The sequence below is a fragment of the Chiloscyllium plagiosum genome, unplaced genomic scaffold, assembly GCF_037043375.1.
Source record: "Chiloscyllium plagiosum isolate Xiang-an unplaced genomic scaffold, Cpla_swu_hap1 HiC_scaffold_31, whole genome shotgun sequence".
Classification (NCBI taxonomy): Eukaryota; Metazoa; Chordata; class Chondrichthyes; order Orectolobiformes; family Hemiscylliidae; genus Chiloscyllium; species Chiloscyllium plagiosum.
The window spans coordinates 8,039,129-8,183,307 of record NW_028270169.1 but is presented as its reverse complement, the minus strand read 5'-3'; the positions used below and the strand labels follow the sequence as shown (position 1 = coordinate 8,183,307).

Below are 144,179 nucleotides of genomic sequence, written 5' to 3'. Positions count from 1 at the left end.
TGATGGCACTGGTTAATTAAACCTTCAATCGCTTTATTGGTAATTCAAAGTAAACTGACAGGGCAGTAATTGGCTAGGTTAGATTTGTCCTGCTCTTTGTGTACAGGATATTCCTGGACAATTTTCAATGTCATCAAATAGATGACAGTATTGTAGCTATTCTGAAACAGCTTGGCTGGTTTCATACTATTGCCAGAATATTGTCAGGGCCCATAATCTTTGCAGTATCCATTTCTTTATATCACATACAGTCAAATGAATTGGCTGAAGACTGGCATCAGTGATGCTGGGAGAACTCCAGCTGAAATGGATCATCTAATCAGCAGTTCTGGCTGAAGCTTGCTACATTACTTCAGTTTTATCTTTTGCATGCGGGCTCCCCTATCATTAACTGTTGGGGATGTTTGTGGACGCCCCCCGCCTTTCTCCAATGAGTTGTTTAATTATCCGCCACCATTCATGATTGGATGTGACTAGACTGCAAAGTTTAGATTAGATGTGTTAGTTTAGAATCACTCAGCTCATTTGCTGCTTATGCTGTTTGGGACACATGGAGTGCTGTTTTGTAGCTTCACTAAGATAACACCTCATTTTGCCTGGTGCTGCTCCTGGCATGTCCTCCTGTACCCTCCATTGAACCAGGGGTGATCCCTTGGCTTGATGGTAATAGTAGAGTGGGGGAATATGCTAGGCAATGATGTTATTCATTGTGATTGAATACAATTCTGCTGGTGGGACCCAGGGAGATAGAGAGGAAACAGATCAATCTGAGACTGGTACAGTTGAGAACAGAAGCAAGTCAAACAGTCAGGGCAGGCAGGGACAAGGTAGGACTAATAAATTAAACTGCATTTATTTCAATGCAAGGGGCCTAACAGGGAAGGCAGATGAACTCAGGGCATAGTTAGGAACATGGGACTGGGATATCATAGCAATTACAGAAACATGGCTCAGGGATGGACAGGACTGGCAGCCTAATGTTCCAGGATATAAGTGCGACAGGAAGGATAGAAAGGGAGGCAAGAGAGGAGGGGCAGTGGCATTTTTGATAAGGGATAGCGTTACAGCTGTGCTGAGGGAGGATATTCCCGGAAATACATCCAGGGAAGTTATTTGGGTGGAACTGAGAAATAAGAAAGGGATGATCACCTTATTGGGATTGTATTATAGACCCCCTAATAGTCAGAGGGAAATTGAGAAACAAACTTGCAAGGAGATCTCAGTTTTCTGTAAGAATAATAGGGTGGTTATGGGAAGGGATTTTAACTTTCCAAACATCGACTGGGACTGCCATAGTGTTAAAAGTTTAGATGGAGAGGAGTTTCTTAAGTGCATACAAGACAATGTTCTGATTCAGTATGTGGATGTACCCACTAGAGAAGGTGCAAAACTTGACCTACTCTTGGGAAATAAGGCAGGGCAGGTGACTGAGGTGTCAGTGGGGGAGCGCTTTGGGGCCAGCGACCATAATTCTATTAGATTTAAAATAGTGATGGTAAAGGATAGACCAGATCTAAACGTTGAAGTTCTAAATTGGAGAAAGGCCAATTTTGACGGTATTAGGCAAGAACGTTCAAAAGCTGATTGGAGGCAGATGTTTGCAGGTAAAGGGATGGCTGGAAAATCAGAAATGAGATAACAAGAATCCAGAGAAAGTATATTCCTGTCAGGGTGAAAGGAAAGGCTGGTAGGTATAGGGAATGCTGGAGGACTAAAGAAATTGAGGGTTTGGTTAAGAAAAAGAAGGAAGCATATGTCAGGTATAGACAGGATAGACCAAGTGAATCCTTAGAAGAGTATAAAGGCAGTAGGAGTATACTTAAGAGGGAAATAAGGAGGGCAAAAAGGGGACATGAGATAGCTTTGGCAAATAGAATTAAGGAGAATCCAAAGGGTCTTTACAAATATATTAAAGACAAAAGGTTATCTAGGGAGAGAGTAGGCCCCTCAAAGATCAGCAAGGGGGTCTTTAGGTGGATCCACAGAAAATGGGGTAAATACCAAATGAATATTTTGCATCGGTATTTACTGTGGAAAAGGGTATGGAAGATATAGACTGTAGGGAAATAGATGGTGACATCTTGCAAAATGTCCAGATTACAGAGGAGGAAGTGCTGGATGTCTTGAAACGGGTAAAGGTGGATAAACCTCCTGGACCTGATCAGATGTACCCGAGCACTCTGTGCGAAGCCAGAGAAGTGATTGCTAGGCCTCTTGATGAGATATTTGTATCAATAGTCACAGGTGAGGTGCCGGAAGACTGGAGGTTGGCAAACGTGGTGCCACTGTTTAAGAAGGGCGGTAAAGACAAGCCAGGGAACTATAGACCAGTGTGCCTGACCTCTGTGGTGGGCAAGTTGTTGGAGGGAATCCTGAGGGATAGGATGTACATGTATTTGGAAAGGCAAGGACTGATTAGGGATAGTCAACATGGCTTTGTGCGTGGGAAATCATGTCTCACAAACTTGATTGAGTTTTTTGAAGAAATAACAATGAAGATTGATGAGGGCAGAGCAGTCGATGTGATCTATATGGACTTCAGTAAGGAGTTCGACAAGGTTCTCCATGGGAGAGTGATTAGCAAGGTTAGATCTCATGGAATACAGGGAGAACTAACCATTTGGATACAGAACTGGCTCAAAGGTAGAAGACAGAGGGTGGTGGTGGAGAGTTGTTTTTCAGACTGGAGGCCTGTGATCAGTGGAGTTCCACAAGGATCGGTGCTGGGTCCTCTACTTTTTGTCGTTTACATAAATGATTTGGATGCGAGCATAAGAGGTAAGTTTGCAGATGACACCAAAATTGGAGGTGTAGTGGACAGCAAAGAGGGTTACCTCAGATTACAACAGGATCTGGACCAGATGGGCCAATGAACTGAGAAGTGGCAGATGGAGTTTAATTCAGATAAATGCGAAGTGCTGCATTTTGGGAAAGCAAATCTTAGCAGGACTTATACATGAAATGGTAAGGTCCTAGGGAGTGTTGCTGAACAAAGAGACCTTGGAGTGTAGATTCATAGCTCCTTGAAAGTGGAGTCGCAGGCCAATAGGATAGTGAAAAAGGCGTTTGGTATGCTTTCCTTTATTGGTCAGAGTATTGAGTACAGGAGCTGGGAGGTCATGTTGCAGCTGTACAGGACATTGGTTAGGCCACTGTTGGAATATTGCGTGCAGTTCTGGTCTCCTTCCTATTGGAAAGATGTTGTGAAACTTGAAAGAGTTCAGAAAAGATTTTCAAGGATGTTGCCAGGTTTGGAGGATTTGAGCTATAGGGAGAGGCTGAACAGGCTGGGGCTGTTTTCCCTGGAGCGTCGGAAGCTGAGGGGTGACCTTATAGAGGTTTACAAAATTATGAAGGGCATAGATAGGATAAATCGGCAAAGTCGTTTCCCTGGGGACCAGAACTAGAGGGCATAGGTTTAGGGTGAGAGGGGAAAGATATAAAAGAGACCTAAGGGGCAACTTTTTCACGCAGAGGGTGGTACGTGTATGAAATGAGCTGCCAGAGGAAGTGGTGGAGGCTGGTCCAATTGCAACATCTAAGATGCATTTGAATGGGTATATGAATAGGAAGTGGCACAGTGGTTAGCACTGCTGCCTCACAGCACCAGAGACTCGGGTTCAATTCCCGCCTCAGGTGACTTTGTGGAGTTTGTACATTCTCCCTGTGTCTGCGTGGGTTTCCTCCGGGTGCTCTGGTTTCCTCCCACAGTCCAAAAGAAATGTGCAGGTCAGGTGAATTGGCCATGCTAAATTGCCCATAGTGTTAGGTGCTGGGGTAAATATAGGGGAATGGGTCTGGGTGGGTGCGCTTCAGCAGCTTGGTGTGGACATGTTAGGCCAAAGGGCCTGTTTCGACACTGTACGTAATCTAAGAAAAAATCTAATCTAAGAGTTTGGAGGGATATGGGCCGGGTGCTGGCAAGTAGGACTAGATTGGGTGGGATATCTGGTCGGCATGGACGGGTTGGACCGAAGGGTCTGTTTCCATGCTATACATCTCTATGACTGTATGCTACTGATGTTTCACAATATTTCATGAATACCAGTTTTTAAGGTGACACACCTGTTCCAAATATATCCCATTTAGTATGGTGGTAGTGCCACACAACATAAAGATGGGTATTTTCAATGTAAAGATTGGCTTTTGCCTGCATAAGGATTGTGTAATGATCACTCCTACTGATCTATGATAAATAGATGCATCTGTGGCCGGTAGTTTGGTGAGGATGCAGTTAATGATGTTATTCTGTCCTGTTAGTTTCTCACCACCTGCTGCAGACTCAGCCTAGCTATGTCTTTTAGGATGTGACCAGTTCTGTCAGTAGTGGAGCTAGTGAGGATTGCAGATGCTGAAAATCAGAATTGAGAGTGTGGTGCTGGAAAAGCACAGCGGATCAGGCAGCATCCAAAGAGCAGGAGAATCAATGTTTCGGGCAAGAGCCCTTCATCAGGAATGAGGCTTGTGAGCCGAGGGGATAGAGAGATAAATGGGAAGGGGTGGGACTGGGGGGAGGGTATCCGAGAGTGCGATAGGTAGGTGGAGGTGGGGGTAATAGCGATAGGTCGGAAAGGAGGGTGGAGTGGATAGTTGGGAAACAAGATGGACAGGTAGGACAGGTCATGAGGGCGGTGCAGGGTTGGAAGCTTGGCACTGGGATAAGGTGGGGGAGGGGAAATGAGGAAACTAGTGAAGTCCACATTGATGCCATGTGGTTGGAGGGTCCCAAGGTGCAAGATGAGGCATTCTTCCTCCAGACGTCGGGTGGTTAGTATGTGGTGATGGTGGAGGCTGCTGAGCCACTCTGTTAATGAACAATGTACCTACCTTGAGTACATTCTGTACCCTTGCCACCTTCAGTGCTTGCTCCAACTGAGTTCAACATGGAGGAGTACTGATTGATCAACCAAGAAGAGATGGTATGTGGTAATCAGCAGGAGATTTCCTTGCCCACGGTTGACCTGATGAGACATCATGGGATCAAGAGTCAATGCTGAAGACTCTAAAGGTACTTCCCTCCTGACTGTATACAACTATGCTGCTACACTAGCTGGGTCTGTCTTTCTGCAGGATCTGACTGTGTCAGTCTGTTGCTTGATTATTCTGTGCATCAGCTCTCCAAATTTTGGCTCTATGCCCCCAGATGTGGAAAAAGAGGACTTTGCAGAGTTGACAGAGCTGAATTTGTCATTGCCTTTTCTGGTGCCTAAGTCAACATCAGGTATCTGTCTGTTTTGTTCCATTTTCAAGACATTTTAGATTTATACAGCTTAGTGGAATGCTAGACAAAAATCGTTGCTGTTGACTTGGAGCCGTCACATAGGCCAGATTAGGCAAAGATGGCATATTTCCTTACCTAAAGGGCATTAGTAAACCAGATGGATGATTTTTATGACAATTATTAGACTTTTAGTTCCAGAATTTATGAGTTCAAATTTCATCACCTGCCTTGGTGAAAGTCAAACGTGAGCCCCAGAGTATTAATAGGTCTCTGGTTTACTAGTCCAGTGACAATATGCTATACTATCACCACAATGAAAGATATTTACCTTTTAGCAAGCATAAATGAGACACATTGCGAGTCCAACAGATCATCTTAAATTGGTTGTTAGAGTCATTTGTAACACATGCATGATTGTTCATCAAATACTGTCTGACCACAGAATCATATCCATTGTTAGACATTATATTCTGAAGCAAATATAGAAATTGCTAGAGAAATTTAGCAGCTCTGGCAGCATCTGTTGAGAGAAAACACAGTTAATGTTTCAAGTCCAGTGACCCTTCATCAGAGCATTCTGAGTTTTGCAAGGTTTATAATACAAGGAGTTGTTCTTTAGGCACAAAGAACATATCTAGAACTTGTACCTTTTTTGAATTAAGCAAATGCATGGAGGGGTACAGCTCTCTGATACATTCTACATGGCAATGTATCCAACCAATCTGAGTTAATATCTTTACCAGTCAGCTGCCTTTCTCATACAATATAACTTGTTGGTCCCTTTGAAATTTGGCATTCTTGTGCCTGTCCCAATTTCCGAAATGAAAAACATTGACAACATCTCTCTTTTTACCAGCATTCTCAAGTTCTGTCCTATCAGCACTTTTTTGCAACTTTTCAGCCCATCTTTTTCACAGTTCCCCACATGACATATCCATTCTTAACAATAACTCTGATTGTGATTGAATGCTTTGTTTGAAAATCCAAGAAAAGATTTGCTCAGAGATTTCAAAAATAAGTGAATACAAATACATAAATGATTAAAAGTAACAGCATAAGTTGATAAGGTCATGAAAAGAGCTAAGTGTTGCCAACACTTTCTAAAATAGAACAATAAAGCAAGGAGGTAATGCTAAAATTGAGGAATTCACTTGACTGAATGATTGAATGCTTGCCTCGAAGTCAGAGGATTGTTGGTTAAATCCCATTCCTGAGTTGCCTGCATGTTATTTAGGCTGGCATGCCAAGTGTAATACTGAAATATTGCTGTGTGTTTGGAGCTGATGTCTCTTGCAAGAGACAGTAACATGTTGTGTGGGAGTTAAAGATCCTTTGCCACTATATGAAGAAAAGCAAGGGAATTCTGTTGGTGTCTTGGCTAACATTTATCATGCAAAGAACAATTATTGGAATACAGAGAAATTCAGAAATGAAAATCAAACGAGCAACTTAGGCAGATTTCCAGTATGTTAGAAGCATCCCACACATGGACTCCCTACAGTGCAGGAAGAGGCCATTCAGCACATCAAGTCTGCACTGACTCTCCAAAGACCATCTGACCCAGACCCAGCTCCCAGCCTTCTCCATAACCTCATATTTTTCTGAGTTAATCCATCTAACCTGCACATCTTTGGACTGTGGGAGGAAACCGGAGCATGTGGAGAAAATACATCAGACATGGGAGACCATGCAAACTCCAAACAGACAGTCACCTTAGGCTGGAATCAAACCTGGGTTCCTAGTGCTATGAGGAAATAACAAAGGAATAATGAGAGAGGAACACACCACCCACCCGTCTGAATACAGCAGATCTTTCATAAGGTTGGCATTTGTTGTCCATTCCTAATTGCTCTTGAACTGAATGGTTTTCTAGGTCATTTCAGAGAACAGTTTAGGGTCAACCGCATTGCTATAGATGTGGAGTTACATATAGGCTCGGCCAAATAAGGATGGCAGTTTTCCTTCCCTAAAGATATCATGAACCAGAATTTTTTTTTAAAATGACAATTAGTGGCATGATCATAATTTACTAAGACAAGCTTTAAATACCAGATTTTTCAAAAGAAAACGTTGAATTTAAATTCCAGCAGCTGCTATTCTGGGGTTTGAGCCCATATTCCCATAATATTAGCCCTGACCTCTGGATTACAGCTGAGTGACATTGCAACACACCAGCACCTCTTAACATTTAAATGACTGGAAATAACTCTGCAAAGTAATGCACCTCAACATCCTGTAGTAATCCTGGGATCATGGACAAGCCAAGGAACATTTACTATAAGATGCACATTGTCACCTGTTATCACAATATTTGATCTGCATAACATACAGCACTATTGCAATATACTATAATCATTACAAAAACTCCCAATCAATTTCCAATCAATATGCCACACCTTTTATCAAAAATTATCCTGATAACTGTGGATATTCCTCAATATGTCTAAGTGTCTGTAATTCAAACAATTGAAAATCCTGAAGCAAAAAAACAGAAATTACAGGAATATCTCAGGTTTGGCAGCATCTGTGGAGAGAAAGGAGAGTTAACATTTCAGGTTCCAGTGACCAGAACTGATGTTAGCGAGGAAAAGATTGTATATATGTTGAAGATGGGAGGGGGGGAGGAGTAAATGATAAGTGGAGGTGGAGCCCAGAGAGAGATAAAAACAGCCCCTGTAGACAAAGGAGTGTGTAAAGGTCAGTCTGCAAGAATCAATAATGGGGAACATTGGTGGCTGACAATGGGTTATCAGGCTTGCTGCACTGCTCCAGCGAAAGTCAGCACAAGCTGGAAGAACAACACCTCAACACTCTGCAGCCTTCAGGGCTCAATATCAAGTTTAGTCATTTTAGAGCCTGGCTGTTACCATACACAAGCCATTGTCAGCCACTAATGGTCCTCATTAACAGCTATGGATTCTCCCAGGCTGACCTTTCACCCTTCTTTTGTCTGTCCAACTGTTTTTCTCTCTCTCTGGACTCCATCATTGCCTATTGTTCACTCCTTCCCCCTCCCCTGACTTCATCTCCAGTATATACACCAACCTTTTCCTAGCTACATTTAAGTTTGAAGAAGAGTCACTCAACCTGAAAAGTTAATTCTGTTTTCTCTCCACACTTGCTGGCACACATGCTGAGGTTTTCCAGCACTTTCTGTTGTTGTGTTTGTTTTTCAGTATCTTCAGTTCATTGGGTTCTTTTGTTTATTGAAAATCCAGGCCCACCTTTGCCCATTATGTCCTATCTATCTAAACCTAGAGAGGTTAGGTGCAGGTTAGCATGGCCCTTTTAATGGACAAGGAATATTCTGGAATTTAAGAATAATACAAAACAGAATGAGGCTTTTTAGCCCACCAATTCTATGGCAACTATTCAAAGAGCAACCTGGTTATTTCAACTTTCTTTTCTCCCCAAATCTATGCAATATTATTTCCTACAAACATTTACTCCATTCCCTTTTAAAATGTACTATTGAACCTGCATCCATTATTCTCTTCTATACCCTCTCCAAAATCTTCACATGGAGTTTAATCATTTACATCCATGTAATTTTTCAGAGCTGAGTATTGGTAGGGACTTCCTAGTCAATCATAGCTTTGACTTCCAAGGTGATCCAGAACAAAAATAAAAATTATCTTGGTTATGGGCACAGTTTACCTGTCCATATTCCATTTGTGAAGAACTTGAATAGTCAACTATTAGGAGTGGCCAGGTGGTTTGTGGAACTGGCCTGGTTAGAAAACCAGATGATCCATGTCTGGCAAAGTATTGACTTGGTCCTGAGCTCCCACTGGTATATGTGTCATACCACCATCTGGATTTGAAGTAATGTTTCTTACTAATATCCCAAGATACATGGCCATTGCTTCTTGTTAAGTGCCTGGAAAGTATCGCTTTGCTCCCTCAGTCAGTGGGCAGCAAGTAGAAGAAATCTTTGAGGAGCAGCGTGATGAGTAACACTACTTATTACAAAATGTGTGGGTGTGGTATGTGGTTGTATATACTGTACTGTAGCGGGAGGAAGTGCCTATGTTGTAGGCATTGCAATTCTGAAGAATAAGGCAGAAATGTTTGGATACAGGGCTCAGTAATTACCAATATGCTTTGTGCCTCTTCTTCCAGGCAGCCACTAGGGCTCGTAGAATCCAACACAAATCAACACCTGACTCAATATTTGATCTTCCAAACTATGAACAATTCCCTTTTCAACAGTTATTCTTGTTAAAGACAAGTATTAGATGTCACTTGGTAGTTATGATGTGAAAAGGAAGGTAGTATTAACGTTTCGAGTTTTTATTACCCAGAGTGAGACAGCCGAATTGAAGGGGTAGTACTCCACATGAGCTTCATAATTCTCTTTGACAAAAATGTGTAAAATGCAATTAATATTTTTATCTGGCAAAGTTTCTATGTAGCCTTCCATCAGGGGTCATTTTCCCATTTTCAGCTAAAGTGTTTTGTCAAGTGAGATTCATGGCTGGTCCTCTAATATTTGGAGTGACTTTTCTCACACAATCTTCTGTTCTTCACCTTATTAATTATGTAACTGGGCTCTTTGGTGACCTTCTTGGGAATCACATTGCAGGAAAGATGGAAATGCTCATCATTCAGGACCTTGTGGTTGCTGGCACCATAAGTAAAGCCAAGCTGTGCACCTCTTCAGTCAGGAAGGATCTTTCACATTTGATCATTATAACTGAACACATGGCCTAGAAAGGAAAGCTCACAATCTTATTTGTGGACAGGACCTACAGATACTGGTGAATGACATAGTGCAAGAAGAAGGTAATGAATTCCTACACACTTTGTGGGTAAGCGCCACCATCTTCTCTCTGCTACCTCCCACTTAAAAGGGCATTATTCACTGTACCTCTGCTGCTGCTGACCCATCTTAACTTGGTTCATGGACGACTAATCTCACTATTGTAAGTACCAGGTCCATTTAATGGCCCTCATCTACATCATCCTCCCAAACTATTAACTCTTCCTGCCCTCTGTGCTTCATTCACTCTCTGGGAGCACCTCACCACCTCTCCTGCTCTTTCATCCACTACCATGAAACTCGATTCCTTCCTTTCTCTCATGTGAGGGATCATTTATTTTTTCATTTTGGATTATAAATTGGAAATTGGAAGTTGTACACTGCTCTTTAGCTTAAGATATGCTGTCAGTTGTTCATTTACACAGTTACGTGATGTACATTTTACTAAAAAAAGGTTATATTTCGTTTTGGAGCCCTGCAGTGGATTTACATTTGAAACACAGTAACACTAGGATTATTTTGTGATAAGGAAAAACTGCCAAGCAACAACCTTCAGACTGGTCTAGTTGTAGTTTATTTGATTAGAGACCTGTTTGTGCAGTGCAGCCAGAGACATCCGGAAACCAGAAAATAGTGAACATCCCTGTTTCCCTTTTCTATATGTGAAAAGACAAAGCGTGGGACTTCCCAGGCCCAGAAAGAATTGGGCTATGATGAGAAATTTGAGGGAAACTCGAGAATTCATGTGAGGTCTTTCTCAATGTTGGGAGCAACAAATCACACTTGCCAAATAAGTTCCCTTCATTGAGCTGAGATTCTTGCTAGTAAGCTGCGACAGGCCTATAAGCATGATTATTGCTCATTATCATCCTCGTTAATTCCGTAATCTCACCTCAATAATACAATAATTCCCATTCCTCCTGTTGGCTCAAAACCAATCACCAAGAATATCTGACATGTAAGCTAGAGCAGATACCTAGCAACTTCAGCTCTATGCATTCTTCTTCAGACCTCCACCTTGGACACGCAACACCAAGTTCTCTGGACTAATTTCTTGGGCAACGACGACATACACCCCACTGTCACGGATGCTGGAATCCAACACGTGCAACCTTTTCCGCAACATTGTGGCACATTTCCACTCCACTCACAGTATGCTTCTGCATTTTAATGAGGCACTTCTAAGCGCACTGGCACCTCATTGCACTGCAATGGGGAGGAGGTGGTGTAGTGGGATGGTTACTGCCTAATAACTGAGACCCTCAGTCCAATGTTCTGGAGACATGGGTTCAAATCCCTTCAAGACAAGTAGTGAGATTTGATTTCAATTAAAAAAGCTGAAATAAAAAGATAGACTAATTATAACTGCCATTGATTGTTGTAATAGGTGAGGTTCTGAGGAGGGGAACTTGGCAATCAGGCTGAACCTGGTTTTAAAGTGTTCATTCTGATCTGGGGTTGCATTCTTTGATCTGCCAATTGCTAAAAGTGACCAATGAAAGGAAATTGACTGTAGCCATTCCTGGAGTGATTGCCAAAAACACAGGCTTCATTTTTGCCCAATGGGACGCCCTTCAAGGCGAATCATGCACCTGCAGAATGCAAATTGAAATTATTTACGATCCTATCATCATGTAAATGAAATGCATGCAGTTTGCAAGTGTGTTGGATACCAATACTGGTCAAAAACAATGTCAACCATGTCACTGATCCTTGCACATTGCAAACAGACATTTCTTTGAAGCAGAAATAATCACAGACAATCTTGATAGAGGCACCTTTGGCCACAATGTACACATATGTGCACAGAGCACAACTGAAGTGTAAATATAATGCAAGTCTCTTTTGTAAAATAAGCCCTTTCATGGATGATGCAGGGCTAGAAGGAGATAGGATCAGTGCTCATGCAGCCCACACACTTTGCTGCTATAAATTTGCCACATGACTGGTGATATGTTTTTTAGAATAAAATCCAATGTCAAGGTTCCAAGATGAGTCAATATACAGCCCACTTTGTTGGAATGTTCCATGTCCTATTGTAAGTTAAGCCTTGATTTATAAGGGAGGTGAATGCTGGTGTGAATATAGGAAGGACTAAGTACGCACCAATCAACCCCACCACCCTGTAGCCCAACATTTCAACTCCCCCTCCCACTCCTGCCTCTATTCCTGATGAAGGGCTTTTGTCCAAAATGTCGATTTTCCTGCTCCTTGGATGCTGCTTGACCTGCTTTTCCAGCACCACTATGATCTAAACTCTGGTTTCCAGCATCTGTAATCCTCACTTTTGCCTAAGTACGCTAAATATTGAGTCACTTGAGTTAATCAGAATTCAACAAAATTAAAGCAGCTTGAACATGAACAAGAACTGAGGTAGAGAAGAAAAGGAAATTGCAAATGAAAAGGATGGAGAAGAAAGGATTTGAACTTGAAGAAAAGGAATGAGAAAGGGAATTTAACAGGCTGAACTTAGAATTAAGCAGAGAGAGAAGGATAAAGGAAAGAAAAAAGACAAAAGCTAGTGAATAGTGTCTTTAAAAAAAAAGAGAATTAAGATGCCAAAGAAGGCTCTGATGAGGAAAATCCTACTCCTACTCTGAAATCCAGTGAAGAAATATTTAAGTTTGAAAGACCCTACCAAAATTTGAGGAAAAGAATGTGTAGGCATTCTTTATGTCATTTGAGAAAATAGGAAGACAAATGAAACTGCCCAGTTGAAAGTGGATGTTGCACAAGTTGAACACTTTGACAAGAACGTGAAATGAAATTTAAAGTCAAAGTTAAAAATCACACAATGCCAGGTTATAGTCCAACAGGTTTATTTGAAAGCACTAGCTTTCGGAGTGTTGCTCCTTCCTCAGGTAGCTGATCAGTGCTCCAAAAGCAAGTGCTTCCAAATAAGCCTGTTGGATTATAACCTGGTGCTGTGTGATTTTTAACTTTGTCCACCCAGTCCCACACTGGCTCCTCCACATCATGAAATTTATGCATCACGATCAAAAGAGTTTGCTTTTAAATGTCCAGCAAAATCCTTCACATAATCCCTAGAGTCTGAAAACAGGCTATTTGGGCCATTAAATCCACACTGACCTTCCAACAGCATCCCACGCAGACCCACCCCATCCCTGTAACCCTGCATTTCTCATGGATAATCCACTTAGTTTGCACATCCCTGGACATAATGGACAATCCACCTAAACTGCACATCTTTGGACTGTGCAAGGAAACTAGAGCAAACCCACACAGACATGGGGAGAATTGCAAGCTCCACACAGCCAGTTGCCTGAGGGTGGAATCAAACTGGGACCCTAGCACTGTGAGGCAGCACTGCTAACCACTGAGCCACCACACTGCCATGCTTCCTTGGTCCTTTGATTTACAGTAGTCCTTTCACCAATTCAGTCCATAACAAAAATAAAGTTAAATTTTAAAATGTGGTCTTTACAACAGGGAAAAGTTGAGGAAGCAGCTTAGGTAAACTTATATTGAATTTGAAAGGGGAAAGCAAAGGTGGATCTGGTGCATTTTGTGTAAATTCCATGTCTGGAACTTATAAATTCATTACCTTTTGTAATGAAAACCCATTAGGCCAAAACGTTGCAATTGCTAGACAGGCCACTGTAATGGCTGATGATTATGCACTGATCTATGAAACTAAATCTGACACTCCCATGAACTTGAAAAAGAAGAAGGTGGGAAAATAAATGTAAGGCAAGTAGCCAGGGCAAAAATCAGAAAACAAGGAAAACCCAGATATCTTCTCAGGTCAGAAAGAAGATGCTGATAGTGGAAATTAAGTTAAGGGACTAAGTGTTTCTATTGTCACAAATTGGGATCCTTGTGTTTAGATTGCTGGAAGTTATGAGAAAAGCTCATTAGACTTCTTGGGAATTATAATAGTGAATTCTGAAAAGGGAGTCACAAGGAAAAAAACTGTGGATTAAATATAGCTTTAATTAGAACAGGAAACCAGAGATAAACGCTGCTATGACTGAAGGAGAAATGAACATGCTAGATGATAATTAAGAAGGAGAAAGTGAGGACTGCAGATGCTCGAAATCAGAGTCGAGAGTGTAGTGCTGGAAAAGGACAGCAGGTCAGGCAGCATCCGATAACCAGGAGAATCGACCTTTCAGGCATAAGACCTTCATCAGGAATGATGCTTGTGGGTCAGGGCTGTGAAATAAATGGGAGGAGGCTGGGACTGGGGGGAAGGTAGATGAGAAAGCAATAGGTGGATGAAGGTAAGGGAGAAGGTTATAGGTCAGAGGAGGTACTGATAGGCAGTTCTGGAGGGCAGTGCCGAGTTGGAGGCTTGGGATGGGAATAATATGGGTGGGGGGGGGAATGAGGAAGCTGTTGAAATCCACATTTATCCCGTGTGGTTGCAGGGTCCCAAGGCAGTATATGAGGTGTTCCTCCTCTAGGCGTCGGGTGGTAATGGTTTAGGCCAGGACCTGCATGTCCTTGACGGATTGGGAGGGGGAGTTGAAATGTTCAGCCATGGGGTGGTGTGGTTGGTGGGTGCAGGTGTCCCGGATATGTTCTCTGAAACAATCCGCAAGGAGGCCTGTCTCCCCGATATAGAGGAGACCAGACCGGATGCAACTGATGCAGTAGATGACAATGGTAGAGGTACAGACCTAACGCATCTCTTCCAGTTCACGCACAACCCGCCCTTGAACCCCACCCCTCCTAACGCAAAAGAACAGAACCCCCTTGGTCCTCACCTTCCACCCCACCAACCTCCGCAAACAACGCATCATCCTCTCCCACGATCGCCAACTCCAAATGGACCCCACCACCAAAGATATATTTCCCTCCCAACCCCTATCAGCATTCCGAAAAGACCATTCCCTCCATGACTTCCTTGTCAAGTCCACACCCCCCACCAGCCCACACCCTACTCCTGGCACCTTTCCCTGCCATCGTAGGAAGTTTAAAACCTGCAGACACACCACTCCCCTCACCTCCATCCAAGGCCCCAAGGGATCCTTCCACATCTGCCAGAAATTTACCTTACCTCTACCATTGTCATCTACTGCATCGGTTGCATCCGGCCTGGTCTCCTCTACATCGGGGAGTCAGGATGCCTTCTTGTGGATCGTTTCAGAGAACATCCCTGGGCCACCCACACCCACCAACCACACCGCCCTGTGGCTGAACACTTCAACTCCCCCTCCCACATGCAGGTCCTGGGCCTCCTCCATCACCAAACCATTACCACCCGATGCCTGGAGGAGGAATGCCTCATATTCTGCAATGGGATCCTGAAACCACATAGGATAAATGTGGATTTCAACAACTTCCTCATTTCCCCTCCCCTCACATTATCCTAGCACCAAGCCTCCAACTCAGCACCACCCTCTGGACCTGTCCATCACTCTCCCCCGACCTATCATCATCTCCCCCACCTTTATCCACCTATAACTTTCTAGCTACCTTCCCCCCAAAGCCAACCCTCCTCCCATTTAGCCCTGACCCACAAGCCTCATTCCTGATGAAGGGCTTATGCCCGAATCGTTGATTCTCCTGCTCCTTGGATGCTGCCTGACCTGCTGTGCTTTTCCAGCACTACACTCTAGACAGATGAATGATTAAGGCTTTATATCAAAATGAAATGTATCTCCTTTTTTTCTCCAAGTCATGCAGCCCAATTCATAACTAACAGACCTGGGAGTTGCTCAAACTCTTTCTGGAGAAGGATATAGTTTTTCCTCAAGAGTGCATTCAAAGTCCATGTGTTGCTCAACAGAATAAGTGGAGAGTACAACCCAATTATATTGTACAGAGTGCAACTGGAGTTTGACTTGTTGTCTGGAGCAGTGGTAGTAGGAGTTGTTAAGAAATTACCTGTGCATGGAGTTGATTTACTCCCAGGTAAATGATTTGGCTCGAATGAAAATTACCTCTTCACCTATAATAACAGAAAGTCAGAGTGAAGTTTCATCTTGTGTAGTGAACAGGGAAATGGCTAAACAAAGCCATCACCAAAGGTTAAACTAATGCTACAATGGTACAGTGTGGCTAAAACTTTCTTTAAGGATGGGGATAATTCCCAAGAAGTGTTTGGCATGTCTTTATTATTTGAGGCTCAGAAAGCAAATCCAGAATTAAGAAAGCTGATACAGCCAGCTTACACTAAGCTGAGTTCAGGAAAGTTCATTTTATTAAATAAAAACTGAGATCTGAAGACGTCCTCACAATTTGCAGATGAAGAATTGACAGTAGTGCATCAAATAACAATTCTGCCCAGACGTTGCAAGGCGATATTGCAGGTAGCACATGAAATTCCGCAGGTAGGACATGTAAGAATATAGAAAACTCAAGCATCAATAAGCAGACTGTTTACCAGCCAAGACTTCACAACGATGTAATGCAGTTCTGTAAAACAGGCACCTTACCAGTTTTTGAAGAACCATTCAGTAGAAAATGTTGGACCATTAGCCAAAATGGAAATGGAACACTCGAATATTGTTACAGTTATGGATGTGACAACTTAATTTCCAGAAGCTATTTCTTTAGTGGCAATTACAGCTACACCCTCCTCCTGCAGTAGTCAGAATGATCATGACCTGTAAACACCCAATACACCAGAGCTCCCAGTCTCTTCTTATTCAGACACAATGTATCTGCATGATCCATGCCCATCGTCCACACAAATCTCTGCAGAGTTGCCCCCAATAACTGGAATGATTCTCTCAGCAACTCAGTGTAATGAATGCTATCCCCAGACTCGAGGTCCCTACTTTCCCCAGGAAGTCATCAACTGCCTTACTGATAAGCCCAATTATTGCCCAAACCCCCAGAACTGACCACAGCATCTCAACTGTAATTTCTGGACTGGTTGCTTTTGATCTTCAGAACTGACTGTTGCTCAATCCCCAGACTGCAATTATACAGACCTCCAGCTTAGGTCAGATCATGCACCTGACTGACTGTGGCTAACCACTGGACTGGAATCTGCTGAGGCCGTAGATTGTTCAGTGCTCCCCAACATGATAATGTACCTGCCTCTCCACTAAACAGCAATGCAAGACACGAGGCTGGCACCCTGTAACTGAGCACTGAAGAGCCTGTGCACTAAGGAAGAAATGTGAAGTAGATAGAGGCTGGCAGTCTCTAAGTAATAGTATGGAAGTAAGCAGAAAGAAAGAAAGCTAAGAGCTATAAGATGCATCCTGTCTCAATATTTCCAACTCAGGATGGGGAGTGGCTTGGGGTGGAGGATGGAATTTACAACTAAAGCATTGCAACAATTTGCATGTTTCAGTTCTTTTTTTAAAAAAAAATTAGAAATACTTTTTAAACATTTGCTTAAGAATTCATAATTTTAAAATCATTTTAAACATTTATAAATATATGTATGAACCTTGCATTATTCAATGGATATATACACTTTCTAATCCTGCTAGCTGAAATCAGATACATCAGAAATGAAAACCTCAGAACTCATTAAAAAAGCAATGTTTCTGCTTGCGTTTAGCAAGTGGATGAGGCACTTGCTTAAATGGACCTCATGAACAAATTAAATTAGCCTTCTAAAGGACTCTGAATTATAACTGAGAACTATACAGGCAACTGATTATGGAGTTCCCACAAAGATAAAGCAAACCAATTGCTGGTCTTCAGACAGAAGACAACCTCTAATGTAAGCAAAACTTTCATTTATGGGACAAAGAGGAATATAAATGAACCTCCCAAGTCCAACATGGAAATTTGCATCTTCCTTCATGCTGGACTCCACTCTTTTCCACTTCCTATTCCTTCCTAATTGTTCCATGTTAGAAGCCTTTCTGTGCCCTCTTCCACCCACTGCAGATGGGAAGTAGACCAACAGCACTTAAAAGACAGCTAGGAGTTAAGATATTTTGAATCTAAAACACAGGCCAGCTAATGCATTTCTTATTTGTCTTGACCAGTGTCTTATTAAAATGGCAGAGTTGAAGTTGATTACAGTGTATCTGCCTCATGTTCATCACCGTTATTTTGTCTTTGGCTTGATTTTATAAATTGCTAATTACTATTTCTTCTTAATCCTGTAGGTCTGGTTGGTTCCTACAGCTGTTTGGCATTGCCCATTGCTTAGAATTCCTGATACCACACTGGCAAAATGAGAAAGGAAGCAGTAAAATCTGACACAGAAAATTGGCTTTTACTGTTGTTTCTTCACCTAGTCAATTTCCATATATGAAGCAGATCTTTTATCTGCAACAGACATCTGATGGCTATGTTTACAGCCTATGTTTTAACTTATGTGGTAAACTTACAAGCCTATAAAAACATAAGTAACAAACTCACAGTTTCTGTAATTTTCAGATGACGATAAAGCCGTTGACTTAATTTGGATATTAGAATTCAATCCTTTAGCTGTTCTTTTTCAGATGCATTTTACTGTGTGATGACAAATTTGAATACTTCAGAATCAGTGCTATTAGTGAAAATGTCCTGGCACTTTTGTCACTGGAGTGTGTTTTGAATTGACTGTGACACCTGATTCTCTCAAAATGAATGCAGTACCCTAGGCTGTCAGCAAACAGAAATGAATGTCAAACTAAGCCAGGTTATGAAAAATCTCTGGAGAACATACGGTAATTGTCCTTTGAGAATATCCATACTGTATATCCTTTAATCTGGTTCAATTCAAGTTCTAGTCATTTCAATTAACCCTTTCAGTATCAAAGATTTATTGCACACTTCTGTGTTAACTGGCAGTTGCTTCTTGTTGTACCATCTCTATAAATGTTATGGGATATTACACTGTGAAAATAGCAACTTGCTTGAAATATTTGTATGAAATGTCTTCACCCTCTCCTCAGATGGCCATGGACTGAGAACAGGTTCAATGTCCCCAACAAAACAGTATCTCAGAAATTGGATACATAATTCTTGTTTTTTCTGATAACACACCTGGTGCATACTGCAGTGACTGTCTGTTTAAAACAATGAACTAATGAAGAAAAGGGCATCAATAGGATTTATGTGGAATACTGCTATCTAGTCCTGCATTCATCACCCATATTAAAGTGTCTGTACCAAATATGCAAATTTAAAGTCAAAAGCTAACACCCCATTTTAAAGTACTCAACTATTTATTCTTTTAAAATCTCATTGCTCATATTCTTTTTCATGTGAAATAGAAGGGTAGCACATTCAGCTAGTGGGCCTACACACATTTCTGTAGTCAGTATAAGGACAGGTGTAACAGATTATCAGATCATGGAGTTGGGTCAGGCACTTGCAGTTTGCAGTGTCCAAATTATGCAGCACAGCAATTGACCAAGGCTTCTCCAACACTTCCTTCCAAACAAGACACTCATCATCCAAAAAACAAAGGTGTTATGAGTTAGGAACACCACCAACAACAACAACAACACCTCCAAATTACACACCATCTGACTTGGAAACATAATGGTTCTTCATCACTAAGTCAAAATCCTAAAAGTACTTATCTATGGGAGTACCTTCACTGTGTAGACAGCAATAGTTCAAGAAGAGCTTAAAAAAGGCAATAAGTGCTGCTTTTACCAGTGGAACCATGTTCCATACTTAAAACTCCTATAATCAGATAAGTGATTGTTAGTAATTAGAGGGAGATTTGAAATACAAGCATATGAACAAGGTGGAGAAAGTGAGGACTGCAGATGCTGGAGATCAGAGCTGAAAATGTGTTGCTGGAAAGGCGCAGCAGGTCAGGCAGCAATCCTGTTCCCTGGATGCTGTCTGACCTGCTGCGCTTTTCCAGTAACACATTTTCAGATATGAACAAGGTGCAGAAGTAGGACATTCAGCCACACAGCCCACTCCACCGTTCAGTAAAAACATGGTTGATCTGAATGCATCCTCAAATCTGCACTTTCTCCCACTCCTGATAACCTTTTGTTCCATTTGTAAGGCCATCTACCATTGCCTTACAAATATTCAAAGTCACTTCTTCCACCACCGTTTCAAGAATAGAGTTTAAAAGACTCATGACCCTCTCAAAGGTGAAATTTCACCTCAACTCTGATATAATCGGGCAACCCCTGACTTTTAAACAGTGACCCTTCATTCATGATTCTCCTGTCAAAGAGAAAAAAGACCAGCTTAAAATGTATCACCGAGTAAATCTAAAGTTTACTGTGTGAAAATAACAGTGGTTGGTTTTCGATTCTGTTCAGCTATACATGTTGGATATGCCCAATATACTGAAAATTGGGAGAAAACATATATATGTAAAAGTGATTATGATTTCACAAAAACAAAATCATTTTTACAAGAAACCAAAAATAATCAGGCATTAACAACATAGTTGGTCTGCTGGGTATTTTGTTTACATTAGCTGCCAAAAATTTAAATTGGAGGAATAATTCTGAAAAAGTCACAAGGTCAGTTGAAATGGAAAACTTTTTCTGGCCTATTTGATCCCATTGTTTCTCAAAGTCAGCTTTCCCATCCCCAATTAAACTTTTAAAGAAGTATCCACCTGTATGTTAGCCTTAATTTATCATTTCATCTGAAGCACAGCCTTCATTGTGAACTGGACGTGGAATAGACAGATCTTTATTAAGAGACTTGGCTAGAACTGTTTGGGTGAGTCAATGCATAAACTGGGATGGGGATAGGTGTATTCATGGTGCATGAGGTGCTTGAAGTGTAAAATGAACTTTGTTCTGATCTCATCGTGAATGAATGTATCATGTCCAAATCATTTGCATTTCCAAAGAGACTTCATATCCTGCGCATCTTGGTTGCTACAAGAAAAGTTGTGGGAGAGCAGTGATAAAGAAAAGTTTTGGTATTGCAAAAAGGTAAACATGTATAATAATAGAGAAGAAATGCATTGAAGGAAAGGCAAAATGAAATAAAAGCTAATAGTTGAAAATAAATAAATATTTCAAACCAACGCACAAAACTCTGTGACAACTTTTAAGTATCTAATATCAGAGGCCAGATGAGCCAACCTGTTGTGCAGCTGTTTTGTTTGCCCAAGTTGCACTAAGGGAAGGGTAGAACAGAAAGGCATAAAATGTAGCTTGGTTCCATTCAATAACATTTAAAGCTTTAATAAGGCTTTTATCGGTCAGAAACTTGGCCACCACAAGGTAAGTAGCATGTATTAATGACTTATCCTCGCTCAAAGTATAGCTCCCCACTGGGATGATATGATCACTTCATTCTTTCATATATACTACATGATCTCCACACACCCCATTACTCAATTTCCAAGGTTTTCATGTGGAGGATGACTTGTTTATATAAGAAAAGCTATATAAATTAGAACAAGCACTTTCAACTTTGGGATTAGATACTTTAAATGACACTTAGTTTATGATGACAAGTTTTCATTGAGTACAATATCCTTCTACTGTCATTGAAATCCAAATAGATCAGACCAGAGAGGGTTAAAAAGTTTGAATTAGCCCTGCTATTGTTCAGCTGAGTCATTCAGACTAGGAATGTCCCAATCTCATCCCTAATCTGTGTCATATCAGCTATTCTCAATTGGAACAGAGGTAATGGACCCAGAATAGGCCTTTCCATTTCTGGGATAAGGGAAAATCAACGTTACCCTATTTCTAACCACAAAAATGACCCTACTAGAGGTGCAAGGGGATTCTATTCTGCAAAAATTGTACATAGCAACAGGTCAGCCATTTCAAAGAAGGTGAGAATATTGGAGAAAAATCTAGAGAAAAAAACTTTAAATGTTGTACATTAGTTTGCACGGTATTTTGTTGTTGCAATTCATACCTTAATAATGAGGCAGAGAAGAAAAAGAAGCAAATCTTACACTCCAGATTCTATTACTTAATGGGACAACCAGCCATTCAGGCGGAAAGATAATTGGCTTGAGAATTAGCTTGGCCAGTCATGTGAAGACATCAGAAATTCACGACATTGAGTAGACATCAACCTCGAATCAAGGGACAGCTGACAATGACAAGTTACCACATTGCAGTTAGGTTTAAGCATACAGTCTGGGGGAGATGTTAAATGATGCAAGAGGAGAAAGCTGTTCCTGACATGCAACATTTTCAAGCATTTCTTAGTGGCTAATTTACAAATTGGCATAGTCTAAGAATAAGTTTATTGCATGCAGTCATTGGGTAGAATTACACTGTAAACTGCTACTCTTGTAGTGTAATCTGGAGTTTCAGTGCATTTTGTTCCTAAGTTGATTTACTTCCTGATTCTGGACTATATTTATAGGATAAATAACATCAATGTGAAGCAAACCACAACAACATCACCACTAACATTTAGTTAGGGAGTCTTGTAAATTACAGGGAAACAGGAGAAAAAGGGATCTAAATAGGAAAAAAGAAACAACAAAAAAAAACTACAAATCACAATCTATTGACCAGTCCACTTTCTTACATATGACTTGTTGAAACACACGTAATTGAAAATTTACTTCAAAGCTTTATGCAAACATCTTGACTAGTGGTTAGTTTCTATTCTTGACAAAATAAAAGTCACAGGTTACAGAGGAAAACATTTTTAAAATGTTTATTAATCCCAAATATCATAAACGCTAAAAAACGTGACCAGCCATTTGTGTATCTTTTGAACCAAACTACATACCTGATTTGTCTCGGCAAGTGGCAGCTCTAGTAGGGTCATTAATCTTTCGAGGTCACCAGAACACAAACTTTTACAAAATCGAGGATTCCAACATCCAGCCAATCATACAGATCAAATTTTGGATAATTAAGGCGACCTATGCTGCAGTGTGATCTTGAGAGCCTCTAATGAAAACCATGGAATTATTATTTGGTCCAGTTCCATTGGGTTAGTTTGTTATTGCTACTAGTCTGGCCAATAGCTAGCTTCAGGGAGAGAGCACTAGAACTAGAATCTAATTAAAGAGTTTTGAATGATAAAGCGTGTCATCCCTCACTGAGTAAGTGATAGCAATACTTAATCAGATTCAGAGAAGTACAAACCAATGCTATCAAATCTGCCTTGCTGGAACAGCTGGAAGAAACCAGTGGCACCTATAAAAATCAAGCCACAGCCACTACAATCCAATACTTCTCAGGTGAATGAGCTGGCAGTGAATGTCGAGCTGCATTAAGGCTGAACTCACTAAGGCTGGTCAGGCTCAAATTGTTTTATCCTTCTGACCAAAGCAGGAAGTATAGCTAGCTTCAGTAGCGCTAGGAGGGGAAACATTTACATAAATACCTAAAAAAATGCAGTTTTATCAGCTTTGAAATGATTGTAAATATTTTTTCCATCTCTGACTGAGATCATAAAGAGGTTAAATTGTGCAGAGTGCAAATATTGGAAACAGTCAAATGTTCTGAGTATTGGTCGTTCACTGAGTTATTCAAAAAATACAATGTTCTTACATTTAGGATATATAAAATATGGTTAAAATAGTGGCCCTGGTCTCTGATAAGATATAGCACCCACTGAACAAGACTCTTGTTGAATCAAACTGTTCATAATTTGAATATTGGAAGTCTTATTTAAATTGTAATCACAACACTTCATATTGAGTTTGTCACATTTAATGTTTTTTCTCAATTGAAAATTAATACTTAATTTCTGGTCCCACACAGCCCTTCACCAATGTGTGAAACTGGAAACAATTTAACTTCTGTGCTCAGCTTGGGTTCTGATCCCAACACATTTCTGCCATTGGCTTAGAACAATTTGTGACTGTACAATAATATTTTATTGGCTACATTTTGCAGCTGAAATGGTTTCTGCACAGTCCTTAAAGTTGAACCATGGAAGTCATCACTCAATTAATCCACCAGATAAGTCTGTCATAATTTTTTAAAAGTTTTTTTAATGCAACGATCTGACTCTGGTATAAATAGGCAGGTTGGGCATTTGCTGAATATGATATTCACACAGCTCATGGATCTGATAACATATTTCTGAATGTGTTAATGTACTATTCCACCAAGTTTCTTGTAAAATACATCATATACAATATGCCCCCAGCACATATCCTATATATGCATATTTAAAGCTGAATATAATGTGTTGAGAAAAAATGTTTATTACTGCATAGCATATTCTTCTATTTGGTCAATATTGTTGACAGACTCCTTAAAAATTTTAAGGTAAACAGACTATTTACAGGTAAAACCCATGGCAGAGAATATACAACATATTGAATTATTATTTTCAGAATGCGTTGTTTCTTAAATTTAATTTGAAGCAGATGTTTACTGTAATGTTACATTATTTGGTGGAGAAATGTAGTTTCTTAAGCAGATATAATAAATGTAATGGGATAGGTTGTCTCATTGCTGTGTACGTTCTGCTTCATTTAGGAAATGCGCAATGTTTGAGCAACAAATTCTTCATTTGTTTGACTGTATTGCTCATGAAAACTGAATGTTGATTCTGCTAACACTACACTGCCTTGTCCAGCACTCAAATGTCAATATGTAATAGTTATCGCTGTACAAAGTATTGCTAATTACCCAATCAGTCATCCCTATAGGTCCATGCCAGTTAATGTTCCACACATTTCTCCTTCCACTTCTTCATCTAACCCTATTCTACTATTCCTTTATTCCTGCAATAGTTACTGAGCTTCCTATGAATGCATTCTGACTGCTGTTTGGTTAATGAAGTTTGATTGACCAATGCAAGTTGTGTTGCCTGGTTTTGATTTAATCAGTTAATTAGGACAGCTACCAATCCTTGCAGTAACTTCATCCTAACCATAGTCCAACCAACAGCAATCTCTTCCCAAGCTGTATAATTTGATGTTTAATTTCCACGTTGTTTTCTTGTATTTCAGTTCTGATGAATGCAAAATGAAAAGCTTTAACTTCATGTCATTTTAGCAATGTTTAAGTCTGTAGTACCAAGGATTCAATTGACTAACATGGGAGGATTCAGATTTGCCCAAGTGGAATCTATGTGTTCAAAGGGAAATGTTAAAAAATGCTATTTTTGAAGCCCTCGTCTGTACTTTTTTTAAGTGTGAACTTAAGAAATGGTCATTCTAAACCTGTTTTCATTAATATGTATGACATTTTGGCAGGCTTTTAAATTAACAATCCCAACAATCCTCCTGAGCTATTCAGCCACACCAATTTGACTTTTTTAAATTACCATGTGTATATAACTGCACAAAATAATTTAGAGGAGTTCACACATTTGAACAAATCACTTGAATACTGTAAAACAAAAAAATTTGGTCTTTAACCCCCAGCAGAAAATGTTTAGTTTTTCTCTCATAAATATCAATATAGAGTAACACAGCATCATATTAGGATTTTATTATGACACTTATTTGCATATGCTTCAGTTATTTATTATAAAATTTCTACCCTTGTTTTCAAATTACTCCATGGTTTCACCTCACCACCATCCCAAGTTTGTAATCTCTCCAGCACTAAATCCTCAGTGATTTCTGTAGTTCCCTCTCATATCTCTAATTTTTATTTCTCCAGCATTGATAGCTGTACATTTATTTCAATTTTCTAAGCTCTAAAGTTCTACCTCTAATCATCTCTGCCTTTCTACCCCTCTTTCCTTTTCTAAGACACTCCTTAAAATTTCACTCTTTGACCAAGCTTTTGGTCACCTGTAATAATATCTCTTGGCCCAGTATCAAATTTTGTTTGACACTGCTCCTATAAATATAAATGTTTGAGAATAATATATTTTAATGAAACAATAAGTAATTTTCAGGTTGAAAATGATGGTGAGATAATGATGGTATGTAAGTCATTGTAGGAATACTATAATACCTAGGGCATGTTACCTATTGGAACTGCCAATGGTTCGTTTTATAACTTACGGAAAGGTAAGAAATTCATTGATCCTCACTAATACACTGAATTGCTTCCTATCAACAGCTCATGGTTAAAGATTATCAATTTTAATTTTATTTTCTTTAATATGTTTTCTTCTACTAACACGTAATTGTGCCCTTTCAGCTACACATACAAGCAGTTATTAACAATCAATTGCTGAAAACATCCTTGTGATTTTAATTTTCAAAATATTGTTCACAACATTCTCTTGCAGCTGTATTTTAAACCTATATGAAACACTGTACTGCGCAGCATTCCACTTGCAAATTAAGACTGATATTTTTGGCATTTTAATTAATATCATGCGACAAAATACAATTGCAGATTTCAGCACCAGTATCCCTATTGATGCCTTTTTTTGGGCTTACTCATGGTACAAACCGTCAGTTTGGCCACAAAACAAGAATGATTGTGCTTCAAAAAAATGAATCAATTTCAAACTATGGTTGTACATCACAGTGAATGAAAAGGCACTATAAAAATGCAAGTTCATTCTTTTACCATGCTGTGCAGTACCGAATGCATGAAGAGCTCAATGAAACTATTTTATGGAAGCATCCTATCAGTGCAGTGCAAGGAGCACGATTGAAGAATTGGCAGCAAACTATTGGCTTGACCTTGCATGGCATTGCGCAGCAATTGTACTTTTCATGTCAGTTTAATGTTTGCGGAGCGAATTAAGCTGTTATTTTAGTGATTGAATATGGATCAATTGCTATGGTGTCCCCTTTCAGTAGTCTCATAATGTTGTACAATTGTAAGAGAAACTATGAAGCGATACTGGCCAGTTCTGTACAAGAGAAAAGGGAAGAACTGAGTTTGAATCCAACACATCCATCTTGTGGTACCTTCTTTCAGAGATCATTGCACGAGCAGAAGGTTATTTATCCACCTTTTTCGTTTAGATAATGTATTGAGTCACAAAGAAAGGACGTTTTACAATGATTTTTGTGCAGGGTTTAGAGGAACAAATTTATAAACAATCTATTTACAGTTTCACCACTGCTAGCATACAGGAAAATATTCCTTCTCCCAAAAGTGCCTGTACATTTCACATTTTCCTTACTTAGAAGACTGCATAGTATCAGAAAATAGTTGAAGAAAGATTGTGAAGAACGTGCACTGAAAAGCAACTTTTGAAAACATGATTGAGAGGTTTAATGGATGTCAGCAGTTGGAAAGTTAACTGACATCTGACTGTACAGAATTGTTACGGGGTTAAGCACTAAACTATAACGTCAGTTGAAACACAAAGGTGTTAGGCACTGGTGTGGCTTAATAAAATGTTGCAAAGATTCAGCTATTATCTGAATTTAGGATGGTGTTTCTGAAAAGTTAATCTAAAAGTGCTTCACATTTGTAAACCACTATTTACCAAATTGGTTCACTGATTATGCAAGTTTGATAAATACTCCTTTTTCTCAATGTTCTCTGCATCAATATTGGAATCTCACCTCATTGTTTACACAGGTTTTACACTGCAAACAACTGATTACCCAAGTTTGCAAGCAAGTGAGTTTTCTTAGAAACTGCATGTAAAAGGCTGTATAGTTATGTCAAATTATGCACATGAAAATGGCTAGTTTACATGGGTAATTAAGCAAACAAATATATATTTGGTATTATTCAGTAACTGGACACTTTTTCAAAGGTTAAATAACAAAAAAAAAATAATTACAAGTTGGTGCTTCTCACAGTGCAGTGGATTCAGTCACAGTCACACTGCATTACAGAACACAAGGACTTTGGTTCTTCCCCGCGATCCTGGTGGCCCCACAAACAACAACCAGGGCCAAGCAACAGAAAGTTCTGGGTTTATGTGATCTCAGACCCAAATGAGGAAGAGTTAATTGATAAGCAAGTTGCTTTCTTAAGAAGGATTTTGCTTTCCCTGGGGCCAGTTCAGTGCAGCACTGGCAGACAGCTGGCAGCAATTTTTGCAGAATGAAGCACAACATGAGCAGGCAATAGGAGATGGGATGGGTGGAGATAACCCCAGCAGAATAGGGGCTAGGTCGGAGAAAGAAAAATTTTAAAATGATTACAGCTCCAGCCACTGAATTCACAGTCATCAAAAATTATTCATAGATAGATGATTTTAAAATATGATACTGCTCTTTATATATTCCACTATTGGATATAAGCACAAAATACTTGTCCAAAATAGCGCTGTCCATACAAGGATGTGCAGAATGTTTAGACTTCCCAGTCTAGTCACATAGAACTTCACAATAGGAGAGTACTGAAGCATTGCCCATTATGTATTTTTAAGTTTACTCAACGCATCTTTGCAAAAAATGTTTTTACATCTCCTCAACATTGAGCAAGAATTGCATAATCTAAACAAAGTAGTGAAAAGCAGGAGTATTCTTGGAGTACTATCCTGAAAGTCAATAATAAAATATCTCTAGTTTAGCAGAGTCAAATTGAGAGATTGTATCGAGGCAACTTCAAAGCTTTTGCAGTGTGAAATCTATCTGCCTAACATTAGAAATCCAAAACAGTTTCTGCATCCTTCTTATTAATACCGCTTGGTTATATCAGTCTGAGTCAACTGTCTGTCCAGTTTGTCACAGGCCCCAAACCAGAATGGTATTGGGTAGGTAGCTCCCTTGGTAAAGATAGGCTTTGTGAGAAAAGGAATTCCCGAGTGTTCTGAGTGTGAGGAGAAGGTGGCACTCTCTCGTGTGGTGAGAGAGGAATTCTGTCCCGTGGAGAACATGAAGAAATGGGTACCCGTTGTCGAACCTGGTGTTGAGGTGGCGAATGATAGCCACTGAACTGTGAATCACAGGGAGGCTGTGTGCTCTGTCCTGGGATGGTAGAGAGGTGGGGCATCATGGCTGTGGTGGTGAAGTGAGCTGAGAAATGCTGATAAGGAACAGTTTCCATGGTCTGAACACTGCAGTTACCATATGGTGGTACTGAAGCCCACATGTTGCAGTTTAATGTTTGAGGAGGATGCTCCTCGGCAGCAGCTCCTCCAGGCACATCACTTCCAGCAGTGGAAAACATGCAGGCGTCCCTTAGATCGGCCTCATTTCGATAGGATGGGCTCATCACCTGTTGGTCATATGGCGGCGGACGAAAATAATGTTCTTCAGCAATGGAAGTAGGGGCTTCTAGAAAAGGCCGCTTACACGACAGCTCTGGATGACCATGGGCTTCTGAAAGGAGGCAAAAATATGTTTATCATTGTCATTAATCCCATGGCAGGACAAGAAATCACTACAGACACACCTTTCTGCAGCCACATGGCAGTGATAGTCATATATTAAGGCAACACACCACTGAAAATACTATTTATCTTTGAATCTACTAATGACAAATATGTTGTTAAAAATAAGATCTATTTTTAAAATGTTTCCTTTTATAATTTCTGCCCATCTGTATCTTTCCCTGTTATCGATTTTTAAATTTCTTTGAGAGAGTTTCATGATGATCACGGTGACAAATCGTACCATTGGGAATTAGAATATATTGCCATTTCAAAATGTTTGATACTGCTACTCTAACCTATTAATTCCTCATTTCATAAACTCCAATTATGACTGACAGATAAAGAGTTATGTGGTTGTAACTGTGACTCACTATTTAAGGATTGTATATAAGATCGATATCCATCCTTTAAAACTGATTAGCTGGACTGACAAATTATAAACCTTTTATTTTATTTCCTTATACCTTAACTGTGTCTATCAATCCAAGTGTGAGTAGGGTTATGATTAAAGAAGATTCGGTTTAAATCTTAAATATTAATTAGATTACTTTGTTATTTATCTTTGTCCTGCTAGGGTTGCAATATTAGTAATAAGTTGTTAATTTCAGTTTAAGTTATAAACAAGGTGTCCAAAATCTGCTACTCATAAGATCTGTAACAATTGAGCGATTTTGAGGATCATTGAATATTTTCATTTCAATGCGTTGCGATCCAGTGATAATGATGATTCCATTTGCTATCCCTAAGTCATAACAAGGGAGAGAAACAAGAGTTACCATGTCAAGTCCAAAGAAGGTTCAGAAAAAATTTACAACAATATTGTCAGTGTTGAAGGATTTGAGCTGTAGGGAGAGGCTGAATAGGCTGGGGCTGTTTTCCTGGGGTGTCGGAGGCTGAGGGGTAACCTTACAGAAGTTTATAAAATCATGAGGGGCATGGATAGGGTAAATAGACAAAGTCTTTTCCCTGGGGTGGGGAAGTCCAGAACTGGAAGGCATAGGTTTAGGGTGAGAGGGGAAAAATTTACAAGCGACCTAAGGGGCAATGTTTTCACACAGAGGGTGGTGCATGTATGGAATGAGCTGCCAGAGGAAGTGGTGGAGGCTGGTACAATTACAGCATTCATAAGGCATCTGGATTGGTATATGAATAGGAAGGGATTACAGGGATATGGACCAAGTGCTGACAAATGGGACTAGATTAATTTAGAATATCTGATTGGCACAGACGAGTTGGACTGAAGAGTTTATTTTCGTGCTGCACAGCTCTATGACTCTCTTCGGAACTGAAGGGCTGGATAATAATTTCTTTTATGCTCTTGACAAAGCAGGAGGAGGAGCAAGTAAAACAGACGGTGAAGGTACCTGAGCAAAATACAAAGGGAGTGTTAATAGTGGTAAAGGAGAGATTGAGATTCAAAAGTAGTTGTTAATAGTTGGATTGAAAAAGAGAAAATAAGTCAAATCCATTGAACGCAAAGCCAACAATGGCACAGGTTGAGGGAGGCAGTGTCCATGCTTTGAAGATGTTGAGCTCAACATTGACCCTGAAGTGTTTAAGTGGAAAATGAAGAGCTGATCCTCCAGCGTGTGTTTTTAGCTTTAGATTCCCTACAGTGTGGAAATTGGCCCTTCGGCCCAACAAGTCCACACCAACCCTCTGAAGAGTAACCCACCCAGATCCATTTCCCTCTAACTAATCCACCTAACACGATGGGTAATTTAGCTTGGCCAGTTCACCCTAACTTGCACACCTTTGGACTGTGGGAGGAAACCAGAGCACCCAGAGGAAACCCACACAGACACAGGGAGAATGTGCAAATTCCACACAGTCGCTAAGGCTCGAATTGAACCTGGGTCCCTGGCACTGTGAGGCAGCAGTGCTAACCACTGAGCCACTGTGCCACCCATTTACTGGAGCAGTACAACAGGCCCAGGACAAATGTTGGTGTAACAGTAGGTGATTTATTGAATTTGCAAGCAAGAAGGTTGGGGTTAGTCGCATGGACAAAGCAGTCTACATTTGATCTCACCGATGTAAAGGAGACTGCACATGAGCAGAGAATACAGGAGATTAGACTGAAAGAAGCACAAGGAAAATGCTGGAAGATGTGTTTGGGGCCTTGGGAGTGTGACAAAAATTAGCAGAAGATAGGAGCAGGAGTAAGTCATTAGATCCCTCAAGCCTATTATGTCAAACAATATGATCATGGCTGATCATCAAGCTCAAAACCCTAATCTTGCCTGCCTCCATAGCCCTTAGTCCCTTTAGTCACAATCCTCAAAACTGCCTCCTTCTGGAAAACATCGTGAATTAACCTCAACTGCTTTCTGTGGTATTAACCTACTGGTATTATCACTGGACTGTTAATCCAGAGACCCAGATCATGTTCTACGGACCAGAGTTTGAATCCCACCATTGCAGATGGTGGAATTTGAATTCAATTTTTTTAAAATCTGGAATCAAGAGTCTACTGATGGCCATTAAACCATCGTCGATTGTCAGGAAAAACCTGTCTGGTTCATTAAAGAAACTACCATCCTTACCTGGTCTGGCCTACATATTACTCCAGACTAAAGTGATGATGATCCTCATTTAACAAGGTCATGTTGTCCGTGATTTTTTTTTCAGGAGATCGTAAAGACACATGTTCCAAAATATCTGGGGTTGATCTACTTGAAGAAACTTTTAAGTTTTAACAGAACCGTTTGTGCAATGAAAGGGGAGTGGCCAGTTCTCCCAGCTCAGCTTTTCTCTGGTTTGGGTTTGGTTTGATTTTAGCAAGCAGTCAGTTGTGAAGATGCTGAACCCAAAGAAGAGGTCCATGCTGATCCTCCCTCTCTCTGACATCTCTGTTGTAAGACCCTGGGTTGGATCTTTCCTTTTTTTCGCAAAAGGGTATTTATAGGGATTGTTGCAAGTATTTGAAACAGCATCATTAAGTTAGGATATTCTGTTGGGTTTTCAGATAGATTATGTTATTCAATATTGTGTTTTTTTTTGTTTGTGTTTCACTTGGTAACCTTGCAAATAAATTCTGTTTTGTTTAAAACTAAGTGGTTGGGCCAGCTGCATCCCTCCTGGAATACCTACATCACACCTGCTTAAAACAACTAGCAAAGTTAGGGGTCCAGGTTACTTTCTTGAAATGTTTTGAGGGGGTATGGCTTGGTCCACAACAGATTGGAAGCTCGTTGCAGGATTTGGTCTACATCTCCAAATTGGGATTTGGGTTGTTGGACTCAAAGGGTGCAAGTGGCAGGTGTTGGTGTCTTTTGTTCCGAGTGTTGAATTTGGTTAGCTTAAATAGTGCTTGAGATAGCAATGGCTCTTTCAGTCACTAAGTGTTTTCTGGGGGTGGAAGCAGTGACTTTGGGAGTTTTACAAAAAGTAATTAAGGCCAAACTGCTGGAATTAGCAGACAAGCTAGGGTTGGAGCTGTCTCCTTCCGTGAGAAAAGGAGATCAATTTACAGCAATAACTCAGCATTTACATTTGCTGGAAACACCATCAGAAACTTTAGAGATGGCTAAAATTCAATCGAAAATGAAGCAGCTTGAGTTACAGGCAAAAGACAAGGAAAGGGCAATGCAAATTAAATGGTTTGAATTATGATTAAAAGCAGAGCAAAGAGAAGAACAAATTGCTTTGACAGAACAAAAAGAAGAAGAGAGAAAGAGAGAAAGAAATAGAGAATGAAGAGAGAAAAGGATGGAGAGGAAAGGAAGATAGAGAGGGAGTTTGAGCTTCAGAAATTAGCATGTAGACAGGAAAGTCAGCTTAAAAGGATGAAGATGAAGGCTGAAGGTCAGCTTAATGAGGAAGCGAGTGTGAATGAGCAAACCCATGGTAGCCAAAGACCTGGTGAGAAACTGTTAAAATATATTCAAACATTGCCTAAATTTGATGAGAAGGATATGGAAGTGTTTTTCATCTCATTTGAAAAGTGGTGAACAGTGACCATGTGGGTTTTGTTGATCCAAACAAAAATTGTAGGTAGAGCTAGTGAGGTATTTGCATCACTATAAAGGAGGTATCTGGGGTGTATGAGGAGGTGAAAAAAAAATCTTAAGTGCATATGAGCTTGTGCCAGAAGCCTACAGACAATGTTCTAGGAATCTAAGGAGGGACCCTGGTCAATCCTACATTGAGTTTGAAAGGATCAAACAAAGTAATTTTGATAGGTGGATAAGGGCATTAAAACAGAGCAAACCTCTGATGTTCTGAGAGAGACAATTATTTTGGAGGAGTTCAAAAATTCACTTCCTGAAGTATTGAGAACTCATGCGGAAGAGCAGAGAGTTAAAATGGCAAGATTAACAGCTGAAATAGCTAAGGATTATGAGTTGATCCATAAATCAAAATTTGGTTTCCAAAATCAATTTTAATCTGTGAGGAACTTCCAGTGATATATGAACCTTTAAAAGCAAGGTTTAGTGGACCTTATCAAGTGAGGTGAACTATTTGATAAGGACTCCAGACAGAAAGAAATCTCACATAGTGTGTCATGTGAATACGCTCAAAAGGTATTTTGACAGGAAGGAAAGCCAAAGGAGACTATGTCATTAGGTACAACACAGAGTGAAGAACCAAGTTCAGAGGATTCTGAACTGGACATTCCTCAAATTAAATTGGACAATGAGGAAGTTGTCAAAAATTGGGTTAAATTATTGAGTGACCCTCTGGAGGAAAATCGAAATGACCTGAAAGAGTTATCGACAAAAAGGGAAGTACTACCATTCCTGGGATTGAGTGGATTTTATCAAACATTTGTACCAAATTTTTGTAGTGTGGCTGCTTCATTCACTGAATTGCTAAAGAAAGGCCAAAAGTTTCACTGAACAGCTGTCTGTCAGGAGGCCTTTGACAGCCTGGAATCTGTGTTAAGCACTGTCCAGTGTTAGCCATACCTAATTATGGGCCGACTGCCTGCCCCTCTTCCGCGGTTACGTTAGAGCCTGGGTGTCCTTGGAGAAGGAGCACGCGGTGTCGACCAATACCCTGGAGTTGTTCAGGGAGAGGTGGGCGCCGCAGGGCGTGGAGTGCATCATTTCTCCCTCCAACTCTATTTTGATTTAGTCCCTACCCTCCCCTTCACTGTTTTGATCACACAGCACTGCCCTTTGATGTGAAGGGCAGTGTTTGTCACTGGCCACCCGGGTGTTTTCCTATCTTCCTGGTGGTGGAATTTGAATAAAGATTCGTGCACTTTGTGCCTTTCACTGTGTCTCACACCTGCACACACACACACACACCATGGGTGCTGGGGATAAAATAAGCACTACCGCACTTAGGTGGTAGTGGGGGGTTTTTTAAAAAAAAATCAATGCAAGTGATGTGGGTGTCAGCGCTGTGTTCTTACAAGACAACAACAAGATAATAAAAGACCGATTGGGTATTTCTCCAGGATACTGAACATTCATCAGCAGAAATATTTGACAGTTGAGAAGGAGACTTGGAGCTTGGCGTTGGCATTACAACATTTCAATGTTGATGTTACCAGTAATGTATCTGAGACAATCATATACACTGATCATAACCCATTGAAATTTGTGGAGAAATGTAAGGACAAAAATCCCAGATTGTTTAGACAGAGCTTGTTATTACAGCCATTCAATTTGAAAACTGCATGTGACAGGATGAGAAAACATAATTGCTGACTCATTGTCAAGACTTGAATGAGAAATTGAGGCATTTGGTGGCAGGAGTAAAACAGACTGAAACAGAATATAGTAGTGCATGTTTGCATGATTATTGTCAATGTAATGTATATGGATGTTGTAGTGTATGGGTTTTGAAATGAAGCCATCTTTGAATATTCATGGTTCTTTTTTTTAAAGGAGGGAGGTGTTGACAATGCTGCTCCTTTAACAAAGTTATGTTGGGTTTTTCTTTCAGGAGATTGTAAAGACACAGCTTCAGAAATGTCTGGGGTTATAGAACATTACAGTGCAGTACAGGCCCTTCAGCCCTTGATGCTGCGCCAACCTGTGGAACCAATCTGAAACTCATCTAACCTACACTATTCCATTCTCATCCATATATTTATCCAATTAATCTACTTGAAGAAGCTTTTTAGTTAAAAAAAACATGTGCAATGAAAGGGGAATGACCAGTTCTCCCAACTCAGCTTTTCTCTGGTTTGGTTTGGTTTTAGCAAGTAGTCAGTTGTGAGGCTGCTGGACCCAAAGAAACAGGTCCATGCTGATCCTCCCTCTCTCTGACATCTCTCCTGCAGGAACCTGTGTTGGATTTTTTCCTTTCTTTGCAAAGAGGCAGTTATGGGAATTATTGCAAGTATTTGGAACAGCATCACTAAGTTGGGATAATCAATTGGGTTTTTGGATAGGTTACGTTATTCTGCATTCTGTTCTCTTTTGTTTGTGCTTCATGCGGTAATCTTGCAAATACATTCTGTTTTGTTTAAAACTAAGTGGTTTGGCCAGCGACATCATTCCTGGAATATCCACTTCACACCTGCTTAAAACAACCAGCAAAGTTAGGGTCCAGGCTACTTTCTTGAAATGTTCTGAGGGGGTCTGGCCTAGTCCATAACACTAACAGCGAAGTGGTTGACTTTTAACTTCCCTCTGGGTAATTAGGGATGGATAATAAATGCTGCCCCAGCCAGCGACGCTCTCGTCTAGTGAATGAATAAAGAAAAAAATCCACAGGCTCACTACACTCTTGGTGAAGAAATTTCTCCTCAACTCAGTCCTAAAAGGTTTACTCTGTTTCTTTGAGTGATGATCCCGAGTTCTAGACTTCCCCACCATCAGGAATATTCTTCCTGCATCTAATCTGTCTAGTTCTATGAGCATTTCATTGGTTTCATTCTTCTAAATGTCAGTGAATACAATTCTAATGGACTCAATCTCTCCTCCTAGGTCAGGAATCAGTTTGGTAAACCAAAAAGATAAAGGGGCATGTGTTCCACTTTCTGTAATTGCTTGGTAAGGTGCCATGGAAGGATAAGAGAGAGTCAGGAGTAATGCGTTCCTTTTCCTCCAACTCTCCCTTTGTCAACAGCATAAACACCACCACTGTCCAGCCCCTTCAGTTCCTAACAAGAGTCTTTGGACTGAAAACATTAAATCTGCTCCTCTCAGCACAGAAGCTGTTGACCTGTTGAGTTTCTCCAGCACTTTCCATATTTTATTACGTGCTAGCTGGTTGGTAAGGCACAGAGCTCCTTGTGAGAGAGCAGTTTGACTGTCTGCCCTGCCCTCTCTGCTGGAAACTGTAGCAGATAGGAATGTGACAAGCGGAACATTATGACAGCACTGTGTCTGAAAAATAAAGTTACTTTTTAAGAAAGTGATGATAGTCGTCTGTAAAAAAAAATCTGCTTTCCAAGCTGGTGTTTATATTGGCTGATGTTCATCCACTTTTTAGGACAACTGGAAGTTTCAGTAATTTATTGCCATTCGTTATCTTGTATAAGTAGAAACAGCTCGTCCAAGTCCAACCAAGCTCTCCGTTATTAAACACCATTGCTGTAAGACCAACTGGCTCAGCATCAATCAACACAAGGAATGCTTATCAGTCCGAGTTGTTAATTACTGACAGTCGGCTTGCAGAACTTGTTCTTGTATTTACCCAGACAGCCTCAGTACATAGATTAATGTGTCACATCCTGACAAGATCGGGCTGCCTTCTCATTTACCTTATCACTCCCTTTCCTCCCATCCACACCATAGTCAAACTACATTTCCTATTAATGTCGGCAGGATAATCACTTCATGCAGACAGACACACCAGTGAGCATGAACTTCTTAAATGCAAATACATACAGCGTAGTATGTGTTCACTTAAAAATCACGCAACACCAGAGGTTATAGTCCAACAGGTTTATTTGGAAGCACTAACTTTCGGAGCGCTGATCCTTCATCAGTTAGCTAGTTATCTGACAAAGGAGCAGTGCTCCAAAACCTTGTACTTCCAAATAAACCGGTTGGGCTACAGCCTGGTGTTGTGTGATTTTTAACTGGATTTGATATAAACAAGACATTGTAACATCAGCCGGATGAAGTCCTATACCTCCACACTGTGCTTCACAGTTCTATTGGCAAAATCGATGTTTCGGGCAAAAGCCCTTCATCACGAATAAAGGCAGAGACCCTGAAGCGTGGAGAGATTAGCTAGAGGAGGGTGGGGGTGGGGAGAAAGTAGCATGGAGTACAATAGGTGAGTGGGGGAGGGGATGAAGGTGATAGGTCAGGGAGGAGGGTAGAGTGGATAGATGGAAAAGAAGATAGGCAGGTAGGACAAGTCATGGGGACAGTGCTGAGCTGGAAGTTTGGAACTAGGGTGAGGTGGGGGAAGGGGAAATGAGGAAACTGTTGAAGTCCACATTGATGCCCGGGGTTGAAGTGTTCCGAGGCGGAAGATGAGGCGTTCTTCCTCCAGGCGTCTGGTGGAGAGGGAGCGGCGGTGAAGGAGGCCCAGGACCACCATGTCCTCGGCAGAGTGGGAGGGGGAGTTGAAATGTTGAGCCACAGGGTGGTGTGGTTGATTGGTGCGGGTGTCCTGGAGATGTTCCCTAAAGCGCTCTGCTAGGAGGCGTCCAGTCTCCCCAATGTAGAGGAGACCGCATCGGGAGCAACGGATGCAGTAAATGATATTAGTGGATGTGCAGGTAAAACTTTGATGGATGTGGAAGGCTCCTTTAGGGCCTTGAATGGAGGAGAGGGAGGAGGTGTGGGCGCAGGTTTTGCAGTTCCTGCGGTGGCAGGGGAAGGTGCCAGGATGGGAGGGTGGGTTATAGGGGGGCGTGGACCTGACCAGGTAGTCACGGAGGGAACAGTCTTTGCGGAAGGTGGAAACGGGTGGGGAGGGAAATATATCCATAGTGGTGGGGTCTTTTTGGAGGTGGCCGAAATGTCGGCGGATGATTTGGTTTATGCGAAGGTTGGTAGGGTGGAAGATGAGCACCAGGGGCATTCTGTCCTTGTTACGGTTGGAGGGGTGGGGTCTGAGGGCGGAGGTGCGGCATGTGGATGAGATGTGTTGGAGGGCATCTTTAACCACGTGGGAAGGGAAATTGCGGTCTCTAAAGAAGGAGGCCATCTGGTGTGTTCTATGGTGGAACCGGTCCTCCTGGGAGCAGATACGGCGGAGGCGGAGGAATTGGGAATACGGGATGGCATTTATGCAAGAGGTAGGGTGGGAAGAGGTGTAATCCAGGTAGCTGTGGGAATCAGTGGGTTTGTAAAAAATGTCAGTGTCAAGTCGGTCGTCATTAATGGAGATGGAGAGGTCCAGGAAGGGGAGGCAGGTGTCAGAGATGGTCCAGGTAAATTTAAGGTCAGGGTGGAATGTGTTGGTGAAGTTGATGAATTGCTCAACCTCCTCGCGGGAGCATGAGGTAGTGCCAATGCAGTCATCAATGTAGCGGAGGAAGAGGTGGGGAGTGGTGCCAGTGTAATTACAGAAGATCGACTGTTCTATGTAGCCAACAAAGAGACAGGCATAGCTGGGGCCCATACGGGTGCCCATGGCTACCCCTTTGGTCCGGAGGAAGTGGGAGGATTCGAAGGAGAAATTGTTAAGGGTGAGGACCAGTTCGGAAACGAATGAGAGTGTCGGTGGAAGGGTACTGTTCGGGACGTCGGGAGAGGAAAAAATGGAGGGGTTGGAGTCATCACCTCAGGAGAACTCCCACCCACAGCTTCCAACCTCATAGTCAGGAAACCCCGCACTGCCCGGTTCTACCTCCTCCCCTAGATCCACAAGCCTGACCACGCTGGCCGACCCATTGTCTCAGCACGCTCCTGCCCCACTGAACTCATTTCTACCTACCTCTACACCGTCCTATCCCCCCAGTCCATGAACTCCCCACATATGTTCGAGACACCACCCACACCCTCCACCTCCTCCAAGATTTCTGTTTCCCCGGACCCATCGCCTCATCTTCACCATGGATATCCAATCCCTCTACACCTCCATCCGCCATGACCAGGGCCTCCAAGCCCTCCATTTTTTTCCTCTCCCGACGTCCCCAACAGTACCTTTCCTACCAACACTCTCATTCGTTTGGCCGAACTGGTCCTCACCCTTAAGAATTTCTCCTTCGAATCCTCTCACAAAGGGGTAGCCATGGACACACGTATGAGCCCCAGCTATGCCTGTCTCTTTGTTGGCTACATAGAACAGTCGATCTTCCGTAATTACACCGGCACCATTCCCCACTTCTTCCTCCACTACATTGATGACTGCATTGGCGCCACCTTGAGCTCCCGCGAGGAGGTTGAGCAATTCATCAACTTCACCAACACATTCCACCCTGACCTTAAATTTACCTGGACCATCTCTGACACCTCCCTCCCCTTCCTGGACCTCTCCATCTCCATTAATGACGACCGACTTGACACTGACATTTTTTACAAACCCACTGACTCCCACAGCTACCTGGATTACACCTCTTCCCACCCTACCTCTTGCAAAAATGCCATCCCGTATTCCCAATTCCTCCGCCTCCGCCGTATCTGCTCCCAGGAGGACCAGTTCCACCACAGAACACACCAGATGGCCTCCTTCTTTAGAGACCGCAATTTCCCTTCCCACGTGGTTAAAGATGCCCTCCAACGCATCTCATCCACATCCCACGCCTCCGCCCTCAGACCCCACCCCTCCAACCGTAACAAGGACAGAACGCCCCTGGTGCTCACCTTCCACCCTACCAACCTTCGCATAAACCAAGTCATCAGCCGACATTTCGGCCACTTCCAAAAAGACCCCACTACCAGGGATATATTTCCCTCCCCACCTCTTTCCGCCTTCCGCAAAGACCTCTGTGACTACCTGGTCAGCTCCACGCCCCCCTACAACCCACCCTCCCATCCTGGCACCTACCCCTGCCACTGCAGGAACTGCAAAACCTGCGCCCACACCTCCTCCCTCACCTCCATCCAAGGCCCTAAAGGAGCCTTCCACATCCATCAAAGTTTTACCTGCACACCCACTAATATCATTTATTGCAACTGTTGCTCCCGATGCGGTCTCCTCTACATTGGGGAGACTGGACGCCTCCTAGCAGAGCACTTTTGGTAACATCTCTGAGACACCCGCACCAATCAACCACACCACCCTGTGGCCCAACATTTCAACTCCCCCTCCCACTCTGCTGAGGACATGGAGGTCCTGGGCTTCCTTCACTGCCGCTCCCTCACCACCAGACGCTGGAGGAAGAACACCTCATCTTCCGCCTCGGAACACTTCAACCCCAGGGCATCAATGTGGATTTCAACAGTTTCCTCATTTCCCCTTCCCCCACCTCACCCTAGTTCCAAACTTCCAGCTCAGCACTGTCCCCATGACTTGTCCTACCTGCCTATCTTCTTTTCCTCCTATCCCCTCCACCCTCCTCCCTGACCTATCACCTTCATCCCCTCCCCCACTCACCTATTGTACTCCATGCTACTTTCTCCCCACCCCCACCCTCCTCTAGTTTATCTCTCCACGCTTCAGGGTCTCTGCCTTTATTCCAGATTAAGGCTTTTGCCCGAAATGTCGATTTTGCTGCTCCTCGGATGCTGCCTGTACTGCTGTGCTCTTCCAGCACCACTAATCCAAAATCTGGTTTCCAGCATCTGCAGTCATTGTTTTTACCTTCACAGTTCTATTACTAGGTCCCGTACAGACCCCACATAATGGAACAGAAAGTCAAAACAAAAATGAGAAGAAACACGCTATCATGATCAATGAACCGACAGAGAAAGCTGAAAAGATAACAGGATCTTGATATTTTGCGGGACTTTTGCCAGATTTTGACACGCTCGTTCGTTTTTGACTGGAAAACCGTTCAGTTTAATTTATTTGGCAATTACTGACGGTAAATGTGAATGTTACAGATCTGTCTGTCCACAACAGGGAAAGTTCATCTTATCAGTGATACAAGGGAAAGACGGGATTGGGGTGCGTGTGTGGGTCGGAGGGGGACTTTAAACCGCCCCGAACAGAGGGGGGAAGGCACAGAGCTCCTTGTGAGAGATCAGTTTGGCTGTCTGCCCTACCCTCTCTGCTGGCAACCTTCGCAGATAGGAATGTGACAAGCGGAACATTATGACAGCACTGTGTCTGCAAAATAAAGTCACTTTTTAACAAAGTGATGATAGTCAAACTGAGGGGGTTTGTTGCCATTTTGAGTCGGAATAATTCAAGGTATTAGATTGCGTCAATACAATATTTTACCTTTGCTCATTGAATATGCATTTAAACTCAGTTCCCAGTTACCTCTTGGTTTAAAACAGTGGTAAATGAGCCCCGAGTCTCTCTGCGCCGCGAAGGGACTGAGTGCCAGGTCCTGGGCGCCGGATGAGCTGAGCGGAATGGGCCCGGAACTGTCGTACGGGTAATGCTGATGAGCCTGCGCTATACTGCCTTCCATTTTCGGTGTCAACTGGCCATGATTCGAAATCAGTCTTTGCCGGACGATGCTTTTGGAAATGACCGGATATTCCCTGCGAAGAAAAAAGACACCGGAAGAAATTTGTGTTTATACCAGGTGCAACATTACAGTGGAGTCAGGGCCAAGAGACGGGGGAGGTAATTAGATTAGAGGGTTCAGAGATAAAAGTTTTAAATAAACTGTTTCACTGCAGCGCGATGCATGACTGAGGAACTAAACCCGTGTGTCTGTGGGAGGATGGAATCTGTTTAACCAATTTTATACAACTGTAAACATGGGAACTTTCAGTTAAAGCGTGGACACATTAGTGGTAAGGTTCTTAAATGAGAAGGCGGATTGGAGGAAGGAGACCAGCGGAGTTCCTCGGGAACTGTTCTATATCCATGGCTTCTCTCGGAATTATATTAATAACTCCGTCTCGGGTACAATAAGTGGCACAATTTCAAATATTGCAGGTGACGAAACTTGGAAATCCTGTTAACTGTGAGGAGTGTAATGGCTACATAGGGAGATGGATGGAAAGAGCCTTCCCATGAAATCTCGTGCAGAACAGTATCAAGTGACGCATTTAATCGGAAGAATGAGGAAAAGGCGATGGAAGGTAAAGGCTGCCGTTCTCTAGGCAGAAATGGGTACAGCAAATGCTGGAGATTAGAGTCAAGATTAGAGTGGTGCTGGAAAATCACAACAGGTCAGGCAGCATCCAAGGAGCAGGAAAATCGACGTTTTGGACAAAAGCCCTTCATCAGCAATTCTCCAGGGACTGCAGTAATAGGCACGGTTCATGCACAGGCCTGTGGCTGGGCAAGTTAAAACGTTGACAAGGTATCTAGAATTCCAAACATTGATTACAAAGCAAGGAAGTTACAACAAATCCTCATTTGTTCTCGCTTCACCTATAATATTGGTTCTAATTTTTCATCCTCTGAGGAACTGTCAGATCAAGCCTTGTGTGTTGACAATTTAGATTAGATTCCCTACTGTGTGGAAACGAGCCCTTTGGCCCAACTAGTCTTGCGCAATCCTCCACAGAATGTCCACAGTGTGGAAGCAGGACATTCGGCCCAACAAGTCCACCCAACCCTCTCAATCAGACTCACCCTCTACCCTATCCCTGTTATCCTGCATTTGCCATGGCTAACCCACCCAGTCTAGGCAAAAGTGAGGACTGCAGATGCTGGAAACCAGAGTTTAGATCAGAGTGGTGCTGGAAATGCACAGCAGGTCAGGCAGCATCCAAGGAGCAGGAAAATCGATGTTTCAGTCAAAAGCCCTTCATCAGGAATAACCCACCCAGTCTGCACATCCTTGGACACTACTGTCAATTTCCCATGGCCAATCCACCCTAACCTGCCCATCTTTGGACTGCGGGAGGAAACCAGAGCACCCGGAGGAAACCCACACAGACACTGGGAGAATGTGCAAACTCCACACAGTCAGCCAAGGCTGGAATTAAACCCTGGTCCCTCACGCTATGAGACAGCATTGCTAGCCACTGTATGGCCTCTAAAGTGAACATTCTAGAAGTTCCTTAACTGCATTTAACTTTGTAACCCTAACCTCACATTCTAGACTTGCAGCAACTGGAAAACCGCTTTCCGTTTGCCCAGTCATGTCCTTTCCGACTTTTTAATGCATCTCTTAGATTTCCCCACAATATGCAATCTTCTGAGACAAATGCTCCAAGTATTTTTTTGCTTTGTTTTGGAATGTTTTCAAAAACAGACCAATCCAATAAATCTGCCTGAAACCGTCTCTGAAGTCTCAAGATCCTCCCCAGAGCACACATCTCAATAATGCACATGGTATTCCAATTGGGATATTATTAAATTTCAACCTTAGTTTGTCATTTCCGATGGGCTGTTATGTTCTATATTTGAGATAAATTCTAAGATTCTCTGTAACAGTCTAATCAGCCTACACCTGGGGGAGATTAGATTTTATATTTGGGTGATGAAAAAGTAATTGAATAAAGGGGGTGGAAGAAACATGTTTTCCACAACCTGAGTTGGGGAATGATCAAATCCACCCGATCTTCAACAACATTGAGAGTTTACTTCAATGGACAGCTTCATCTGCCTCCATCACCAACATCTTTTCAAGGGCAACTAGGGATGGGCAATAAATACTGGCCGGTCAGCGACAATCAGGGTCTGGATGGAATGCTCTTCAGAGGATAGGTGTGGACTCAATGGGCCGAATGGCCAGCTTCCACACTGTAGGGATTCTATGATTCTAACCACCTCGCATGAAGAATAAATACAAGAATAAAAATAATGGTGAACACGCATTACCCCACACTGCCTGACCAAATTTCACCTGCCCCTTTTAAGAGTTTTAATCAACAAGGCAAGGGTCATGGGGAAAGGTAGGAAAGTGGAGTTGAGGATGATCAGATCAGCTAGGATAGCATTGAATGGCAGAACAGTCTCTGTCTGCCGTGACCTCTGATAGTCCTTGAGCCCACGCCCATGTTCGCAACCACCCATGGCTTCCATTCCATTTTCTGATTGAAAACACTCAATGGACATCTTGGAAAAAACAGCATTCCTCCCTGAAAAAAAAATCCCTCTATCTTTTCAGCTGTGCAGGAGTGACAGACGCCAAGAGACAGACCATCACCCCATGGCTGGAAATGAGCAGAACTGATGGAAGGTGCTTGAACCAGTTGGACTGAAAACAACAAATGCTGGAGGTCACATGCATGAATGTTGGCTGAGCCACTGTAACCTCCAGCACATTTTGTTTTCAGTGATGAAGAGAAGATTCATGAAATCAAAACACAGTGACCTCAATCATCGAAATGAAATGTAGTACCTGCATGTTTGTTGCATAACGTACCTCTGTAAACGAGATACGCGCAGATCACTGTCATCTCCCCCTCGGAATCCTTTAGCAAACGGGTTGTTTTCAATTTTGAGCTGGGTAATCTGAGGAGAATACACAATATCTTTATTAACTTGCTGTCTATCAGATTATTTCAGTTTCTGTATGTACATCCAACAAACGGTTCTTGCTCTCTGCTTCCTTTTTCTAAAATATCTCCCATTCAGAGTAACTTATTACTGCCGTGAGGTGTGTGTCAACATTTGTTTCAGTGACAGGCCCGGCTACTCAGCCCTTACTGCATTGTTTAAATTCGAGCTGCAGTCTGAGACAATAACAGCAACTGGAGAAACGTCTTAAGTAAGAGCAAATTACTGCAGATGCTGGAATCTGTACTGAAAACATCAAATGCAGAAGATCACAACGGGTCAGACAGCATCCATGGAGAGACAGCAAGCTAACATTTTGAGGTAAAAACAATGACTGCAGATGCTGGAAACCAGATTCTGGATTAGTGGTGCTGGAAGAGCACAGCAGTTCAGTTCCTTGGATGCTGCCTGAACTGCTGTGCTCATCCAGCACCACTAATCCAGAAGCTAACATTTTGAGTCTAGGTTAAAAATCACACAACGCAAGGTTATAGTCAAGAGTGGGGTGCTGGAAAAGCACAGCAAGTCAGGCAGCTTCCTAGAACCAACAGAATCAGTTTCTGGCATAAGTTCTTAATCAGGAATGAGGCTTGTTGGGGGGAGGAGAAATGAGGAAATTGGTGAAATTCACAGGGAGGGGGGGTGGGATCAATGTGAATTTCACCAATTTCCCCTCCCCCCACCTTATCACAGTCCCAAGCCTCCAACTCAGCACTACCCCCTTGACTGGTCCTACCTATCCACCTTCCTTCCCACACAGCCGCTCCACCCTCCCCTCTGACCAATTACCTCCGCCCGCACTTTCATCTACCTATCACATTCCCAGCTACCTTGCCCCCACCCTACCCCTTCCATTTATCTCTCAGCTCCCCAGCCCACAACCTCATTCCTGATGAAGGGCTTGTGCCCAAAACATCGATTCTGCTGCTCCTCAGATGCTGCCTGACCTGCTGTGTTTTTCCAGCACTCCATTCTTGACTCTGATCTCCAGCATCTGCAGTCATCACTGACACCAGGTTATAGTCCAACAGGTTTGTGTGGAAGTACTGGCTGTTAACAGCAACCCACGTTTGTCCAATATATCATTTTAATTGCATGACACTGTGATCTTTTGCTATAAATTCTATCTTATGATCCTAGTTAATTGATGAAGGAGCAGTGCTCTGAAAGCTAGTGCTTACAAATAAACCTGTTGGATTATAACCTTGTGTTGTGTGATTTTTAACTTTGTCCATCACAGTTCAACACTGGATCCTCCACATCGTTTCGAGTCTAGATGACTCTTTGAAGAGTGGGTGCTGCCTCACCTGCATTTGTAATTACCTGTACTTAAGTACTGCTTCTGAAGCATTGTGAATCAGATACTTTTCAACAATTTCTCTTGAGTCTTTCAAGGGCAGAGGCGTTGCCTTTTCCAGCAGTGGTAAGGCTGGAGGGTGAATCGGATCCTACCCTCCCTATTCCTGAAGTGACTATTTCATACCCTTACTAAACAGAGAGCTTCATCCGGAGGCTCACTGAGATGTTACCTAGTATGGTGACAAAACATCTTAAAACCAACCTTCCAGCTCAGCAAGCAAACCTACATCCAGAACCTCAACCAAATCTTCTCAAAACTCACTAAGAGAACTTCCCTTTTGGAAAAATGAAGATGTCTTCAGAACAGATTTAAAACATGATAACGGGATCATCAGCAAAATGTCAGCGCTCTGCTACAATCATACCCCAGTCAGTAAATGGGCACAGGAACTCAGAACCTGAGGTGAAGGAATGGTGCCCATGTGGCGCTGAGCTAATGTCCAACAATTCCTGTCTCCACAGTAAAGTACTCGCTCAGTTTATAGCAACATATCTGAACTTCCAATTCAGTTTGTTTTTGTTTTAATTAAAGTGAAATAGGAGCTGTACAATGTGCAAACTGCACATAGACAGTTGCCTGAGGCTGGAATCGAACAGGGGTCCTTGCTGTGAGGCAGCAGAGCTAACCACTGAGCCACACCCCTGTGGAGTCTCCCCCCTCTCCTTTTGTCCATTAAACAGCAGATCCAAAGAAAATCTCGCACCTGGGAGAAGATTTGCTTCGTGCCAGAGAACCGATGTGCACTGCCTCAAACTGTTCCTCTCAGCATCTGAGCATCAACATTTATCATCACATCCTCCAACACTGCGCTCCCTTTTGGCCTGTTAAACTGACGTCATCACAACCACCTGACGAAGGAGCAGTGCTACAAAAGCTAGTGCTTCCAAATAAACCTGTTGGACTATAACCTGGTGTTGTGCAATTTTTAACTTTGTTACCGCAGTCCAACACCGGCTCCTCCAAATCATCACAACAGGGAGGGTGATCTTTTTAAATAAAAAAGCCACCGAATAAATGCTAGTGTGACTTTCACTTTCTCCATTAGAATTTGAATGTTACCTGAGAACTCTCTTTCTCCCCTAGAAACCATAAACAGAACCTGTTACCTCCAAGTTCCAGGGACTAGATCTCCCATCCACAGCTTCTAACCTCATAGTCAGAGAACCCCGCACTGCCTGGTTCTACCTCCTTCCCAAGATCCACAAGCCTGACCACTCTGGCCGACCCATTGTAACCAGGAACTCCCCACATACGTTCGAGACACCACCCACGCCCTCCACCTCCTCCAAGACTTCCGTTTCCCTGGCCGCCAATGCCTCATCTTCATCATGGATATCCAATCCCTCTACACCTCCATCCGACATGGCCAGGGCCTCCAAGCCCTCCGTTTTTTCCTCTCCCGACGTCCCCAACAGTACCCTTCCACCGACACTCTCATTCGTTTGGCTGAACTGGTCCTCACCCTTAACAATTTCTCCTTCGAATCCTCCAACTTCCTCCAGACCAAAGGGGTAGCCATGGGCACCCGTATGGGCCCCAGCTATGCCTGTCTCTTTGTTGGCTACGTAGAACAGTCGATCTTCCGTAATTATACCGGCACCACTCCGCACCTCTTCCTCCGCTACATTGATAACTGCATTGGCGCCATCTTGTGCTCCCGCGAGGAGGTTGAGCAATTCATCAACTTCACCAACACATTCCATCCTGACCTTAAATTTACCTGGACCATCTCTGACACCTGCCTCCCCTTCCTGGACCTCTCCATCTCCATTAATGATGACCGACTTGACACTGACATTTTTTACAAACCCACCGACTCCCACAGCTAGATTACACCTCTTCCCACCCTACCTCTGGCAAAAATGCCATCCCATATTCCCAATTCCTCCGCTTCCGCCATATCTGCTCCCAGGAGGACCAGTTCCACCACAGAACACACCAGATGGACTCCTTCTTTAGAGACCGTAATTTCCCTTCCCACGTGGTTAAAGATGCCCTCCCACGCATCTCGTGCACATCCCACACCTCCGCCCTCAGACCCCACCCCTCCAATCATAACAAGGACAGAACGCCCCTGGTGCTCACCTTCCACCCTACCAATCTTCGCATAAATCAAATCATCCACCGACATTTCCGCCACCTCCAAAAAGACCCCACCACCAGGGATATATTTCCCTCCCCAACCCTTTCCACCTTCCGCAAAGACCATTCCCTCCGTGACTACCTGGTCAGGTCCACGCCCCCCTACAACCCACCCTCTCATCCTGGCACCTTCCCCTGCCACTGCAGGAACTGCAAAACCTGTGCCCACACCTCCTGCCTCACCTCCATCCAAGGCCCTAAAGAAGCCTTCCACATCCATCAAAGTTTTACCTGCACATCCACTAATATCATTTATTGTATCCGTTGTTCCCGATGCGGTCTCCTCTACATTGGGGAGACTGGATGCATCCTAGCAGAGCGTTTTTGGGAACATCTCCGGGACACCCACACCAATCAACCACACCACCCTGTGGCCCAACATTTCAACTCCCCCTCCCACTCTGCCAAGGACATGGAGGTCCTGGGCCTCCTTTATTGCCGCTCCCTCACCACCAGACGCCTGGAGGAAGAACGCCTCATCTTCTGCCTCGGAACACTTCAACCCCAGGGCATCAATGTGGACTTCAACAGTTTCCTCATTTCCCCTCCCCCACCTCACCCTAGTTCCAAACTTCCAGCTCAGCACTGTCCCCATGACTTGTCCTATCTGCCTATCTTCTTTTCCACCTATCCACTCCACCCTCCCCCCGCCCCCGACCTATCACCTTCATCCCCTCCCCCACTCACCTATTGTACTCTATGCTACTTTCTCCCCACCCGCACCCTTCTCTCACTTATCTCTCCATGCTTCAGGCTCTCTGCCTTTATTCCTGATGAAGGGCTTTTGCCCGAAATGTCGATTTTGCTGCTCCTCGGATGCTGCCTGAACTGCTGTGCGTTTCCAGCACCACTAATCCAGAATCTGGTTTCCAGCATCTGCAGTCGTTTTTACCTAGTTGATTTTAACCCTACTGCGAATCCTCTTGCAAGGATGCCTGCCTTCAAGAAGCTTCCCTCCTCTCTCTACAGGAATCTCAGGGGGTCCCTCTCCCACTGCAACTCCCAGGTCATTTCCTCTGCCCTGAAGCTCTTCAACCATGTCCTGAAACAAACTCGCCACCACAGCCACATTTGCTTCCTCAGTGCCTGCCTCCGTAACCAACTCATCCCACACAGACCATCTTTAAACCAGCAGAATTCGGACCCGAACAGGACAAACAGTACAGACTACAGGTTCAAAAACACTCGCAACGGTTCTCCTTCAAGATCCTCCGCTCCACACTTGCAGCAATGCGCTGGCACCTAACCTCTCTACAGTCAGCCCTGCCTCAGCTGAGGGCCACACTCTCCCAGAATTGCAAAGGACCCACTCTGAACTACATACTCATGAGAATTCATACTCTCAACAAACAGTATTTCAACTCCATCTCAAACATCAAAAACTGTAAGTACAACAAACTTTTATCTACCCACCTCCATAACCAGCGCTCCTAAAACATTCCAGAAGATTCCCCCGGCCTCTGGAACTGCTCGGACGCCATTAGCCATGCGGCTGGTGCAGCTGCCACCTCCACGCTGATTGATGATGTCACTTCCGCCCCCATCATGGCCACTCCCACACCCACGTCTGCCCCTCACAATACCTCATACATCACACGTAACATCACTTCCGCCCCTCACATCATTGCTGATGTCACACGCTCAGTGACTTCCGCCACCCCTACTGCTGTGTCTGCAACCACGCCCGCACCCACCAACGCCACTCACTTGCATTCTGCTGACACACCCCCTACAGATCCCAATGTCACCATTCCCGGCCCCCAGAACCCTGAGGGGAACACCACCTCTGCTCATGACTCCACTCCCATTCCCCCCACAATCACACCCTCTCCAGTTACTGGCTCTGCCCCCACTCCCAGCTCCACACCCACACCAGATCCCAGCCCTGCCGAGTTTTCACCATCCCTCCAGATCTTCCACTCACTAAGGACAAACGATCAGTCCTCAGCAAAGGACTCACCTTCATCCCCCTCCGTCCATGCATCAATGAATTTAATACATGCCGTCACGTCGAACACTTCTTCCGTCGCCTCCGCCTCCGAGCTTACTTTCACAATCAGGACTCCCGCCCACCTTCCGAGGACCCCTTCACCCACCTCCATCACACTGCATCCACCTGGACACCCCGCGCTGGCCTATTACCTGCCCTCGACCTCTTCATTTTCAACTGCCGCCGGGACATTAACCACCTCAACCTGTCTACCCCCCTCCCCCACTCCAACCTCTCACCCTCACAACGCGCAGCCCTCCAATCCCTCTGCTCCAATCCCAACCTCACCATGAAGCCAGCAGATAAAGGGGGCGCAGTGGTAGTCTGGCGCACTGATCTCTACACCGCTGAAGCCAAAAGCCAACTTGAGGACACCTCTTCCTACTGCCTCCTCGACCATGACCAAATCCCCCATTACCAAACCATCATCTCCCAGACCATTCAGAACCTCATCACCTCAGGAGATCTCCCACCCACAGCTTCCAATCTCATAGTCCGGGAACCCCGCACTGCCCGGTTCTACCTCCTTCCCAAGATCCACAAGCCTGACCACCCTGGCCGACCCATTGTCTCAGCATGCTCCTGCCTCACTGAACTCATCTCTACCTACCTCAACACTGTCCTATCCCCCCTAGTCCAGAAACTCCCCACATACGTTCGAGACACCACCCACGCCCTCCACCTCCTCCAAGATTTCCATTTCCCAGGCCCCCAACGCCTCATCTTCACCAGGGATATCCAATCCCTCTACACCTCCATCTGTCATGACCAGGGCCTCTCCTGATGTCCCCAACAGTACCCTTCCACCGACACTCTCATTCGTTTGGCCGAACTGGTCCTCACCCTTAACAATTTCTCCTTCGAATCCTCCCACTTCCTCCAGACCAAAGGGGTAGCCATGGACACACGTATGGGCCCCAGCTATGCCTGTCTCTTTGTTGGCTACGTAGAACAGTCGATCTTCCGTAATTACACCGGCACCACTCCTCACCTCTTCCTCCGCTACATTGATGACTGCATTGGCGCCATCTCGTGCTCCCGCGAGGAGGTTGAGCAATTCATCAACTTCACCAACACATTCCACCCTGACCTTAAATTTACCTGGACCATCTCTGACACCTGCCTCCCCTTCCTGGACCTCTCCATCTTCATTAACGATGACCGACTTGACACTGACATTTTTTACAAACCCACCGACTGTCACAGCTACCTGGATTACACCTCTTCCCACCCTACCTCTTGCAAAAATGCCATCCCGTATTCCCAATTCCTCCGCTTTCGCCGTATCTGCTCCCAGGAGGACCAGTTCCACCACAGAACACACCAGATGGCCTCCTTCTTTAGAGACCGTAATTTCCCTTCCCACGTGGTTAAAGATGCCCTCCCACACATCTCGTCCACATCCCGCACCTCCGCCCTCAGACCCCACCCCTCCAACCATAACAAGGACAGAACGCCCCTGGTGCTCACCTTCCACCCTACCAACCTTCGCATAAACCAAATCATCCGCCGACATTTCGGCCACCTCCAAAAAGACCCCACCACCAGGGATATATATTATCCTCCCCACCCCTTTCCGCCTTCCACAAAGACCATTCCCTCCGTGACTACCTGGTCAGGTCCACGCCCCCCTATAACCCACCCTCTCATCCTGGCACCTTCCTCTTCCACCGCAGGAACTGTAAAACCTGCGTCCACACCTCCTCCCTCACCTCTATCCAAGGCCCTAAAAGAGCCTTCCACATTCATCAAAGTTTTACCTGCACATCCACTAATATAATTTATTGTATCCGTTGTTCCCGATGCGGTCTCCTCTACATTGGGGAGACTGGACGCCTCCTAGCAGAGCGCTTTTGGGAACATCTCCGGGACACCCACACCAATCAACCACACCACCCTGTGGCCCAACATTTCAACTCCCCCTCCCACTCTGCCGAGGACATGGAAGTCCTAGGCGTCCTTCACCGCAACTCCTTCACCACCAGACGCCTGGAGGAAGAACGCCTCATCTTCCGCCTCGGAACACTTCAACCCCAGGGCATCAATGTGGACTTCAACAGTTTCCTCATTTCCCCTTTCCCTACCTCACCCTAGTTCCAAACTTCCAGCTCAGCACTGTCCCCATGACTTGTCCTATCTGCCTATCTTCTTTTCCACCTATCCACTCCACCCTCCCCCCGCCCCCGACCTATCACCTTCATCCCCTCCCCCACTCACCTATTGTACTCTATGCTACTTTCTCCCCACCCCCACCCTCCTCTCACTTATCTCTCCATGCTTCAGGCTCTCTGCCTTTATTCCTGATGAAGAGCTTTTGCCCGAAATGTCGATTTTACTGCTCCTCGGATGCTGTCTGAACTGCTGTGCGTTTCCAGCACCACTAATCCAGAATCTGGTTTCCAGCATCTGCAGTCATTGTTTTTACCCGGTTTTTACATCCAGTCCTTGTAGATGCTGATCCGGACTGACTGACCAACAGCCCCCAGTTTCACCTTGTCCCCTCCCCACATACAGTCAGGACACTTGGCTCTCCATATAATCACACCAAGGTTTTCCAATGGCGATCACAATAATCTAAATCCCGCAGTGACCTTTAATACCATTAAAACTGAACAATGATGAGAGTTGAGAATACTCCCTTTTGCAGTCCATTGTAATTTCAGGCGAAGTTTGCACTCAATGCCTGACCCCAAAAACTCTTTTCAGAGCCACCCACAACTTCCCTGAAATAGCTGAACCATTATGTTTCTGGGTATGTACAATAAATGTCTCTGCGACATTTGTGTTTATAAATGTTCTGTTCCGCTACCCACAAGCCAGCCGCCAGGGGTGCTGCCTGGGCCCTTGCTAACAAATAGGGGTTTCCTGTCTAGTTAATCGCACTTTGGGTTCAATTCCCTCTCGGGGGAATATTAAACACAAAAGGAGGGTTGGAGTTGCCTTCTTTGAGATGGAACATTAGCCCATCGGATATGCTTGAATGCATAAAAAATATCATCTGATGTTCTTTGATGACCCTTAATTAACATGGATACAGACAATCTGATCATTTTCACAGTGTGGAACTATTTCTTGTGTTCACCCTTGGGACATGGATGTCTCTTGTTAACCAACATTTGATTACCCACCCTAGTTGCACTTCAGAAGATTGTGGTGAGCTGCCTTCTTGAACTGCTGCAGTCCACCTGCTGTGGGTTGGCCCACAGTGTCATTAGGGAGGGAATTCCAGGATTTGTGACAAGTCACCACAAGTCAATAAGATTTCCAGTGTAGAAGACAGCTGTATGCAATAAGAGCTGGATTGTGTGTCAGTGATAAGTAACAGCTCTAGAAAAATCCAGCAGCAATGTCTCCATCTGATCCATGAGGAGGTCTGTCAAACAAATGCTTGTATCCTTTGTGAAGCCTGCGCAAAACTGTTCACACCAAACTGCTGCAAAATCTGTTTGATGGACTGGATTCTGTGTCCAGGTCTCTGAAAATTTATTCACATAAGAACCTGTTCTTTCTACTCTGCAAAGATCATTGTCCCAGGAAGGATAAGGAAAAGGTCTTAAAGATATTTTACAGCCTCTTTGAAGCAGTAACCTTAATGATTAGGAGGAGATTGTTACCCAATCATTCAAAATGGTGACAATGTGTCTAACCAGGTTACATCAATGCTTTGATTCCAAATGCCATAATGACTAGGAAGTGTGACTGTAGTGAAGAAAAAAAGAAGTAAATGCTGAATTTCAGGTCCCACTACCTCTTGGGACATCCTGCTCCTTCTGAGAATCAACCTGTTCAGTTACATGAAGCCCCACGGCAGAAACTTGCAACCCTGCGTAGAGATCATCCTTGGAGCCCAGAAGGGACAGTTGTGACTGTGGGAGCTTGCTGAGTGCAAAGTGGTTCCTGTATTTCCAACTTTACAATGGTGACTACCCTGCAGAGTATTTCATTAGCTACAAAGTACTTTCAGTTGTCTGCCTGACGGTTGTGAAACGCGCTTTGCAGAACAAGCTGATGCTTGATATACCTACACAGGCATAAACACCAGGAATTCTACAGAAGACTGGCTTCTGATTGAAGAATGCTAAATATTGTCAAAATTCTAGTATAGGACTTGCAATACATTAAAGTCTAGGAGATGGAAAGAGACAAGAACCAATTTCTACTATCAAGAGTATTTTTCCAGTAGTGTAAGTTCAACTCCCAGTGCCAAGGAATCTCTGGAGACAGACCAATAATTTCATGTAAAATATTAATGAGGAACATATGAAACTGTTATTCTGATATTAATCAATGCTGACTAGTTGCATTTTGCATATGATATCAACACTGTCACAGTACCACAATAACCATCGTGTTCAGTAAACCATCAATTTATTTTTTCTCTACCCATCTTTTTGATATCAATTTCTCCTTTTAGTAAAAGTCTTCCACATAACTATAATATGCACTATTGTGGTGCTAATTTAATTGATAGATTATGATATAATTCCCAAATAGTTGGGGTGCTATTATACAATGACGGTAAACTCTCTGAATGGAACCAAGAGGTGCTGGGTCTGCCAGAGGGCATTATTTCATTTGAATTGTATTTTTGGCAGAATAGAAGTGAGTCATAAAGACTGTTGGAGTTTTATTTCTGTAGTTATTTGTCATAATGTCTAATCCAACATTTTAATTAAAAATATCATTTGGAAAGATACGCTGTGGTTTTATTATTTTTTCCTTGCTCCACACTACCTCCTAACAGCAGTAGTGTTTATTCATTCCCTAGCACCCATGTCGTGTGTGTGCAGGTGTAGGACACAGTGAAGAACAATGAGTGCAGAAATCTTTATTCATATTCCACCAACAGGAAGGAAGGAAACACCTGAATGGCCAGTGACAAGCAGTGCCCTCCTCAACAAAGGGCAAGGCAGACTGAGCAAAACAGTGAAAGGGGAAGGCAGGGATTAAATCAAAATAGAGTCAGAGGGGGAAATAAAACACTCCACACCCTGCGGTGCCCACCTCTCCCTGAAAACCTCGAGGCTGTTAGTAGACACCACGTCCTCCTTCTCCAGGGACACCCCGGCCCGGACGTAACAGCGGAAGAGGGGCAGACAATTAGCCATAATGACCCCCTCCATGGCCTGCTGCCTGGATCTTTTAATGGCCAGTTTGGCCAGGCCCAGGAGCAGATCTACGAGGAGATCCTCTGACCTGCCCTTCCCCCTTCACACTGAGTGCCCAAAGATCCCGCCGTGGGGCTGAAGTGTAACCAAAAACATGAAAGAAGGTCTTTAAGGAAAGCAAAAAGGGAGTGCAAACACCCACACACCATATATACATTGTTCACGGAACTTTGGTGTTGCCAATTAATGGCCTTAGTTTTAAAACTGATGGGGCAAGACCCTGTCCTGTCAACCATTAATCTAAACCCAGCTCAGAAAGGGTTATATATTCAGCCGGTTGTGAATATTTCAGTAAAATTCTGTAACAGTCTCTGAAAGTGTTGGAGAGTCACTTTGCCTTCTTATGACAGACACATTCATTGCTGTAATCCTCTGCCTTGCTCTCAACTATCTTACAGAAGAGTCAGGAGTTCAAGTGGAAAATGTTTTCCACCTGTATAAGGCAGAACAGTACAATTCCTGGCACCAGTCTGAGCTGTCCTGTGTCAGGGGGCAATGGTCTGTACACTATCACCTGCTAATACTTCGGTGAACTATTGTCCTCTGACCCCAATTAACAAACAATTAGGAAACCATTTTGTGCCACACAATGACCCTTTAGCTAATCACTGTCAGCACTTTGGTACTGGTGCATGATTAAAAGGACGAGACATGTTTGATCATGGAGCCAGCCCTTCATTTTATGGAAACGGATTGAATATCAAAATGGTTTGAGAAAGGGATAGTACTGTGCTGACTGAATGATGCAGGTATACACATCTGCATTATTTGACTGGAGCCCAGTGAGTCATGGAGTCATACAGCACGGAAACAGACCCTTCATTCCAAACAATCCATGCTGACTGTAATTCCAAACTAAACTAGTTCCACCTTCCTGAGATTGGCCCATAACCCTCCAAATATTTCATATTACTGTAATTATCTCAATGTATTTTAAATGTTGTAACTGTATCCACATTCACCACTTCTTTGGACCCAAGGAGATAGTGAGGTAAGAGATCAATCTGAGACTGGTACAGTTGAGAAAAGAAGTGAGTCAAACAGTCAGGGCAGATAGGGACAAGGTATGACTAATAAATTAAACTGCATTTATTTCAATGCAAGGGCCTAACAGAGAAGGCAGATGAACTCAGGGCACGGTTAAGAATATGGGACTGGGATATCATAGCAATTACAGAAACATGGCTCAGGATGGACAGGACTGGCAGCTTAATGTTCCAGGATACAAATGCTACAGGAAGGATAGAAAGGGAGGCAAGGAGGGGGATTGGCATTTTTGATAAGGGATAGCATTACAGTTGTACTGAGGGAGGATATTCCTGGAAATACAGCCAGGGAAGTTATTCGGGTTAAACTGAGAAATACAAAAGGGATGATCACCTTATAAGGATTGTATTATAGACCCCCTAATAACCAGCGGGAAGTTGAGAAACAAATTTGTAAGGAGATCTCAGCTATCTGTAAGGCGGCACGGTGGCACCATGGTTAGCACTGCTGCCTCATAGCACCAGGGACCCAGGTTCAATTCTCACCTCGGGCTACTGTCTGTGTGGAGTTTGCACATCCTCCCCATGTCTCCGTGGGTTTGCTCTGGTTTCCTCCCACAGTCCAAAGATGTGCAGGTCAGGTGAATTGGCCATGCTAAATTGTCCGTAGTGTTTCCACACTGTAAGTAATCTAATAATAGGGTGGTTATGATAGGGGATTTTAACTTTCCAAATGTAGACTGGGACTGCCATAGTTTTAAGGGTTTAGACGGAGAGGAATTTGTTAAGTGTGTACAAGAAAACTTTCTGATTCAGTATGTGGATGTACCTACTAGAGAAGGTGCAAAACTTAACCAACACATGGGAAATAAGGCAGGGCAGTGACTGAGGTGTCAGTGGGGGAGCAATTTGGGGCCAGCGACCATAATTCTATTAGATTTAAAATTGCAATGGAAAAGGATAGACCAGATCTAAAAGTTGAAGTTCTAAATTGGAGAAAGGCCAATTTTGATGGTATTAGGCAAGAACTTTCAAAAGCTGATTGGGGGCAGATGTTCGCAGGCAAAGGGACGGCTGGAAAATGGGAAGCCTTCAGAAATGAGATAACAAGAACCCAGAGAAAGTATATTCCTGTCAGAATGAAAGGAAAGGCTGGGTAAGTATAGGGAATGTTGGATGACTAGAGGGTTTGGTTAAGAAAAAGAAGGAAGCATATGTCAGGTATAGACAGGATAGATCAAGTGAATCCTTAGAAGAGTATAAAGGCAGTAGGAATATAATTTAGAGGGAAATCAGGAGGGCAAAAAGGGGACATGAGATAATTTTGGCAAATAGAATTAAGGAGAATCCAAATGGCTTTTACAAATACATTAAGGACAAAAGGGTAACTAGGGTGAGAATAGGGTCTCTCAAAATCAGTAAGGTGGCCTTTGTGTGGAGCTGCAGGAAAGGGGGGAGATACTAAACGAGTATTTTGCATCAGTATTTGCAGTGGAAAAGGACATGGAAGATATAGAAGGTAGGGAAATAGACGGTGACATCTTGAAAAATGTCCATATTATAGAGGAGGAAGTGCTGGATGTCTTGAAATGCATAAAGATGGATAAATCCCCAGGATCTGATCAGATGTATCCTAGAACTCTTTGGGAAGCTGGGTAAGTGATTGCTGGGCCTCTTGCTGAGATATTTGTATCATCGATAGTCACAGGTGAAGTGCCGGAAGACTGGATATTGGCTAACGTGGTAAGGACAAGCCAGGGAACAAAAGAGCAGTGAGCCTGATGTCGGTGGTGGGCAAGTTGTTGGAGGGAATCCTGAGGAATAGGATCTAAATGTATTTGGAAAGGCAAGGACTGATTAGGCTTTGTGCGTGGAAAATCATGTCTCACAAACTTGACTGAGTTTTTTGAAGAAGTAACAAAGAGGATTGATGAGGGCAGAGCGATAGATGTGATCTATATGGACTTCAGTAAGGCGTTCAACAAGGTTCCCCATGGAAGAACTGGTTAGCAAGGTTATATCTCATGGAATAAAGGGAGAGCTAGCCATTTAGATACAGAACTGGCTCAAAGGTAGAAGACAGAGGGTGGTGGTGGAAGGTTGTTTTTCAGACTGGAGGCCTGTGACCAGTGGAGTGCCACAAGGATTGGTGCTGGGTCCACTACGTTTCGTCATTTATATAAATGATTTGGATAAGAGCATAAGAGGTATAGTTAGTAAGTTTGCAGATGACACCAAAATTGGAGGTGTAATGGACAGCGAAGAAGGTTACTCAAATCATTCAAAACCTCCACTGCTTGGTTTCTATGCTGTTACTTATCCATATTCAATGAGCATGATACTACTGCCCACTAGAGTCATAGAGTCATAGAGATGTACAGCATGGAAACAGACCCTTCAGTCCAACCCGTCCATGCCGACCAGATATCCCAACCCAATCTAGGCCCACCTGCCAGCACCCGGCCTATATCCCTTTCTATTCATATACCCATCCAAATGCCTCTTAAATGTTGCAATTGTACCAGCTTCCACCACATCCTCTGGCAGCTCATTCCATAAACGTACCACCCTCTGCGTGAAAAAGTTGTCCCTTAAGTCTCTTTTATATCTTTCCTCTCTCACCCTAAACCTATGCCCTCTAGTTCTGGACTCCCCGACCCCAGGGAAAAGACCTTGTCTATTTATCCTATCCATGCCCCTCATAATTTTGTAAACCTCTATAAGATCACTGCTTTGTCTTCATCTGGTTTTACACAGGACAGCTATATTACTGGCTCCGCTCTGGTCTTTCCCATTGTTGGGGATGGGGAGGTAACTGCTTTCAATTTCACTGGACCCAAGCAAGATCCCACATGTTCACCAACAGCCAAAAAATCAATGGTCAGATTCACTAAGATGGCAAGATTTGTTTTGATTTAGACTTGATTCTGAGCTATCGATCATAATGAATCCATTGATCTTCCTTTGATGTTGTCATTGGTTCCATGAAACCTGTCCACCTGGAGCTGATGGCACTGACATAGCACTTAACCCAAATGTAAGAGATGGTATTGTTTAAAACTCACCCATCAATCTGTCCAATCTTTTGTAACTTTACCCTTTTTTTTATTTCTACCTCTATCAGGAATTTGGCTAACAATTTCCACAAGATCTCTCCATTTATGTGTCAAAGGCCTTTACCAAGTCAATGCAGACACAATGGAATCGCACCTGTTGTTCATGGTATTTCTCTTGTATTTGTCTGAGGGTAAACATCATGTCACAACAGGTTCCTAGTTCCTTGAAAGTGGAGTCGCAGGTAGACAGGATATTGAAGAAGGCATTTGGTATGCTTGCCTTTATTGGTCAGTGCATTGAGTATAGGAGTTGGAAGGTCATGTTGTGGCTGTACAGGATATTGGTTAGGCCACTTTTGGAATACTGCATTCGATTCTGGTTCCCTGCTACAGGAAAGATACTGTGAAACTTGGAAGGGTTCAGAAAAGACTTATAAGGATGTTGCCAGGGTTGGAGGGTTTGAGGTTAAGGGAGATGCTGATAGGTGACTTTATAGAGGTTTGTAAAATCATGAGGGGCATGGATAGGGCAAATAGACTAAATCTTTTCACTCGAATAGGGGAATCTGAAATGAAAGGGCATAGGTTTAAGGTGCATTGGAAAAGATTTAAAAGGGACCTAAGGAGCAACTTTTTCATGCAGAGGGTGGTGCATGTATGGAATGAATTGCCAGAGGAAATGGTGGAGGCTGGTACAATTACAATATTTAAAAGGCACCTGGTGGGTACATGAATTGGAAGGGTTTAGCAGGATATGGGCCAAGTGCTGGCAAATGGGACTAGATTAATTTAGGATATCTGGTTGGCAGGGGACAAGTTGAACTGAAGGGCTTGTTTCTGTGCTGTACAGCTTTATGACTCAATGACTCTCCCTTTCCTGAACCACCTTGACGTTCTGACAGTATATCCTTTACCTTGTTGTTTACCAGTCTGTTAAGTAGGACATTTGCTAAGATCTTACCAGCTGTCTCAAGTGGTAAGATTCCTTAGTGACTGTCACACACAGATTCTGTCCTTTTCCTTTGTACTGGTGAACAATTGAAGTATCCTTGAATCCTGCTGTATGATTCACTGATCTCACAATCTGTGTAATGGTGGGAGTTTGATGGAGACCCCAGATTTGTAAACTTCTTCTGGAATCCTGTTTGAGCCTACAGCTTTCCTTGAGGCTTGGGATCTGATTGCTTTGACTCCATCACAGAGAGTTTGCCAGCCTGGAAGCTTGCTTGGTGTTGCTCATCCTTTAAATGTTCAGCCGTGCATCATTGTTAACTGACCTTGTTAGGAGACATTTTCCATCAGCATTGAAAACAGATGAGTAGCCACAAGAGGAAGGACCATACGTTGCCTTTCATGTTGAAAATTCCTCTTTTTGTGCTGATGGGTTAAACTTGAAGCTCCCTGGCTTATTTAGCCACAATATGTCTTACATCATAGGAAACTTATGTTGCAGGTCCTTTTTGCTCTCTGGAATGATCTCTGAGCAGTGGCTCTATCTTTTTTTCCCATTCGTGCTACATTTGCTGGAGTTTTCTCTTGTAGCAGTTCCTTATTTTGCTAATTGTTTCGGTCAAATCAATCTCAGTGATTTATCTTTCATATTCCCAGACCATCAGCAGCCGCTTTCAGATGAGTTAAGTTGAAGCTTGACCGTGCTGCCTCAACATCATCACTTGGACTTTCTTCAAATGATTGCTCCTCCGCACGTCTGATTCTGAATTGTTCTCGTAGCATCCTGTGTTCGCTTCCACTCATAACCTGGCAATCACAACATCTTTGATGGTGCTCTGTGGGGTTATGATAAAGCCATTCTGACACCAGTGTTTAGATACCTGGAGCAGCGATATGCTTTTGTATCTTGCCTTCTGTAAAAGATGGTGTTGGTGACTTGAGGTATTTCAGCACGTGCAAAGACTCAGGAGAAACACACCATTGCTATTGCATTTTCCCACACCATGATTCTGTAAGACCTCACCCCAAGCCTGATGGACAGCTCGAATGCCCTCACTGACGTCTCCCATCACAATGAGCAGTATTTGCAATAGTGCAGTCCAAGTCTTCATAGCATTTCTGATTGATATCCTCAGGATTAGTCATCGTTGGAACATATGCGCTGAAGACCATTGTATACATGTTCAAAACAGGTAGTTGTAGAGACATGAGAGGATCATTTCTACCCACAGGCAAATTGTCCAAATGTTTTGTGACATTAGATTCTCACCTAACATTCTTGGCTCTCCTACCCAGAAGGATGAGTAACTGACAACTGTGTTTACTGATCTTCCTCAGCCAGGTGGATTTTGCTTAATGTAGTAAAGTTTTTCTTTATTCATTCCTGGGGTGTGGGTCTTTCTGGTTGGGTCAGCATTTATAGTTGTCCCTTGAGAAGGTGGGGGTGAGCTGCCTTCTTGAACAGCTGCAGTCCATGTGGACCCACAACGCCATTAGGGAGGGAATTCCAGCATTTTTACAGTGAAGGAATGACGATACATCAGTAAGTTAAGATGGTGAGTGGTGTTGCCATGTGTCTGCTATCCTTGTGCTTCTAAATGGAAGTGGTCATGGGTTTGTAAGGTGCTAAAGAGCCTTGGTGAATTTCTGCAGTGCATCTTGTAGATAGTAGACACTGCTGCTACTGAGCTTCGTAGAATCCCTACAGTGTGAAAACAGGCCATTTAGCCCATCAAGTCCATGGTGACCCCCTGAACAGCATCCCACCCAGATCCATTCCCCCCTACCCTATCCCTGTAACCCTGCATTTCCCATGGCCAATCTACTCTAACCTGCACATCTTTGGACTTAGGGAGGAAACCCAACACAGGCAGTCACCCGAGGTTGGATTTGAACCTGGGTCCCTGGCATCGGAAGCAGCAATGCTGACCACTGAGCCACCATGCTGCCCACAGTGGAGGAAGTGGATGCTTGTGGATGTGGTGCCAATCTAATGAGCTGTTTTGTCCTGGATGGTATCAAGATGCTTGAGTGTTGTTAGAGCTGCATCCATCCAGGCAGGTGGAGGGTATTCCATTAGCATCACACATCAGCCCTCCAACCAACTGAGCTAACCAACAAACTGGCAGATCACTGTTGACAGAATCAGATGAGGTCCTACAAAATAGCATAGATCTAGTGGTTCAGGATAAGGATATAGTATGAACATCAAGAGGACAATATAGTTAGGATAAATACATTCAAGGAAAGTGCAGTGAAGATTGAAGTGGATGGTGTTACATTGAGAAAAGTAGTAAAGCTTAGAGGTCATAGCCAGAGATAGCTAAATGGAGGGAGATGGTTAGGTTACTGGACCAATAACCCAGACAAAGCCCACCATGGCTGCTGGAGGGAATTAAATTAAATTAATTAAATCTAGAATTGTAAACTAGTCTCAGTGATACCTTATCATCAAATGTAATAAAATCCCATTGTATTTTCATTCTTTAGAGGAGGCGATTTAAATAATGCACCGATATTTTCCTTCTATGTGCGTGAATACTTTGGGATTTTTAAACATTGTTCTTGGATATTGGCATCAATGAGTAGGCCTGCATATATTCATCAAAAATCCTGGAAGGGTGCAGCTCCAACAAATTCAAGAAGCTCAAACACCATCCAGGAGAAAGCAGCCCACCTGATTTCTACTCTATCCAACCCCTTCAACATTTACTCACTCCTTCACCAATGGACAATGGCAGCAGGGCTTACCATCTACAAAACGCACTGCAACAACTAACCAAGCCTCCTTAGACAGCATTTTCCAAATCCACAAACACTTCCAATTCACAGGACAATGGTAGCATATATAAGGAACACAACCCCTTCCAAGTTCCACTCCCCACCCACTCAACATCCTGACCATTCCTCCAATGTTGCTGATTCAAAATCTTGGAAAGCTGTTGCTTCTAGGGGAATTTGTGGTAGAAGTTGCAAATTTGGAAGGTGCTAATCAGCCTTGATGAGTTGTTACAGTGTATCTTGCAAATGGTACACACTGCTGCCACTCAGCATTGGTGATGGAGCGAGTAAGTATTGAGTGTGTTGGATAGAATGCTAATCAGGTGGGCTGCTTTATCCTGGATGGTGTTTGAGCTTCTTAATGTTGTTGGAGCTGCACACATCCAGAATTCTCAATGTGTTGACATGATAAATGAAGCAAAAGGCTGTTTGGTGGATTGTTGGCACTGAAGTACGAGAGGTCATGGGGGACAGGCAGAGAGGATTAAATTGCATAAATTGACATAGGTGGGAAATGGAGAGTGTGAGAGAGGAGGGTTGTGGAGGGTGAGGGTCACAGGAATGCTTTATGTTTCCCACCTCTTATCTGGGTAAGGTACACCTTTATATCTGGTTCTTAAATACCTTTTGTGAAAGTAAGGTGACCTTCAGGAAAGGTGAGATGACCTTTGGGATTATAAAAAGGCAAGTGTGTTTGCAAAAAAGTGCAAATTTGGGACTTTATAAAGTTGTCTTGAAACTGTCCAAAAGAAATGTGCAAATATGCACCACTGGTTGGGTATTTGAGAGTCTGGCTATATAAAACCATTATAACATTTGTGCTGCCTGGCAGATTTCCCTATCTATCATTTTCACAATGTTTGGTTTGCATCAATGAGAATGGGCTTTCTTTTTCAATAGTAACAAAACCAATTGTCTGGAAATTTCTCTATGCCAACCTATACCCTGTCATCCAATGGCCATTTACATAAGCCAATGGCTCTATGAGCCCCCAATTCAAACCTGTGTCCTTGTACGGAATCACGTAGTTCCTCATACCTGCTGTACCAGCTCATGCCCAATTCCCCTTGGTCATGTGCCCATGCTAGATAATGGCATGACAGGGAAAGCCATAGGATGGTCGGTGTTAAATAAGTTGTCATTAAGTTGTCAAAAGGCTATAAAGGGTCAGGGGTTAATTGGGAGCAAATGAAATATTAGGGACTATAGGGAATGAATAGATGGGCATAGGCTGGTATAGCAATTATGAGGGGCTATGGGATTCTGTACAGTGACATAGGTTTGCACTGGAGGCTCATAGGGCCATGGGTATATGTACATGAACATTGGATGAAGGGGCATATGTTGGCAGGGAGATTTGAAGGACCATGGGGCATGGGGCATGGGTAGTTGATCATCTGATAGCGCAGGGATAAGAAGGCCTGGCTGCAAGGGCATAGTTTGTCATGGGATGGGGTATAGAGAGAGGGTAAGAGTCCAAGGGATATTTTCTATGTGTTTTTAATCAATGCATACAGTGCTGGAGTCCACAGACAGACGTTCCACCTGGCCTGCCTCAGGAACCTAGGCAGCCTCCTTGGCTCTTCCTGGGTCATCTGTCCCAATTCCAAATTCAGTCCACACCACCATATGGAAAATCCAAATTGCAGGCACTGTTTTTAAAGTCTTGAATTGTAGAGCCTAAATTTCTCCTGTGTTGTGACCCCAAGCCAGGGATACAATTCAGGGCCTAAGAGTTTATGATCTAACCAATGTTTGGTACAGATTTAGCATAATGTCCTGACTTTTTAATTCTATCTGTCTGAAGTTTTTTTGAAGAGGTGACAAAGAAGATTGATGATTGTGGATATGGAATTCAGCAAAGTGTTCGACAAGGTTCTGCATGATAGACTGGTTAGCAAGGTTAGATCACATTGAATCCAGGAAAGCTAGCCAATTGGATACAGAATTGGCTTGAAGGTAAGAGACAGAGTGTGGCAGTAGAGAGCTGACTTTTGGACTGGAGACCTGTGACCAGTAGTTTCTCGAAGGATCAGTGCTGGGTGCACTGCTTTTCACCGGTTACTTAATAATTTGGGTGTGAATTTAGAACATATGGTTAATAATGTTGCAGATGACACCAAAATTGGAGGTGTGGACAGTGAAGAAGGTTATCTCAGAATACAACGGGACTTTGATCAGATGGGCCAATGGGTCAATAATTGTCAGATGGAGTTTAATTCAGATAAATGTGAGACGTTGTATTTTGATAAGGCAAAATAGGGCAGGACGTATACACTTAACGGCAGGGCCTTAGGGAATGTTGCTGAACAAAGAGACCTAGCGATGCAGGTGCATAGTTCCTTGAAAGTGGAGTCACAGGTAGACAAGACGGTGAAGAAGGCATTTGGTACACTTGCCTTCATTGATCAGTACATTGAGTAGAGGAGTTGAGATGTCATGTTGCAGTAGTACAGGACATTGTTAGGGCAATTTTAGAATACTGCATTCAATTCTGGTCTTCCTGTTGTAGGAACAATGTTGTTGAACTTGAAAGGGTTCAGAAACAATTTACAAGGATGTTGCCAGGGTTAGAGGCTTTGAGCTATAGGGAGAGACCGAATAGACTGGGGCTATTTTCCCTGGAGTGTCACAGGCCAAGGGGTGACCTTATAGAATTTTATAAAATCATGAGGGGCATGGATAGAGTGAATAGCTAAGGTCTTTTTCCCAGGGTAGGGAGTCCAAAACTAGAGGGCATAGGTTTAAGGTGACAGGAGAAAGATTTAAAAGGGACCTGAGGGGCAACTTTTTCACAGAGAGGGTGGTGCATGTATGGAATGAGCTGCCAGAGGAAGTAATGGAGACTGGTACAATTACAGCATTTAAAAGGCATCTGGATGTGTACATGACCAGGAAGGGTTTAGAGGGATATGGGCCAAATGGGATTAGATCAGTTTACAATATCTGGTTGGCATGGGAAGTTGGATGGAAGGGTCTGTTTCCATGCTGTGTAACTCTATGACTCTAAATAAAGCCTAGTGTTTGGTTTGCTTTTGTTAAATGGTCCTGTTAACCTGAGGTGCAATGTTTAATTTTTAGTGTCTTTATACTCCAAGATTCCTTTGCTCTTGTACTGCACATAGATGCACAGTTTCTCAATAATATATGATCAGCCTCTTCTTCCTGCTAAAGTGTACAACCTCATGTATTTCTGCTGAATTTCATTTCGGCCTTTTTGTTTTGACTCTGATCTTGTGTTCCTTGTTTCTCACTCTACCTCATTCAGCCTGAATGTTGTGGCTCAGATCACACAATGTCACTCACTTGTTATGACACTGATCCAGGTCCCAATCCAATGTCCTAATGGTGGATAATAGGATCCAAACAGTGTTAGGAGCTGAACAATTCCCAAGAACACTCGACAACAATGCGATTGAAACGTTTCAAAAGGGGTAGTTAAAAGGAGATGAGAAATGGCTTACCTTATGATTCTGATATGATGTGACTGAAATGAATGTCGTCTCTGTGAATACATGGGTGGAAAAGGCGGTGTTTTTTGAACCAAATGCATTATTTTCATCTGCTTTTACAATGTGGAGCCTTGGTTGGTATTTGTGCATAGAATTCAAAATAATCTGTGGAAAGGAAGTCAAAACAAAGTAATTGTTACCATCATGAGTTATTAAATAGCAGAATAGCGTTAGTGAATGCCTTGTTGGTGTAGGGAGTGAAGGAAGAACCTCATCTCAGTCGTTCTGGCCCTCACTCACTCCCAGGACAGCTCAGGAATGTGGAAGACAAAGACAGGCCACCCTTTCATACTGTATTGACCGTATCCTAATGTCTGTGCAGCACACACACTACACAGCAATCTTTCTAAATCACACTGTCTACCAACCACAGGAACAACTAGGATATCTCCAGGGTGTAGTAGTGCAGTTCCATTTTTAAAGTATTTCATTCACTTTTTTTCTCTTCCTTTGCCACATAATACAACCTGATCTCCCTTCGCCTTAATGCGGTTCAGAATATCTTCCCACCCTCTGTTTTTTTCAAATACCTTCATAAGATGTGGGTGTCACTGGCAAGGCCAATGTTTATTGCCCATCCCTAATTGCCCAGAGGGCAGTTAACAGTCAACATTGCTGTGGGTCTGGAGTCACATGTAAGCCAGACGAGGAAAGGATGGCAGTTTCCTTCCCTAAAGGGCATTAGTGAACCAGGTGGGGTTTTCCCCTGAAAATCAATAACAGTTTCATGGCTATCATTAGACTCCTAATTCCAGATATTACTGATTTCAAATTCCACCATCTGCCATGGCAGGATTTGAGTCCAGGTCATCAGAACATTATCAGAGTCTCTGGATTAACAGTTTAATTATAATACCATTGGGCCACTGTGTCCTTTTAACACTGACCAGTGGGACACAAGTGAGACTGCCTCAAGTGATCCACTCTCTAGTTTATCTCTCCCAGCCTGGCTCAGTGAGCTCTATTCTCAGCTCGAGTGAAAAGCGTGTGGATTCACATTCTGCTGCTGAGATCTGGGAAAAAAACCTCAGCTGACATTCCTGGTGCAATATGAAGGGTTATTGCACAGGCAGACTTGCTGTCTTTCGGATGAGATATTAAATTCCAGCCCCATCTGTTATTTCAAGTAAACATATCACACCCTGTGACACTATTTCTCAAAGAACAGCAGGGGAGTCCAAGCAAATACGTGTTCCTCAGCAGCACCTTTAAAAACAGGCAATCCCAAAGATTTGGATTTGTGGGATCTTGCTGTGTAAACATGTGCATTTCCCACATTACAGCAGTGCCTACACTTCAAAAAACATTATTGATTGTGAACAATTTAGACTTTTTGATCCTTTGAAATGCAAGTTCTTTCTTTCCTCTCTCAGTTTTTGTGTATTGTTCACTGAATCTATTTGACTTCTTTAAGATTTGATTTGTTAGTTTGCGTGAACAAACGCACACCCTTTAGCTTTAATGCTGTCTTAAAAATGTTACCGTCAGAAGCCAGTATCATGTTTGTCCCAGTTAATGTCAGATTCTATAATTTTTGATTAGTCTGTCAAGAGATTTGGCCTGGGTATCAAGTGCAATTAGTGGAGAAATATTAAATCATAAAATTTACCTACAAGTATACAACTAATAGTACAACTAACTCACCTTGCAATAGATTAATCCAGTTTTTAGGGACCATATTTTAGTTTCTACCGACTCAGCTTGGCCAGGATGTGGCTCAAACCTCTCACCTTCTGATTCAGAAGTAGAAATACTAAAAGCTCACTCCTGTGGAACAGTAATAACTGTTTAATGTCACTTTCATGTTTATTGTTGATTTCTTCCAGACAGCATGAGGGACAACAACTGAAGGAACGTTTGGAATGTTTCAAGCTCCAGAACATTTCAGTCCAGCTGTGACAGTGGAAAAGAAGATTTATTAAAGGAGACTTCTCTTATGTGAGTAATTTCTATTCCTGGTACAGCCTTCTAACTGTGACGAAACCTCTCAGTAACCAAATGTATCAGTATGTATTATCTAAACAAGGCAACAGGATATTGCTTTCCTGCTGGAGATTTTGTCAGGCAGTGATCTCAAAGTGAACTACTGTACAAGTGTCAGCCATGAACTATCCAGCAATCAGAATCTCATCTCGAAGGCAAAAGATCATGGATTCAGCTCCTACTCAGAGATTTGAACACAAAATCCAGGCTGACACCACTGAGGGAGAGCTGCAATGTCAGAGGTGCTACCATTTGAATTAAATTGTAAGCCCAAGGCTCTGCCGGCCCTCTCAGGTGGTTGTTAAAGAGCCAGATGCTATTTTAAAGAAATAGTTTTCCCTGTATGCTGGTCAATATTAATAGAAATATAGAAATAGGAGCAGTTGGCCATTCAGCCCTTCAAGCCTGATCCACCATTCAATATGATCTTGACTTAACATCTAACTCAGTCCCCTGTCACTGCATTCACTCCATACCTTTTGATCTCTTTCTAGAAAACATTCAATGTTTTGGCCTTAATTGCTGTCGTGGCAGAGAATTCCATCGGCTCACCACTTCCTGTATGAAGGCATTTCTCCTCACCTCACTCCTAAATGGCCTACGCCATATCCTTAGCCTGTGACCTCTGGTTCGGGACTCCCTGATCATCAGGAAGGTCCTTTTATAGATTTTTATGGGTTTCACAGTCAATATCACTAAAACAAAATATCTGCTATTTTTGGGGCAGTAAATTTGCTGCATTTCCAAAATAACAGTGACAACACTTCAAAATGATTTCATTGAATGTGAATTGAAAAGAACAAATTGAAAACTAAGTCATTAGCAATACAAGAGAGATGATGTGTTGTAACTGCATGATGTGGAAGCTGGTAAACCCCATTGTGGTTCATAATGACAACATCTGTAGTAAATGTTGGTTGTTTGAGGAACTCAGGCTCAGAGTTAATAAGCTGGAGTCTGAGCTTCAAACTGCAACACATCGGAGAGGGACAGAGTTTCCTGGATTTTGGGTTTCAGGAGGCAGTCACATCCATTAGATTGACTACCTGAAATTCGGTCAGTGGTCGGAGACAGAAGTGTTGACTATGAGTGAGGCAGCTAGAGGGACCAGGAGGTAGTGCTGAAGGAGCCTCAGCCCTTGTGCTTGTCTAACAGGTTTGAGATTCTTGCTCTGTGTGGCCAAGAGCATGCCATGTAGAGAGGATGAACAAATCGACACTACACCACGGTACAGGGAAACATTCAAGAGTCGGGGGGGAGAAATGTAGTCGTAGTCAGGGATAGTATAGTCGGGGGAATAGACAGTATTCGTTGTGGCCAGGATCAAGAGACCTGAAATCTGGTGGTCGGGTTCAAAATCTCTCATCTGGGCTGCAGAGGAACTTGGAGTGGGAGGGGAAAGATCCAACTGTCATGGTACACGTATGTGCCATTGATATCAATAGAAAGAGGAAAGGTTCTGCTGAGGGAATATAAGCAGCTAGGGACTGAATTAAAAAGCAAAGGTAATCATCTCTGGGACATGAGCTAATTGGCACAGGGTCAACCAGATTAAAGATGTAAAAACCTGGCTCAAAGATTGATGTGGGAGAAACAGGTTCAATTCATGGTTACTTGGCACCAGGACTGGGGAAAGAGGGAGCTGTGCCAATGGGACCAACTCCATCTGGATCATGCTGGGGCCAGAGTCCTAGGGCAAATAACTAGGGCGACAGACGAAATAGTGAGTTGCATGGAAAATAATAAAATCAAAGGTAAAGGAGAAGGTAGAATTGCACGTTAGAAATTGAGCTGATTGTTACCGGAAGGAAGGGTCAGAATGTGTGAATGCTTTATTTGTCCTGTTGGTGCTTACTTTGGAACCAGGAATTATACACAAGGCAGACAAATGCTAAATCTGAACAAGAACACTCTATTGATAATGCTCCCATCTCCACAACCAGTTCTGGACTGCTCCCAAGCTCCACCCCTCCAGGTCACCTGACCAGGTCTCTTAAAAGGGCAGCACCTATAACAATATTGCGCTGAGGAACCATAAAGGGCAGGGAAACTCAATGATAGAAAAAATTTTAAGGCTTTGTATCTTAATGCATAAAGCATTTGGAATAAGAGAGACAAACTGATATCATAAATCAAGGTCACAATTGGGCGGTGGATACTCAGCGGAGATTATTAAAGTTTCCAGAACAAGTAATACGACAGACAGTATAGAAACGGCCAGGAATGTAGCCTAGCACAGCAGATAAGGGGACAACACTGAGAAGGGGATAGTCAACACAGAACTGAGGATCTTAACTATGCTCACTATACAAAACAAGGAAAGTGAGCTGGTGAGCATAGCTTGAAATTGTGGGTATCGCAGAGACATGACTGCAAGGGGATCCAGGTTGGGAACTAAACATCCAAGGATACATATCCTAGCGAAAGGATGGGCAAATGGCCGGAGGGGTTGCCTTATTAGTAAGAAATGAAATTAAATCAGTCGCATAAAGTAGTATAGGGTCTGAAAATGTAGAATCTGTATGAGCAGAGTTGAGGAACTGCAAAAGATAAAAAGACCCTGATGGGTGTTGTGCTGTGTACAGGCCTCCGACCAGGAATCAGGATGTGGGGCAGAAAATAAATTAGGAGATCAAAAAGGCATGGAAGAAAGGCACTATTACAGTAATCAGGGTGGTCTTCAATATGCAGGTGGACTGGGAAAATCAGGTTAGTAGCCAGTCTGAAGAAAAGAAATTTGTGGAATGTCTATGAGATTTTTATTTGTAGCAGCTTGTGGTAGAGCCCACTGGGGAACAGGCAATTCTGGATTTGGTGCTGTGTAATGATTAGGGATTTAAAGTAAGGAATCCCGAGGGAGCAATGACCATGATATGATAGGATTCACCCTACAGTTTCAGGGGGATAAACTGGAATCAGATGTAAGGGTTATAATTAAGTAAGGGTAACTAAAAAGAAATGAGGAACAAGTTGGCCAGGGTTGATTGGAAGGGTGCCTACAAGGGAAGATGGTGGAGCAGCACTAGCAGACGTTTCTGGTGGTAATTTAGGAGGCACAGCAGAAATTCATCCCTAGGAAAAAGAAATATATTCAGGGTAGGACAAGACAGCAAAGGCTGACAAGGGAGGTCACAGACTGCATAAAAGCAAAAAAGAACGCATTAACTGAGATGAGGAGGAATTTCTTCAGCCAGAGGGTGGTTAATCTCATCAAACGCATTGCTGCAGAGGGCTATGGAGGCCAAGTCACTGAATATGTTTAAAACAGAGTTAGAAAAGTTATTGATTGGTAAGGGGATCAAGGATTATGGGAAGAAGGCAAGATATCAGTCATGATCAAATGGTGAAGCAGGCTCAATGGGCTGAAGGGCCTAATTGTGCTCCTGTATCTTATGGTCTGTTGGTTTAAGTGCTTCGGATCATCCTGAGCTTTTTAAAACAAACACTAAATGAATGCAAATCTTTCTTCATTCTTATGCCAGTCTTTTCACAGTGTTTTCCCAAAAGTCAAAGTTACCACTTTGCTCTTGTGACCAACTGGTTACTCAGTAACACAGGCACAGACTCAGAAGCAGCAAACCATACCTCTATCTTTACAAACAGGGAATGTAAGACTAAGATCTGGTGTTAATTAAAAGTGATGGAAAAATAGGAAAAGAAATTAAGCTCCATGTGAATGAGTCAAAATCCGAATCGTCTTACTCCACCAGCAATGGTATGCCACAGAAAACAGAGATCCACTGTCTCCTATGCTGTAGATCCCAGCTCAGATTACAGAAGCATGCTCATTGTGTAGACAATGGAGGCCTTCAGCTCCAGCAAGGATGTTTCAGTGGTACCTGCCTGGATCCAACTTTCCGAGACACAGTAACCCACAGTCACTTCACTGGGGACCCTCCTGAGGCTTTCTTTCAGGAAGAACTAGCATGATGGTAAAGACAATCAACTCTCTCCACATCAATCCCTCCTGCCAGCTCTGGCATGAATTCGGTTGGGAATTTCTAAAGATGGAATTGCCAGAATAACTCAAGAACTCTTCCTCAATATGGCATGAGTTACGTTCTGATGGTGTTGAGCTATAAATTCACTTGTGCATGCACCCTGTGACCAGAAAATGGAAGGATGGAAGAAATGAACCTTGAGAGAACAGAGTTCTGATGATCTGCTGGGGCGCAAATCTTGGGAAGAAATTTCTCAATGGAGAGGCCTTGATCCTGTACAAGAGCAGGTCAGAGGATAGGAATCCTGAAGAGAGTAATTCACCTCCTGACTCTCCAAAGCCTGTCCACCACAAGGCACAAGTCAGGAGTGTGATGGAATACTCCCCACTTGCCTGGATGAGTGTAGCTCCAACAACACTCAAGAAGTTTGACACCATCCAGAACAAAACAGCCCAGCTGATGACACACACCCACTCCCTCCACCACTGACATTCAGTGGCAGCAGTGTGTACTATCTGCAAGATGCACTGCAGAAATTCACTAAGGCTCCTTAAGAGAGAACATTCTAAACCCAAGACCATTCTCATCTAGAACGACAAGGGCAGCAGGGACATGGGAACCAGGTTCAGGTCCATTCTACCCTGAAGGTGGCTGCACAGCTGAATAGAGTGGTCAAGAAGGCATTTGGTATGCTTACCTTCATCGCATGGGGTATTGAGTATAAGAGCTGGCAGGTCATGTTTAAAATTGTACAAGACTTTGGTTCGGCCGCATTTAGAATACTGTGCATAGTTCTGGTCACCACATTACCAAAAGGATGAGAATGCTTTGGAGAGGATGCAGAGAATTTTTATGAGGATGTTGCCTGGTATGGAAGGTGCTACCTATGAAGAGAGGTTGAGTAGGTTAAGATTGCTTTCATTAGAAAAAAGGAGATTATGGGGGGACTTGACTGAGGTCTACAAAATTACGAAAGGTATAGACAGGGTAGATAGAGATAAGCTTTTTCCCAGGGTGAGGGATTCAATAACGAGAGGTCGCGCGTTCAAGGTGAAAGGTGAAAAGTTTAAGGGGGATATATGCAGCAAGTACTTTACACAGAGGGTTGTAGGTGCCTTGGAACGCATAGCCAGCAGAGGTAGTAGAGACAGGCATGGTAGGTTCATTTAAGGTGCGTCTGGACAGATGCATGAGTAGATGGAGAGCAGAGGGATATACAGTAGATGCTTAGGAATTGGATGATAGGTTTATACAGCGGATTTGGATTGACTCAGACTTGGAGGGCCGAAGGACCTGTTCCTGGGCTGTAAATTTTCTTTGCTCTTTGCACCAACTCCTGCAGGTTCGCCTCCATGTGACAGACAATCTTGACTTGGTTAAAAATCACATAAAACCAAGTTATAGTCCAACAGGTTTATTTGGAAACACTAGCTTTCCAAGCACTGCTCCTTCATCAGGTAGCTGATCAGCGCGACAAAAGTTAGTGCTTCCAAATAAACCTGTTGGACTATAACCTGGTGTTGCATGATGTTTAACTTTGTACAGCCTAGTTCAACACCGGCACTTCCAAATCAATCTTGACTTGGACATTTATCAGTGTCACTGGGTCAAAATCCTGGAAAACCCACTTTAATGGCATTGTGGGTCTACCTACAACACATTGACTAATGGTTCAAGAATGCAGTTCACCATCTCAAGGGCAATTAGGGATGGACAATAAATGCTGGCCCAGCCTGTGATGCCTATGTTCCTTGAATGACTAAAACAAAATGCTCTCACCTTGTAATTAACAACTTCTAGTTTAACTCAATATTGTGAACATAAAAAAGGCTAAAATTCCAGGTATATTTAGCCAATGCATATTATTCAGAACAAAATCTCTTTGAGTCATAGAGATGTACAGCATGGAGACAGACCCTTCGGTCCAACCCGTCTATGCCGACCAGATATCCCAACCAAATCTAGTCTCACCTGCCAGCACCCGACCCATATCCCTCCAAACCCTTCCTATTCATATACCCATCCAAATGCCTCTTAAATGTTGCAATTATATTTGGGTAGTTTTAAAAGATCCATAACACTATCGAAAATGAGCAAAGATCTCAGATGTTCTTACCCATCATTGATACAATGTGATTAGATCAAATTAACTGATCATTTGTCTCATTTCTGTCTGTGGGACCTTGCCTGTTGCAAAATTACTGACATATTTCCCTACACATGTGGTGCTTCTCCTTCAAAAGTGATTCACTGACTGTGAAGGTCTTTGCATGCATGGGATCATCGAATTATCCTTTAAAGCTGTCAGTTTGAAATGGGGCTGTGCTATATCAGTGTGCAAATACTTCAAAGCACATTTCAAGCTCCTTTGGCAGCTATTTTAACAAAACTGTTAACTATTTCAAAAAATGGCCTGATGCAATATTACAGAATCACAGAATTATTACCATATAGAGGAGGTCATTCAACTCCATTATGCATGCATTAGCTTTTCAAATGAACCTCATTATTTGGTACCAATCTTCTGCTTTCTCCCCATACCATCATAATTTTTAAAAATCTAAACAAAGATCCATTACCCTCTTGAATGCCCCAGCTGAACCTCCGTCCCACCACATTTTCAGGTAGTACATTCCAGACCCCAACTACTCGCTGAGTGAAAATGTTTTTTCTCATATTGGCATTGCTTGTTTTGTAAATCACTTAAAATCTATGCTCTCTCATTCTTATTCCTTTTACACATGGGAACAGTTTCTCTCCATCTAAGGAGGAAAGTTATGTGTGGAGTCAGAGAAAATGGGTGAGATTCTTAATGAGTACATTGTATCGGTATTCACCGAGGAGAGGGACATGATGAATATTGAGGTTAGGGATAGATCTTTAATTACTCTAGGTCAAGTCAGCATAAGGAGGGAGGAAGTGTTGGGTATTGTAAAAGACATTAAGGTGGACAAGTTCCCATGTCCCCAAGTCCCCAGGGTACTGAAGGAAGCAAGAGAGGAAATAACTGAGGCCTGAACAGATATCTTTGCAGCATCCTTGAACACAGGTGAGGTCCCGGAGGACTGGAGAATTGCTAATGCAGTCCCCTTTTTTAAGAAGGGTAGCAGGGATAATCCAGGTAATTGTAGACCGGTGAGTCTGACGTCAGTAGTAGGGAAGCTGCTGGAAAAGATACAAGGGATAGAATCTATTCCCATTTGGAAGAAAATGGGCTTATCAGTAATAGGCAGCATTTTGTGCAGGCAAGGTCATGTCTTATCAACTTAATAGAATTCTTTGAGGAAGTGACAAAGTTGATTGATGAGGGAACAGCTGTATGTGTCATATACATGGACTTCAGTAAGCCATTTGATAAGGTTCCCCATGGTAGGCTGATGGAATAAGTGAAGTCGCATGGGCCCAGGGTGTACTAGCTAGATGGATAAAGAACGGGCTGGGCAACAGGAGACAGAGAGTAGTAGTGGAGGGAGTTTCGCAAAATGGGGAACTGTGACCAGTGGTGTTCCACAGGGATCTGTGCTGGGGCCACTGTTGTTTCTGGTATACATAAATGATCTGGACTGAAAATGTGTTGCTGGATAAGCGCAGCATGTCAGGCAGCATCCAAGGAGCAGGAGAATTGACGTTTCGAGCATGAGCCCTTCTTTATTCCTGAAGAAGGTCTCATGCCCAAAATGCCGATTCTCCTGCTCCTTGGATGCTGCCTGACCTGCTGCGCTTTTCCAGCAACACATTTTCATCTCTGATCTCCAGCATCTGCAGTCCTCACTTTCTCGTAAATGATCTGGAGGAAGGTATAGTTTGATCTGATTAGCAAGTTTGCAGATAACAATAAGATTGGTGGAGTAGCAGATAGTGAAGGGGACTGTCAGAGAATACAGCAGAATATAGATAGATTAGAGAGTTGGGCAGAGAAATGGCAGATGGAGTTCAATCTGGGCAAATGCAAGATGATGCATTTTGGAAGATCCAATTCAAGAACAAACTATATAATAAAGTCCTGGGGAAAATTGATGTACACAGAGAACTGGCTGTTCATGTCCATTGTACCCTGAAGGTCGCAACGCAGGTCAATAGAATGGTCAAGAAGGCATACAGCATGCTTTACTTCATTGGACGGGATATTGATTACATAAGTTGGCAGGTCATGTTACAGTTGTATAAAACTTTGGATCAGCGACATTTGGAATATTGCATATATATCAAGTTGCCACATTACTGAAAGGATATGGATGTTTTGGAGAGGGTGCAGAGGAGGTTCACCAGGATATTACCTGTTATGGAGGGCACTAGCTATGAAGGAATTTGAGTAGATTAGGATTATTTTCATTAGAAAGATGGAGGCTGATGGGGGAATCTGATTGAGGTCTACAAAAATCATGAGAGGTATAGATAGGGTGGATAGCAAGAAGCTTTTTCCCAGCGTGGGGGAACTTAAATATTAGGGGTCACGAGTTCAAAGTGAGAGGGGAAAAGTTTACTATTCACTGTTCACTATCTGTCTCTATCCTCCTTTATGGTACTTGTTAAAAACCAAGCAGCATGCCCATCTGATCTAAAATCCATTTCATTGGTTCAGTACCAAATTTGTTTGAAAATACTTTTATCAATCAACATGGAACATTTTACAATACTAAAGGTGCTATTTAAATGTAAGTTGTTGCTGTTATGAATGAAATAATCTCTTGTGCTGAGTATCAGTCTTGCCTCAGTGGGTAAGATTCTAACTTCTGAGCCAGAAGTCTGAGTCTCAGTCAGTGCTATGCCAGAAGATTAAGCACAAGGTTTAGACTGACAGTCACAGCAGAGTACTGGGGGAGCACTTCACCGTCAGAACTACAATTTTTGGGATGAAATGTTAAACCAACAACCCATCTGCTCTCTCAGGTGGTCATAAAAGATCACATGAAGCTATTTTGGGGAGGATCAGAAGAGATCTACCCCTCTTCTGGGGCCAATAGCTATTTCTCATCCAACATCACTAAAACAGATGGTCTGGCCATCGTCCTATTACTGTCAGTGGGATTTGGCTGTGTGTAAATTGTTTATGCATTTCCCTACATTACAGCATTTCAGAATTACCTTCTTGTTTGTAAAGAGCATTAAGATGTCCTGAAGTTTTAAAGGTATTACATTACTGCAAGTATTTCCTTCTTGTAGAGATGCCTTGTTGTCAAGAGTTAATAAGTTAATCATTGTCTTAATCATCTTGTAACAAAAGCTGAAAGCTGTCACCCATCCCATGGACTGGCCACTGTTTTTGCCAATGGATTTCTTTGTGGGAAATTACTAGTGAATACACGGTATTACTTATGGTAGCTGGAAGTGAAATTAACAATCAAACCCCCTTGCACTGACAGGTAAATTTTCTGTTTGAACCAAATGCCAACAGTGAACAATTGGTGAGCAGTAAATGTTTTTGTCTGTTTGCTCACTCACATGTCCAAATGGATCCAAGTGATTGTTAGTCAGTTTCAGCTTCTGAAAGGAGACAAGTTGCCGCATCCAGTGTGCTCCTGTTGCTGGTGAGTCTGGGTGTACATATAGCCTCCCAGGCATAGCAGGCTCTGCTTTTCCAGCCACCATCCTGGAACAAAATGAGGAATGGTCAAAAACCTGAGTCTACAAGTTATATTGCGCCCTGTATATAAAGTGAAAGGGGAGAATCCATAAGCAAAAGAAAATCCACTTATATTTTATTCACATACAGAGCAGCATGTATTGTTTAATGGGATAGGGTATCTCTTGTAAAGACACCATTTGTTGCCAATCCCTAATTGCCCTGGAGAACTAGTCGTGAGCTGCCTTCCTGAACCACTGCAGGTCCATGGAGTGTAGCTAAACCCAGAGTACAGTTTGAAAGAGAGCTCCAGGATTTCGATCCAGTGACAGTGAAGAAATTAAAAAATAGTTCCAAGTCAAAATCGTGTGTGGCTTGGAGGGTTCTTGCAAGTGGTGTGTTTCCATTTCTCCACTCAACATGAATTTCCAAGTGGTAGAGGTGTGTGTGAATTTGCAAGATTCTGTTGGACGAACCTTGTCGAGTTGTTGCAATGCAACTTATGGACAGTACACACTGCTGTCACTCTGTTTCAATAGTGAGAGGAGTGGTGGGAAGGTTGCCAACTAAGGAAGTTGCTTTGTCTTGGGAGGTGTTAAAATACTGAGTATTGTTGGAGCTGCAACCTTCTAGACCTTGTGTTTAGTGATCGGTGTTTTGAGTAAGAATGTAGCTGAGATGACTGGGTCAGTTTTAGCCTGATTTATTCAACAGGAAACTGACCCTTGTAAAGAAGACTGACTAAAACTGAAAGAACTGCAGATGCTGTAAATCAGAAACAAAAACTGAAGTAGTTGGAAAAGCGCAGCAGGTCGAACAGCATCTCTGGAGAGAAATCACAGTTAATGTTTCAAGTCCAGTAACCCTTCCTCAGAACAGTTCTGAGGAAGAGTCACCAGACCTGAAACGTTAACTCAGATTTCTATTCACAAATGCTGACAGACCTGGTAAGCTTTTCCAGTTACTTCTGTGTTTGTTCCATAAACAGAAGAAAATTAACTCCAGATCGGTTTTCTGCCAGGATGGTTAAATTAAGACTGCTCTCCACATTTAAAGCAGAGACAAGGATTGAGAAACTGAGATTATTCTAATCGCAAGTAAAAGAAGGGTAAGTGGAGATTTAATGCAAGAGTTCAAAACTAAATTGATAGATTAGATAAACTGTTTCCAATGACAGGAAGGTCAGCATTCAAATAAGATAGATTTTAGAAAATTTGAAAGAAAGGTTTGCCTGGATAGTGAATGAGGAGAATTCTTTGTGGTGAGTCATTATGATTTGATACCTACTGAAAAGATACCTGAAGGTTGTCCGGTCATAACTTTCAAAAGGGATTTGGGAAATACTTGGAAAAGTACAAATTGCAGGGCTATGGAGAAAGAACAAAGGAATAGGACTTTGATTGAATAGTTCTTTAGGAGAGAAGGCTAGGCTCAATGGGTCTCTGGCCTCCTTCAATGCTTTAAATTTCTCTGATTTCTAAGAGCGACGTTTCAAACACTCACCACTTGTTGTCACAAAACTTATAACGATGGTCATCAGCAGGCACAATGTCAATCAGCAGAATGTATTTTGTCTTGGGATTCATCCCTGTAACTTTCACCTTGTAACTTGGAAACATCCGCCTATAGGAAGAATCAGAAAGAGGCAACTTACAAACTGATACCAAGGCAGCAAATTTAAATGATTCCATTGCACAAAACCTCCTTCTTCAAATTTCTCACCACCAGTACCTTCTCAAAGGTAAATAGGGATGGGCAATAAATGCCTGAAATGAATACCAGGTCAAGAGTAAAATTTAAAAAGTTTAAATATGAAGACAGGTTGCACAGTCCAATCTTAAATTGACTTTAATTTAGAACATGAAGGTGTAAATTACTTTCAGGGTTTAAAGTGATTAAAGAAGTTTGTGGGGCAGATACAGAATGATTTATTTGAATGAGGGAACCAAGAATAAAAAGGCATGGCATTAAAGTTGGAATTTGACCATTCAACGATAATATGAAGAAACCCCTGTACATGAGCAGATTCTCGAACTTTCTTCTCAAAAGCAGTGGAAGTTAGCTTAAGTGATGTTTTCAAAATAGATCGTTAGATTGTTTTGGACTAGAATATTACAAGTTCTGCGCTGATGATAAATAAATGGAGTTAAGGAACAGTTCAGGCATAATGTAACTGAACCTATGGAAAGTTTGAGGACTCATGTTCCTTTTACCTATTTAGATACAGATAGATATTTTCTAACCAACCTGTTCAGAGACATTATGGTGCACCTCTGGAACAGGCGGTACTTAAACCCATGCCTCCTAGCTCAGAGGCAGATACACTACTACTGTCCCACTAGAACACTCATTTTGATGAAAATAGAATTTGTCTACTATTATTTATTATGAATTCATATACTAGTCTACTGCCCACTACTTTATCAGTCTCATTAACCAATGTAAAACAAACAGATTGACAGCTGCATTCAAGTCGCAGACAGAAGACTCTCACCAAGATCCCATTAAGTGCTTGTCCATTAATATTATCCACAATTATTTCTGAGCTCATGAGGAGACGGATGAGGTATTCTAGGTCACAAATTTTAAAACTATCTTGTTTTTAAAAGGATAAAACAGCTCTTTAAAATGACGCAACATATCACATGACTTCAACAATAACTGCTCAGAAAACCAGAACCTCAGTCGAATACCTCATTAATGTATGAACCATCCCAGCCACTTGCGACATCAATTCCGACTTTGAGGTTGAACTGTAGATCGTAGAGCAGCAGGACTATGATGAGCCTGCTAATCCCTGCCACATCATGCAGAATAGCAACACTGAACCTCAATGAGTGTTAGACAAATATGAAGTGAGCATCATCAATCTTTCATTTTACAGAGATTGCTCCTCAGCTCAAACGCAAAGATCCTCATTCTCTCAAAAACCAGAAATACGAAAGGCTGCAGCGCAGGATATGTGAGTTCAGCCCACTCCCTTACTTACACAAAGACTTTGGACGAGCAACATAATATTATAGTAGAAGCTGTTCAGCTTCAGAAAAGAATCATAAAATCCCCACAGTGTGGAAACAGGCCTTTTAGCCCCGACTGTCCACACTGACCCTCTGAAAAGTATCTCACCCAGACCCCCATTCCCCTACAATTACCCCTGACTAATGCACCTAGCTTACGCATCCCTGAACACTACAGGCAATTTAGCATGGCCAATTCACCTAACCTGCACATCTTTGGATTGCAGGAGGAAACCAGAGCACCTGGAGGAAATCCACGCAGACACGGGGAGAATATGCAAACTCCATACAGACAGTTGCCCGAAGCTGGAATCAAACCCGAGTCCCTGGTGGTGTGAGGCAGCAGTGCTAATCACTGAGCTACTGTGCTGCCCATAACATACATCACAGGGAAGCAAATACCAACTGTGACATCCCCAAAGTGCCATCAAAACAGATTCAAGCCCATTATACTGCCAAGGTAAATCAGTGACCCAGTGAAAGTAGAAGAAGGCTTCTATGCTAACCTGTTCCCAACCTAAGTTTTCTTAGCTTAAAGTCAACCTCAAGGTAACTGCAAGAAACTTGGTAGTTTACTGAGAATTCTCCTGATCTACACTTCAGTTAAAGCATTATTCAGCTAAGAAACTAAAGGCCTTCTATGAAAAATTGAAATCATTACAACCTGTAATTTTATTTTCTTTCGACCTGTACCTAATGTTTCTGCGTACAAGAACCGATATGAGATGCCCCAATGAGTCCTCTGGGTAAATTTGTCATAATAAATAACTTTTTAAAATTTCAAATTCACAAAAATTATTTGAATTGGGCCAACTCATCCTGAGGGTAAGAAAACACCAACACCTCACACAGAAAGATAATCTGATCACAGACAATAATAAAACACCAAACACTGTTTGTGACCTGAACTAAGATAAAATGTGGTACAATTTCCATTCTTGGTCATTGCTCAGTAGTGTTTGATATCTTTTGAGCATTTGTGATTGTCCAGTGAGGGCAGGGGTCAGATTTGGCTGTGGTTCACCCTATAATTGATCAGCCAATCACTCCTTAGGTTCAAGCAAAGATTGGTTGATCCAAACAACTGTTACAGGCAGAAATCACCCCTAACAAAAAGCAGGGCCTTCGACAACAGGAAGAGCAAAGTAACTGCACGTGGGATAGAGGGTTTGCATTTAAATAGTGCTTTGCTCAACCTTCATACATTTCAAAATCATTTTCATTGTTGCAATGTTCGAAATGTGTAAAGCAATTGCATAGAATAAGCTCCTACAAACAGCAATGTGATAATGACAGCTAATTTATTGTAATGATAATGGTTACTGGATAACTATTGGCTAGGACGCTCAGGGGAAGTCTCCCTGCTCTTCTCCAGTGTAGTGCCTTGGAATTTTTATGCCAACAAGGCCTCAGTTTAACTATTCACCCAAAGGTCTCCAACTTTGATGGTGTAGCACTCCCACATTCCTAGCACTGGAAAATTAAGCAGCGATCCAATGATTGGGATCATGAACCTGCAACTTTCTGACTCAGGAGCTAAAGTGTTTGCCACTGAGCCTCTTCAAATTCAGGGCTGGGGGATTAAAGGGATCAGAAGAGAATAAAACTCACATAGATGTCGAAACCTTGCAGTGAAAAAGAAGACAAGGAACAGAGAAAGCACAGAAACGATGAGGGATGAGAGGCTGTGAGTGGGGGTAGTTAATGAGATGTATGACCAGGGACAGCGTCATACCAAATAGGATTTATTGCACCCGGCTTCTGGAAAATAATTTGTTGCTCAACCCACATGCCTGAAGTTAGCAGCTAAAGTAGCCTGGCCTTATAAATTTTAAGTGCTTTTTTAATGGCAATAAAAAGAGTCAAGGCATGTGAAATTCATATTGTTGACATATCTGGATATTTTTAAGTGGGTTCACAGAGAACTCAAGTAGCAGAATTATAGTCAGCTGAAGTAGCTGAAAGGATCAGAGCTTTTCCAGCTTGTTGAGCTGTACAATGAGTGCAGACTACCCCAGCTTACCTGCCAATCTCTGCTTTTCATTTTGTGTTATTTTATTAACATCCGTTAGGCTTTTAACTGTCTTTGCCCAATGTTGAGTTCTCTAGACCCTGTCAGTGAACGTGATGTAGTTGAAAACAGTCAGTTTATACTTGGAGAATTCAATTAATAAAAACATTTTATGTGTGTTTTTTAAAACCCCCTTCATTTCTTCTTCTCAATGTAATTTCACAGGACAGTTGATTATTTTGATAAGGGGTTTGCTGTTTGACAGCACCACAGAGATAAGTTGCTTTTAAATGTTTTCTTAACATTAAGCTTGTCTTGTATTCCTCTTCACTCCCCTCCCCTCCGGAGCATCATTCCTGATAGCTCACATGCCATATGTCACAGTTAAAGTCAGTTATTTGTGACCAAATGTCACCTGGTTTTTCACCTTGTCATTGCTAGTCACAGATACCACACGTACCCATTTCTAACAGGGTCAATTATTTTACCCAATTTTGAAAGGAACAGATGGCTTTGGACTTTGGGCCCCATCACTGAGATTTTCCTCATCTCATTTCTGGCTCCTTACAGACTATTTGACAGAGAGTGATTGTAATGATTAGTCAATAAGTCCATGATACAGGGTCTAGTAATGCAGTGGAAGTGCCCCTACCTCTGAGCAAGCAGGTTGATTAATATTACTAATAAATCTGTTATTGTATCTTATGATACCAGGATGGTGGACAGTACTAGGCCCAGCTATCTTTACTTGCTTGGTCAATGACCTTCACCCCACCAGAAGGTCAGAAGTGGGAAGATTTACTGAAGATTGCACAATGTTCAGCACCATTTACAACTCCTCAGAGACTGAAAACAGCCCATGTCCAAATGCACCAAGATCTGGACAGCATCCAAGCTTGGGCTTACAAGTGGCAAGTAACCTTCATCCACACAATTCCCAGTCAATCACCATCTCCAACAAGAGACAACCTAATCATCACTTCTTGATAGTCAATGGCATTACCATCTCTGAATCACCACTATCAACATCCTAGGGTTTACCATCTACCAGAAACTGAACTGGACTCGCCATATAAATACTTTTTTGACAAGAATAGTAAGAGGCCAAGATTCCTGGAGTGAATAACTCACCTCCTGACTCTCCAAAGCCTGTTCACCATCTATAAGCCAAAGTCAGGAGTGAAATGGAATACTCCCCACTTGCCTGGATGGGTGCAGCTCCAACAACACTCAAGAAGCTTGACACCATCCAGGTCAAAGTAGCCCATTGAATGGCAACACATCCACAAACATGCACTCCCTCACTCCCTAACAGCAGTGTACAACATCTACAAAATGCACTGCAGAAGTTCACCAAAGATCCTTAGACAGCAACTTCCAAACAACTGTCTTGAAGGACAAGTGCAGGAGATACAGAGGAACACCACCACCATTAGCCTGACTTGGAAATATGTTGCTGTTCCTTCAGTGTTGCTGGGTCAAAATCCTGGAGTGCCCTCACTAAGGGCATTGTGGATCTACCTAAAGCACATGGACTGCAATGGTTCACAAAGGCAACTCACTGCCACCTTTTCAAGGGCAACTAGGTATAGTGTCATGGAGGGTATTAGAGATGTACAGCACGGAAACAGACCCTTCGGTCCAATCCATCCATGCCAAACAGATATCCCAACCCAACCTAGTCCCACCTGCCAGTACCCAGCCCATATCCCTCCAAACTCTTCCTATTCATATATTCATCCAAATGCCGTTTAAATGTTGCAATTAAACTAGCCTCCACCACTTCTTCTGGCAGCTCATTCCATACATGTACCACCCTCTGCATGAAAAAGTTGCCCCTTAGGTCTGTTTTATATCTTTCCCCTCTCACCCTAAACCTATGCCCTCGAGTTTTGGACTTCCTCACCTCAGGGAAAAGACTTTGTCTATTTATCCTATCCATGCCCCTCATAATTTTGTAAACCTCTATAAGGTCACCCCTCAGCCTCTGATGCTCCAGGGAAAACAGCCCAGCCAGTTCAGCCTCTCCCTATAGCTCAAATCCTCCAACCCTGGCAACATCCTTGTAAATCTTTTTCGAACCCTTTCAAGTTTCACAACAGCTTTCTGATTGGAAGGAGACCAGAATTGCACACAATATTCCAACAGTGGTCTAACCAATGTCCTGTACAGCCGCAACATGACCTCCCAACTCCTGTACTCAATACTCTGACCAATCAAGAAAAGCATACCAAATGCCTTCTTCACTATCCTATCTACCTGCGACTCTACTTTCAAGGAGCTATGAACTTGCACTCCAAGGTCTCTTTGTTCAGCAACACTCCCTAAGATCTTACCATTAAGTGTATAAGTCCTGCTAAGATTTGCTTTTCAAAATGCAGCACCTCACATTTATCTGAATTATACTCCATCTGCCACTTCTCAGTCCATTGGCCCATCTGATCAAGATCCTGTTGTAATCTGAAGTAACCTTCTTTGCTGTCCACTACGCCTCCAATTTTGGTGTCATCTGCAAACTTACTAACTATACCACTTATGCTCACATCCAAATCATTTATATAAATGACGAAAAAGGGTAATAAATGCCAGGCCAGACAATGACGCCCATGTTCCATGTGTGAATAAACAAAAAGTGAACTAGACAAAGGTTGGTCTATATTTGCTGACTATGTCCAATGCATGTTGAGCAAAGCATAATAACTACTGAAGGTTTTCACTGTGCCTTAGTACACGTGACAATAAATTCAATTCAAATTCAATTCAATTCAGGTGTAAGAGCAGTGTCATAGTGAGCTGCTTTCACATCTGTCTGATCTAACACCTGAAACAGCACCACAAACCACACATTAATTTTGGACCTAGAGTCAGTGTCCAAAGCGATAAATAACAGTAACCCAAAAGATGGATACTTGATACCATGAATACTTGAAAGCTCATGTACCTGGAATGTTAACTCTTGAGCGTCTCTTCACAGATGTTATCAGACCTGTTGAGTAATTCCTGCATTATCTGCTTTAATAACAACCTGCTTCTACATGGTGCTGTTTAACATTGTCAAACATCCTTATTGTCCAAGTTATATGGAACAGTGGATGTGCCAAGTGTGGGAGTAGCTGATTCAGCTTGACACACATTCGTCGTCCCATTTAATTCACAGAATGGTCATAGTGCAGAAGGAGGCCATTTGGCCCACTGTATCTGCACCAGCTCTCTGAGCAGTTTAAGAATTGCATTAAGGAGCAGTAAGGAACAGCCAGAAGACATGGTACATATTGGAACTAACAACCTAGCCAGGAAATGTGGTGAGGTCCTGCAAAAGGAGTTAGGCAGCAAGTTAAAAAGTAGGACCTCTAGGGTTGCAATCTCAGGAATACTCCCTATGCCATACATTAGTGAGACCAGAACTATGAAGATATTACAGCTGAATAGGTAGCTAAAGAGCTAGTGTAGGAGGGAGGGATTCAGATATCTGGATCATTAGGATCTCTTCCAGGGTAAGTGGGACCTGTACAAAAGGGTCAGGTTGTATTTAAACTGGAAAAGCACCAATATCCTTGCAGAAAGGTTTGCTATTGCCACCTGGGAGGGTTTAATCTAGTATGGCAGGGGGTTGGGAGCCAGAGCAGTAGGTCTGTATATGAGCAAAAGGTACAGGTTAATAGGATGAACAAGCAGAACCAGTTTAATGAACAAAGCGGGACTATAAAAAGTGCATTGAGTAAGATAGAAGGGAGAAATACTAAAATGATGCTGACGTTCAGGATAGGGTATACAGCCAAAATTAAAGCTCTTTATACAAATTTATAGAGTATAAGGAACAAATTACATGAGCTTCAGGCACAGATTTAAATTGGAAACTATGGGTATAGTTGCCATTATGGAGACACTGCTGCATGATAGTCAGGACTGGGAACTAAACAGGTTATATTGTTTACTGGAGGAAAACCAGCAGAGGGGGTGGAGTAGCATCACTGATGAGGAACAGAATCACCTCTATGGTGGGAGAGGATGTAATGAGGGGAAAGCACCCAATGGAGACCTTACAGTGGAACTGAGGTACCATAAAGGAACTAAAACTAGAATAGTTGTCAAATAAAACCTCCTGACAGCAGCTTAGAAATGGTCTATTGTATAAAAGCTGAAACTAGGCATCTATATAGCAAAGCTGAAAATGTGTTGCTGGAAAAGCGCAGCAGGTCAGGCAGCATCCAAGGAACAGGAGAATCGACGTTTCGGGCATAAGCCCTTCTTCGGGAACCTGAAGAAGGGCTTATGCCTGAAACGTCGATTCTCCTGTTCCTTGGATGCTGCCTGACCTGCTGCGCTTTTCCAGCAACACATTTTCAGCTCTGATCTCCAGCATCTGCAGTCTCACTTTTTCCATCTATCTAGCAAAGACAAAGTAGTATTAACTGGTGATTTTAATCTTAACATAGACTGGGGGAGATAGACAGCACCTGCCAGAAAGCTGTGAATTTCGAGTGTCCAGAATAGTTTCTTATGGTGATAGGTGTTGGATATAACAAGGGACCAAGTGATATTGGATCTAATAATTAGCAATGGGCCTGATTTAATTAGTGACTGAGTAGTTCATGAGCAGTTGTCAAACAGTGATCATAACATGATCAAATTTTTATGTACCATTTGTAAGTGATATGCAAAGATTAGATACTAGAATTTTGGATTTAAGTAAGGCAGACTTGAATGGGATGAGACAGAGACTATCCACAGTAAACTGGGAAGCTCTGCTAATAGGTAAAACAACCGAGGGATTGTGGATGGTGTTGAAAGAAACATTTAATGCCATTCAGAAGCAGTTTGTACCCATGAGAAGGAAAGGCTCCATCTCACAAAGAAAATAGCCATGGACACCTGAGGAGGTAAGGGACAGCATTAAATTAAAAGATAGGGCTTCTAAAACCATAAAGAACAGTACAGCTCCAAGAGAATGGGACAAATACAAAGACCAACAAAGGGCTTCAAAGCAGTTTATAAGAACAGCTAAAAAGGATCATGAAAGGAAACTTACAAGGGATATAAAAGACAGTAAGTAGAGATTCTGTCGAGGGAAAACAGCTAGTTAAGAGTATTATTGGCCGAATGAAGGCTGAGAGTGGGGATATTGGCAATGACTATGGGAAAATGGCAGATTTGGTGAATTATTATTTTGCTTCAGTATCCACAGCATAAAAGGAGGATAACTTACCGCAAGGCCCAAAGAAGTTCATAGAGAATTGGGGATGGGGTTTAAATAAATTTAGCTTCAGTAAATCATTAATTATGGGGAATTTAATGGAACTGAAGGGTGACAAATCCCCCAGACCCCAATGGTTTCCATCCATGGGTGTTAAAGGAGGTACTAAAGCACATTACCAATGACCTAACCATAATCTTTCTGAGTTCCCTGGATTTAGGAGTTGTACCTCTGGATTAGAAATTTTTCCATGTTACTCTGATCGTGACAAAGGGAGGCCATGAAATTACAGAGCAGTTACTGACATCTGTGGTGGGGAAATTGTTGGAGTCTAAATCAAGGATAGAGTAATTGATCACCTCAAAAAAATGCAGTTAATCAGGGAGAGTCAGCATAGATTCATGATGGGGAGATCATGCCTGACAAACTTCACAGAGTTCTTTGAAGAGATAAAGATGTTGGGGGCAGAAAGGTCGATGGATGTTTTTCATATGAACTTTTGATAAAGTCCCACATAAAGGAGAAAGATCATGGAATTGAGGGCAAATTACTGACAATAGATAGGAAATTGATTGAGCAGCAGGAAACAAGAAGTTGGAGTCATGGGTAAGTACTCAAATTGCAGGATGTGACTGGTGGTGTTCTGCACTGACAGGAGACACACTGTTCTTCTGCCATTCTCACATTCCAATCACTTAATCTGAACTATCAACATCTTCTGTCCATCAGCACCTTACACACACTAGCCCCCCAAACTGTGGCATAAATGCTGTCAACTCCACAGTTCACTTCAGCTCTGATGAAGAGTCATTTAGTCTTGAAATATGGTGGCACGGTGGCACAGTGGTTAGCACTGCTGCCTCACAGCGCCAGAGACTCAGGTTCAATTCCCGCCTCAGGCTACTGTCTGTGTGGAGTTTGGACATTCTCCCTGTGTCTGCATGTGTTTCCTCCAGGCACTCTGGTTACCTCCCACAGTCCAAAGATGTGCAGGTTAGGCAAATTGGCCATGCTAAATTGCCCGTAGTGTTAGGTGAAGGGGTAAAATGTTGGGGAATGGGTCTGGGTGGGTTGCTCTTCGGAGGGTCGGTGTGGACTTGTTGGACCAAAGGGCCTGTTTTCACACTGTAAGTAATCTAATCTAATCATAATATTAGCTTACTCTCTGTCTGACCCACTGTGATCTCCAGCATTTGTTGTTTTCAACATGGATTCCAGCATCTGCAGTAATTTGTTCCTGCACTGTGTCCTACAGGGATATGGGTTGGTGCCTCAATTATTTACAATCTGTATTAGTGACTTTGGTAATGGCAAAAGAAGTCAAATATCCAAATTTGCTGGTGACACAAAATTGGGCAATGTTGTAAACAGTGTTGACAACAACATAAAATTACAACAGGATATTGATCGATTAAGTGAATGTGGCAGATCGATTTTAATATAAGCAAGTGTGAAGGTATCCATTTAGAACTGAAAAAGAATAGATTTATTAGAAGGCACAAATTTAAATACAATGATGTCCAATGAGATTTGGGGGTTCAGGTGCATAGCTTTTTAAAATGTAATGAACACGTGCAGAAAATCGTCAAGGCACCTAATGGAATGTTGGCCTTCATATCTAAAAGCTTGGATTATAGGGATACAGACATTATGCTGCAGTTTTACAAAACTCCAGTTAGAGCCCACTTAGAGTACTGTGAGCAGCTCTGGGCACCATACCTTAAGAAGAATGTTTTGGTCTTGGAGGGAGTTCCAAGGTTAAGTTATGATGAGAGATTAGACAAATTAAGCCCTTATTCTCTGGAATTTAGAAGGTTAAGGGGTGAACTTATCAAGGTCTTCAGGTTATTAACAGCAAAAGACTGGGCACATAAAGATAAACTATTCCCACTGGCTGAAGATTCTAGAACCAGCAGGCAGATTCTAAGAATTAAGGAGAGATGTTAGAAATTACTTCTACACACAAAGAGTAATGGAGGTTTGGAAAATTCTTCCTTAAGTGGCAGTTGATGCTTTTTCAGTTACTAAACTTAAATCTGAGACATACAAATATTTATTAAGCAAGTACATCAAGGGATATGGACACATGGCAGGGAATATGAAGTTAGGCCACAAATCAGCCATGACCTTACTGAATGGCAGAACAGACTCAAGGGTCTGAATGACCTACTCCATTCCTATGTACCTAAATTGGTCCTGAACTCCTGCTTTTTTCATGTGTTCCTCAATAGTACTTTTATTTAAATAATCATTCAATCCATTCTTCAACGCCCCAATTGAGCCTTCCTCCATCATATTTCAGGCAGTGCATTCCAAATTTGAACCACTTGATGTGCAAAAAGGATTTTCCTCACGTCGTATTCACTTGTGTTGCAAAAACACTTCTGTCCTGATTGTAATGAGGTCAGTCAGGTGGACCTCATAGAATAGGACTTCCCTGATTGAGGCTGTTAACCTGGTCCAATCAGAGAGTCCTGATTGACAGGTAGGAACAGGAGTGTCGCGCTGCAGGGAGTGGAGTGCATCATTTCTCCCTCCAACTCTATTTTGATTTAGTCCCTACCCTCCCCCTCACTGTTTTTGATCACACAGCATTGCCCTTTGATGTGAAGGGCAGTGTTTGTCACTGACCCCCGGGTGTTTTCCTATCTTCCTGGTGGTGGCATTTGAATAAAGATTTGTGCACTTTGTGTCTTTCACTGTGTCTCACACCTGCACACACACACCATGGGTGCTGGGGAAAAAATAAGCACTACCGCACTTAGGTGGTAGTGTGGGGGTTAAAATAAAAAACAAACAAAAAAAAAACAGGAGTGTCCCGGGAAAGAAAAAAAAACAGGAGTGAGACCATGTATATATTGGGTGTGGGCGTTTGCACTCCCTTTTTGATTTTCTGAAAAACCTTCTCCTCTGTTTTTGGCTGCACTTCAGTCCCACGCTCCTGATCGTTGGGCACCCGGTACGGAGGAGGGAGGGCAGGACTGAAGACCTCCTCGTGGGTCTGCTCCTGGGCCTGGCCAAACTGGCCATCAACAGGTCCAGGCAGCGGGCCGTGGAGGGGGTCGTTAGGGCCGACTGCCTGCCCCTCTTCCGTGGTTACGTTAGAGCCCGGGTGTCCTTGGAGAAGGAGCACGCGGTGTCGACCAACACCCTGGAGTTGTTCAGGGAGAGGAGTGCATCATTTCTCCCTCCAACTCTATTTTGATTTAGTCCCTACTCTCCCCTTCACTGTTTTGATCACACAGCACTGCCCTCTGATGTGAAGGGCAGTGTTTGTCACTGGCCACCCGGGTGTTTTCCTATCTTCCTGGTGGTGGAAATTGAATAAAGATTCGTGCACTTTGTGTCGTTCACTGTGTCTCACACCTGCACACACACACACCAAAAAAAAGAAAAAAAGAAAGAAAAAAAAAGAGGAACAGGAGTGTCAAATAAAAAAAAGGAACAGGAGTGTCTCCCCTTCACTGTTTTGCTCACACAGCACTGCCCTTTGATGTGAAGGGCAGTGTTTGTCACTGGCCACCTGGGTGTTTTCCTGTCTTCCTGGTGGTGGAATTTGAATAAAGATTTGTGCACTTTGTGTCTTTCACTCTGTCTCACACCTGCACACACACCATGGGTGCTGGGGAAAAAAATAAGCACTACCGCACTTAGGTGGTAGTGTGGGGGTTTAAAAAAAAAACAGGTGTGCTTGCCCTTTGAGGTGAAGGGCAGTGTTTGTCACTGGCCACCCGGGTGTTTTCCTAAAAAAAAAGGAACAGGAGTGTCAGAAGTACTTTTCACTCTGAGAGCTGGATCTGAGGGAGCTGAGCCAGTGTCAAGGATAATGAACATGTATATAAGGAGTGACTTGGTATTGGGATAGTGGCCCCAACTACAAAACTGTGCTCTCTGGACCCATTTACGAGTGACAACAGTTTCTCCCCTTCCACACTGTGTAGGCCTCTCATGATTTTTGAAAACTGGAATCTGAAACTCAATATGTCATTTCTGTTTCTCTCTCCACAGATGCTGCCAGACCTGCTGAGTTTCTCCAACATTTTCCATTTGGTCAAACTTCAATATCTGCAGTATTTTGCTTTTATTAGTTGGAGAGGATTTTCCCTTATCAAGTCTATGCTGACCTAAACCCCCCCAATCAATCCACATTTTTCCAAATGACTTAATTCTATTGCAAATAATTATTTCTACAAGGTTCCCCACTATCGAAGTGAAAGTGACTGGTCTGTAATTGCTGGGCTGGTCACACCAGACTTGGGTGGAGTAGACTATCTGTTGATGGTAAGACCAGGAGTTACTTCTGGAAACCTTCGTTGCCACATCTTCATTTTGATCACCATGTGATTGACAACTCTTGCTATGTAGAATCTGTTGTTTCAGTTTCACTTGGGCAGCGGTATTAGTTAGCATCCTACCCAGGGGCCTATGCCAATGGCGTTGTGTGACTGTATCAGCAGCTGTACAATTTTGTCAATGAGACAGTTTATTGGAAAGTATCCCTCCCTGCTTGAGTGACTGAGCCATGGCTGCGTGGCAGCACTCTGGCCTCAAGACTTGAACTCGAGATACAGACTGAGCACAATGGATTGAAGCATTTTCATGGATGCTGTTGAGGTCCAGCTTTAGGTAAACACAACGTTATGTGAAGATGAACAAGGGAGTCCAACACCCAACACCAGTAAAGAGCAGGACAATCCCAGTCATGGACTGGTTTTCCACTCTCCCATAATGTGCATAAATTGAAGAGACAGCATGCGGCACAATAAAAACCCTTTCCAAATGTTGTTTATTTCCATTCTGTACTTTGGGTGATGTTAGGGAATCCATGTACTCCTTCCCAGGCAATTGTACACTTTCGCAATGTAATTTCATCTGAGGACTCTCATAGATTTGGTGCAAGTGGGATTTAAGCCTATGTTTCCCTTCCATGGAGGAATCATCTGGTTCCTCGATCCTTACACCTCTATTCCACAGGAGGATTAATTGTGATCATTCAGGGTCACAAGCATTTTCTACCTTGAAGAAGCCTATTTATACAAACAGGTTTCTCCTCTCCAAAAGGTTTAATTCTCAAAGGTGCCAGGTTTCCTCAGTTCACTTCGGTAAAGGAATAAATTCATAATTTCACTCATGATAGATATCAGAAGAAATCTTCCCCTCTTAATGATCCAAACCATGGAACCAGCAATAAAATGAATTAAAAAGTCGCTAATAAAGCTTTTTCTAGTTGCATTGGTATAAGGAAGAATATCAGCAGCCCTTCTCTCCTTCGTTCGTAACTATCTGAATAACAGACGTGGCTTTAGTTTAATGTCTCATTCAAAAGATAACTCCTAAGCCGAGCAACACTCAGCCAGTACTTCACTGAAAATTCAGCTTAAGTCAATTGTTTAACATCAAAGAGTGGGCTTCAATATACAACCTTCCAGCTCGGGGGCTTGACTATCACAAGTGAGCCAAGCAGATCCAAAATTCACATGAGATTCTTTTCATTTCATACCAGTTCAAGAAATTCTCTTTGTTTTACTATTCCCAAAATAAAATGCACGGGACATATGGAGTAAAGAGAATGATTAATCTGAGAAAACCATTATCAAAGAAAATTGTTTTTAAAGAAGAAGGAAATTGCATTTCTATAGCTTCTTACGCAGCCTGAGAACATCTTGAAGCAATTTACAATCAATGAAGCACAATTTTTTTTTATACATTCACAGGATGTAGTATCACAGACTGGTAAATGGTACTAGATTGATTTGTGATATCTGGTCAGCATGGACGAGTTGGACCGAAGGTTCTGTTTCTGTGCTGTACATTTCTATTGACTCTATAACCTGGCATCTATTGCCAACCCTAAATGCCCTGCAGAAAGTAATGTACTGTTGTTCCCTCTCTAACACTATGGGAACACCCATAGTGTTAGAGAGGAGGTTTCAGGATTTTGACCCAATGACAGTGAAAGAGTGATATATTTCTAACACAGGATGAAGTTGTGTCCTGGAAGTGAACTTGAAGTGGCAATGTTCACATGTTGCTTTTGCCCTTCTAAATGGTTGAGGTTTTGGATTGGAAAGTACTGTCCAAGGAGGTTTCATGTGTTGCTATAGTACATCTTGTAGGTCATACACACTACTGCCACTGTGCGTCAGTGGTGGAAGGAATAAAGCTGATGAATGGGATGTGAACCAAATGACTGTTTTGTCCTAGTTAGATTTTATATCTTCCAACAAGATCATCTCTCATTTTTTTTAAATACCAGTCTAACCTTTCTTCATAAGATAACTCTTCCATCCCAGGTCTAAATTGCATGAGCATTCTTTCAACTGCTTTTAATGCATTTATGTACTTTCTCAAATAAAGAGATGAAATCTGTGCATAGTATTCCAGCTTAGGCCACTCCAATGCCCTGCCTAACTAGCAAAATTAGTACCCACTCCTACTTTTATATTCTATACACCTTGCAATAAATAATATTCCCAGTTGCCCTCTTAATCCCTCACTATACATGCAAACTGATGGTATGTGATTTATTTACCAAGACACCCTCATCCCTCTATATTTGGAACTCAGCAATCTCCATTTAAACAATATACTGCTTTTCTATTACTCCTGCCAAAGTGGAAAAGTGCATAATTACCCACATTATACTCCACTCAGCCAATATCTTCACATGATTTGGAGATGCCGGTGTTGGACTGGGGTGTACAAAGTTAAAAATCACACAATGCCAGGTTATAGTCCAACAGGTTTAATTGGAAGCGCACTAGCTTTCGGAGCGACACTCCTTCACAGACTTCCATGTCCTCTTCAAAACTTACCTTTCTACCTATCCTTGTGACATTCGTGGATTTAGCTTCCATACATTTGCTTTCTTTATTGAAGTCACTGAGATAAACTGTAACCGGTTGAGGCTCCAACGTTGATCCATTTAAAACACCACTGTCACTTCTTGCCAATGTGAAAATGACACTTTTATACCTGCTCGCAGTTGTCCTCTATCCATTTACCTCCCCCGTGAGCTCTTATTTTATGCTGTGAACTTTGATGCGGCAGCTTGTCAAATGCCTTCTGAAAACCTAAGTACACAATATCTACAGGTTCCCCTTTATTTATATTATTTGTTAACTTGCTCAAGGAACACCAATAGATTAGACAAACATGATTTCCCAATCAAAAAACCTTACTGATTCTGCCTTCTTGTATTAAGATGTTCTAAATATTCTGCCACAATCTCCTTAATAATGAATTCTCACTTTTCCCCTCTGACAGACATTATACTAATTGGGCCATATTTTCTTGCTTTCTGTCTCCGTTCACTCGTGAATATAATATTTACATTCAATATTTTCCAATCTGATGGGGGGGTTTAGAATCTTGAGAAAATTAAAATATATGGGTTTACGAGCTCAGCAACCACTTACTTTAACAACCTAAAAGGGAGATCCTAACAGGTAGGAGACTTGCCAGCTTTTAGTTCTAATCGTTTTCTTATGTACTCCTTTCCTGATCATTGTAATTGTTTTACATTTCACTCTCTTTTAGATTTTAATTCCAGTGCTGCACTGGAAGTGTCAGACCTGGATTATACCTTATACCCCTGGAGAAGGACTTGAAGTATTGATCTTCTGACTCACAGGTGACTATGCTCGCCACTGAACTATGGCTGACGTTTGTCAGACCTGGTGAGTTTCACCAGTACTTTCTGATTTTACTTCAGATCTCCATCTTGCTTTTATTCAAGTGTTTAATACATTGCCACTTCTCTTCCAGATATGCCTACCTTGAATAAGTTCTGCTCCTCTGTCCAATGGGATTTACATTCAAATCTTTCAGCTTATTCCATTTGCACCTCCTCGCCTCTCTCTTCAATAAACAGTTTTTCTCTTCAGTTCCAAAGAGGAGTCATGTTGGACCTGAAATGTTAACTCTGTCTCTCTCTCTCTCTCTCTCTCTACACAGATGCTTCCAATGCAGCAGCTGTTATATTTTAATTTCAAATCTCCAGCATCTGCAGTGATTGTACTTTGTTTTTTATGAAGTTGCAAGGGGGAGGGTGGAGAATTTGAAAACTAGGCAAATGAGCTGAGAATTTTAATCTATTGGCTGCACAAAGGGACACGAGTTGAGTCGCAATTTGCGTGTGTTGAGTTTAGATATCTTTTGGATAAATTAAGCATTGCTTTTAAAAGCTGTTCTTTTATGATGTTGCTCTGGTTGCTCTTGGAACTGCTCTACTTTTAGTGGCTTCTGATGGATTTTTACTTGGAAGAAAAGACTTTAGAGAAGATCAAAGGGAGAAGGGGATTTCCTCGACAGAGTCTACTCATCTTTAAGTATTTAAATGCTTTCAGTCTCTTCCTCTTATCACTTGTCTTCTACCAGTCCTTCTAGTGCTGTGTATACAGTGAGGATCATTCACTTTGAAGTGCTGGATTAGAGTGCGCCAGAGGCAATTCTCATCATAACAAACAATACCCAGTTCAGCGGGAGTTCTCATCTCATGTTCATTTTTCAAACCCAACTTCACTGTCACTAACACAAGCAAAAGAAGTGAACTCTCTGGGTGTGAGGGGGTATTGTCTGCAAACAGATTAATTTGATGTCAGGTCTGTGACCTGTGGACAAGATGCCTTTTGTGTTCTACAGGAATCTGAGAGGCTGAGAAATGAATTCTTAAGATTTACGAGACACTGGTTGCCTGGATTTCAGGCCCTCTTTCATAACCTTTATGTATGAGCATTAGAATATACTTTTCAACTGTTAATTTCTCCCCCCCTCCTTTAACTCCCATCCTGTGTCATTAACCACTGACCTCCACCACTCCCAGAGTAAGAGGACTCTTTTTGCCACTTCCTTTCAGTATACTTCGAGAATCTCCCACGGTTTGATATCATTACCCATCCCCAATCCTAAATTTCGGGAAGTATCTGCCAGACTGGATCAGCCTCATTCCTGAAGTGGGCTTTTGCCCGAAACATCGATTCTCCTGCACCTTGGATGCTGCCTGACCTGCTGTGCTTTTCCAGCACTACATCTCGACCCTGGATCTATCACCGCCCAGTAACAACAAAGATTGACAACTGGCCACTGACTCTTCTGTTTGTCATTTAATGCTGAGAGGCTAAGATGGAAAACAGTGGAATGTGGCTCATGTGGAACCTAAGTGTTGGCATCAATGTTTCAGGCTGAATGTCCTTGCTGTGTGCACTCGATTCCCCATAGCTTCCTGAGCTCAGCTTCCTTAATCCCAGCTCAGGCAATTATTCTCATCTTATTGTAACTTCCTCCTCTCAGCATCTTCACATTGTTTTGAGTTCCAAACCATTTAGCATTTCAGAGTCAAATCGTTTTTACAGAGCACAGATCATATCAACAGGTTAATGGCAGGGAATGGGTTAATTGCTGTTCTGTACTGTTTTATTCTCCGTTGTGATTTTATTACCCATCTGGAGAATGTCCTTTCCATTAAACAATATCACACTCCTCCATTCTCAATCTGTTACAATCAAGTAGCTTCAGGCCTGGCTATTCTCGAGCTCCTGACCACTGTCGATATTCTGTCCCACTCAGCTCACTGCAGGCCTTTCTTCTGTCTCTCGAACCAGACACAGTTCTTCCTGGTGAATGTCCTTGCAGAAATGACATCCACAAGTGCAAGTCTGTCTCAGGAAAATGTATCCAGCACTTCCCCAGATTTACTCAGGGGATAGAATGCAGAACATTAAGCATTCCTAACCCCCTCCCTTTGCTGAACAGGATGATGAATTCTGAAAGGTACTATTCAGAAGTATAACATATTCCATCTCTCCCAATAGCTGATGATTATTACTGTTACCTTCAGATTATTCATAATCTGATCCCAGTGTTGCTCTAAGTTTCAATTCCAGTTTACCATTCAAGACAATCTTATTATATAGAAATGTTCACATACATTTAATTACAACTCAAGGATAAAGGTCTGGCAACCCAGCTATAAATGTCTCTCATCTAAACAGAAAATACTGAAATCACATGGAGAGGTGGGTCATCATCTGAACAAGACAACAGTTTAACATTTTGGGTGAAAATCCTTCACAGATTTTCATCAAATGCGATTTTATTTTTCAACTCTGCAACAGTACCTATCAACAATAAAAAATAAGTGAATTTGCATTTCTGTCACACCTTTCCAAAACCTAAGTAACTCTGGAATCCAACAGTATACTTTTACAGTGCAATTACTGCTGTCACGTCAGAAATCACATGACACCAGATTATAGTCCAACAGGTTTAGTTGAAATCATAAGCTTTTGGTGTGCTGCTCCTAAAGAACTCCAAAAGCTTATAATTTCAAATAAACCTGTTGGACCACAACCTGGTGTTGTGTGACTTCTGACCTTGTCACCCCCAGTCCAATACCGGCCCCTCCACATCATGCTGTAATGTAGCACAGCAAGATGCCTCAAATGGCTGGATAATCTGTTTCTCAATTATGTTGTTTGAGACATAAATATTTGGCAAAACACTGGGGAGAACTCTCTTACTTGTACCTTAAATAGTGCAGCAGGATTTTCCACTTCCACCTGAGAAGACAGAATGGCCTCAGTTACTATACCATTCAAATGGTGGATAAACTGACAGGACTTGATCCAAATTCTTCTATCTGCTATTTTACAGAAGGTGTTCAAAATTTGATATAGTTGCTTTCAGTTTGAAGATGATAAAATCTTCATTCTGGTGCTTCACCACACTTATGTTATTTAGCAAGTAATGTTGTACAAGTTGTTCGTCCTCCCTCGAAGGGTCAGTGAACAACAGGAAGTCATATTCTTAATGGAAGGAAGTGAATTTGCTTCCTCACTTCTGCTGAAAAAATGATTGAGTGACTGGAAGGTACAGCCATCCTGAGGCAAGATGATTTCACCCTGAATTATGGTGATTGGTTGCAGATTAACAAACATCTGGAGAAGTATCAAGCATCCCAAAAAAATAATTAAACCGGAAGAGCTTGATCTGGGAAGAAATCACAGGCCCCTGAGACTTTATAAGGAGGAACAAAAATAGGAATTGCTGGAAAAGCTCAGCAGGTCTGGCAGCACCTGTGGAGAGAAATCAGAGTTAACGTTTCAGGCCAAGTGACCCTTCATAACGAGATTTGGAGTTGAGCACTATTTAAAGTAGCATGATATTTTCAGTGCATTTTTGGAGTTTTTGAGTTGATGCTTTGTCATTAGGAATTTTGAATTACAAGCCAATTATTACATTTCCCGGAATAAATGCACCAAGCAATTGAAGTACAAATGTCTCAGGACAGAAGGGTCCCAAGGTTTGCTGTCTTTTTGGTAGAGTCATAGAAATGTACAGCACAGAAACAGACCCTTCGGTCCAACTCGTCCATGCCGACTAGATATCCTCACCTAATCTAGTCACATTTGCCAGCACTTGGCCCATATCCCTCTAAACCCTTCTTATTCATATACCCATCCAAATGCTTTTTAAATGCTGCAATTGTACCAGCCTCCACTAATTCCTCTGGCCGCTCATTCCATACATGCACAACCCTAGGCATGAAAAAGTTGCCCCTTAGGTCCCTTTTATATCTTTCCCCTCTCACCCTCAACCTATGCCCTCTAGTTCTGGACTCCCCCACCCTAGGGAAAATACTTTCTCTATTTATCCTATCTATGCCCCTCATGATTTTATAAACCTCTATAAGGTCACCCCTCAGCCTCTGAAGCTCCAGGGAAAACAGCCCCAGCCTCTCCCAATAGCTCAAACTAGATTACCTACAGTATGGAAACAGGCCCTTCAGCCCAACAAGTCCACACCAACCCTCTGAAAAGTAACCCACCCAGACCCATTCCCCTCCCCTATATTTACCCCTAACTATGAGCAATTTAGCATGGCCAATTCATCTAACCTGCAAATCTTTGAGTGGGAGCAGCGGCGAAGGTAAAAGTGAACCCGGGAGACTACAGCAAAGGTAAGACAGTTTGTTTTAAAATTGCTTACCTGTAGCGGGCAGCGGTGTGTTTTTTTACTCTCTCTCCACAGAAAGAGCGGGAGCAGCAGAGGAAGTGACGGCAAGCAGAGGGGCAGCCGGGAAGCAAAAGTGAGTATATAAGTCAGGAAGGCGGCTAAACCCGAGATTCTACACCTGTAGTATCTCCCACCCACCGTCCTCCTCTAACCTTCTTAACTAGTCTGCTTTTTCTTTTAAGGTAAGGATTTTTATTTCTTTACCACGGACTAGTTAAAAATTTACTGTTTTTTTGTGTGTATACATCAAGTCCTTATTTAGGGTAAAAAAAAAACTATAGCAGAGAGGTATCAGAAGGTATTCTAATTCATACTTGTACAAAGTAACTAATTAACTAACTAAGCAGAGATGGCTGGGCAGGTGATGTGTTGTTGCTGTATGATGTGGGAGCTGGCTGATCCCATTGTGAACGGCAGTGACCACATCTGCAGCAAGTGTTGGTTGCTGGAAGAACTCCGGATCAGAGTTGATGATCTGGAATCTGAGCTTCAAACACTGCGGCGCATCCGGGAGGGGGAGAGTTACCTGGATGCTTTGTTTCAGGAGGCAGTCACACCTGGGAGATTAAGTAATTCACATTCAGCTAGTGATCAGGCACAAAAGAGTGTGACTGTAAGTGAGGCAGGTAGGGGGAACCGGAGTTCAGGAGTGGAGGAGCCTCAGCCCTTGACCTTGTCCAACAGGTACGAGATTCTTGCTCCCTGTTCGGATGAGGAAAAGGGCTCTGGACAGGATGAGCCAACTGACCAAGGCACCATGGTCCAGAAGGCCATTCAAGAGGGGGGAGCTAATAGACAAGTAGTGGTTATAGGGGATTCTATAATTAGGGGGACAGATAGTATCCTTTGCAAGCCGGATCGGGAGTCTCGCATGGTGTGTTGCCTGCCCGGTGCCAGGGTGCGAGACATCTCCGACCGTCTTGAAAGGATATTGGAGCGGGAGGGGGAGGATCCAGTTGTTGTGGTCCACGTTGGTACCAACAACATAGGCAAGACTAGGGTGGAGGACCTGTTTGGGCATTATGAAGCACTAGGCAGGAAATTGAAGCACAGGTCGTCAAGGGTCATAATCTCCGGATTACTGCCCGAGCCACGTGCCAATTGGCATAGGGACAAGAAAATTAGGCAAGTAAACACGTGGCTAAGGGATTGGTGTGGGAAAGAGGGATTCCACTTCATGGGGCATTGGCATCAGTTTTGGAACAGGGGGGATCTGTACCGTTGGGACGGTCTCCACCTGAACCGATCAGGTACCAATGTTCTAGCGAAGAGGATAAATAGGGTGGGTCAGTAGGACTTTAAACTTCTGAGTTGGGGGGAAGGGAAAGTGAAAGCAACAGGGAGTATGGAGGTAAATGGCAAGATTAGCAGCAGGATAGAATGTTTCCAGGTGGATTTAAAATTGAGGCAGACTGAGAATGCAGTAAAAAGCAAGGATAACTTAGGACATATGACTTCCAACATCTCTAATGATAAGGAAGTTAGCATTAAGGCACTTTACCTGAATGCTCGTAGCATACATAACAAAGCCGATGAACTAATGGCACAGATAATAGTGAATGATTATGATGTAGTAGGCATCACAGAGACTTGGTTACAGGGGGGTCAGGACTGGCAGTTAAACCTCCATGGTTTTTCAACTTATCGAAAAGACAGAGAGGTGGGCAGAGGGGGTGGGGTTGCCTTGTTAGTTAAGAACAAAATTAAATCTATGGTATTGAATGACATAGCGTCGGATGATGTGGAGTCTGTGTGGGTGGAATTGAGGAACCACAAAGGCAAAAAAAAACATAATTGGAGTTGTGTATAGACCTCCTAACAGTGGTCAGGACCAGGGACGCAACATGTACCGGGAAATAGAGAAGGCATGTCAGAAAGGCAAGGTTACATTGATCATGGGAGACTTCAATATGCAGGTGGACTGGGTAAATAATGTTGTTAGTGGATCTAAAGAAAGGGAATTCATGGAATGCTTACAGGATGGGTTTTTGGAACAGCTTGTCATGGAGCCCACAAGAGAGCAGGCTATTCTGGACCTAGTGCTTTGCAATGAACCAGACTCTATAAAAGATCTTAAAGTAAGGGAACCCTTAGGAAGTAGCGACCATAATATGATAGAGTTCAGTCTGGAGTTTGAAAGGGAGAAGGCAAAATCGGATGTAATGGTGTTACAGTTGAATAAAGGTAATTATGAGGGCATGAGAGAGGAACTGACTAAAATAGACTGGAAGCAGAGGCTAACCGGGAAGACAGTAGAGCAAAAATGGCAGGAGTTTTTAGGTATAATTGAGGACACTGTACAGAGGTTCATTCCCAAGAAAAGAAAGATTAACCGGGGAGGGATTAGACAACCTTGGCTGACAAAGGAAGTCAGGAAATGTATTAAAGAAAAAGAGAGATCCTATAAAGTGGCTAAGAACAGTGGGAAATCAGAAGATTGGGAGGGATACAAAAGCAAACAGAGGATAACAAAGAGTGTAATAAGAAAGGAGAGGATCAAATATGAAGGTAGGCTAGCCAGTAATATTAGAAATAATAGTAAAAGTTTCTTTCAGTACATAAGAAACAAACGACAGGCAAAAGTAGACATTGGGCCACTTCAAACTGTTGCAGGAAGCCTAGTGATGGGAGATAAGGAAATAGCAGGAGAACTTAACAAGTACTTTGCGTCAGTCTTCACAGTGGAAGACATGAGTAATATCCCAAAAATTAAAGGGTGTCACGGGGCTGAGTTGAGTATGGTTGCCATTACGAAAGAGATAGTGCTAGAAAAGTTAAAAAGTCTTAAAATTGATAAATCTCCTGGCCCCGATGGGATACACCCTAGAGTTCTGAGAGAGGTGGCTGAGGAAATAGCAGAGGCATTGGTTGAGATCTTTCAAGAGTCACTGGAGTCAGGAAAGGTCCCGGATGATTGGAAGATGGCTGTTGTAACCCCCTTGTTCAAGAAAGGATCAAGGCAAAAGATGGAAAATTATAGGCCAATCAGCTTAACCTTGGTTGTTGGTAAAATTCTAGAATCCATCATTAAGGATGAGGTTTCTAAATTCTTGGAAGAGCAGAGTCTGATTAGAACAAGTCAACATGGATTTAGTAAAGGGAGGTCATGCCTGACAAACCTGTTGGAATTTTTTGAAGAGATAACAAGTAGGTTAGACCAGGGAAACCCAGTGGATGTGGTCTATCTAGACTTTCAAAAGGCCTTTGATAAGGTGCCACACGGGAGGCTGCTGAGCAAGGTGAGGGCCCATGGTGTTCGAGGTGAGCTGCTGGGATGGATTGAGGATTGGCTGTCTAACAGAAGGCAGAGAGTTGGGATAAAAGGTTCTTTTTCAGAATGGCAGCCGGTGACTAGCGGTGTCCCGCAGGGTTCGGTGCTGGGGCCACAGCTGTTCGCATTATATATTAACGATTTGGATGAGGGAACCGGGGGCATTCTAGCGAAGTTTGCCGATGATACGAAGTTAGGTGGACAGGCAGGTAGTACTGAGGAAGTGGGGAGGCTGCAGAAGGATCTTGACAGGTTGGGAGAGTGGTCCAGGAAATGGCTGATGGAATTTAACGTGAGCAAGTGCGAGGTCTTGCACTTTGGCAAAAAGAATAAAAGCATAGACTACTTTCTAAATGGTGAGAAAATTAATAAAGCCAAAGCACAAAGGGATCTGGGAGTGCTAGTCCAGGATTCTCTAAAGGTAAACATGCAGGTTGAGTCCGTGATTAAGAAAGCGAATGCAATGTTGTCTCTTATCTCAAGAGGGTTGGAATATAAAAGCAGAGATGTACTACTAAGACTTTATAAAGCTCTGGTTAGGCCCCATTTGGAGTACTGTGTCCAGTTTTGGTCCCCACACCTCAGGAAGGACATACTGGCACTGGAACGTGTCCAGCGGAGATTCACACGGATGATCCCTGGAATGACAGGTCTAACATATGAGGAACGGCTGAGGATACTGGGATTGTATTCGTTGGAGTTTAGAAGATTAAAGGGAGACTTAATAGAGACGTACAAAATAATACATGGCTTGGAAAAGGTGGATGCTAGGAAATTGTTTCAGTTAAACGAGGAGACTAGGACCCGTGGACACAGCCTTAGAATTAGAGGGGGTCATTTCAAAACAGAAATGCGGAGGCATTTCTTCAGCCAGAGAGTGGTGGGCCTGTGGAATTCATTGCCACGGAGTGCAGTGGAAGCCGGGACGCTAAATGTCTTCAAGGCCGAGATTGATAGATTCTTGTTGTCTCGAGGAATTAAGGGCTACGGGGAGAACGCTGGTAAGTGGAGCTGAAATGCGCATCAGCCATGATTGAATGGCGGAGTGGACTTGATGGGCCGAATGGCCTTACTTCCACTCCTATGTCTTATGGTCTTATGGTGGGAGGAAACCAGAGCACCAGAAGGAAACCCACACAGGGAGGATGTGCAAGCTCCACACAGGCAATCACCTGAGATGGGAATCAAACCCGGATACCTAACGCTGTGAGGCAGCAGTGCTAACCACTGAGCCACCGTGCCGCCCCAACCCTGGCAACATCCTTGTAAATGTTTATGTGGTTCACTGAGCAGCACCAGGTATAGATAAAGTCATCATATTCCCAGAGGACCATAGGGCTGCTCTCTCCCCAGAGGGAGACTGCTAGTGGTTTAACCTCAGGGTTAGGGTTAACCACACCTCACCTCAGGAAAGGGGAGAGGTTAAGAAGGAGAGTCCTTCATGGTCACCTCAGCCAGTGGTGGAAATTGAACCCATACTGTTCGCATCACTGTACATTATAAACCAGCCATCCAACCAACTGAGCTAACCAACAACACTCTGAGGCTACAACTGACCTTCTCATAGAAAGGATGAGATCACCTAGGAATCAAATTGGCTTCTGCAGAAAAGTGGAGGTGTATGAGCATCACATCAGACCCAGACTGGATGTGGCTTTTACTGACCTTCCATGAGAGGTGGATAGTCTGCTGGCCCTATCCTCCAGACATCAGAAAGCTGCTGGTTGGTGACTTGGTCCAATGTATTTGTCATTATGGCTGAATATTATTTCTTTGTTTCATCTCTGCATTTTCTTTTGTTTCATTCAGTCATGGAATATGGCCATTTCTGACTGGCCCAGCATTTATTGCCTGTACCTAGTTGCCCTTGAGAAGGTGATAGTGAGCTGCCTCCTTGAACTGCTAGAGATATTTGGTGTAAGTAGACCCACAATGCCATAAGGGAGGGAGTTCAAAGATTTTGACCCAACAACACTAAAGGAACTGCAATATATTTCCAGATCAGGATGGTGAGTAGCTTCAAGAGGAATTTGCAGATGATGGTGTTCCCATGTATCTGTCGGCCTTGACCATTTAGGTGGTAGAGGTTGCGAGTTTGAAAGATGCTGACAAAGAAGTCCACGTGAGTCACTGTTGTCTATCTTGAAGAAGGTACACACTGCTGCTACTGTACATTAGGGTGAAAAGTTGCAAATGTTGAAGGTGGTAGATGGACACCCAGTCAAGTGGGTTGCTTTGTCCTGGATGATGTCAAATCTCTTGATTGTTTTCAGAGCTGCATCCATCCAGGCTAGTGGGGAATATTCCATCACACTCCTGACTTGAGCCTTGTAGATGGTGGGCAGGCTTTAGGGTTTCAGGAGGTGTGTTACTCGCTACAGTATTCCTAGCCTTTGATCTGCTGTTGTAACCACTGTATTTATTTGGCTGTTTCATTTCAGATTCTAGAATCATAGCATCCCTACAGTGTGGAAACAGGTCATTTGGCCCAACAAGTCCACACCGAACCTCCGAAGAGTAACCCACCCAGACCCATTCCCCGACCCTATTATTCTACATTTACCATGGACTAATGCACCTAACCTCCACCTACGGGCAATTTAGCATGAACAATTCACCTAACCTGCACATCTTTGGATTAATAGACAATAGGTGCAGGAGTAGGCCATTCTGCCCTTCGAGCCTGTGGGAGGAAACCGGAGCACCCGAAGGAAACCCACGCAGACATGGGGAGAATGTGCAAACTCTACACAGACAATCGCCCGAGGCTGGAATCGAACTCATGTCCCTGGTGCTGTGAGGCAGCTGTGCTAACTACTGAGCCACTGTGCCGCTGCTTGTCAATGGTTAATGCCTGAATGGTGATAATAGGGGATTCAGTGTTGGAACTGCCATTGATAGTAATGCCATTGAAGGTCAAGAGGCAATAGCCAGACTCTCTCTTGTTGAAGATGCATATTTCCTGGCACTTGTGTGGGATGAAAGTTAATCGTCACAAATCAGTTCAAGCCTGGAAATCTGTTCAGGTTTGCTACATATGGACATGGACTGTTTCAAGTATTTCCTGTTCAAGTATTTAACCAATTCCTGTTTGAAAGCTACGATTGATCCTGTACTCACCATCTTACATCAGTGTTCTTCAAATCCTGATCACATTGTGTGGCATGGAGGGTATGAGGAGCCATGGGGAGTGAGAAAGTGAAATGATTTGGCATAAAGTGTGTGTGCGGGGGATAGTGGGTTGTAAGAAGTTTGTTGTTTTTCTTTTTTTAACTTGCAATTTCCATCACCCACCACCCAGCGAGTTCTGAAGTCTGTCCAAGGAGAGCAGGCTCAACTCTCATTAATATCCAACTCACCACCCCCCCACCCCCACCCCCACCCCCACCCCCTTGTGGATCAAAATCTGGCCATCTTTGGTACTTCCTCCCCAGCCAGGTCTGCGGGACTGGGATGTTTACAGCATTGCATTGCAGACCTGAGGCAGCAATCCAGGCCTCAGTCTCTGCAATGCCCAGGGTTATACATGTTTTATTCAAAAGCTGTTTTGTCATTGCTGATTTTTAAAAAAATACATTTTATTGAAGCAATTTATTCCAATGAGTGAAACAATGCAACAAAATGTCTTTCTCTCAGCATTACTCAAATTTTGTATCACCAAATGATAACTTGTTTTGTTATCCTCATCTGCCACTTTTGAAGATTTGTACAGAAACAACCACAAGGTCTCTCAGTTCTTGCACCTCTTCTATATTATTGTTTGAATTGTGAAATTATGCATGTTAACTATGGAATTCACTCAAGAAACATATTTACTCAAACAGTGGTTGACACATCAATGGTTGAACTAGAATTTTCTTCCATAAAGTGGTGCAGTGGCCTCAACTAAAAATTTCAAATCTGAGTGGAACAGATTTTTGTGATGTAAAGGTTATGGAATCAAGGCAGGCAAATGGAGTTAAGACGCATCAGCCTTGGTCTAATTGAATGGTGGTATGTAGTGGAGGGCAGGAATTTTGATTCCTGTTCCTATGTTCCAACTGTATACATGCTAGTATAAGAAAGGCATGTATTTTCCTCTGGTGTTTCTCCTTGGCATCGTGGCCAAATCTATCTCCAAACAATTTTAACAAAACAAATTGTTTGGTTCGTTATCACATTACCACTTGCAAGAGCTTGTAGGGCATACTTTGGTTGCTGTATTTTTGATATATTGGGACTTATCTTCTTTAAGAAAGCAGAGAGATTTATGGAGAGATTTGCTTGTGTTTATCAAAATTTTGAAGAATTCAAATATCAATAGACAGTAAAAAACTGTTTCCATTGACAGAGCATCAGTAACTTGTGGTCAAACGTTCAAATTAATTGACAAAAAAAAAGATGAGAACCTTTTGACAAAAACATATGGCAACTACACTTCAAAAATACTTCATTGGCTGCGCTGCACTCCATGACTTCCTGAAATTGTGAAAGGTACTATTCAAATCCAATTTTTGCTTCTTTTTCTTATAAAAAATATCATTGGTTTTATAACAACAGTTGAGCAAAGTAATTATTTTAACATTGCTCAAAGTCACACTGCATCACACACTGCACATCCTGTAAGTTAGATTTTCTGGACTACTTATGAACAATGAATACACATTAGCCTGAAGATTGGGAACGGTTTTTTTCATGGGAACAGGCTCAGGTTTTAACAGGCATGTATGCTGAAGGAAGGACAAACCAGAGACCAGTAACAAGCTGTTTAATGTCGCATTCCCAATGAGTGTTGTGGAATTACTGGAATGATAAATAATCTCAGTTATAAAAACACTATTCCTGTAAGTACATTCTAAACTTGAGGGCGCAGAAAAGCTACAGAAATATTGATGTTGTAAGATGAGACCTCATTATGTAACAGTAGAAAGGAGATGACCATGAAGAGATGTGTAGGATAACAAATATAATTTAAAGATAGAGTTGGTAAATAACTTCACATTAAACAATGGAAATGTGATGCTCAAGCTATCAAAAGACTAATTAAAGATTAATATCAGAATTTCCCTTACACTGAGACTAATTGACATGTAGAATGGAATTCCAGAGAAGGTAGAGGACACAAAAATCCTAGAATGGTTTGACAAATGCCTTTAATGGGAAACAACAGGATTATTCTGAATCAATAAGCTATGCTAGGCCAAATGACCATCCTCATCTCTGTTTATTTGGAGAGAAGGCCATTCAGCCCATGAATCCCAACACTATGGGCCATCTTCATCGACACTTTCCTGAGGAAAATTACAGAAAATGTTTCCCTTATTCAAATACTGGCTAAAAGAAATATGCGATATCTATAATTCCTTCAACAGTGCACTCCAAATGTGACAACTCAATGGTTACAGTGGCATAGACTTTACAATGACATAAATGTTATAGGTTTCCAATAGAGAATTTAATTGTTATTATGGCAATCAGTCCAATTTTTCATGAGTTTCTAATTAATTACTGATTGATAATAAGTTACTCTTTCAGTTCTTTTCTAATTATCAGAAAGTAATCAAGGCCCTTTTAGATTCCACTGTTTACTACAATGAAAGTAATGGAAATCATTGGGTATTTTAAGTTTAAATGTTAATTTAATGGAAAATTAGACCACAACTTTAAGCAAGATTAATAATTGCAGGTTAAAGAAAGAGATAAACAGCTAAACCTTTCTAACTCACCAGTTAGGCTTTCACTAGAATATTGTGCCCAATTTCTTTAGTTTACAGCTTAGGAAGAATGTCGAAGCTTTGGTGGAAGTTCTGAGGAGATTTACCAGAATTGCATAGTGATGAGAAATTTTAGTTATGTGGAGAAATTAGAGAAGCTAGGATTTATCTTCAAAGGCAGAGAAGTTTACAGAGAGAAACAAAACCAGAAATTGCTGGAAAAGCTCAGCAGGTCTGGCAGCATCTCTGGAAAGAAATCAGAGTTAACGTTTTGGGTCCAGCGATGCCTCCTCAGAATTCAATTCCTCAGTTCTGAAGAAAGGTCTCTGGACCAAAAACATTAACTCTGATTTCTCTCCAGAGATGCTGCCACACTTGCTGAGCTTTTCCAGCTATTTCTGGTTTTGTTTCTGTTTGCCAGCATCTGCAGTTCTTTTGGTTTTTATGTTTAAGGAGAGATTTGATTAAATTTTTTTAATTTATGTAGAATTCTGATATCAATAGATAGTTTAAAACTGTTTCCGTTGGCAGACCATCAGTAACCGGAGGTCATATATTTAAATTAATTCGTGAATAAAAGGAAAGCTGAGAATCTTTTGACACAGTATGTTATCATAAGCTGGATTGCACTGTCTGACTGAGCAGTGAAAGCACATTCACTAGATACTTTCAGCATGAAATTAATGAATTCTTGAAAAGGGACAAAACCTGCCAAGTTATAGAAAAAGATTGGCAGAGTTGAACTAACTGGAAATTGTTTCAATGAACCAGGACAGATATGATGGGTTAAATGACCCCATTCTGATGATAAGAAGTACATTTGTTTGAAACAAGAGGGAGAATTGAAAACACAGAAGTTTTTGGCTTTTTAATTCTGTTTTTGCAGCAAGCTCAGTGCTTCCAGACAAAATACTCTCGGTTCCCAACTGGGGTTGTCTGACAATCTCTGTTACCTTCCGGACTTCATCTGCATCTTGTTCCCAGTCAGCGGTGCTGCTGGTAGACAAGGCCCGGGAGGATTGAACTGTTCAGATCAGTCATTAATCAAGTCCAAGACAAGGCCTTTATGCCTCACCATTCACTGTTACTTCTCACTTTGCTCAGTGAAAGTTGTGGGTATGGAAGCTCGGCTGAAAGGTCCAAATGAGTGCAGATGCAGCCAAAGTTAAAATGGTTTGCCTCATTCTAACAATAACTTTAAAAATAGAGAACATTTTTGCTTCCAAATATTCTTTCTGATTTCAACGGCAATTTGTACTTTTGTAGCACCCTTAACAGACCCAAAAGTACTTTGCGGGACCAACATTAAACCATAGACAACACTGAGGTCTTCTTCAGACTGGCAGCTCTTCATTGATCATCAGCATCACCAGGAAGTGGTGGCTCGCTGGTGGTACTTCACCCACATTGAGGCTCAGGAATGGGTGAGTCTTTGTGGGATTCAGCAACAAGTGGCAGTGGGCACCCCTTCCCAATGTTAGGTCTTTCAATCAGGCATTAAATGTCTTTGAATTAAATATCCCAATGAAAAACCCACAAAACAAATACGTCAGGATTTGAGGTTTCTCGCATGGTATGTTCACTGTCCAGTGGTGGGTAAATACCAGCCACTGAAGCCTGACTCCTTTAAATGGAGTCCATTCATTGCCCACTTACTGGCCTCAATTGATGGTGGGACCCAAAGGTGTTCCAGATAGCTTCCCTGATGCAGACATAATCATGACAGTGACAGGAGGGCAGCAGAATGCTCACCTGGCACCTTTCTGCCTGTTTAAATGCCACCCACCCACCCGAACACAAACCTGCTACAGGGAAGGGCTTTAAATGCCATCCTCAATCTTAACATTCAACCCAGGTCATTGGGTGATAAAATCAAGAAGGCCTTCTCTGTGCTAATGTACTGGAAGTTAGAAACTCTCTTCCTGCTGATTCTGGGATGATTGGAGCTTTCAGATTGAAACTGATCACGTGTAAGGCCATTAGCCCTTGGAGCTAGCGTGGACAAATGACTACACATAGAGATCCGCTCTGACCAAACTGAACAGCAGGGGGCTGATTAGCCTCCTCCTGTCCCTATATTTTTCATTCTTTCATGAAATATGGGTATTGCTGACAAGGCAATGGTGATGATGTAGGTTGCAAATATCACTCAAACAATTTATAAAAGGAGCAAAGAAAGATATACCCATCCTCTTACACAGTACAGTGGTACAGTGGTTAGCACTGCTGACTCACAGTGCCAGAGACCCAAGTTTAATTCCAACCTCAAGCCACTGTCTGTGTGGAGTTTGCACATTCTCCCTGGGTTTCCTCTGGGTGCTCTGGTTTCCTTCCACAGTCCAAGGCCATGCAGTGTAGATGGATTGGCAGTGCTAAATTGCCCATAGAATCCAGGGATGTACAGGCTAGGTGGGTAGGCCATGGGAAATGCAGAGTTATAGAAATAAGGTAGGGGTCTGGGTGAGATGCTCTTTGGAGGATCGGTGTGGAATTGATGGACTGAATGGCCTGCTTCAGCACTATTGGGATTATTTCTCCAGAAGTAGGGAAAATGCTAGAATCTATCATAAAGGATAAGTGGATACTTGGATAAAATTATCTGATTATGCATAGTCAGCATTGATTTGCCAATGGAAATCACATTTACACAAACGTTTTGGAGTTTTTATAGGTGGTTCAGTGGTTAGCACTGTTGCCTCACAGTGCTAGGGACCCAGGTTCAATTCCTGTCTGTGTGAAATTTGCACATTCTCCCTATGTCTGCGTGGGTTTCTTCCAGGTGCTCCGGTTTCCTCCCACAGCCCAAAGATGTGCAGGTCAGGTGAATTGGCCATGCTAAATTGCCCATAGTGCTAGGTGCATTAGTCAGGGGGAAATACAGGGTAGGAGAATGGGTGTGGGTGGGTTACTCTTTGGAGAGTTAGTATGGACTTGTTGGGCCGAAGGGCCTGTTTCCATACTGTAGGGAATCTAATCTGATCAAAAATATTACTAACAAAATTGATGAAGGGGAGTTGGTGGGAGTAGTATATTTAGATTTTCAGAGGGCTTTTGATTTCAGCCGTCACTAGAGGAAGGATTGATGAACAAACAGAAAGCAAGAGTGTAGGAATTAATGGAACATTAGGAGAATGTGACTAGTGGGGTACCACAAGGATCAGTATTTGGGCCCCAACTGTTCAAAATACATATACCAATGATTTGGATATGGACTCAAATGTAGTATTTACAAATTTGCAGATTATATAAGGCTTAGCAGGAATATGTGTTGTAAGGACGATGTAAAACATGTTTAGGAGGATTTGGACAAGTTTAGAGATTAGGCAAGAACATGGCTGATGGAATCTAATGTGGGAAATGTGATGATATCCACTTTAGTAGGAGAAACAGATGCGCAGAGTATTTCTTAAATGGTGAGGGGTTGGAAAGTGTAGATCTGCAAAGGTGTAGTTGTCAATAAGTCTCTGAATGCCAACACGCAGGTGCAAAAAGCTATGGGGAAGGCTAATGGAATGTTAACCTTTATTACAAGAGGATGTAAATACAGGAATAGTGAGGTCTTGCTTCAATTCTATAGGAGCTTGGTTAGACTGCACCTGGAGTACTGTGTGCAGTGTTGATCTTCTTATCTCAGGAAAGAAACTATTGCCATAGAGAGAGTGCAACAAGGCTTCACTAGAATTGTTCCCAGGATGCTGAGGCTATCCTACGACAAAATATTAACCAAACTCGACCTGTATTCCCTGAGGTTTCGAGAAATAAGAGTTGATCTTATTGAAACTTACAAAATATGTAAAAGCAAAGATGGAATAGGTGCAGGTAAAATATTTCCCCTGGTTGGGAGTCAAGAACCAGGGGCCATACAGTAAAAACTAAGAGGGATGCCAGTTCGGTCTGAGATGGGGAGAAATTGTTTTTCTTGGAGAGTGGTAACTCTTTGGAATTCTTTATCTTGGAGGGCTATGGAAGCTCAGTCTTCTGAGAATATTTAAACTACAGGTTGATAAAATTCTGATTACCAGTGGTGTAAAGGGTTATGGGTAAAGGCATTGAGTATTCAATCAGCCATAATTGTATTAAATGTGGATTGGCTCAATGGGCAGAATGGCTTACATCTGTTCCAATGTTCCCATCCCTATCCTTAATTACCCTTGAACTGAGATGATAGTTTAGAGTCAACCATGTTACTGTTGACACGAATAAGACAATAAGATAAAGGAGTAGAATTAGACCATTTAGCCAACTGAGTCTGCTCCGCCACTCAATAATGGCTGAAATGTTTTTCAATTCCATTCTCCTGCCTTCTCCCAGTAACCTTTGATCCCCTTACTAATCAAGAACTTCTGTCTTAAATACATTCAGTGACTTGGTTTCCACAGCTTTAAGTGGCCGTGAATCTCACAGATTCATCATTCTCTGGCTGAAGAAATTCATTCCACTTCACCTCAATTCTAAAGGGTTGTCCCCTTTATTCTTAGGTTGTGCCTTCAGTCCTAGTTTCTTCTATGAGAGGATACATCTTCTCCATTTCCACTCTATCCAGGCTTCTCAGAACTCTAAGTTTCAATGAAATCCTCCAACCTCATCCTTTGAAACTCTATCAAGTACAAATGCTGAATCCTCAACCACTCCTGTGAGGCAGTCTTTTAGTATTGAGTTCAGGGAAATGGCAGCTGATCTTGTTAGATAATAGTTTCAAATGATTTGCAGCTAAAAACCAAATAAATAGAGTTGAGGAACAGATTAGCTCTGATCGAACAGAATGGCAGCACAGGCTCCAGGACTGAATAGTTTCCTCCTGACCTTGTAACCTTAAGTAAATAAATTAGTTAATTCAACGTGTCAGTTCCGAATGACATGCTAATTTTGTTCAGCAAGCCTTAGCGACTCCAACAAATCCCCTTTGAAATCATCAGTGGTACGCAAGAAATGCCTTATTAGGAGGCAACAGAATTAGCATTGACAAAAAACAATATCAGAATAGCTACGCACCCAGAATAATATATAGCACACCAGAGTCTCCTTTAACTGATCATATCTGAAGACTATAACTGCAATCAGATAAAAAGATTGTAATTTCAATTTTAATAAATTATCAGATTTTTAAATGTATATTTTTTGCTTATGATAATTTTTTCTAAATACAATCACTCCTGAGATTCATATTAATAATTCTGTTGAGATTTTCAACATTTAACTTGCCCTTTTCGTTATTTTTATTTCCTGGAGAGAATAAATCCATTTTTCAGAGATTGTACTCCAAGATCAATCATCTAGCTGCCTCTTGTCACCTTGAAATTTTGCCCTGATCCTTATCTATCTCCTGGACAATTTAATAGTAAATAGTAAATCTCCTAACAAACTGTGAAAGGAGGGATATGTCTGTTGTTACCAGGGATACATATTTATTCTAATTCATTCATCATTGAAAATATAGCACTGATTTATTTTCTCTTCATTTCACACTCCCTGATTGGAACATCTGCATTGTATCTTTAAGGTCAAGTAATATATTTAGTAAAGCATTTTTTTTGTTTCATTTACATGCACTCTCTTTTTGAATAGTTTTTAACAGAGATAGGTTTTTGATTAGTAAGGGGGTCAAGGGTTACAGGGAGAAGGCAGGAGAATGGGGTTGAGAAACATCAGCTATGATTGAATTGTGGAGCAGACCAAATGGCCTAATTCTCCTCCAATAGCTAATAGTGTTATAGCCTTATAAGAAATTGAGTTGTTCTATTGGGAAGATTTTGATCTAATTTTGATGGTGGTTTAAATATGTAATATATATTTATATATTGACATACATAATTCCCTCCGTAACAGTATTATGGGTAAACCTTTAGCACATGGACTGCAGCAGTTCAAGAAGGCAGCTCACCCCCACCTTCTCAAGAACAAATAGGATGGGTAGTAAATGCTGGCCAGCCAGTGACGCCCATGTTCCACAAGTGGATAAAAAAATCATATATTTAATATATATGTACATGAAAATATAGATGTGAGAAATCTAACACTAATGTCTAGGACTTAGTTCTTTGTGCAATAAGTGTTGGAGCAGTTGAATTCAGTGGCGAATAACTCCCTGCTATAAAGCTCACCATATCCAGCACCAATTAGCTCTAATCAAGAGTCTCACTGCTGAAGCCTTGCCTTGCCTGAGACTGTTGGCCAATCACGGGCCAGTAGCCGCAGGGAGGTGAAAGAGCCTGGGGGGGCTGTAGTTGTGAGAAAGGGGTACTATTTGGGGCAGTTTGCTAACTGGGACAGTCAGAACGGTTAGAGGCAAGGGCAGGAGTTGGCTTTCAGTGGCATCCCCCTGGCCCCAGGCCCCAGCCCTAACATTGATCAGATAGGTTACCATGGTTAACCTGTCAGGAAAGCAGCCATTTTTCTCAGCTGCCGGGAAGGCAGGTAATTGGGCTGGCAGCAAGTTGAGGGCCTGAAGAGGCTGTTAACTAATTATTACTTAGTGGTGGTTCAAGAAGGTCGTCCATGGACATTCTCAACCAGGATTTAATCACTGAGATTAGGAAGAGCTTTGCATCTCCCAGGTCAAAATGTCCAATTATTTGATGTTCTCCACCACATCCATGAGAGGGGAAAATCATGCTCAATGAATGAAAATGTCTACATTTTCAGCCAGTAATGGTTCCTTTGCACTTTTCTTTTATAAAGTCTATATAGTTTTGTATTTATTATCCCATTCCAGGTTAGTTCAATTTCCTATGATGTGATGTAAGTCAAGCAAACTGTATTGACCCATATAGGTCAATTACACGTGTAACTCAACTTTATTTGATTTGATTTATTTTTTGTCCTATGTATCTAAGTGAAAAGCTTTGTTTATGACCAGTGAAAAAAATCTTAGACAGAGGCATACAGGTTACATCGCACAGGGCATGAGCTAGGCAAGATTGATGTTAGCAAGATCAGCATTATTTGAAGTTAGAAAGTCCATTCATCAATCTAATAATATCTGGGAAGAAACTGTTCCTGAACTTCTGGTGCATGTGTTCTGGCTTCTGTATCTAGAATCTGGTGGAAGAGGTTGTAGGAGAGCATTACTGGGTTGTGGTGGGTCTTTGATGATGCAGCGAACTGTGTAAGTGGAGTCCATGAGTGGAAGGTTGGCTTCTGAGATGGTATGGGCTGTGCACACCATCTTCTTAGTTTCTTACGGTCCTTGGCAGAGCAGTTGCCATACCAGGCCATTATGCATCTGGATAGTATGCTTTTAGTGGTGCATCTGTAGAAGTTGGTGAGGGTCCTTACGACATGCCAAATTTCCTGAGCCACCTGAGGAAGAAGAGGTATTGTTGTGCCTTCTTGACCGTTGCATCTATGTGGGAAGTCCGGGTCAGATTGTCGATTATCATCAATCCCAGGAACTTGACACTCTCCACCTTCTCAACCTCAGCTCCATTGGGGTGGGGGTGGTGGGGGGAAGTGGTGTCTCCTTCTCCTTTCTCTCTGAAGTCAATAATCAGTTCTTTAGTGGCTCTAATGTTCTTTAATGGCTGAAATTGTAAGAATAGTGAAACCTATCTATGTTTAAAGATGGCAAGAGCTACCTGCCTACCTTTTGGTGGATTTTAGCTGAGTGGCAAGGTATTCCTGGAATGGTGCGAAGTAAGTTAGGCATAGAATTAGATGGGAGGGACACCATAGAGAGGCAGAGCAGGCAGTGACTGAGGTGCATTCGGTAAGATACAGTGAGACATCTTGCTTGACCTCGCAGCAAGAATCCCAATGTATTCATAAACCAAAACAGTTTAAGATTTCAACACCATTTTGTTTTATGGTATTTTCAGTTTTATATAGTCTTCAGGCATTGTTCACTTTCTAAACACTATTCTAGTTTCTGATATATAAATGGCTATATTGTTCTTATTTCTTATGGTCTAAGTCTGACTGTGTAATATGCGGATAAGACAGTATTCATCATTTCAGGAAATGATACAATGTCACATGATCTTGCTTGCTTTTGATTGATTCATTTAATTTATTGTCACGTGGAATTAATTAGCTTTGTCAGCGAACAGTACAGGCAGATCATAGTAAGCAGGGTCAAGGGTGATAAAACTTTGGATCGAGTGAGGTATTCAGGTTACACTGCACAGGACATACACAAGGCAAGATCAACATTGACAAGATCAACATTATTTGAAGTTAGAAAGTCCATTCAGCAGTGAAATAATGGCCAGGAAGAGGCTGTTTTGAACCTGCTGTTGTGTGTGTGTGTGTGGTCTTCTGAACAATATAACACAGGAACAGGCCCTTCAGCCCTCCAAGTCTGCACCCCACCTAACCACATTTTGCCCTAACCTCACTTACAGGGTCCATATCTTTCCATTCCTTTCCTATTCATGTATTCGTCCAGGTGCTTCTTGGGTGCTGCTATTGTGTTTGCTTCCACCACCTCTTATGGCAGTCCGTTCCAGCCACTCACCACCCTGTGTACGAAAAATTTGCCTCGCACATCTCTTTTAAGCTCCCCCCTTGCACCTTGAACCTGTGTCCCCTAGTAAATGACCCCTCCGCCCTGGGAAAAAGCCTCATACTTCCCACTCTATCCACGCCATTCACAATCTTATAAACTTTCATTAGATCACTCCTCAACCTCCTGTGTTCCAGTGAAAACAAATCTAGTCTATCCAAGTTTTCCTATCCAACTTTTCCTCATAGCTAAAATTGCCCATCCCTGGTAACATCCTCATAAACCTTTGCTGCACCCTCTCCAAAGCATCCACATCCTACTGGTAATGTAGCGACCCGAACTGTACACAGTATACCACGTGTGGCCTAACTGAAGTTCTATAAAGCTGCAGTATAACTTGTCTATCCTTATACTCAATGCCCCTTCTAATTAAGGCAAGCATGCTATAAGCATTTTTTACTACCTTATTTATCTGTGCTGCCAGCTTTGATGATGTTGGCAGCCTTTCCGTGGCAACGAGAGGTGTAAACAGAGTCCGTGGCTGAGAGGTCGACTTCCATGATGGTCTGGCCTGTGCACACAACGTTTTGTAGTATCTTACGGACTTTGGCACAGCAGTTGCCATACTAGGCCATTATGCACTCTGACAGTATGCTTTCTATGATGCATCTGTAAAAGTTGGTGAGCCTTGTGGAAAGATGAAGCCAAAGTAAAATGGTTCTTAAATAAAGTCAGATTTTGCAAATGTTCTTTAGCAGCACAAAACTATGAATATTTTTGTTTCCTTTTTATGAGAGAGGAGATAAAGGCACTTAACTTAGTACAAAAATGATTCATAAGGACGATATCAGAATTGAGAAATTGTACCTTTTAGTAAGTCTGTAATTCTTTTTTCTCAGGCTGATCTAAAAGATTCTTTAAAATTATGGACTGTTCCAATCAGATGTTTCCACTTATGGAGGAGTCTAAAACTAAGGGTCATAAATACTAGATAAGCCTTAGTGGCTTTAGTTAGGAATTCAAAAGAAATTTCTTTACCTAGAGATTGGTTAGAATGTGGAACTCCCCAGTACAAAAGTTAACTGAAGTGACTAGCATAGATGCATTTAAGGAAAAGATAAGTAAGTACGTATGGGAGAATGAAATAGAAGGCTATGCTGATGAGATGAAATTAAGAGAGTATGGGAGGAATCACATGTGGAACATAAACACGGGTATAGAGCTGTTTGACCAACTGGCCTGTTTCAGTGCTGTGAATTCAATGTAAAAGTATGCACATAGTAAGAACTTATAAACTAAAATAAGTCCCTATCACGTAGACAGTGCCTTGTATCCTAACTTTGTCATTCACATAGAAAGGGAAGGAAATGCAGGGCCATGAGGTAAAGGGAGGAGATTGGGGCTACCTACATTGCTTTTGCAGACAGCTGGCAGGCAAACTGGCCTCCATCTCTGCTGTGGCCATTCGACAGTCTGTATTCTATGATCATCATAGGTGTTGATTATAATGGCACCATTTAAATCGTACTAAATATACGATTATTATTATTTCAGCAATTCTGGCTCACCAACTTTAAAAATTCCTCTGATTTCAAGACAAACTAGATCTTTACGGCTTTAATTCACTATTTGCACAATAATAACCGCGGCTGATTAAGGGTGTGCTAATTCTCCACTTTCCCACTTACTTATTAAACTTTTAATAAAGTAAACAGCTGATGAGGATTCAGGCAGTTTCACTGAATTGCTTTAAGTCTTTTCTGTGGCAAATTATATCAGTGTCTAAGTAGTGATCACCAAGTATGGAAGAGTTGGATCGGAGGGTTTGTTTCCATGCTGTACATCTCTCTGACTCCACAACTCTACTCATAGTCAGAAGATTGATATGCACTAATCCCTTGTTCCACTACTGTGAATAGCACTGTTGACTGACATTTTAGATTTCCAGAGACTTTCAGGGTTATATAAGTAAGATTCAGCAACAGCATGCATTTATATATTGTAATACCATTAATACAACAAAATATCCCAAAACACTTCACAAGTATGTTAATAGATGAAGTTTGAGTCTGATGTGCCCAAAGGCTCGGTCATAGCATCATAATAGTAGGAGAAAAATACAAACGTACCAATGTTTTCCAGAATTCTAGAGCTTAGACCCCCAATTGCATTGTGAAGGAAATCAGGGGTTCACAAAGCTGCCAGAATTGGAAGCACACAGAATTCTCTACAAGCTGTAGGGCTACAGGAGGTTATAGGGATTTGAATGCAAGTATGAGAATTTTAAATTCAAGCTGTTGTTAGATCCAGAGCTAATGTAGATTTAGTGACTATCAGAGTGAAAGCCAAATTAACTTTGTATGGTTTAGGATACAGGCAGCAGAATTTTGATGACTCAGTTTACCCTGGTTACTAGGAGCAATGATTAGAAAAAGTTGTGGATCCGTCCCTCCATGTCCTTGATGTGACAGCAAGCCAACAGTACCTTCTTTACCCATCTATTTAACATCCCAAATAATACAGTGACGTTCTCAGGTTAGAAAGTGCAAAACACTGCATTTTAGTTACCCTGACATGATTTGAATACGCATTGTTATCACTGTCAATATTTAACTCCATATTTTTCAGTTGTAACAACTAATAATTACTATTAAGTAATAATCATCATTACTGTAAATAATTAGCTGCTTCAATGATAAGAGAGAAAGAAACATGAAATATTAGCAGCTGCTCTTTATCGTATTGCTGTGTATATCATAGATAGTGACATAGATTGGACATGAGAAAGGGAAATGAGAAATGTACATTTGGTTTGTGTTAAGTTGACAGACTGTTTGCATCAAAATCATATTCACTATTCAATAATATCGTGATAACAGCAGCTGACATAAGACACTAATATCTACATTATAATTTAACAAAGAAATGTCTGGCCTGCCTTCAAATCCACTTAAGGTGTATGTCAAATAAATCGGCTATCGTCGAATGCTTTGAGAAGTCACAGACTGAAAGAGCAAAATCCCAGTGGCTTAGAAGTACCAGCAGAACTTAGTGACACAATCTCTGCCTTAAATACATTGTTGTGAACAAAATCACATGAGTTTGATAATTACACTGTGTCCCTCTTCTTCAGAATGGATTTTATAAAATTTTGTAACATACTAGAATGCCCCAGTTTAGACTTCCATTTTGTGGTGAGCTCTTAGATCATAGTTGATAAAGAGTGACTCAGTGAAATAACAAAGTATATTGTAATGACATTTTCAACACTTCAGGGGAGCATTAGACAACAGATATCATACGGAGCCATTTAAAGTGATATTAAGTCAAATGGCCATAAGGTTGGCAGAGAGATAGATTTTAAGAAGCATATTAAAGAAGGAAATTGACATAGAGAGGCAGAGAGGTATAAGAGGGGAATCAGAATGTTAATGCCTGGCAACATAGACCTGGCCCCCAAATGTGGAACAATTATAATTAAGGATACTCAAGACAGCATAAATAATTGAATTCAGTTTTCTCAGAGAGTTGTGGAGCTGGAGGTGGTTGTAGAGGTGGGGAGGAATAAGGCCATGGACAGAATTTGAAACCAAGAACAAGAATTTTAACACTAATACACTACTTGACCGGGAGCCAGTGTGGATCAGCGAGAACTGGAGTTGGAGGAGAACCAGACGATATAAGTTGGGGCATGGATGGTCAGTGGAATTTTGGATGACCATAAACTTGCAGAATATGGGAGACCAGTTGGCAGTGCAGTGAAGGTAACAGAAGCGTAAATGAGGGTTTCAGCAGCAGACGTGCTCTTGCAGGAGCAAAGGTCAGTGAATTTATTGATCCACTCACAGAATGGCTGGGTCAGTAATTATTGCCAATTTGTAATTGCCCAGCAGAATTGAACTGCTGTCTTGAAATGCTGCAGACCCATAGGTATGAGTACACCAACCACATTGCGGTTAGGGAAGGAGTTCCAGGGGATCTTCAATGTTGACCAGCACGGTGGCTTGAGGGCAGCAGCATCACTGATCAAGCTCGTTGAGTCGTAAAGGACATTGCTGCTAGACTGGGTCTGTGGCAGGAGGTGAGGGAACCAACAAGAGGGAAAAATATAGTTGACCTCATCCTTACTAGTCTGCCAGCCACAGATGCATCTGTTCATGGCATTAAGAATGACCAAGTGCTTCCAATTAAACCTGTTGGACTATAACCTGGTGTTGTGTGATTTTTAACTTTGTACACCACAGTCCAACACCAGCATCTCCAAATCATCAACCCTAGACAGGGCTAAGTAATTTCAGAACTAGTGGATCAGTTATTATCCTGCCACGTTTAGTCATGAGTGGTGGTAGACAATAAAACAACCCATTGGAAGAGGACCCTTCACAAATATCACCATTCTCAATAAAGGAGAGACCAGTACATCAGCAGGGAGGTTATGTTAGAGCTGGTAGGCCACAGCCGGAGCACTGTATTTGTTCTGCTCAGTGCACTACAGGAGGATGCAATTGCACTGGAGTGAGTTAAGAGGAGATTCACCAGGATGTGGCCTGGGATAGGCTAGAAATTTTTGGTGGGTACACTCAGGTTGTTTTCTTTAGAGCAGAAAAGGCTGAGAGGTCTGATTGAGGTGTAGATATTTTCCTAATCAACCTGTTTATAGCTGTTATTAAACACAACTGGAGCAAGTTTTCCAGGCTTCCTGGTAGGGATAATGTCAGCCCTTGTGATTGAGGTGTGTAAGATTCTGAGGGGCATGGGTAGGGTGAATAGAAAGCAGGGTGAAGGGTTAGTAATGAGGGGGTATCATTTTAAGGTGAAGGGCAGGAAGCTGAAAAGAGTTTTCTTCAACTCTCCTCTCACCTCGAGAGTGATGAGAATCTATAATACACTGCCTGGGAGGGGAGCAGAAATGGGGAACCTCACAACCTTTAAAATGTATGTGGTGAATACTTGAACTGTCATAACATTCAAGGCTATGGGCCAAGTGCTGGTATTAGTGTAGGTAGGTTGGCACAGATTTAATGTGTTGAAGGGCCTCTGTTAAAGTTGTATGACTCTATGATTCAATCAGTGCAAACAATAACGCTGAAGCATACACAACAACCTTCAGCCAGAAGTGCCAAGAGAATAATCCATCTCATCCTCCTCCAGAGGTCCTCATCATCAAACAGGAAAGGTGTCAGCCAATTCAATGCACGCCATCTGATGTCAAGAAATGGTTAGCTTCAGGCCCTGGCAATATTTCAGCAATAATACTGAAGGTGTACACCAGAAAATTCCACGCCCCTAACCAAGCTGTTCCAGTCTAGCTACAAGAGATGGAAATGTGTTGCTGGAGAAGCGCAGCAGGTCAGGCAGCATCTAGGGAACAGGAAAATTGATGTTTCGGGCATTAGCCCTTCTTCAGGAAAGAAGGGCTAATGCCCGAAACGTCGATTCTCCTGTTCCCTAGATGCTGCCTGACCTGCTGCGCTTCTCCAGCAACACATTTCCATCTCTGATCTCCAGCATCTGCAGACCTCATTTTCTCTCCAGTCTAGCTACAACACTGGCATTTGCCAACAATGTTGGAAATTGTCCAGGTGTGTCCCAAACACAACAAGCAGGACAAATCCAACCCGGCCAATTACCACCCCATCAGTATCGACCATCAGTGAAGTGATGGAAGGTGTCATCAATAGTGCTATCAAGCAGTACCTGCTCAGCAATAGCCTGCTCAGTGACCACCAGTTTGGGTTCTGCCAGAGCCACTCAGCTCCTGACCCCATTACAAACTTGGTTCAAACATGGACAAAAGAGCTGAATTCCAGAGATAATAAAAAGTGACAGCCCTTGACATTAAGGCCACATTTAATTGAGTGTGGCATCAAGGAGCTTCAGTAAAACTGGAATCAGAGAGAATTGAGGGAAAGTCTCCATTAGTTGGAATTATCCTTTCAACAAAGAAAGATGGTTGTAGTTGTTAGAGGTCAGTTATCTCAGCTCCAGGACATCTCTGAGGGGTTCCTTGGGGCAGTGTCTTAGATCCACCCATCCTCGCTGCTTCATCAATGGCTTTCACTCCTTCATAAGGTCAGAAGTGGGGATTGCATAATGTTCAGCATCATTTGTAATACCTTAGGTACTGAAGCAGTCCAGGTCCAAATGGAACAAAACCTGGACAATATCCAGATTTGGGCTACTTGATGGCACTGTTAATGACACCATCCATCACTTTACAGATGATCAAGACTGAAGGGGCGGTAATTGACCTGGTTGGATTTATCCTATTTCTTATGTACGGGACATACCTGGACAATTTCCAACATTGTTGGCTAGATGTCAGCGTTGGAGCTGGACTAGATCAGGTTGGCTAATGGCATGGCATTTTCTGGTGTAAGCCTTCAGTATTATTGCTGAAATATCGCCAGAGCCTGTAGATAACTGCTTCTTGACATCAGCTGACATGAATCAGTATGATGAAGCTCTGATGAAGAGTCATCTAGACTTGAAACGTTAGCTTGCTCTCTCTCAATGGATGCTGCCTGACCCATTGTGATCTCCAACTTTTTTTTATTTTCAGCTCTGGAATGAAATTTTTGTCAATTCCTATTACAGTTTTGGCAACTTCTACATGTACCCAATAATGAGCATAGGCTCACTGACAGCAACGTTTGCATTTCCACATTATTCAGCAAGTATTCAAACTCCCCAAATTGCTGTCAGTTTCAGTGAAATAATGATTGCAGATACCAAAATAAGGCCAATATTACTGTGAAATGCTAGGAAGACTTATTGTTACAGCATGATATTTTACAACTCCACAGTCCTCAGTTGATTAAAATGTTTTATTAACTTGGTGAAGCTGGGTCAGGTTAAAAGTTGGAAGGAAGGTCAGGTACAACCTTTCTCAATTAAAGGGCAATGGAGTTGAAGGGAAGTTATTGATCTGGACATTGTAAAGTGTACATTCAAGGTAAAATTAGATATGTTTTTGGAGAGACAATGGATTGAGGGATATAGTGGTAGGCTGTTAGTTGTGGCTTATATCTATAAATAGAGATATAATGGTCTTCCCTACTGCTACTCATTCTGACATTACGAGTCGACCACTTGTAGCACTACCCATGGGAAGTAGAGATCAGTTGTAGTCTTCAGAGGAAGTGTGGAGTTATTTGGGTAATTGCACAAGGCATGCAAAGTTAGGCCAGGCTCTATTTTAAAGTCACAAATGTCATCCTATTTCCTGTATTTCCATTGTAATTGCTTGCAGTTGTAGAGGGGATTGCTAATATAAATGAGTTATGTTACAACTACTGGGGATGACACTTCAGCACATCCATGAAGGAGAGGATGTAACCAAAGATGTTACAAATGTGGATGCGGGAATTCCTATTGGAAAAGGTTGACAGGAACTGCACACAAACAGAAGTTATCTACTACCTTGTGAAACAACTTATTATGAACATGTAGACGGAGGAATCTGATCTGTCCTCAAAACAGATCTGAAGTTGATGGAGACCTTTGCTGGTCTGTGCTACACTCAGTCCAAGTGAAATTCAGCTTTGGGCTTCTTTGAAATATTGCTGTCCAATTGCAGATGTCAAATCAGATCAGGGAGAAAGAGGACACAATCTGGGAAAGTATGAAGAAGGCCTGGCCCTTAACACTATGGTAACAGACACATTTCTGGTGCAAGTGATCATGACACAGAATTCAGAGGCTTAACACCACACATAACCACAGTGACCACATGGCCTGAAATTGAATTTCTCTCCCAATATGGGCTGATTTTCCAAATAGCAGAAGGGACTTGGTGATGAGACTTTACATCAAAACCTTGGCTCATTACAGGCATTGGTATCAGTAAGGAATCTGATTTTCATCTATTTAAATGATATGAGTCATATTTACATGGCCAAATGAACAGAGAGATCAGAAACATAGTCAACTCCAAATGAATGAGATAGAGCAAACCAGAGTGATCGAGATTCATCGGTTCAATTGGTTGCTACCAACCTTGGCTGAACAGGTTCTAATTGTGGCAAAGGACTGTCAAATCCAAACTCACTTTTGTACTACTCATGCCCAAAAGACTAAGGAATGTTTACTGGCAATAATTTGGAAGTTGTATCAAGTAATTTGACTGAGTCCTTGAAACTGTATTTGAAGATTTTTAATTGTTAGGGGTTGTTATGGGTAAGTGGTAACATTTTTACCTCTCAGCCAGGAAGTAATGTGATCAAGTCCCATCCCAACATCTTGAGCCCATTATCTACTGTCACTTAAAACAACATTTCCTCAATAATGCACCAAGCAGAAGTACAAAGATTAGGTTAAACCATCAGATTGAAGCCCCATTCAGGTAAATATAAAAGATCCCATAAAGTGGATCAAAGAAGCAGCGGAGAGTTCTCCCGATGTTCCGGTTTACATACACGTCACTACCAATACCAACATTAAATTAACAGTCCATTCATTAGTCTCACTGCTAATTATGGGACCTTGCTTTGTGCAAATCTGCTGCCATTCACTATGATAAGGAACTAGCACATTGACTGTAATTCATTTTGCAATGTCCCGAGGATCTAAAAGTAATTGTAAATTATTTTATATTTTTATTCTTTTTGCTCATCGAAGTGAATGTCATGGCAACAATCAATGTGAGGAATTTGCATTTCAATTGCTACAAGTTAATGTTTTAAGTTTGATTATTCTAATTAAACATTAATTTCCTCGTCTTCAAATACAACATCTTTCCTGCTTTCTCTGTACGAATGTAAGCCAAGCACCTCTTCGCCACAGCCACCAGAAGTTTGGTTGGAAGATTATGGAACAACTGTTCAATGACCTATAGCAGATTCATCATGCTACCAAGTTTAAATTTTGATTGCTGTATTATAGATTTTTCCCCCAATGTGCAGGAGAACACCAGAGAAGTTCTCTACTTCAGAGCCTACGTCAAATATTCTACAAAATACTGTTCATTTCTGGCTATGGTGTGATTCTGGAAGAGAATTTGTAGGAGGAAGCTCAACAATGATATTATTTCCTTTAACTGTACAAAGGCTGTTTGCATTTCCTCAGTCACCCCCTCACAAGGCAATGTTGCTATTTCCAGGGCACTGTCTGAGTGATCTGGACAGGTAACGACTGTATTGTTTTACTTTAGTTTTGATTGTGGAGTAAAATAGGAAAAATCCTGTTTTAAAAAGGACTGCTAAGGAAAGATTTGCAGCACTTTTAAAAAGGCAAGTTACTGAAACTCATTGTATATTGTGTTTACACCATTGTTTTGCAAGCAGTGGGGGAAAGTGTAAAAAGAGACATCCTGGCTCCGGGTGTAGAAAGTGAAGTTCAGCCAGGAATAGGTTGCTGATTGGTTTGTGGGGTTGTGACCAGTTGTGGATGCCAAAAGCTATCAGCCTCACAACAGCTATCAGATTGGCTCCTGGGTAGGTGAACGGCTTGTGAGTGTGGAACAATGCTGAAACCTTTGAAACCTTCAAACTATTGAAAGTCTCCCTCCAGTAAATTACATAATGGCTGAAGGAAAACCACTTATTTTCCCTCACCAGTTGCTGTGAACTGTAAACTTTTAACCAATAAGTAAGAGATTATAATTTGTGCCTTCTGTTGAGAAGTGAATGAACTGAAGGATTTGAAAGGAATCTCTCCATTGAATCCTGCTTTTTTGTCTGTCTGTTTCTGTCTAAATCTGGGTAGAGGGATTGTAGAAGGGAGTTAGAGTTTTAACTATTGAGAACTGACAGTTCACAGATGTTTTTGTATTGTTAAAATCTATTTATTTGGTACACATAGCATTTTTGTTAAGTACAAAAACTTGAGTCAGACCGGTCAACTGGAGATATTTTGATAAAGTCCTTGATTTTCATGATGACTGCAGGATTTGCAGGGCTTGATTTCCAGTGAAGTGCAAAAGACATGATGCCACTATGGGAAGTGTTAAAGGATGCTGAATGATATCACACTCTTTTCATTGTGCCAGGTTTGTCTGCCTTTCCTGTTCTCCTGCACATTGAGGGAAAAATCTACAATACAGCAATCAAAATTTAAACTCGGAAGAAAGATCCGAAGGGGAGGCAGGGGCGGCCATGGCTGACGAGGCAAGTTATGGACTGTATAATGATAAAAGAGAAGAAGTATAACATAGCAAAGATGAGCGGGAAGCCGGAGGACTGGGAAACTTTTAAAGAGCAACAGAGGATCACTAAAAAGGCAATATGTGGAGAAAAAATGAGGTACGAAGGCAAACTGGCCAAAAATATAAAGGAGGCCTGTAAATGGTTTTTTAAGTATGTGAAAAGAAAATGGTTAAGACTAAAATTGGGCCCTTGAAGACAGAAGCGGGTGAATTTATTATGGGGAACAAGGAAAGGGCAGAAGAGTTGAATAGGTATTTTGGATCTGTCTTCACTGGGGAAGACACATGCAATCTCCCAGATGTAATAATGGCTGAAGGACCAAGGGTAATGGATGGACTGAAGGGAATTTATATTAGGCAGGAAATGGTGTTGGATAGACTGTTAAATCTGTAGGCCGATAAGTCCCTGGGACCTGATGGTCTGCATCCCAGAGTACTTAAGGATGTGGCTCTAGAAATCGTGGACGCTTTGATAACCATTTTCCAATGTTCTGTCGATTCAGGATCAGTTCCTGTGGATTGGAGGGTGGCTAATGTTGTCCCACTTTTCAAGAAAGGAGGTAGAGAGAGAAAACAGGGAATTATAGACTGATTAGCCTGATGTCAGTCGTGGGAAAGATGCTGGACTAAATTATAAAAGATGAAATTATAAAAGACTCATTTGGATAGCAGTAACAGGATAGGTCAGAGTCAGCATGGATTTATAAAGGGGAAATCGTGCTTGACTAATCTTCTGGAACTTTTTGAGCATGTAACCATGAAGTTGGACAAGGGAAAGCCAGTGGATGTAATGCACCTGGACTTTGCTCAACCCTTTCAAATTTAATATAGATTTGGTCAGGCCGATTCCTTAAATTTTGAAACTTTTTTCCTGTAAGCTTCAGGAACTATCTCATATTTACCCAGAAGAGCCTGCTTTATGGCATCATAATCTATGGAACCCTCCTTCAATAGTGAAGCATAAATTTCCTGCACTTTACCTATCGAATTGCTCTGCAAGGGCAGTATCCAGTTTTCCTTATATCACTCTGTCTGGTCCACTATTTTCTCAAATGAAATAAAAATGCCTTCAAATCCTTTTCCTCAAAATTTGATGAGAACTTAAACATTTCACGGCTGGATTTTAGACTATGAGTAGGATTTTCTCCATCAAAGGCTTCTTTGGCTTCTCGGGTCTATTTTTCTTTAACTGTATCATTTTACACCTATTTGCTGTCTCTCTTTTGAAATGTTCATTTTCTTTCTTTTTCTTCAAGCTCAAATATTTTAAGTTTTAGTTACCTTTTTAAATCTCAATTTCCCACTCCATCTTCTATTCCTTATCTTTCTCCGCCATCTCTAGCATCTTCCTTTTACCTCACAGTCAGGCTGCTTTAACTGTAAGTCAAGTGATCCGACTTCAATGTCTCACCGCTTGAAGCATCTAGTCTCTCTGATATTTCTTTGGTCCCAAATGTTGTACCAAAGCTTTATCTCTGCCTTCTTAGCTATGGCAGGAAATTCCATTTCTAGTTTACTTGTCAATTCAAACAACTTGCCTTTTGTGATCTTTCCTAACTTCATTAGGGACACCTCTTCTACCTGCAGGAAGGCTTTAGCAACTTCTCGTGCCATTTCCTGTTTTAATACAAAATCTGATGTTCCTCCTTTTATCCTTTATCACTTACACTAACTCTACACCCAATCTTACGTTGTCTTTTTTCCAAAATTGCAACAAATACGCCCCCAACCATTGTCATGACTCACTGGAGTAGTCAGCTGGAAATAAAGCTCCACTGTTCCTGAGTTTTTTGAAGAAGTAACTAAGAAGATTGATGAGGGCAGAGCAGTAGTTGTGATCTATACGGACTTCAGTAAGGCATTCGACAAGGCTCCCCATGGGAGACTGATTAGCAAGGTTAGATCTCATGGAATGCAGGGAGAACTAGCCATTTGGATACAGAACTGGCTCAAAGGTAGAAGACAGAGGGTGGTGGTGGAGAGTTGTTTTTCAGACTGGAGGCCTGTGACCAATGGAGTGCCACAAGGATCGGTGCTGGGTCCTCTACTTTTTGTCATTTACATAAATGATTTGGATGCGAGCATAAGAGGTACTGTTAGTAAGTTTGCAGATGAAACCAAATTGGAGGTATAGTGGACAGCGAAGAGGGTTACCTCAAATTACAACAGGATTTGGACCAGATGGGCCAATGGGCTGAGAAGTGGCAGATGGAGTTTAATTCAAATAAATGTGAGGTGCTACATTTTGGGAAAGCAAATCTTAGTAGGACTTATACACTTAATGGTAAGGTCCTAGAGTGTGTTGCTGAACAAAGAGACCTTGGAGTGCAGGTTCATAGCTCCTTGAAAGTGGAGTCATAGGTAGATAGAATAGTGAAGAAGGCATTTGGTATGCTTTCCTTTATTGGTCAGTGTATTGAGTACAGGAGTTGGGAGGTCATGCTGCGGCTGTACAGGACATTGGTTCGGCCACTGTTGGAATATTGTGTGCAATTCTGGTCTCCTTCCTATCGGAAAGATGTTGTGAAACTTGAAAAGGTTCAGAAAAGATTTACAGGGTGTTGCCAGGGTTGGAGGATTTGAGCTACAGGGAGATGCTGAACAGGATGGGGCTGTTTTCCCTGGAGTGTCGGAGGCTGAGGGATGATCTTATAGAGGTTTACAAAATTATGAGGGGCATCGATAGGATAAATAGACAAAGTCTTTTCCCTGGGTTCGGGGAGTCCAGAACTAGAGGGCATAGGTTTAGGGTGAGAGGGGAAAGATATAAAAGAGACCTAAGGGGCAATTTTTTCAGGGAGAGGGTGGTACGTGTATAGAATGAGCTGCCAGAGGATGCGGTGGAGGCTGGTACAATTGCAACATTTAAGAGGCATTTGGATGGGTATATGAATAGGAAGAGTTTGGAGGAATATGGGCCAGGTGCTGGCAGATGGGACTAGATTGGGTTGGGATATCTGGTCGGCATGGACAGGTTGGACCGAAGGGTCTGTTTCCATGCTGTACATCTCTATGACTCTATGACTCTAAGTCATCACAAGTGCAAAAATCTGATTAAACCAATTTAATCTAAATCTCAAATTATAACTAACTTTCTAATTCAGATTAAAAGAATACGCCCAATATTTTTATTTGCATTAATAAGGAAGTTGTTGTTTATTGGAATCAAATTGCTTTTTTAACCAATGCAAAAGATAGACACATGAATTACTAATTTATAACTCTATCGTTTAAAATGTTACCCCTTGCTTAAAATTTCCATATACATACAAACAGAGACACAAAGAAATGAGACAAAGTATTATGGGTGGGGAAGGAAAAATGGTCTTCGAAATACAGGTCTGGTAACAGTCTGGACCACACACATCACTGAGTTGTTTCCTTTCATCTTCCTTTTCACTCCTGACTCTTTGCTAATGTCACAAGGTTGTAGATCCACTGATTCTCATTCATTGATTGAGGATTCATTGTTTCAGTGTCTCTGAAGTGGTCTTTCCTCTTTTCCTTTCAACAAGGAATTTGCAGAGAGAACAATTTGCAGAGGATTTGAGAAAGAGTGAGTTTCTTTTACTTATCCATATGGAAGAGAGGGATACAGTTGGATATTTTTTCTTGTTGGCTACATATTTCTACTGTATTGTCCATACCCAAGGCAGTAGCCGCCCGGAAATCAATCCAGTCTTTCTGTGATGAGACCTCCTGAACCCAGAACAATTGATCATGATTGAAAAGACAATCAAAAGGCTGTCACTGAGCAAAACTGCCCTGATCACACACTGCTGGGGTCATTCAGCCTATAATGTTCACTCACCGCTTAAAACAACATTGAAGGCAACACTATAGATACAACTGATAGTGAGGTCCAATAATTTGGTTTTAAAGCTGCAAACATGTTTGTACTTTGTTTCCTTAGTTTAAAGCAGTATTTTCTCCCACTTTTAGTTTACACTCCAAAAAAGTAAAATGAGTGTTCACAGTATCTGTTTATGGGAAACAAGAGAACAACCTTGGGACAACTATCTTTGATCTTTGCAGGAAGTGTCTGGGTTCCAATATTCCATGGAACTAATTGTTATTGCTTTGACCTCCTACATCCAGCCCCTGCCTAATACTAATAATATGTATAAACGTTTGCTATTTTTCAGGGCATGGAATCTCAGAATGCTACAGCAGAGCCAAATTAGACATTTGGCTAATCTTTCCCATATCAGCTCTTCAAAAGAATTATCCAGTGAGGCCTAATCCTGTTCTATTTTCCCATTGCCCTAAATTACTTGATTTTTAAGTATTTATTCATTTCCCTTTGAAAGTTATTTTGAATCTCATTCCACTGCCCTTCAGGAAGTTCATTCTAGATCATATCATTCAGTGTATCGGACAAGATTTTCATCATATCACCTGTTTCTTTTAGCCAATTAATTTGCTCAGCCAGTTTTCACCAAAACCAATTACATTATGGTCAATTTTCCAATAAAACAATCAAATATACCCAATGCATATAGAATGTCACAAATTGTCTCGCAGTAAATCTACCTGCCCGCCTTTGTGATGATCATTTCTGTTCCAGCTTCATGAAATTTCTTCCAAAGTTCCTTCTCGTGGAGATAAACCTTGATGTTCTCTATGCTCTGGAATTGAATGTATCTTTTTAGTACAATAAATGCTTTTGTAATAAACAGTATTATTTAATTCTTCCAATGCTAATTGTAAGCAGGATAACTATATAAAATATGCTATATTTCTTAAATCGAATGTTAAAATTCCAGTTACAAAGTATTTTCTTCTTGAGAAATTAAAGAGAAAAACAATTAACTTCTAATTTAGTTAAAATGGGAGACTTCAGTTACCTGAATATAGTGAATGGGGTAGCAAGGGGCAATTGTTCCTGCGTTGCATGCAGGAAAGCTTCCAACTGCGATATCTTTCCAGTCCAACATAAAGGTTGCACTATTGGACATGGCTTTGGAAATGGGATAGACAAAGTTGGTCAAGTATCAGTTGGGGAATGGTGAGGAGACAGTGATCATTGTATTGTAATGTTGAGGATGATGTTGGGGAATGACATCCGACCATCAAGAGTGAGAGAAATCAATTGGTGGAGAGCAAATTTCAATGAAATAAGAACAAAGCTGGGTAGGATTGACTGGAACAAGAGGTTGACAGGTAAAACAGTAACTGAAGAACGCTTCATCTTCCACCTTGGAACCTTGCAACCACATGGGATTAATGTGGATTTCACCAGTTTCCTCATTTCCCCTCCCCCCACCACCTTAATCCAGTCCCAAGCCTCCAACTTGGCACCGCCCTCTTGACCTGTCCATCATCTTTCCCATCTATCCACTCCACCCTCCTCTCTGACCTATCATTTTCCCCCCACCTTCATCCACCAATTGCATTCTCAGCTACCCCACCCACCCCCCTCCCAATTATCTCTCAGCACCCCCAGCCCATAAGTCTCATTCCTCATGAAGGACTTATACCCAAAATGTTGATTCTTCTGCTCCTGCTGTGTTTTTTCAGCGCCACACTCTCGACCATGTTTAAGACATTTGTTAGATGTCACCTGGAGTATTACGTACAGTCATGGACATTACATTATAGGAAAGATATGAATACAAAAGCAATTTACAAAAATGATTCCATGAATGAGAAATTGCAGTGATAAGGATAGATTGAAGAAGTTGGGATTGAAGCAAGTTTAATTGTGGTATTTATGAGGGTAAAGGATGATTATTTGGATAAAAATAACGTGCAGGGTATGGGGACAAAGCAGAAAACTGGCCTGAGGTAATGATGCCCATTAACCAACAGTGCAGGCGAAATGGGCTGAATGAGCTCCTTCTGTGCCGTAACAATCCTGTGATTCTGTGGTCAATAATTGGCAAACATTGGATTCTCCAAGAAACTTGTATTAATTTAATCAAAGGCAATTATTTATGAACAGGTTTTCTAAATAGAGTGTTTGACAAGTTGAATGAAATTGAAACAAGGCTGAGATTTAACCAAAAGATGGAAACCATGACAGTAGATGGAGTTAAGTTCAGTTAGAACATGGCTGAGTGTCTGAATGGTCTCCTCCTATTCCCTTAGGCAGGAAAGTGGAGCTAAGGAAGAAGTTCAGTTAGAATATTCTCAAATGATAGAGCAGGCTCAATGGACAATATAGCCAACTCCTGCTTCTGTCTCATAAGGTTCTATGTTCTTGTGTTATTTCTATATTCCCATGGGAAGCACTGCAAATGCAGCAAGTAATCTGAGGGGATATAAAATAAGTGGCACCCAATGCATCACTCATAAGACACAAGTAGCCTATTCTTCATCAACACACATCCTATTTAAAGGCAAAATCAATAGATTCTAATGCTTCAAAATGTATGTTTTGTCTGTACAACATTGAACACTATTCCAGATTGCTGGGGTGCAAATGTATGTAAGTACAAGAGTTGGGAAGTCATGTTGCAGCTGTACAGAACATTGGTTAGGCCACTTTTAAAATATTGCATGCAATTCTGATCTACTTCCTATCAAAAGGATGTTGTGAAACTTGAAAGGATTCAGAAAAGATTTACAAGGATGTTGCCAGGGTTGGAGGATTTGAGCTATAGGGAGAGGTTGAATTGGCTAGGGCTGTTTTTCCTAGAGAGTTGGAGGCTGAGGGGTGATCTTATAGAGATTTATAAAATCATGAGGGGCATGGATAGAGTAAATCGACAAGGTCTTTTCTGGGGGAGTCCAGAACTAGAGGGCATAGGTTTGGGGTGAGAGGGGAAAGATATAAAAGAGACCTAAGGGGCAACTTTTTTCAGGGTAGTGCATGTATGGAATAGGCTGCCAGAGAAAGTGGTGGAGGCTAGTACAATTGCAACATTTAAAAGGCATCTGGATGGATATGTAAATAGGAAGGGTTAGGAGGGATATAGGCTGGGTGCTGGCAGGTGGGTCTAGATTGGGTTGGGATATCTGGTCGGAACGGACGAGTTGGACCGAAGGGTCTGTTTCCATGCTGTACATCTCTATGACTGTATGACTCTATGATGAGGTTATGTCATCACGTAATTAGTATGACTATGAGTTTTAAATATAGTTTGTATTAATATAAGTTGCTAAATAACATTAATGTTTCATTGTTGGGAAGACACTTTGATTACCCATGGAAACCATTAGCCTTTACAAATTAGAATTCTCTACCGTGCAGAAACAGGCCCTTAGGCCCAACAAGTCCACACCAACCCTCAGGAGAGTAACCCATTCCCTTACCCTATATTTACCCCTGACCAATGCATCTAACCTCCACATCCCTGAACACTATGGGCAATTTAGCATGGCCAATTCACCTAACCTGCACATCTTTGGACTGTGGGAGGAAACCCACACAGACACAGGGCGAATGTGCAAACACTATACAGACAGTCACGCAAGGCTGGAATGGAACCCAGATCCCTGGCATTGTGAGGTAGCAATGCTAACCACTGAGCCACCATGCCACCCCAAACATTGCACCAAATTTCTAAACATATATAAATTGTTTTGGGATTGTAACTCTTCATCAGATTTTCATTGTTTTGCAACAATGAAGGATCAAATGATGCAGTGGAATTGGTAAACTTGCCTTTCACTCTAGGACAGATGGAATGAAAGCCAACTGTTGTAAGTTACTTTGAAAATAAGTTTAGGACATTCTGAACCAAATTGCTAAAGGTTTTTGGCCTTTATTCACGAGAAATAACCTCACCAAGACAGGACTGTGAAATGATGATAGCCAATACCAAAGAATTGAGTGTGTCATTCCCCAGAATTGATTTATAAATCTTAACAAGGAAAACATACCGACAAGAAATGGAATCTTTTCTATCAGTATCAAGGTGTGTCCAAAGGGACTTGGCTTTTATAATTGCTCCCTATGGTTGAAGGTGTTTACATGCTTTCCAGCAGACTTCAGAATATTTTAGTAACTTTCATGCTCTGTATTTGAAATATTTCCCTCGGTCTCCTAATATGTTGTTAATGAATACAACTGAATGCTACATTGATAAACATGTGAGTTTTTCAATATAGCCAGCACATCCACTGCCATGGCTAGTTCAGTTGGGCCTTTGAGTTGTTGTGACGAAGAACCAACCTACGTCAGCAAACGCACTAGTGATGAGTAAATGGAACTTGGTGTGTGTTAGGATAAAGGTTGCAGATTTTTGGATGAGTTCAGGTTGACTGAGGTGCAAGGTAAGAACCTAAGCAGGAAGACGTTGAAACAGCCATGGCTAAAGCAAAATTCTATCCAAGCTGTCATTGCCCCAAGCACCCAATTTCCACATCAATTCCTCTTCTGCATATTACAATGAGGAGATTATGTTAAAGTAGTACATCCATCAATAGTTTCCAATTTTAGCCATTAACCATCACTAATGATTCTCCGACAATCACTGTGCATACTCAATTGCTTAATTTTGTGCTGTGCGTAATTCAGATATTTTAATCCCATGAACAGTGACAAAACCAAAACTAATTAATTCGACCCATTTCAGAGATTTTGCATGATAATCCCTGGTTTCGTACCCTTTCCTGGTTGTCTGGTCAAATTTAGTTGAAAAGTGCCTTATCCGACCCTGCTTTTGCCATGCCCATAACACCTACTCATCTGAAGTGACAAAAAGAATCCTCTTCCATGTGCTTTCCATCACTAATTTATTAATTTCCTCTTGTTGGTTTCCAAAGTTCTGGCTTCATATCTATCTCAGAATCCCACCTGCACCACATCTCAAAACAATTGGCACAGTGGCTCAATGGTTAGCACTGCTGCCTCACAGGGACCCGGGTTTGATTCCCACCTCGGGTGACTGTCTGTGTGGGGTTTGCACATTCTCCCTGTGCCTGTATGGGTTTCCTCCCACATTCCAAAATCGTGCAGATCAGATGAATTGGCCAAGTTAAATTCCCATAGTATTAGGTGCATTAGTCAGGGTTAAATATAGGGTAGGAGAATGGATCTAGGTGGGTTCTCTTCAGTGGACTTGTTGGTTAAAGCTTAGAGAATCTAAGCTTTAAAACAAAATCTCCTGCTCCTCTCTCGTTCCCTTTCTATCAAGTTCCATTTATTCCCAATTCCTCAACACATCAATGAAGTAACTCCACACAAGCCAGTATCCCATCACCAAGTCACCCTTTATTTACATGTGCATTGTAGTTGACACTGATCCAGCTACCTCCAAGCCAGCACTCAGGGTGAAAGCATACAGTTTGGGTGCATAATAGCCCGGTAAGGAACTGCACTGCCTAGATCTGTAAGAAACTACAGAAGGTGGTGTGCACCACCCAGACCATCACGGAAGCCAACCTTCCCTCCATGGACTTTAATTACATCTCACTGCCTTGGAAAGGCTGACAATATCATCAAAGACCCTTTGCACCTGGTAATGATTTCCTAAAACATCTTCCATCAGGCACAGGTGATGATGGGGAGGTGCTGGTGTTGGACTGGGTTGGACAAAGTCAAAAATCACTTGACACCATGTTATAGTTCAACTGGAGAAAGTGAGGACTATAGATGCTGGAGTTGAGAGTGTGGTGCTGGAAAAGCACAGTCGTTCCCTCAGCATCCAAAGAGCAGGAGAATCACCACAGAACACTGCATTTTATTATGGGGAGCAAGAGTGATTGTTCTGAGGAAAGGTCGCTGCCAGATACCAGCTAAACTCCACCAGGGCTTTCCTGGGGTTTCCAAAATGAAGATGTTGGCAAGAGGTTATGTTTGATGGCCCGGATTCTTTGCAGACATAGCTGTGTTGGTGGGGTAGTGCCTACAGGGACAAAAATCACTGCGAGCAGGTTCCCAACATTCGTGGGAATGGCCGGGTAAACCCTAGATTCGGATAGACATCGACAATGCAGGTCCTTTCATGGCCTCGATGTTCTTAGTCATTGTGGATGTCCACTTAAAGTGGTTGGACATGCAGAGAGTCTATTCATTAAATATTGGCAGATACAGAAGGAAGGTTTGATGGTCAACTTTGGTGTGAGAATGTATCTGTGGTGTTTCAGGCATAAGCCCTTTATTATTCTTGAAATGTTGATTCTCCTGCTCCTTGGATGCTGCCTGACCGGCTGTGCTTTTCCAGCACCACACTCTCAACTGCAGTCCAACAGGTTTATTTGAAAATACTAGCTTTCAGAGCACTGCTTCTTCATCAGATGAAGGGACAGCTTTCCGAAACTAGTGTTTTCAAATAGACCCATTGGACTATATCCCAATGTCAAGTGAGTTTTGATCACATCAGGCAGAAGATACAGAAGCCTGAACACATGCACCAGCAGGTTTAAGAACAGCTTCTCCCCAGCCATTATGGACCTGATGAATGGATTCTCTAGCCTCAAGTAATGCTGATCTTGCTAACATTGATCTTGCTTAGCGCATGCCTTGTACAATGTAACCTGCATCCCTCTAAGTCTTTTTGATTTGTACATCCTTGCTTACTATGATGTGCCTGTACTGCTTGTAAACAAAGCTTTTCACTGTACTTTGATACACATGACAATAAATCAATCAATCAGAACAGAACCTCTGACACTCCTGTTTATATCTGTCAGCCAAGGCTCCCAAAAAAGTTAGAAGTCCCAATCAGGGAACTCATATGCTATGAGTTGACCTGGCTGACCTCGTTACAATCAGTCCATCCTCACCTTCTAAGTCTGGGGACGTAGGCCTGTTCTTTTCCTTGCTGCCTCTCCTGCACCATTTTTGCACCGGGTCCAGTTCCAAATCCTCAAATACAAGCGGACTGTACCAGACCGTAGCCTGCCTCTTGCACCAGAGCATCTCAGAAGAAATGCATCTTCTTCAGGCAGTAAAGGTGTCGAGAATGCAACATTAGCCGTGTTCATCTGAGACTCTGAAGTTTCTTCAATGCTTGATGGAGGGGGAGAGCCCATGGGTTCCGAGGAGGCAAGTATGTTTTGCTCCTGCCACATTTGTCAGTCTGCAGCTTTCATGTGTTCCATATGTTTGTTTAGGACCACCTTGCCTACCTTAACTGTGTGTCACAGGACCTGACCTCGCATTGACCGTGCCTTTTGCTCATGCAGGGCCGTTTCCATGTTCTTGGCAGCAAACTTTGTCTTCTGAAGTAAATGGTCTCTCTCTCATAGGGGAGTTGTGTGTCCATCATTGACATTCCTGTTGCCATTTCACCCTCCCTCCTCGGTCCAGGAAGATCAGATTTAATCTGGTCTTCTTCCCATTAGCAACTCTGCTGCAACTATCCTTATAGTTGCTTTAGGAATGTCTGAAAATCAATTGGGAACTGGGTCAGTTTAGTATCGAGTGAAACTGTAGGCTGTTTCTTTAAATCTGTCTTGAACATTTTGGACTGTTCTTCCCACCAGATGGTTGGATGATGGATGGTATGGACCTGCTCTTATTTGCCAAATGCCATTTAACTTTATTGGTAAAGAATGGCCTGTTTTCTGTGACCAACACATCCTAGAGTCTGTGTATTGCAAAAGATGCTCGCAGCTTTTCTATCGTCATCCCCATATTTAATGAATAAACTCTCTGCATGTCCAACCACTTTGAGTGGACGTCCACAATGACTAAGAACATCAAGCCCATGAAAGGACCTGCATTGTCGATGTCTATCCGAATCTAGGGTTTACCCGGCCATTCCCACGAATGTTGGGGGACCTGCTCGCAGTGATTTTTGTCCCTGTAGGCACTGCCCCACCAACATAGCTATGTCTGCAAAGAACCCGGGCCATAAAACATAACCTCTTGCCAACATCTTCATTTTGGAAACCCCAGGAAAGCCCTGGTGGAGTTTAGCTGGTATCTGGCAGCGACCTTTCCTCAGAACAATCACTCTTGCTCCCCATAATAAAATGCAGTGTTCTGTGGTGATCAGATCTCACCAGGTCCAGAAAGGTTTCAGTTCTGGTTGTGACTGCCGTTTGGTTTCCCCCATCACCACCTGCTGTTTTAGTTTTGCCAGAGCTGGATCTTTTTATGTCCACAGTCGGATATTGTCCGCGGTGACAGGAAGAGCATCCAGAAAGTTAAACCAGAACGACTGTTCCAGTGGTAGCACCACCAATGGTGTATCTGCCAGCAGGAGGTGGCTCAAGGCATCCACATTTGTTACTTGGCTTCCCAGACAGTGTTCCAACTTGTAATTGTACACACTTTGAATCGGAGTCCATCACGGAATTCGATCTGAAGTTACAGGCCTTACCCTCTTAGAGTAGCCTTAGCAGGGCTTTGTGGTCTGTTATTATTACATTTACCTTTATTATCATAAAGGTACTGTGAAACATTCTCACACCAAAGTTGACCATCAAACCTTCCTTCTGTATCTGGCTGTACCTGTGCTCTGCATCAGCCAAAGTATAGGAAGCATACACTAACGGGCATTCCTCTACATTGAACCCTCTGTGAGCCAACACTACCCTGATACCTTCCAAGGATGCATCACATGTTAACATCAGATCTCGCCTGGGACCATAGTGTGCCAATAATGTAGACAATGATACTGCTCCACTATCCTAAAGGCAATGTCTTGGCTACAAGATCATTTCCAAGGCTGTCCCTTTTTCAATAGCAGATGTAAGGGTGTCAGGATGGAAGCCAGTTTATATAGAAACTTTCCCATAAAAATTCACCAATCCAAAGAAAGATCTCACCTCCAGTACAGACGTGAGGCCCAGGGCACCTATGATTGCCCTCACATTACTCTCCATGGGTGCAAGCTGGTCTTGTCAACTTTGTAGCACAAGTAGGTCACTTGTGTCAGGAACACACAGTTTTCCCTTCAAAAACATGTGCCCACTTGGGAAAAATGTCTAAGGATCGTGGAATTGCTCCCGGTCAACATGTAAGGTGGTCTTATCTCTTTTGATATTCCCTAGACCTTCCTGAAAAATTTCCAGGTATTTAATTAGGACTTCACTCAGGAAACTATTTTTCAATTGAAAAATGTTGAGCTAATCGCAGTGAATCTTTCTCTACCAATTTCTCCTCATCAAGCTTGGGCCTGAGCCTGAGCCTGTTAGTAAAATAGTGGTAACCTAATCAACTGCTTCTCATAAGAAACCAGAACCAAAGTTATACTCTTAATCTGTAAAGGTTCCCCAGTATAGGTTCTCAGTCTAGCTGAGGTCTTGTGCAAACTTAAGGGTTGGAGTCTAGAGTGAATTTTGTTAAAGACTGGTTCTGCAATCACTGAAACAGCATTGGTTTCAAACTCCATCAAAATCATGTGACCATTTAACCAGATGTTTATTTTGATTGGCTATGATTTGGATGTTTCTAAGCAATTGAACTCTTCCAAGCCAGATTTAGGTGGGTTTTCCAGGGTGTGCACTCGCCTGGATATCAACCTATGAGCTCTCTTACTCAATTAGGCCCAGTGGGACTCTTTTGCTATCTCCAGTTACATACCAGCAGCAACTACAATGGCTTGCCATCTCAGATCCTGAAGAAAATGTTAAACATTTGGCTGAGGCTTGGCTTTGTTTTGTGGTTTTGCTGTGGGCTGACCTTCTTTTCAGGGTGTGTCCTGAGTGAGGCTATGCAATTGCTTTCACTCAAGTGGTGTTCCCCAAACTCAGTCATCCTGGTGAGGGTATCATCTTCCATCAGCATACCCTGTAACTCATATGCTGCACTTGCTGCATTTCTAATGATAAAGCCAGTTGTAGTGCCTGTTTGGGGACCAGTTGAGCTTCAGCTATCAGGCTCTTTTACATTGTCATATCATCAATTCCATAAACCAAACTGTCTCTCAGCATCTCATTAAGGGTTAAACCAAAGTCACATGCCTCTGCCAGTTCTCTTAACCTAGTCACAGAGGTGGTCAGCACAGAAACAGACCCTTTGATCCAACTCGTCCATGCCAACCAGATATCCCAATCTAATCTAGTTCCACCTGCTGGCACCCAGCCCATATCCCTCCAAACTCTTCCAATTCATATACCCATCCAGATGCCTTTCAAATGTTGCAATTGTACCAGCCTCCACCACATCCTTTGGCAGCTCATTCCATACACATACCACCCTCTGCGTGAAAAGGTTGCCTCTTTTATACCTTTCCCCTTGCACCCTAAACATATGCCCTCTAGTTCAGGACTCCCCCACCCCAGGGAAAAGACTTTCCTTCTCTCCATAAATGTTCCAGCCCCCAATTCTCTCCATTAACCTAGCTGCCTTGCTACTTCAAATTCAAAAAATTATTTACAAATGTCAGATTATCCCATCAGTTACCATTCCTTATTCCCTCACGCCCTCCTCTGACCTTACTTCTGCCATGAACAATATAATATTTTGCAAATTTTGTTTCTTGGATTGTTTCCAAAGTTATAAATGTAACACATTACTCTTTCCCTGAATCAAAAACATCTAGTATATGTTTGTTAATATTAAGAATTCCCTCCCCAAGAGAACACTGGAGGCTAGGTCATTGAATATATTCAGGGCTGAGTTAGACGGATTTTTGACTGACTCTGATTCAAAACGTATCAGGACATACAATGGAATTAAGGCAAAATCTGATCAGAAGTAATCATTTGAATTGGCAGAGGGATTGAATGGTCTACTCCTGCTCTTATTTCTATGTTCTTATTGATGACATATTCCAATTAATCTTCTCCAGAAAAATATGGCATAGTTGCACATTCACAATATGTAATTATCCATTAATCAGATTTAATGCAGAGGAAATTAAAGGCAGTGAAAGTGCAATTTTTCAATAACATATCTTGTAAGTGCATCCATTGTTGATCATTTCTTGCTCTCCACCCAGACCCATCTCCTCCTTCCAATTCTATGTCTTTATATAATCGTCCCTGAAGTGAAAAAGAATTCTACAACAGCACATCTAAGCTTTGACCCTCCATTATTTAGCATGACAGTTTAGCCCCCTCCATTATTTAGCATGACAGTTCTGTAGCTATTGGTCTGCTCAACCATGATTTGACCTTCACCCTTGGTACCTTAATCCTCCAATAAAACATTCTTATCTCTTTCTTATTTTTGTCATTTGCTTAAATACTCAGGTCCCAGAGGGGTAGATTTGAATGGGAAGTGGGAGGCACTTGCTTTAAACTATTCATTGTTGAACCTTATTGGGCCTCATAAATCTGTAGTTCATTGGATCTTGCCCTTATTTGTTGAAAATTCCCACTATCCCCAATTCTCTTAATTGCAAAGAATGCAAATAAGCTTCTCTTTTGTACTGCAAACCATCTTCTAAAATCCCTCTTCCACTCTCATATCCAACAGCAAATGCAAGCAGTCCACAAAATTCTTTGTCCATGAGATCGAGACCAACTGTTCATCTGCCTCTGTCATTTTCCTGGTTTCCTTTTGTTCACAGGGTCGAACTTCTCCCTGAGTTCCTGCTTGAACTTATAGCTTGCTCTGTTTGCTCTCCATTCTCTCTTTAATCTCATCTTGTGAAAAGAGACCCATCTCCTTCTCTCTTAACACTATTCCATGTAACTTGCAAACCTTGTTCCTAAATTCACTGATGTTAACAGTTCTCCTTCCCCAAAACCATTTCCCTTCCTTTCAAAGCTGCTGTCTTCATCTTTTTCCTAAAAAAAACTCTACATTCTTCTGTCCTTGCAAACATGTGATAAGCCAAAGTTAGAAATATACTAGGCGTATCATGAAGTGTTAAGCATGGATGACTTTGTAGATGTGGTTGGAGATTTTGAACTCTATAGCTAAAGGGTAATAGGGAGCCAAAGAAGATCTTAGAAGTTAGCTTCAGATGGCCAAATGAGTTCAAGTGCAGTATATGGACAATGGAAGTTGGAAAGCTATCAAGAAAGACATTAGAAAAGCCAAGCCTGGAGTTGACAAAGGCATAGGAATGTTTTCAGTGACAGATGAGAATGAAGTAGGAGTGAAGTCAGCTGAAATTCCAGAGATGGAAGAAAATGTTCTTAAAGATGGATTGAATATGATTTTGAACACAACTCAAGGTTTGCCTAACACCATTGGATTATGTTGAGCACACAGCTGTGGAGGGAGGTGAAATGAGAGGCAGATTCTTTATGTGAGAGATGGGATGTATGATTCAAACTGTCTTTTGTTTTAACCCATGGGAAAGTATAAGGTAGTGATTTCATACCTGGTCAGGGTCCTGTCCCTGGGGGCTGCCTGGAGACATGCTGCTTGCTCCTGGTGCTCCATGCCCTGGAGACTGTACATTGTGTTCCTGGTGTCCATCTACTTGAGCTGCTGGAAAGCTCTCATCACTCTCAGCCACACTCTTCTCTTGCAGCATTTCCTAAAGAATCAACACAGGAGCAAATATATTCACCCAAGGACATTGTGTAAATGAATAGTAGCTAGTCTATTCAAAAAGATAATCCGCATTTCAAATTGTAACAATGAATCTTTACTAGTAACATAAGACCATAAGATGTAGAAGGAGAAGTAGGCCATTCAGCCCATCAAGTCTGCTCCATAATTCTATGAGGACATCGCTGATCTGAAACTCCTAACTCCACTTAGTCATAATTATTTAATCCTGTTTTTTACTCATACAAGCAAAATACTGTAAATACTGAAGATCTAAAATAAAAACTGTTGCACTTAAAATGTTAAA

General features: G+C 42.2%; 1 protein-coding gene across 1 annotated transcript; it reads right to left on the bottom strand.

Moving 5' to 3' along the window:
• Positions 1–23,492: 23,492 nt before the first annotated feature.
• On the bottom strand, positions 23,493–143,855 carry LOC122563893 (T-box transcription factor TBX4). The gene is made up of 8 exons (XM_087977198.1): positions 143,700–143,855; positions 132,115–132,209; positions 79,300–79,419; positions 77,676–77,823; positions 66,262–66,414; positions 44,206–44,318; positions 41,214–41,440; positions 23,493–28,926 (listed from the first exon to the last, which is right to left on the bottom strand). The coding sequence occupies exons 1-8, from the start codon at positions 143,853–143,855 to the stop codon at positions 28,310–28,312; spliced, it is 1,629 nt and encodes a 542-aa protein (XP_087833324.1). The 3' UTR covers positions 23,493–28,309.
• Positions 143,856–144,179: the final 324 nt, after the last annotated feature.

Coding starts and splice junctions, on each gene's coding strand:
- LOC122563893 (XM_087977198.1), bottom strand. CDS start 143,855: ATGCTGCAAGAGAAGAGTGTGGCTGAGAGTGATGAGAGCTTTCCAGCA. Junction 77,824..79,299: donor AAGTTTTGTGACAACAAGTG/GTGAGTGTTTGA, acceptor ATTTTGTTCCAG/GATGGTGGCTGGAAAAGCAG. Junction 66,415..77,675: donor ACTTGGATCCATTTGGACAT/GTGAGTGAGCAA, acceptor TCCTTTCCACAG/ATTATTTTGAATTCTATGCA.